This window comes from Centrocercus urophasianus, unplaced genomic scaffold (assembly GCF_019232065.1).
Source record: "Centrocercus urophasianus isolate 14NV4802_14NV808 unplaced genomic scaffold, USGS_Curo_1.0 seq_19, whole genome shotgun sequence".
NCBI classification, from domain to species: Eukaryota; Metazoa; Chordata; class Aves; order Galliformes; family Phasianidae; genus Centrocercus; species Centrocercus urophasianus.
The window spans coordinates 14,246,754-14,358,014 of NW_024884744.1; the positions used below are offsets into that span (position 1 = coordinate 14,246,754).

Below are 111,261 nucleotides of genomic sequence, written 5' to 3' on the forward strand. Positions count from 1 at the left end.
GAAAGAGCACAAAGCCGGGCTGCGACGTAGTGCCCCGAGCAGGCTCCCTCTCTAAATTCTCGAGCGTCACATCTCAGACGCAGACGGGCAGCACCCGCCACGTGAATCACATGGGCACGGGGCCGGGGCAGCAGGACGCACGGCGGAGCGCAGGGAGCCAGCAGCTGGCGGCCGGTCCCGGCTGCGCGGCACCAGCGGAGCGCGGAACCGCGAGCCCCGCACGACACGGGACAGAGCCAGCAGGACCGGCCGCCCGCAGCCCCGGCCATGTTCCACCCCGCCGCCCGCCGCCACCCGGCGCTTCGCAGGTGGGGAAAGCCCCGGCGATGGCGCTCGACTCCCGAGGCGCCGCCCGGGGGACCGCAGCCACCGCGCCCCGAGGGAGGTGTGAGGGCGGGAGGGGAGCGGCGGGGCGGGCAGGGGAGGAGTGAGGCGGAGGGCCGTGCTGCCGGGCGCCGCAGAGCGCCGGGGCCGCGCTCCCGCCGCCCCGACTCCGCCGGAGCCGAGGGTCCCGCCGCCGCCGAGGTCTCGCTATGGCTGGCCGCCCACCGCCCAGGTAGGGCCCCGCTCTCCGCCCCTCCCCGAGCACCGCCGCCGCCTGAGGGGAGTAACGGCCCCGCGCGCGCCGCGCCCCGCTGCGTAACGGCTGCGGGCGGCGCGGCGAGGAGCGGAGCTGTGCGCCCGCCGATCCCCGTCGCCTGCCCGGTGAGTAACGGCCGCGGGTGCCGCCCGCTGAGGCGTTCCCGGAGTCCCTTACCCCGCACGGGAGGTGGCGAAGGAGCGGCAGCGCTGTTCCACCGCCGTACCGGGCGGGGGGGGGGGGGGGGGCGGAAGAGACGCTCGGTTCCGAGCCGGGCGGCGCCTCTCCCGCGGGCGCGGGCGGCACTGGGCTGCGAGGGGCCGTGGCCGCACCGGGACCTGCCCGGAGGCGCGCAGCCGCCCTGCCTCCCTGCCGCGCGGATAGCAGAAATTAAAGTGAAAAAACGAGGATTTGGTCCTTTCTTTTCCTATAACAGCCGATTTTCCTGCTCTAGCGGTGAGTTGATCCATGCTTAATAAAATACTTTCGGGTTATTGTGCTGCTATGTGCGTACGTCCCCTACTAAATCTGATGCTCTCGGTGATAGCGGACCCTGCTGCCGCTGTGCTGCCGCTACCCGAGATCCACCGAACCGCGTTTATAGCACTTACGCAAAACCCATCCGCGGAAAACTTCCTGCAAGAAAGAAACCGGTGCTCAAAGAGGAGCAGCTTGCTGGAGATACGCGGTGCAGTTAGGCATTATCTTCGACATTCACGGCTACATTGTGTTGTGATGATAGCTGGCAGGTAAAAGTAGCATAGAAATCGTATCATCTTATACTTTTATCTCCTGCACAGCCTGTAGTATATGCTGCAAGTGACTTGGGTTTGTTTGGGTTGTGTGGTGCCCGAAGAGAGAGAGCAAACAATATTAGGAAAAAGTTTGGAGAAGACACCATCTTAAAGAGGAAGGTGCTGAAACAATACAGAGCAGCCTGAATATTCAGCAGGGATTGGTTGCACGCATTTATATGAGTGATAATTGCTTGTATGAGAAATTGCTTTTGCAAGAAGAATAAAAACCTTTAAAGCAACATCTGGAGGAGAGCTAACTTAATTGGTTTTCAAATCAATAGTTATTTACAGACCAAAGCTTAATAATGCTGTTATACATGAGTCTGAATTGCCTGGCCTAGGAATAGCCCTCACCCTGAACGTTTCAGGATGAAGTTAAGAGAACATAAATATTTTTAACTCATGGCTAATAGTTCTTCTGTGCAACTTCCATACACTGAATACCATGATGATTTTACAAACAAAAGATATTGAGTCAGATAGCATGCTGCTTTCTATGCTTGTGGTCTTGCTTTCATTGTTCAACACTCATCTCCTCAGAGCAATACAACCATCTATCTTCTGACCCCATACAACTGTTGCTAAGCTTTTTACCACTGTACAGAGCACCTGGAGAAACCAGACCTACTCTAGATCTCTGCCATCAGCTCTTCACCTTTGCTAGGCCTTTTACCTGGAAAACACTGTATTTCTGTAGCAAGTCCTAGAGTTAGCTTGCATACCTCTTCCTTACCGAGCCATAATTTTTCCTCCTGCTTCTTAAGTCTGCCTTCTTTACAACTGCAGGCCTCTTCTTCATCCCTTTTATCTCCTGCAGCTGGCATGTTGACAGCTGCTTGTTATTTGTTAATCAAGGTGAACCTCTATTTGCTGAAGTATGTAAGCTTTATACTTTCTGTCTATGAAAGTTGATGATTGGAGCAGTGATCATTCAGTCTAGGAAGACTTTGGTGGGAAAAAAAAGCTTGCTGGGAAGCTTTAGGACAGATAATTTCTCTTCATACACCTTTAGCTCATCATATTCCACCTACCTCTTCTGAAATGTTTCAGTTACTTTAATGGAAATCTATAGCAGCTGTCAAGAAGCACAAACAGCAAATGTTGGTGTTTGGGAAGTAGCTGTATAGACCTTACCAAAGGAAAAAAGTCTTCACTACCAAACTGTTATGGAATAAGTATTTTTTCACTTCTTCCCTGCAGAATCCCTTTGGACATTGGTTTGTTTCTGTGACTACTCTGCTTCTGATCTTAATCATGTACATTCAGCTTCCTAATGAAGGGCCTAAGCTCTGCCTTTCTTGCTGAATCACACACTGTGTTCAGTCCTTGAGTCCCGTATGAAGTTGGAGTGTGTATTAATTCCTGCTCTATACCTTCTCTTGCTTTGGCATTCATAGCTGAAGGCAAAAACATACAACTGTATCTGGATGCCTGCAGCTGCTGTGGAGCACAGCAGAGCAAGGTGGATGCCTTTGGGCATTCACAGCTAAATTACTTTCCAGCAGTAGCTCTTGGGGTGAATGCTTACCCTGGGGATCAGATGAACGGCTGCATGGGACTGCACAGAACTGGTAGCTGTCAGTTTTCCTTCAAGCAGCTCAAAGACATTTTTGACATCGCAGTTAAGCACCTGGAACCACAGATTATAATGATTTTTGTTGTTGTTGTTGTGATGAAGCAACAAAACTGCATTAAGCCCTGCTTAAAAAACTGCATTAAATCTTCCAGCTTGTGCTTTGCTTCTTCAGAACAGCAGGAATTAAAATACTTGGATTATTTACATATAAGCCAGGAACTACTCTGCTTCCGTGCCCTGTATAAACCACTGACTATCTGGAATGCTGTTGCACAGTGGCCTAAGAAAGTGCTATCACTCCAGTTTGGTAAAACTGCAGTTCCTCTGCTCAAGCTTCTGAAACTAATCCTACAGACATACACAATTTTTGGGCAAGCCTGTATATCTGAAAACCGTATTAGCTGACAAAGAAATATGAGTCTTCAGGCACTTGTCTTTTGGACTGGCACAGACCTCCAACTCATTTATTTTTTTTTTTTTTGTGAAAACTGGAAAGAAAAGGAAGAATAGGAAGTATTCTTCATGTGAGAATCAGAAACAACAATGCAGCTTAGGAGCAATACTGGACTGAGCAGTAATTCAAAAGATTTAAAATGAATTCCCACACACCACAGATGAGAAATAGCAGATTTTATACTTTAAACGGTGAAAAGACAAGTCAAAGTATGGCTGCTATTTCTTATACACTCTCCATGTAGTACAGAAAGTTTTGTGTCACCAACATAGAACGAAGTATCTTTGGTACTTTGTAGTAATGTCTGGTGTTGCAGACTGAAGCACATAGAGCGCTGAGAATGGCTAAGAAAAGCCTTTCTGATTTTATTGGTCTCTGTTGGAAGCCAAGCACTTTTCACATTTGATCAGTATGCTAGACCTGATCGCAGGTGCAAAGAGAGAAGTTAAAATATTCAAAGCTAAGATAAGATCCAAGAGCTGCTGTTGTATCAGAGGTTTCTTACAGTCAGTAGGCGTGTGGCCCTCACTCATTTGCTTGGCAAGTTGCGCAGTAGCACTGATGTCCCAGACTTCAGCTGACATCTGTTCCTGTAGTTCAGCAAAGCAGCCCAGGTTTTGTATAGGAGAGAGAACAGATTTGTCGGCTTTGTACTAAAAGAGGAAAGGATGCATTTAGGAATAACTGTTAAAAAAAAAACTTCGATCTTAAAAGGAGACAAAATTGCAGGCAAAATTATGAAGTTCATCAGCAAAGGAATTAAGCTAGATCTAACAGTTTCTTTGAAAGAATCATTAAGGAGTTTAAAAACAAATAAACAGCAACAAAACCGGAACAGGATATAAACCAACAGGGATCAGTACTGGGAATTAATTTTGAACCACTGTCAGTGATGAGTGAAAAGAAGTAAGGAAGGACCACGGCACTTGGGGTGATGGGTGGTGGTTGCTGAGACTGCATAGCTTGGGGAGCCATTCTCCACGTTTCCACCTCTGTGAATAGTGGAAGAAGAAATATATTAAAAATCTTTAAATAAAAGAGGGCAAAGGTAAAAATCCTCTAAACAAGAGTGTAATGACAGAAGTGTTGTTATTATCACAGTAACTGTATGCATTAGAGTGGTAGTTAGTGTCACAAGTTTAATATTTGCTTTTATATTTATTTTATATTTATTTTATATATGCTTAATATTTGCTTTTCATTTGCAACTTAACATACGAATTTTCCATATGTTTTGACTTGAGTGGCCAGAAGATGTATCTAATGTGCTCATTTGGGAGATTTGCCACCTTCCTACAGCGTCACCTTGTATTCGCAGTTTCCGATCAGTGGTGCAATTTTTGAAGTGACCTGCTGCATTCTGTTTTCATGTTTTCAAGACTTTAATCAGTTCATTAAGGTGGCTAACCTACACTGTCAGAGAGACAGCAATTCTCAGAGAGACATTTTCTTCAGTGAGACCAAAAAGTTTGGGTAAAAGCAGAAGGAGCTGGAAGTGCCCACATTTTTAAGTCTGTGCATGAGAAATCTGATCTCTTGAGGTGTGGGGCTGTGAGGGAAAGGAGGAAAAAAACGTGCAGAACATTTATTAGTGTCAGTTTTATAGCTGTCTGTATTTTGTTCTTGTGCTGTTCATTTTGTGTGTGTTTAGGTTGTGAGTCTTTCCTGTAATGATGATGGCTTACCAGGTTAGCAAGCTTTTGACATCTTTTTCCTCAGCCCCAGGTTAATTACTTTATTCTTTCTGATTAAATGTCATTTATTAAGCTAAGCCCATAGTAGGAGTGAGTCAGAATTAGGCCAGTGGGAACCTTTATCTGCACTGTGGATAATAAACCCCAGCACTAAAACCCACTTCAAATCACTACCTGATGCAGCTGTCATTCCTCATCTACTTGAGCATATGAACATCAGAAATTAGAGCACTCACTAAAGAGCTGTATTTTAAACCATTAATGGCACCTAAGTAGGGAGAAGTGAGGACAGTAAGTCACATATTGAGAGAACAGAGTGCCTTGGGAGCCAGAGGTGCTGCAGAGCCAGAGCAGGCTGAGAGGAGAGGCTGAGAGCTCAGTCAGGTGAGGGTAGTGGTCTGAGATCACAAGGGTGCTGGCAACAGTCCCTCCAGTTAACAGTATTCTGTGTTAAACATTTATCGAAGCTCGTTCTGGAGTGCTGCAACTGTCTCTCAGAGCCAGTATCTGATAGTGGGGATACAGCTTCAGAATGAAGGATCTGGAACACAAGCAATAAATTTGAACTGAGTGTTCAAACCGCATGTTCTGAACACACACCCAGAGGTGGCAAAGTAGTTTTAGCTTTCGCACAGAAGGGAATTGAGTTAAAATGTTTTATACAGCAGAATAATAGCATTAGTTACCAGCTTACTGAAGTGGCAGCTCCCTTTCTTTCCATGATCAGGACTGGGGCTGCACTCCCCAGGAGCTGGTCCATTCCCCTACCTATGTGCCTGCCCAACGCCTGCAGGAGCAATGGCATCAAAACTCCCCACACGTATGGGGACCTGAGTATCAGGAACTTAGGGGTGGAATTTTTTAACCTCCTCTTTATCAGTGCATTAAGTAATCCTTCAAATTACATATACAGTACGCCTGCCCTTCTCCCAGCTTCAGACAGGAAAAATGCAGAGTGGATGTTGTTTTTCTCTTTACAAATAGTGCAAATCTTTGTGCAAAAAAAGTACACACAGATTAATATTATGATTGCTGGTATTTCTTTGGTGCCGTGTATAAATTTTAAACCATCTTTTTTAGGATTTTGCATAGTCCTGTCAACCTTGGAATATTTTCATTAATCTCTTTAGTTTCCCTCATTAATTTCTTCACTTCAAGACTTGACTGATTATTAATATCTGGCTGCTGCCAATGCTGACACGTAATGAATAGTCAGCACTTTTTATCAAAGCTATGTTTTCTCTTGCTTTTGGCATTGAAATTTATTGTATTCCTAATAAATTCTGATTGACTTCTACCAAAGAAAAATGCCTTTCTAGATCTCAATTAAATTTAATCTATTGCTAACAGAAAATATTTTAAAAAATTGAACACAGAATCTGATGCTGCAGTGAGTATTTCCCAGTTAGTGAAACTCAGAACTGGTCATCAAGTCCTGTATAACTCTAACCATTTCATCTTAAAGCAGGGTTCTGCGCTCTGTGCTCTGTCTCTGAGCTGTCTGCTTGCACCAGCAATTACCACCTTGCAAGTATTACAGGGGTCGTTCATTACTGCGAGAGGTTCTGGTTTAGTATGTGAATTGCTGACAAACTGGAATTCACTAAAAAAAGCATCTCTGTGTTACACTTAAAACCTCTTAAAAATAAAGCTGCACAGAATTTAGGATTCCTAGAATTGGAAAACTGTTTACTGCTTTCCCAAAAACTCCTTAGCCAACCATATGGTGGATATTGTATAGAATTTGTTGCTTTATAACAGCTGAGTAGCCAGTTAAATTTTTAGGTTTTTGTTTTTTCTTCTTTTTTCAGTGAGGTTAATTTTGTTAATGAAGTAGCAGTGCAGTATATATGGCTTATCCAGAAAGCTTGAGCGTAGCAATTCAGCCAAATGACAGAACAGCTGTAGAAGGAAATGCATTCAGCAGCCCAAGGAGGTTGCTCAATATTGCTTTGAGCAGTAATCCTAAGTCACTTGCTCTCATACACAGTTTGCTCCAAAAGCAATGCCTCCTATTTATTTCCATGGAAACTACAACAGATACGAGGAGCACAATTGCACTATTTGATAGAGCAAATTCTCAGCTACAAAACACTATTTTTGAACATAGTCACCATCATTAACTAAGCATTTTCACCAGCAATGAATGTGAGCCTGCATACTGCACTCATAAAAATCTGCACCAATGGAGGTTACCCACTGCTGCTGCTGTAACCACTGATGAAATGTACCACCTGCCGCCTCGCTGTGCGCACATCCACTGTTTGGTCTCCAAAAATATTCAGCAGAATGTCAGTGGGTGAAACTTTTTCTGCATAGAGGAATTCAGTTCTACACCTTTGCTTCATACTCACTTCCGTGTCAGACGCCATTCTGTCAGGCTGCCCCCCTGCTGCCATCTGTTACACAGCAACAAAATACAACAATAATGGCAGGAAGGTTCAACCTCTGCTGCCATCATGGGCCAACATAATAAAACAGTAGGAATTACTTTCGGAGCAGCCCTTGCAGTTTTTCTACAGTGAGCATACAGGACTTGCACTTGCTTTCAGCGAGGAAAAACTTAAGGGGGCCTCATGTAATCTCTGTGAGATTGCATACTTACAAATGTGCCTCAGCAGCGGAGCTGTGACTTCCCACAGTTTCAAAGGAAAAAATAAATAAGTGCTGTCTTAGTTTATGGAACTGTGTTTAAATGAGATCCGTATCCTGTTTCCCTAGATTCATTTAAAGTTATCTATGCAATTTCAGTTTGTAAAGGGAAGATATCAAAACAGCAGCATAACAGTTGGACAAAACACTGATTGTTATTCTATAATGCAGAGCAATTTCTTCTCTCTCAGAGAAGGACATGTGTTATCACTGCAGACATCCAGTAAAAATGGACAGCTCATTTATTTATAAAAGGAAAATACTTGCATGCTGTGATGTTGAAATGAAAAACCCATTGTCCTCACATTAATTCTGGAATGAGACCCTCCCCTCAATTAGAGGGGAACAAAATAGAAGTAATAGCATGGCTATTGAGTGGTTTAGTTAAATGCTCACATGATCTTGGCTGCACATTGTACCTGCCAATAAATTTAATCCTGTGTCTAATGTATGCCATACAGTCAGTGAAATCCAATGGCCACATCATCTGAACTGTCTCAGTGATTTTCAGGATATAATTTAAAAGTTGGTGTAGTTACCAAGTGCAAAGTCTTGATGCTTTTTAAAGTGCAGCCATATTTCTAAGATGGTGGAAATCAATACTTTATGTTACAGAACAGACATCTGAGTATTACAGAGATACGTCTTCGGGGACTGCAATCAGTAGCAGATTTTTATTTCATACAAGTAAAATTAATTCATAAGCAAACGTGTGTTCGCTGAGTGCAACAGATGATTTTCTTAGTCAGAAAGCATGTCTTTGAGCATGTCATATGTAGAAAAATAACTGAATAACTACTGAAAGAAAAAAAAAAACAGAGGCAGAGCATAAGCCAATAATACATTTAGCAATCCAAGTCCAATTTACAGGAAAAAAAAAGAAAAGACCAGGTTTATTTTGGATACCTGGCCTGTATATTATACTATATCCTTTTCCAGCTGAACTGATTACGGTGACACCCCCCCACACACAAATGAAACAGTAGTTATTTTTAAAAGCTGGATTTATTTGCATACCTCCTTGTTTGTTCCTTTTAATAAAAGGAAAAAGGGTGCGGTGGTGAAAGCAGTTAAATCTAAACCCACCCAAAGACATCTGTCAAGAGTCCTCATCTGCTCTTAGTGAAGCTCATAGGAAGAGCATGGCTGGTGCTGGGCTCTGCTGAAGTAGCAGCGCACTTCTGCCCAGAAACACCTTCAGTTTAATTTGTATTGTGAGTTGCAATCATCCAGCACTTTAGAGTAATACATAATGCAAGAATTTTCCCATTATCATATATATATATATATATTTTTTTTTTTTTTTTTTTTTAAGAAGCCTGGACGAAATAACAATCGTGATGCAGACACACTCATCATGTGTGACTCAACTATTTGGTCAGCTTCACTAAAGATCATTCCTTAGACTGTGGTGCAAGTGAACTTGTTGGTATCTAAATTACCATCACTGTGATAGGACAGAAACTGCTCTCCTATCTTCAAGTACTACACATAAAAAAGAGCAAGTAGTATCAAAGAGAAATGTCTTCTCTCAAATTCTCTGCAACCAAATCTCTTGATTTCTTAGCAGATAACTGAAAACTCTTGCCTACCCATAATCTGGTCTATATTCATGCCTTACGTGTAAATACAAGAATACTCACTTAGCAGATTCTCACTTAATGACACTGCAGGTAATGATAAGTTTGTCTGAGAGCCCATCCTGATCTCAGTCAGCAGGGTAGATAGCCCTGCCGAGCCCTGGGCATCCCAAGAACAAGCCAAAAGTTTCAGGCCCAGTTATCACAACAATTTCATAGTTATTCTGAAATTCATTGTAAAGTAATGACTAAAGAAGCTTTGAATTTTATACACATTGTACCACAGTGAAAAAGAAATAGATAAATTAAAATTCATATCTCAGTGATCTGATTCATTGTTAGACTCTCAGAGATAATGTCCTGTGTTCCCTGTATAGTTAGAAAGACATAGGGCATAGAAAGAAGGAGGATTTATCTGGTAAGAAAACCCCACAACACTAAACAATCATGGTTTCTTGGACAAAGATGTTACACTTTCTTTATGCTAGTGTAAGCTACAAAAAAATCGAGAACGCTGCCTTTATGTCTGCCATTCAATCCCACTAAACACAGTATTGTCCATGGGAAAAAAAACAAAGCAAAGGCAATGTTTGTAAGATCTTGATAGAGTTATATAAAAGCATGTTTTGTATTATTAGAAGCCAAGATCATTAGGATGGCAGCTCCATTTTATTTAATACACTGATAATGTTAGTGTGTTTAAAAAAGAATCACACCTTTCAAGCATTTATTTTGAGACCTCATTTTCTGTAATTTTTCAGAAATTGCTGTTGGTTGACATATTAACCTGGCATCAAAATTGAGAAGATTTGTGTTCCGTTGGATAATGGTAGGAATTGTTCAGGAATGTTTCAGACATGTAAATTATGTAAAAATATGTTGTTTTGAATAAGCAATAACGGAATGTATTCTTCTGTGTTAAAATAACTTCAGAATGTACCCTGACGTTTTAAGTAGGTAGCTTATGAATACAGCTGCAGGTGGTCATAGAAACAATACCAGATTGAAGAGAATAAGAATTTTCTGAGACCACTGGAGATGAAGGCACTTATTTTTAGACAGCTGTTTTACTGCTTGGGAGCCATTAGTTAAAGTAAAAACATACTGCTTTCATGAACACCATTATAGCCTTAGACAATGTTTTGAAAGATTTAGCTGAAATCAAGCTGCCTTTTTCTGTTGTTTCTGCAATAGCTGTATCTGGATATATTGGGTTGAGTCTTTATGTTTCTGAAATCATCTTCTTGATCAGCACTGCCCACTTCAGTTAGGTGCATACAAACAAAACAGGTTGAAGCATCTTTCCTTTAATGAGATTTCTTATCTCTCCTGCAGTCAAACTCTCAGCTGTGCCTCAGTTTCCCACCTAATGGCACTCCAGTGCTGGGTATGGTCTCCTCGATTCTAGGTTAGAAAAGCAGTCGCTGGTGATATTTCAGCCTTTGTGAATTTAAGGATTTGCTCCCTAATCTTCCCTGTTTCAGACAGTCTTTTTCCTCATCAGATCTTGTCTAATTGTTGATCTCTTCTAAAAGTCCTCCAAATTAGGAACTCTCCAAAAAAGATGGCTACCAAAACTGCATCCTACGTGTCATTCTAAGTGTTTTTCTTCATTTAACTCATGCACTCTCACAGGAAGAGATCTCACTGTTCCTCTTGTACTTTTTATGAAGCTTCTTCTAACCAAGAGCCAAGCCTGTCTTTTCTAGAAAGTTACCCTAGCAAGTAGTCATTCTTCTACAAGCATAACAGAGGTCTACCAGGAATTGCCTTTTTTTTTTTTTTCCCCTACAGTCAGGTAAGGAAGAAAGGCAGGATGCTTACCAGCTCTCTGTGAAGTTCCTATGGATTGGCTCTCTGTCAGAAAACTACTGAAAGAGTAGCAAGACTATCACAAAAATTAAAAATAAAAAAGCACTTACCTGCCAGTCAGCTCCTGATTGTCAGCTCTTTAATCTGCACCTTGCTTGAACTTTAGTGTGATGAAGAATGTAAAGTAGTGGATAAAATGTTGCTATTTTTCCTTAAATAATTCAATCAGTAAATAAAGAAAGGGAAGAATATTTCTCACTAAATTGTGCAGCTTTTTCACATTTATTTTTCCATAAAACATTTGTAATATTTTTAAAACATGTTTTATAAGAAGTCCAGGCATTGCTAATGCTTACAGAGGCTCCGAGATTTGTTTGTTTTTTTATTATTATTTGGAACAGAAAAAAAGGGCAATCAGGGCTGTGTAAACATGGAAGATAAAGACTTTTTTGTTGTGTGGTGTACAGTAACACGGGCAGTTTTTTCTCTGTACTTTTCATTAACACATAGCAAAAGACCTGCATTTTTTTTTTTTCAGTGATAAAAATGCACTGATAAAAATGGAATGCAAATCAAGAGTACCCAATGGACATGACCAAATGAGCAATCTGAATATAAAGACTCAATGTTCTACTCTTTTTTTAGTGCACCAGTTTTACTAGCAACCTGGTTGCATATCGGACACTCATGTCTGATACTGAAGTGTCACTTTTTTAAGCTCCCAGTGGAGTCAGTAGCAGCCAGTGGAGAACAAAAGAAGTCTATGAATGCATTGCAAGATCAGGCCCTGGTATTGCCAGTGATTATATTCTGCACATGGGTTCCAAATCCATAAAAAAAATCAGAAAGACATTTGTTTGAGGTATTTATAGAGCATCTGTTTGACTAACCATCTGTGCTCTGATTGAAGTATACACATGGTCCAGACTGAATCAAAACCAATTCTGTGGATTAAAATAGTAACTTTGACAGTGCTACATCTAAAGACTTTACTGCTAGTGACTCTTGACCTATTTACATGTAAAGGTAATTTTTAAAACTGTAAAATCTGGAAGGTAGCATAAGGAAGAGCGTGACTAGTGTGCCTACTTCAAAAGGCTTTGGGCTTTGAAGTGAAGAGATACTGCTTGAATGCTGCAAGCCTTTCCAAAAAGCTGTTTGCTTAGGGCCTGGATTAAGCTAGCTGCCTCCCTGTTTTTTAGTTGCTTTTGGGTGTCTTTGTGAATGCAAAATCAAGAATATGCTGAAGAATTTAGCCCAGCTCTCGCTTGTATCATAGTTTATTGAATTTGCTCCTTAGAAATAATTATTGAGCAGCAGAGTTTTTTTAAGCAGGTTATGCTTGTTCAAGATAGTACAAAATTGAAGTTTCTGATATTATTTCACAAGATTATTTTTCTTCAGTGATAACCTGGGGAATTCTTTAATTTACCTTTTCTTTGTGGTGTAGCACCATCTGCCACATCTGCAGAAAAGGTAATTATTTTTAGAAGCATCTGTGGGGTTTTTTTTTATTAAGTATTGAGTCATTGAGGTCAGTATTCTTGAATTATTCAATGTAGGAAAATAGAAGCATTTGTTTTGCATTTTGGTCAATAACAAAGGATGATTTTTTATTACTGTTGGTGCCATAAATCTCATAGCAATTTGCTGCGGGCTTCCGATTTCCAAGAAATTTGCTTGCATCCTTAGTGAGAGCATTTAGCTTTGTGGGAAAAAGAATCAATCACAATTCTGATATCGATAAAACAGCGTCTGGTGGCAAATAAGGGACTCTGGAAACTCTTCTGTTAATGGGAATATTATACTGAAAATTGCATACTTCTCAACACTGAGCCATTGGTCCAGGTTCCCAGTTTCAGATTGGAAATTGTAAATTAGGATCTCTGCCACCAAAGGAGAAATCATTCTCTCACAGGATACAGAACATTTTAGTAGATATTACAGGTTGCACCCTCTACTAAACACTGTACTGACTGAAGTCCTTTTGACAGATTCCTTATTAAGTCTGTGGCCTTCCACAATAGCTCTACATCTGATGAGGACATCCAAGTCAGATGAGCATTCTCCGTCAAGTCTAGCAGAGGTGAGAATTCACACCTGAAGCCTTCAATAGCTTGCTTTATCTTGTAGTGGAAAGGTGCTTACCTATGCCAGATGCCTTGGAAGACTTGTGCTTCCGAACTCCTGGTGTGCTGAAGTAATGAGTATAGTGTGTGAATGCAGAGTTATCGTTTGATGATGATCTGACAACATCTCTGCAGCAGTTTTGTTCAGCTTTCTGCTGTTGAGAAACTAATGAGAGCAGGCAACTTCTCAAAGAGAGAATAGTTTTCCTCTGGGGAGCTGATGAAAATTGGGTTTATTGTACTTTACTACAGACTGGGTGGTCTGAAGAGAATCTGTTAAGAATTAAATCACGTGCATATTGAAAACTAAAGCTTAGAAAGGAGCCTATTGGATAAGAAAAAGAAACTTTGATCAAATTGATTGACTGTTGAAATAATTAAAAAAGAGATGTTGAAAAGCCAAACCTGAGTTCTGTGTTGAATGAAAGACCCATGACTCAATCCAGTATGCTGGAATTGCTTGGGTTATGCAAGATGTAAGTGTATGACACAGGATGGCCAAACTGAAGGAACTCAGCTATATGCTCTTGTACATCAATTAGTTTGTACTGCTGCATATTTCCTTCGCACGATACCTAGAAGGTGTTCATTTAACTTTCAACAGAGGCCGATGAGTGTGTGTAGTCTAAGACTACTCCCAAATATAACTCGTAACTTCGCATTTCTCTGTTAAAATTATTTCAGTCTGTGAACCCTGACTGTGTGAACAGCTTTGCAAACAGAGCCCGGAATTCACAGCACCAGCACAACCTTAGATTTGAACTGCAGTGCAGCACAAGAGTAAAGATTTATCTCTGCAGTTACAGCGCAGGAAAGTTGAACCTTTAGACAAAAAAAAAAAGCAGCTATGGAAGTGCTACAGTTACTCCTGACTGTGATGTCCCTTGTCCTGGGATACAGAGTTGCTGGTTCTATCTGCTCACTGATCAGTCGGTTGGGCATGAAATATATTTCCGAGGACTGGGATAGCTGACGAGAATTTGGGTTTACCAGATTTCAGTAATTTCAAAGGCTGTCACTCTTTCCTGTCAGATCTTAATTTTGAGATGAAGCCTCATCTAGAACAGGTAATGGCATTCTACATTTATTTTACTCATCACATACCTTTGATAAACATTGTCATATTTGCAAATGAAAAGTGGTGTTTTGGATAGGACACAGATTTTAAGATGTTAGAGATATGCTTGCTTTCCACATGATTGGGAAGCCTGCTTTACTGCTGTATGGAAGATGTAATGCATTAGAGCATGATCCGGAGACAGCACAATTTGTCAGTACTCCAGAACATGACTCCTTAACTATTTTCCAGCTGTGCTTTAATGCACTATTCTATCTGTACTATTTAATTGAGGTCCAAAAGGGCTCTCAGTTAGTGGCTACACTGCCATTTTTTTTGCTTTTAGACTCAGTGACACTTTTGGCACTGTGAGTTCAGATACCTGTACACAGCATGATAGAAAGCCAGCACTCATTGTCAGCATGCCAAGTCCCTGCAGGGCAAAGTAGTAGCAGAACCACTCAGTCTTTCTCTCATTGAAGAGCATGAGAAAACAATGAGCCTTGTTCTCCAACCTGCAGGTCAGACTTGATTTGTAATTTACTATTAGATTGCATGGGGGATGCATCTTATAAAAAGAGGCAGTGACAGCTTCTGCTGGGAGTACTGGGCAGAGTACAAAGACTGCAGCTATTCTGACTGCGGAGTTGTGAAGGAGGGTACTTCACGTATGCAGTATTTGACCCTTGAATATCAAGTTCTTAGTTTTGATTAAGATATAAAACCATAATGACTTTGTATGTTTAATGTCCCTCATTCTTCTAATGGAGGCTTATGAAATGCTAGTTTGGTTTTTCACATGCTAGATAAATTATCTACATAGTCTGAGCAATGGAGAAATATCCTGTAAACAGCCAGGACTCCCACTTCTAGATGTTAGGACACTGGTGTCTCAGAGTGTGTTATGGGATAATGCACTTTTCAAATAAAGTCAGTTAACATTCTGATCTCATTTATACACGTGTATTCCATCCTCCCATGCAATTCATGAATCTTCCTATTAGCAATTTGTAAGTACTAATTTGTGTATTTTTCATTCACAGTCCTAATTCCAGAACACTTTTTATTTTTGCTTGTCAATGTTTGTAATAACCTGGAATAACTATGGAATAGCACTTCATATATTGCCCATATATATATATATATATTCCCTTGTTGACAAGGGAAATTACTTAGGGAGTACGAAGATCCATATCTGGTCCTATGTTTGTGAATCTTTGAGAGAAAGGTAGCCTTGTTGATGTTTGCCTGTGGACTTGGGTAAAAAGCTGCATGTAGCCTCCTAACTCACGGCCTTAAGCTTCAGCAAAGATGACTTAGGAAAATTTGTTTTAGATTTTATTTGAGCAAACTAGATAATTGCACATGGTCTGTTATCCTGTCAGTACTGATGAGAGATTATTAGGTAAGCCTTGATAACCTGGTTGCCTGTTAGGGTCTGTCTGCAAGTGTTCTGTATCCTCTCATAGATAGTCAGAAGTAAATTGAAAGCACTCTAGAGGCTCAGTTTGGAAAGCAGAACTTGATGTTGTTGAATACCCTTTTCCTAGTAAATTTTGGGAGGAAGAGACTTTCAGCACTGTGAGATCTTTAATGGCTATCATGTTACGTCTGGAGAGAGAAATTCTACTGAGGTTGTGGCAATTCCGTTATTGTATAGAGGGAGATCTTGCACGATTGGCCAGATCTATTCCAAAAGTAAAGTGTGAGGGGTGGTACCAGTTGTGAATGCAAATAATTTGGCTGCGAGAGCTTATTGTTATGGTTGTGTCTATCACATCAAGACAATCCCAAGGTAAACAGGGGTGTGCTGTGTACGGCTGACTCACAAAACAGACTATATGCATGACTTACCTTTGCTCTGTACCTACCATATAGCAAACGATTCACCCTGGATTGCATAATTCAACCACTTTTATTGTGTTTTCTTACATATTAATCCCTACCCGTTACTTCTTCGATCCAGGCAGGTAAAACTGAGGATAAACTGCAGCCAATGCTTCTTTTTATGATGTCTACCAAGCTGAATGAATGTAGCCAGTGTTCTATATGCTCTTTCAAGCTGCTTGTGTATGAAAATAAGTTAGTGCCATGTTTCACAGTACCATTCAAGACAGACAAATGTAATTAAAGGCAGCTATGTGTCGTCCTCTAGTGTTCAAAAGGCATTCATCATATTCATATAATGTACTTCTAAAAGGAAAAATTAAGGTCATAAATGGAATTTTAATGTCACTAATGAGGCTATAGAAAACTTCTTGTAAACTAGTTACTTCTCTTTAATTAATTGTATTTTTTGTATAATTTGAGTTATATATGTAACTGAGTCACTGAAAAGATTTTTGGAGGTTTCTTTTGTATGTTTTTTGTTCTTCAGCAACTTTGAATCTCCACTGATGCAAGAAGTCCCAGAGCACCAAGGCAACAGCACAGATAGTTCAGGAAGCAGTTTGGGAAGCACTGTCACAGCATGTAAAAAGGTAACTTCCAAGTTTATTTTATTTTCAAAAGCATATATATCCTGGGTTACAGCTTTGCTTTCTAGCATTTACTTTTATTGAGGAACACAACATTTAACTGATGCCTAAAGAGGAAGAGGATTGATACAGAAAAATGAATTCTGGACGCTGTAATGGTATATTGCAGTTTTGTGTGCATGGTCTATACTTGTCTGGCTACAAAATATATGTGTGTGGGAGGTACATTTCCCTTAAGTATTTCTCATTTTTCTCGTTTTCTGGCAAAGTATAAAAATCATAAAGAGCACAAATAAATTCAGGACTGCTCTGTGATAGCTTGCAAGTTTCAGGGACCCAGCCTGAGGGTCCAGAGCTTAGCTTCCCTGAGGTCAGTGTGATACAGGGTCCTTCACGTAATAGAGCTTTTCTGCCTTCCCTAATATCTTAGTAGAGGATTTCAGCAACCAAGGAAGTAGTACAGATTTGACTGCTGCTGCTTTTATTGCCTCAAAATGGTTTTATATGAGTTATTTGCTTTAGAGCATGGGGGAGGAAAGGAAGCAGTGCCTGTATGTATTTAGGATTAGTCAGGTATGACTGACAGTAGTTTATTAACGTAGGTAGTACAACTGACAGTACACGAGGGAAGTCTCTGGATGCCTTCATCCACTCTCAGGGTCAGATTGTGGCAGAGCAGTCCAAGGGAAGGCCATTCCCTAATTGCAGAGAACAGGCCACCTTTCATCTCTCAGTTAGCAGTAACCATCTGAGCTCGACTATTTCCCATAGGCATTATTCTAGAGCTGGTAAGAAAGCATCTGTTTACCTCAAAATATTATAAAACTTCTCAGTTCATTTAGTTTTCCCATCATTCTATTTTTTTTCTTCCTTCACTACTAACTGTAATGCTTTTGTGTTTTTTGTTTTCCAAAATAAATAGATAAACATGATGAAGATAAAGATTTATTTTCCTTATCCTTTCCTTTCCTTCTGAAAACCACACTGTGACTCTGGGGGTTGAGTGTTGGCTGTCTACTGAAGTTTCAATAAATGTAAAATCATTGAAATAAAAAAACCGCAATAGACTAATTTGTATGCTGGAATTGTGCATCTCTTACTCATGCCAGCAAGGCAAAAGACAAAACAGTAGTACTTTATTTGTTCAAAGAGTTTGCTTATTTTCAAAAAAATATATGATTTTTTAAAAATGCTGCTGACTGTAATTGGAATCTGTAGAAATGGGCGTAAAATTCATAATGTTGCTGAACATCCTTCATTTCTTCAATCTGAGTTGGCTATTTTATGTAAGAGTGAAGGACAGTGGCACAGCACTAAAAAGTGTCACCACTGTGTTTATGAATGTTCCCAGCATGGTCACCTTCAGAAGCATCGCTTCTACAGACCTACCTTTATCTTTTGATTTAGAGCCCTACATTTGAACTTTTCACTGCAATACGAGTCCATTTTATGATGTTAGACACACTAGAAGAAGTGATTCACCTCTGCCAGCCCTTCTGGCAAACAGCAGGGTAGTTTGGGCTTCTTTGCAGCTTTGTCACAGTTTGTGTTGCTGTTCTTTTTGTGTGTGCGTGTGTGTGAGAGAGAGAGGAAAAGGATGCAAAATAATTGAAGTAAGCCATTATCTTTTCTTTTATCCTACATTAGTTACAGTAGTTTTTGAAGTCAGTTATGTAATTGGTGTTGGAGTGAAACTGTGAGTTCCTGCTGCAAGGGAACAGTTTAAATGGTTCACTTGCAGGTTTGAGTATTTTCACTTGGTATGAATGAGAATAGCTTCTGTCAGGAACCATATGAGATGTGGTCTTTCACCACAAAGACCAATCTGAACAAATGCAGAAGATGTGCCTTGTGATAGTTCATCTTATTCTGTATGTCCCACTTCCATATCTTTTTTGATGAGTAGCAATTAACCAAAGCAATTAAGATGATCAGCCATGAAGACGCAGATGTTTCATTTGTAGAGCAGAGCCTATTTAATGTTATCACAGTTAGAGATATTTAGTGTATTTTAATGTCTTATGATCTAAATTAGGGAGCAGGAAGCTGTTACGCTAAACTTGTATCCAGTATTTTCCTCTGGGAAAGAGTGACTTTTCTAATCTACACACTGCTAGAGGCTGATTTTAGTTCATTGATTCACAACACAGTGAGTAATGCTGACGGCTTAGTCTCTAGATGAGAGTGGAGAACTTTTTTTTAGAACCATGAATTACTGCTGATTCCACATTTCGTGCATGATGCAAATTCATCCTGAATTATTTTCTGAGTACAGTGATCCTGCTCTGAACCAGACATACAGCAGCGTAGTGCGTGCAGCTGTTAAGCGTAAGTGTGGTCAGTGAATAAAGTTCTGCTTTCACTTGTACCACTGGAAATCAGAAGCAACCTCACTGAATTCAGCAAATCCCATGTACGCCAGTTTGAATTAGCCTGGAACTTGTCTCAGCGAGGTGACAGTGAAGAAAACTGCAAGATGCGAGGAGAAAATTTTCTTCAGTGATGCTGTTTGTATTAGAAGTGCAGGCTGTATAAAAGAAAGATGGTGAACGATCACTGGAGTAGTACAAGTTCAGGTTTCTTATCTTTGTTACAGAGCTGCTCTGTAGTTTGAAAAGGATCTAGTTGCCAAAATGGCCATCAGAAAGTATGGGAACAGTTATATCTCTGAGGGATAACTGCTCACACTGAATTTCATTAGTTACCCAATAGATTAGGCGAGCTCGCTCAAGCTTATACACAGTTGACCATTGCACTCATACATTATTGTAGTATGAGGACTTCAGTGTATTTCTTTAAAGCGTGAATATTCATGCAAGTTTGAGCACATCTGCATACTCCCATTTTACATAAACACAGTTAATAAGTAGAATTATCATGCAGTAGTCAGATTTTAGAAATATTAAATTCATTTCGCCTATACTTGTTGGTCTTTGACCATGATAATATTGCTGTCTACTGCCAAAGAAGCATGCCCAGAAGTTCACAAGGATTCAGTTTATGGACTTACTGCATTACAGGAATGCATAAACTTACAGTGATCTGCATTGTGGAATGGCCCAAATTATCCTTCCTCAATAGAAATGTTAGTGGGAAAGTTCTGAGAAATAACATATCTGTAATGATCGTAATGCAGAAACTTGTATTTCATAAGATAGAGCTTAAACTCATCCAAAATCTCATCTCAGCACTGCTTAGTCAAATGTCACCTTCTGTCCTCAGAACACCATTCAGATATGTGTAAAATCAGAGCAAGAAGTCCCCATGCATATGCTTCTGCATGCCTCCCTTTCTCACAGTGCTGTCTTTTCTGAGAAACTTCCAGAGGCATTCCAGATGACTTTGGGCCTACTCGTATTTGTTAGATTGCTGACCTCCTCCACATCCTGTTGCATGGTCTGGAGTTCATCCTGTTTTGCTTTTCTCACCTATCCTTCAAATTCTAATTGCTGAAAATGGTCTTTTCAGACCTCCAGTAGTGAAAATGCCATTGTGGCCTTCTTCACATTTCTGACTGCATTTTCAAGTCTGTGTACAGCACTGCTTGTGCACACATGAAAGCAGAATATAGGCTAGGGAGAACACCGTTCTGCTAATGCTGCTCATCTCTTCAAGGTTACTAAAAATCATATAATGCCATAGCTTCCATGTAATAACCTCTACCCTTGCCTTAAAGTGTATTATGAAAAATTGCATGCAAAAATTAAATGCATTGAAAAGCCTTGAAATTAATAAATAACCCTGCAGTGACCCTCAAGTTTGATAGCAGTGACCTGACCTGAAACATTTGTTCCTGAGAGTTATTGCTTCTGATAGTGCATTACCAGTATTTGCCTCCTGAATGGAAGATAGATGTGCCAATGGTGATTTAACATCCACGGGAAGAAAAGCAGGTGAAATTTGGAATGCCCATCTCATTTCATGAATTAATCACCTACAGTATGCATCTGCTATAATCTAGCAGTTCTGAAGAGAAATACTGGTTGAGCACATCAAGTACTTTGAGAAAAAGGAGTAGCAAGTTTTTTGGAAGCTTGTTTCTGTGTGATAATTTCTGCCTATTCCAATTTCTCAGAAACTGTTTGAGATTTGGGAAAGAAAGATCAGAAGCTGTTAAGACTAAAGACAAATTCACTAAGATTTTTTAAGGAAATAAGACAAAATTTGTTACTGAGAAAGCTATTTCAGGTAAAGAGGACTATTTCCTATGTACTCAAATCATGTCTAAGAGGATATTCGAACTTCAGTCCTTGAGCTTGAGAAGATCTACAATCAGATGAAATCTGAGATCAGATATATATGTGTATGTAGGTATATGTATATGATGGAATTCTTTTTCTTCATAAGATTTCTGAAGATGACACTTTTTGGAAAAAATACTTGATGCAATATTTTACCAACCAGTTTGTAATGTTTCAGTAGCGTTTCTTTATTAAAAAAAAAAAGTTTGCAGTTTATAAAGCTAGAAGGAAATTGTTTCTCTGCTATAGGATATATGCTGTTTTTCCCATCTAGACTCAGAATTAGTTATGGTGGCATGAATCTATTCATACTAAGATAGTATGCTATAAAATGTATTGAGTTCAGAGTCACTGAACTATTAAACAAGATCAGCCAGCAGTCCCCAGGAAGAAACTGGTGTAGATGGGAAGCAGTCACAAGTCTTTCTCAGAACGAAGTCTGTGGACACTGTAGTTTTTCCATATTTTGTCAACCCTAAATTTGTTTTCAGAAGAAATCCTATAGCAGGGCTAGATTTTGCATCCTACCCTTTTGCAAAAAAAAAAACAAAAAATAACCATAAAGGTGCAAAATCTTTGTAGAGGGCACTGAAGGAAGGTGCTGAAGCAAGGCCAGGTGTATGGGCTCCAGTGTTCCTTGTCATCCATCCCACAGGGAGTGCAGTATTAACTATATGACTTTCTGACAAGAAGTTAAAAATTAGAGTGGGTGTTGGTCTCTGTGTGGTAATAAGCTTACTTCTGGATTGCTCCTGAGTATTAGAAAATTGTATTAGCTGGTCAGATCAGCTTTCCACACTCATTCATCTTCCCTGAGAAATGAAGAGGCCTGACAAGTTCTTCTCACTTCATAAGGAATTGATCTAGGCTTAGAAAGTAAGTGTTCCTGAAGTAGGACAGAAATGTCAATGCAAATTATGCAGTAAGATAGTGAAAAATACTGTGAATAGATTTTTTTTTCCAGGTAGGACAACAAAGGTATATTTTGAAATATTATTAAAGTCTAAACACTATAGTACAGCCTTTTTCCACAGTTGCCAGAAGTACAAAGAAAAGATACATCCATTTCACAGACATGCTTCTTAACATTTTTGCCAGGTATTACAAGCCATATAAATTGTTCTATGAGTATCGTTGCTGTTGCTGCTATTATTTCCTGATAATAAGAATTTCAAAATAATACGAGTTCCTCTTTTTCATGGAAGAATTGTGAAGGATGAAAAAAAACATACCAAATAGTCAGCCTGTGGATTAATTTATCCAGACAGACCCATTCTCCTTTGCTTCAGAATGTCCCATTACTTGAAATATATGCCTAAACTGAATTTAGAGAAGAGATGCATCAGCTGGGCTGATAGGCTTTTTGTACAGTCAGAAAGCACAGCCCCTCCAGGAGGTCAGCATACATTTCTGTTGGCTAAGAAGATTTCTCAAGTTGTCTGTGTGAATAACTCCCCTTCCCACGCTTCACCATCCTCAACTATTTGTCCTTTGTACTCTATTAAACAAAATCGAATGCATGGAAAGAAACAGCTTTTCAGTTTTAACACAGTCTTGTCAGCCTAGAAATTCAACCCCTAGACCATCTGTGCCTCTCAGTCCCACTTTCATCCCTGATGGAAATTAGGATAAACTGGTCTAGCCTTCACTCTCTCCAAGAAAGGGCAAACAGGAACAAGTGATTCTCAGTGTTGTCATCGGTCTCTTTTGCTTGTCATGGATCTTTCTATAGTGACTCTATAAATGTAATAAAGTACAAGCCTGACTGTTTAATGATATGTCTCTTTGGTCCCAACAAATTGTACAGTCAGACTCTGGCTGTGTTGTTGCTGCACAGTTCCTGGATAGTCTGGGCACAACCAGCCCCGATCCATGAGTCACTTCCAGACTTACTGGTATTTCAAAGAAATCTGATGCCGTGCTCAAAATGACAGTCCTTTCTGAGCACAACTTTCTGCAGATATATTTCAGTAACATTGGAGGTCTGTTTATTAATGAGGCAATTTGACCCACCTGAAAACTGTGCATAGTTAATACAGGGGCAGTAAGGAATTTACTTTCATCTGAATTACCAGCCTTGCAAAACTGACTTAGCCTCTTTATAATCTGCAGATATCTAGTCTAACTTTATTTTTCTTCAAGCAAAGCTTGTGGCATGTGCTGTAAGGCTAAGTCAATACAGAGAGACTGAGCTCTCTCTATGAAAAAGCCTTGATCTAAGCATACTGACCTAGCTCAGTATTCTTCACAGAAAGTTTCAAGTGCTTTAGCTTCTCATAGAGCAGAAAAATATTAAGAAGAAAGAGATGGTAACCTAGGCAGTCTCAGAAATGAGGCTGCTAGCAGAATGAATTGTACAGATCTATTTTAGACAAATAGACACAGTAAATCATAAAGGCTGCAAGTTTGTATACCATAACATAGATAAATGATCAGTTTTCCCAAAGTCTATCATAGAACAAAACTCCTAGCACTATTTTCCAATAACAGTGTTTTATTTGTTGGGGTTATCTAAGACACCTCCTTCAAGGACTTTTAGTTCTTAGAGAAAACTGTCCAATACTTTAGGGGATATATGTCACTCGAATCTCAGGTACATTAACTGTGTAAGTCTAAAGGGAATGGGAATCCCAAGTCTTGCCTCCCAAAAGTATGTTTAGGCAAGATTTTTGTTGAGAGCCAACAACAGAGTTCAGGCACGGTAGGACTGAGTAAATTTTAAATTATTTTAACAATTTTTAACTATTTTAACAGATCCTCTGCAGTAATAGCCTGCTAGAATCAACAGACTACTGGCTACAGAATCAGAGGACACCATGCCAAATTGGCTTTCTGGAAGACAAGTCAGAAAGCAACTGTGCCTCAGTAAGTACACAGTGTAATCTCCTGTGGAGAAATGTCCATTGAGAGCTCTTTGAGCAGGCTGTGGGGGCGTCTAGCGTACGTGTTGAAAGAAGTCAGGGACAAACCGACTCCAAAATTACGTCAATGCATTGATAGTTTCTGTGATTTCCAGATTTCTGCTAAAAGCAAATATCCAAAGCAAAAAATGCATACAGATTTCTATGCAGAATACTTTAATAAAGATTGCTTCAGAGGTTTCCCCATATTTTCATTATGCATTGTGGTCAGCAACTAAATACAGAGAAAAATAAGCTAAAGAGTAAATCATTGCAGACTGTAACTTGTTAATGGAAAGGTTGGGAAGAACAGATGCTTAAAAGGCTGCTGAGTGTTCTTGAAGACATAGAGATACAATTAAGGAGAAAAGTCTTTCCATATTAGATGAGGAGAAGCTGCTAAAGGACTCAAATAATTTGCATTTGAAATGAAATTTAAATCTCCATGTATTGTGGTTTATAATGCAATTAAATTAAGAACAGCTTTTGGTTAAGCTTGTATTTGGAAGAATAAGAGTTGCATTTCTTTACACAAGATCTTTATGAAGATGAATGACATTACACTGCTGTGACTTTGTGTTTTATTCAAGAAAGGACTCAGGAGAGCAGAACGTTACCAGAAAGAATTACTTAGAACATGTGTTTTTAGAGATTTCAGGAATAGTATTGAAGGTGAGAGGGCTAAATGTCATGCTGTTCATTTTGGGAACTATGAGCTCCCAAAAGGTACAGGGATCAAAACGTACAACTTAAGTAGTGTGTGATGGTAAGCAGCCACGTAACATACAAGGTGAGAAACTGAGCAGATTCCTGTGTCTCTGCTTTGGATGATGATGGGTGAAACAAGGAGGAAGATATTTGTCTTAGTTTCAGCAGAGGTGGAATTGTTTTCTTCAGAGTGTCTGATGTGATGTTACGTTTTGGTTTTAGGAGAAAAATGAAGTTGATACCACACCAGTGTTAATAGTTGCCTGCTAAGCCAACGCCATTTGTAGTGAAGGGCCCAAGGAGATGGAAAGGAATGCAATTAGGACAGCTGACTTAAGCTGGCCAAAGTGATATTCCATACTGTATGACATCAAGTGGAAGGAGTTTTGAAGGAGATGAGAGTTCATCTCTCACTCTCTTCAGGTGCTCAGGGAGCTAGCTGGGCATTGGTCAGGGGATGGTGAGCAACTACTTGTGCATCATTTGTTGCAAATGTTTATATACACATATAAAGCCATAACTATTTTTATTTTCCTTTTCTCTATCTCAGTAAATAGTTTTATCTCAACCCATAAGTTCTATTTTGCTTTTTTTTTATTCTCTCCCTCGCTACACTGGGAAGGAGTGGAGTGATCTAACACCGGTGTGGTGCTGAGCCACCCATTGGGTTAAAACACTACAATATTAATGAGCAATGTTTAGTGGTACTGATTTCCAAAACTCCCAGAAACAAAGTGCAGTTTTCTGTTCTTCTGCATGTAATCTCCCAAAGAGAGATGTCACAATATTAGGAAGTATACAACATGGTTCAGTCACAGCTGGAAAGCTATGATTTGAGCAGTACCCTGAATATATTCATGACCAGAACAAGATAATCAGGCAGGTAATCAGGATTGCTTTTAATGCAAAAGGAATTTACCACAGTTGCTTGGTCTTACTATTCTGTATTTCATTCTGACAGACCCTTTTCTTATTTGAGAGGATATGCTTTGAGACAAGATCTGCCATGTTACCTTCTTCTATTGCCTGCTCACCCCTTGTATAGTGTACTCAGAAAACAGCCAGATTTCCCTGTGCAGCTTTGTGAACACAGTGGCTCTACATGCACACACACAGTGTTCTGTAATTTTCAGAGCGAGATTTTAGTACCTAGTTCATTCTGTAATTATTGCTAATATTACTACAGTAGAAAAAAAGATTGTGCTGAAATAGAGATTGTGCTGAACTATATGACTTTTGTATTCACAAGGCAGAAGTGGAATTTACAATTTTAAAATAAAACTGAAACATCATGCATAGAGAGCATTCATTTGGAAGCTAAGTAGTTAAATGTGATTTTGGAGCATCCCTGTTCACACCAAAAGAGGTGTTACTGTTAAATAGTTACTCTAAGTGTTATGAGCAGAACTGAAGTTTTGTTCATATTCCTGTTTAATTTAAGTGGCAATAAGGGCAGAATTTTAATTTAAGTCCTAAAATGTTACACACCTAATGCAGTACAATAGGAAACTTTCACATATATCATCAAACTTAATATGTAGACTGGAGCATAAGCACACTGTTTTTGTTTTTCTCCAGAATTGCTCTTTCCATCTCAGGTATGCCAGTGGTGTAGTTGGGTGGGACAGTGCTCGAGCAAACTAGGGAGCAGGGGACACTTAACCACTGCGTGAGGATTAAGCATTAGTTCAGCATTCTGAAGTTAAGCATTACTTCAGAAAGCATTTCATTCTAAGTCCTTTCCTGTATCTGTTATTAAATGAGTGGAGACTGCAGGAACAAAGAAGGACATGAACATGGAGCAGTTTCCCTAGTTTCTCCGATAGCCAGCAAACCAGATTGCCATTAACAGAAAATACATTCTTCTCTTTCGTGGAGATTTTATAAATTGCCATTGCCAGCAGTGCCAGAGATGTTTTAAAGTTGCCATTAATTTTGCACAATGAAAAAAGAAATCTACTACATCACTTTTCTTAAAGATAACTAGTAATACATTTAGCTATAATGTTCACCTTTCCTTTGGAAGAGTTTATGTGTAGTTACGTCTAATCTCACTATAACTACAAATGCAACAGGACTATATGAACGTTGATTTCATAAATGTTGTGTTCATCGTCTCCTATTACAGATTAGCACATTGAGTACAAGTAAAAACAGACTCGTGCCTGTCTTACACATGCTCACCAATTGTACTAATGTTGATTCATTAAAACATTAAACACTTAACTCAGCTATAACAGACTGCTTTTCCATAGAGAGATTTTTAAAGAAGGATGGGCATTTGAGTACATGTAATAGTCCATTAAGTTCCAAGCTATATATTATGATATGAAGATAATAAATTGTGTGAGAGGAAAAGTATTTCATATTTGTTGGACATCTTTTTCCTGGGCTCTGAAAATAGAAAAGTATATGTGGTTCATTTTTTCATTACATCAAACTCTGGTAGTTTGTCATACTAGAAGAAATACTATTGCGTCCATATTTAATCCAGTGGTTGTGGATGTCTGCAAAGATGAACAATAGAAGTCATAGGAAGAAATAACAACTAAATGTGATGTCTGTTCTCTATCTTTATGCCAGCTCTGTGGTATGTTACCTATTAAAAGTGTTATGTGTATTTTGAGTATGACATGAACAGAGTTTGAAAGACTATCTTGCCCTAATTTTCTTTTTCTACTTTCAGTAGATGTGCAGGAACAAACTTTTGTCCAAATGTGTATTTGTGTTTACACTTAGGAAATCGAATGAGGTGCACTGGAATTTAGTGCAAGTGGACAGGGCTAATTGTGTTAGTCATTAGGACTTTGTAGGAAGAACTCTCACAGAGGCTAATCAGGAAGGGTCAGCTGAAAGAGGGATCTGTGAGCTTGAAATGGAGGCCTGGTGAGAGAGAATGAAGGTGAATGCTAGATTGTAGTGCGATGTTCTGATAGAAGGTCATAACAGATTATTTTAAATGTCCTGGAGTTGAAGTGTGCTCTCCTCCATACTTCAAGTGATCCTATTAGATTTTGCTATGCTGCCTACTTGAAAAGTTTAGACTCCTTTGAAGAATTTCTACACTGGTGCTATGAGGGTATGTAGTAGAACATGAGTAATTAGCAAACATTGAATTAAATTATGATTAACAATGATACTGCTTTGCAACAATTTACTGCTGCAAATTAAGTACATAGTTTTGCACTATTTTCATAATCAGATAAGTTTTCAATGTAGTTTAATTACGTAAGTCTTGTTGCATTTGCTTAAACTGAGAACTTAGTCAAAATCTGTCAAATAGAATAAAGCTCATGGATTTATAAGACACAGTCAGTCATTCATAAGCTGACAAATGTGATTAAAATATTTGCAATCAGACTTTTTTGTTATCTCACAGAGAGACCCTATCAAATAAACTTTCATGCCTTTGCCCATTCCTTTGTTCCAAACTATCCTTCTCACTGGACCTATATGAAATATTCTCTGTTTTGGACCTGCTGGTAAGTAAACCTTATATAAAAAGAAAAACCTGATAGGTAGTTTGTCCCTAATTTCCTTCCACTGAGCTAAAATATGGATTTACCAATACTCAAAGTGTTTGGTTGGTTTAGGCTAGTTCATGTTAGCAAACTGAAATTTCTCCTTAGATGATTTATTGTTTCATCTTCCAGCATCATAGAATCACTGAGGTTGGAAAAGGCCTCCAAGATCATCTAGTCCAACCATCCACTTACCACCAGTATTTCCCCACTAAACATTTCCTGAACACCTCCTTGGACAGTCCATCATAGCACCTAACCTCTTCATGAGAAGAAATTTTTCCTAATATCCAATATCAGACGCTACTGAAGCACAAAGTCTTAGTATTGCTCACAGAAAATTCATTTATCATTCTTCTTCAGAGATTTTAAGCTTTGTCATTTCTCTTTTTAATGCCTTTGCAGTAAGTAGGCCTTTCTGCTCCCTGGCAACCTACAAGAAACTACACTTGAGAACTGCTGCTCCAAGAAAATACAGCAACTTTTCCTTTTACACACAGTCCTACTCTGTTGCACTAGATGTTCACACCAGAATATTCCATTCAAGTATGTATATAACGTATATACATACACACAGAGAGTTGTATATTGGTTAGATCCACCCCAAGGTAGCATCAGGAACACATGGCCAGACTAGCAGGAGAGCAGAGGACAACCAAATGAATTTAGGTCAAATTCAGTGCTGCCAAAAGACACTCTTATTTAGTTATTGGGTCTTCTGCCACATGCACTGGTTCTACAAGCCATCTCACAATTGCTGGTGGTAGACAAGAGAGAGGAGGATGACGTGAGCAGGAAAGCAGTGATGGTGGGGACAATAATAGGCAACTGATGCTGCCTAGAAAAACCTTAATCCATCAGTAGGTGGAGGAAGAACTGCAGCACGGAGTTGTTAGCTGGTTAGTTGAGTACGGGAGAACACACTTGGTCTAGAAGACAGGCACTAGCATCTCAAGGAAAGGAAGCAATGACTATTTTAGTCAAGAGTGGCAAGACTGTTGCCTTGGTGAGAAAGGAAGCAGACTGTTAAGAAAATAAAGATGCAGTGTAATTATGGATCATATTTTCTGTGATCTCTCTGTTTAATGAGATAATGAAGCATGTCACCTTAAAAGCTGGATTTGCAGAACTGACTGCTCACCTTGATACTGCATAGCTTGGCCATCCTAAGCAGATGCTTAGCATCGTCAATTTTACAGCAGCTCACTATCAAGCTTTTAAACAGATTCAGAGGGAGGTTAAAGTTGTCATTATACACTAATTTGAGCTGGCTAAATCAAGGGTTTTATGGTCTCACCTCTTTTCCCAACCCCTTCATCTTTTTTACTGCCTTCACATTTGTGTAAATATGCAGCAAGTCAAGCGATACAGAAAAGGAATTGCAAAATTAAGAAATTAGATTTTCTAGCCAGTTCTTCCTTGAATCATCTCACTGTGTTGTCAGGCAAATGCCAGTACTCACTGAAGTGATAGAACAAAAACATCCAGGAAACAGCTCTTATAAATGAATCCGGACTAAATGGTAGCTTATGCAGAACAGGAAAATCCTTGGCAAGGTGTACTTGAAAAAAAAAGAGTGCATTTTTCAGTGATTAGTATTTTCTATCCTTTTATTTCACACAAGTCTTTTTGAAGATTTGACATTACGCATCTTCAAAAGTTTAGGTAGAAATATATCTATTTGTATTTTACATCTACTTTTTTGATACTGGAATAACATCAAGGTAACTTCTTTGCAAGAATGCTGTTACTAGGCCAGAGCGTGAAAATCTGCGCGCTTGCGGCACAGATCTCTTTTAGTCATGGCCTCTATCTCCAGATACTTTCCAAAGTTTCCAGAGGAGAGTTAAATGCCTTACTGAAGGATGGCGATCTAGGCTTACAGGTGATCTATGCTTTCAGAGGAAAGACCGTCTCTTCCCATGTTTGGTATTCATCAGCAAGCCAAGTATGGAAATGCATTTTTGAAACCCAAAGGAGACTTTTTGTTTGTTTTAAATCAAAACCATATGTATGCTTTCAGGCATAATGCAGGAAAATCTTTGAATATGATTTTGTGAATACTGACCACACATAGTTGAAAACATTTTTGTTTTTAATCTTGTTTGAATGAAAATGAGCATTTCCTACTAAAATTAGCAAAGACCTACTTCTCTACATAGACAAATCTACATACCAAGATGCTTACTTTCACTTGCATATACACCCTCAGCAATTTGTCTTATGGACAGGGAATTACAACAGCATTTATTATACCTTTCACTTGTTAGTTACTCAACTGTCTTCTGTAACAACATTGTCTCTTTCGGAAATCAAAATCCAGCCATTGCGTTTCAGATCTAAGCTATAATTACTAGAGATATTTTTAGTTTTAAGTTTCATTTTCCTATTCAGCCTGACAATACCTTAATTATATCCTGACAAGGAATAGGAATCAACAGCTGCAGGCTAAATTGTTTTGTTGAGTCTTGGCCCTTTCTTAGACACACGTGGGTGTTCATGCCTCTGTGGTAAGGACTAGCGCCTTCCAGAGAGCCCCTTTCTAACTCACAGAGAAACAAGAACGCCTCTTTTCAATTATTCTCCACCTTATGGAACCCTGGCAGGCAGAGTGACCTCTCCGTGGAAGGGGTCAGTTGTATGCTCTGCAAAATATGTTTCTCCTTTTGGTCTTATGCCTATTAGTCTTAGAAGTACTTATCTTTACATATGAGCTAATATTCAGGCAGAAATGAAATATGCCTGTAGAGAGTTGCACTTCCACATTTTCAACATCACATATACACATTTCTATGGAAGCTTTTGGTTTCTGTATAAGAATTTGAATGGGGGAATATTCACAATAGCCTTTCTTCTCTTTTCTCTGTAGCTTTAGACTTTGGTGCTCCTTTATCACATTCCTGAATCTCCCGTCCTCTCTCCTGTCCCTCTGCGACACTCTCATACAGCAGTAAATAAATACCTATCAGTATTTAAGAGAATCAGATACTTAGCCTCACTCTGAGATGCTTACCCTAACTCTGACAAAGCTATAAGTGGGGTTGCCAAATACTGGAAGAATCATATGCAGTATTGCTGCTGTATCCCCTTCAGCATCTCATACTATCATTTCATCACTGCCTCCATGATCCGATTTCTCAAGAGCTAGGATTGTTGTGCTGCCTTCAGAGTGAACATCTATTACTGCTTGCTGCTGTTGTAAACATAGGCTCCCTGTAACATGAACTGCAGCGTGAGGCATATAGAAATTGTTAAACGTTGAGCATACAGAGCACAAGAGAAAGCAGATGGGGCATGAGGCATAAATATTTACTGGCATATTTTCTTTAAGTCATAAGTGACAATTAATTACATCCAACCCAAAGGAATAAGTCTTAATGGGAAGAAAATATTCACAGCTGGTTTTGAAGCAATAGATTATGATGAGATGATTCCAGATGATTCATTGCTGGAGTCCAGCCACTAAAATAGAGATAGTCTCTAAAATACCAAGACCCATAAGTCTACAGAGTCATTCAAGATATGCACTTTCTGAAGAGTAACTGGGACTAAGTTTAATGTATATCTCTTGCTGAGAATGCTTGAGAGGTTATAAAACATCTTTCTGACAGCATACAGTGCTTATCTTAAAGAACTGTGGCTGGGCTGGGGAAACACAAGCAGGTCACATTAGAACCTAATTTGAATGAAATTTGAAACTTGAGTGACTCACCAAGAGCAGTATAGTCTGGGAATGCTTTTGGAAATAATCCATTAGGGTTTGCAGGAGGAGCAGTTGGAAATCCCAGCTGCACATTATATAGCAATTGTGCAGTTTATGGGACAAACTTTAACATAAGCAAGCCTCCTGAACCATATGCAAAAGATAGTGTAGCATGTGGGGGATTAAAGCAAAGCAAACAGAGATGTGCTCGGGCACTTTAATTTGCAGTGCTTGTTCACAATAACTTTTCCTTCTCTTACAGCAAAGGCAGAGGAAGATTTTTAAAAGGCTTCCTTTTTTTTTTTTTTTGTTTTGTTTTGTTTTGTTTTACATTGTTGCCATGTTCCCAAATCCTTCTGCTACTTTCTCCCAGCCCCTTTGAACTGTGCTAGGCACAATGCATGGTTAGCTCCATTTAACTGCTACTGAACTGCTTAAGCCTTTCGAGTCAGCACAGCCTTATTTACAAGAAGGCAAGTTTGCTCTGCACATGCAGCCCGTTTCAGGTGTGGGTGGTCTGTCCATTAAACTCCACAGAAGTGCCTCTGGAGAGATGCCATCACTAGGGATGCTTGAAGGTGTTTAATTTTCCAAAGGAGAAATGAATGTTTACAAGTATGCTGCCTCTCTCTTGTAGGGAGGTGCAAGAGCACGGCACAAAGCTGAGATAGGCACAGGATGAAAGAGTCCCACGAGCTCTCATTTCAGCTTCACTAACACAATGTGTCCTCAACAAAAGTACTTAAGCTACATCCTGCATCTGTGTGAGAGCTACACAACCTCTAAGAGAAGGGCAAAATAAACTAAATGGTTAACACTATTTGACAGTAAAACCTGTAGAGTTCTATCTATTGTCTATTTAGATGCTTGGATTCTCGAATATGAAGAGAGCAATACGATTTTTTTGGCCATCTGAGTGAAAATACAAAAGAAGAAGGGGGAAGATAAATAGACTTTTTCCACTTACATCTAGAGTGGAAAATAGTCATCTTCTATTTATCCAAAGGACTGTACAGTAAAAGAAACTGCTGGGCAAACAAACTACAAGCAGGGAGTGCCACGGTCCTGTTTTGCTGAGAATGGACTGTTTGCTGGTTTGCAGTAGTCTGGTCTCGCTTTAGTGAGATCAGGAAGGCACCACTGTATAAAATGGGGCATCCCTATCACAGAGACTTTTGTGTTATTTAGTTTACAGTGCAGAAAGTGTGCACAAGCTTCTTTGTACTCTGGAGTTACCACCTCTGTATCTGTATGTCCTTATGCCAGCATCTGCATTGCACGTCTAGTACTTCCAAACAGATATTTTTTAATTCCTACATTTTATAGCTGGTTCCTCTGACAGAATCATTTTGGCAAGCGTGGAAATTATCATTAGACAAGCATTACATCCAAATACTAATGGATAATTAGCTCTGTCTTCTACAGAATGCTTTTTTTTTTTTTTTTCCTGAATTGCTATCAGGCTATTCCAAACATCTCCTATAAGACACTGATCTAAAAATCCTCTTTAACTATTTAACGGACTGAATTATACTGCATACAAAGAAGAGCTACATTCTTTATACCATTCCTAATCTTGTATTAATCAAACAAAATGTTGAGCATACTAGTTATAACTGTTAGCACCTCTAAAAAGAAATAATAAAAGCCAGTGGCAATATTTAGTGAGAGAGGAGGAAAAAAAAGAAATGAAAGGAAAAGTAAATTGAAATAATTGAAATGAAAAACAACAACTGGTGATTTTTTGTTTCCTTATTTCTTACAAAATACATCAGAGCTCTACAAAAATGAGATGCCAATCTTTACAACACATCATTTTTCAGGTGGCATTTATCTCTGTGCTCAGGAAAGGAAAACACTTGGAAATTATCTACTTGCTTTCTTCCATCCCGTAACAACCAATTCAGTAGCAAGGTAGGAAATAAAACCGAGCCTGCTTTCCAGAGCCACTCAGAGGTGGGTCAAAAGGAGGCTAGATAACAGTGACGACAAAAAAAAGAAATTTTAAAGTGGAGGAATGCTACAGAATATTAGCTGACACTCAGCAAATTTCAGTTGGCAGTTGTGATCAGTTGGAATCTCTCCCAGAAATTACAGGACAGTAACTTTTCCTTTATGTGCTTTATAATGTAGGAGTCACAAATCCTACTGTTCTGCTTGAAGAGGTTTGAAAGGAGCACAAGATAGAAGCTACAGGAGGATCAAACATTAGGCAGTATGAAATTGCATGCACAAGAAAGCTACACACCCTCTTACTTAAAAGAATTCTCATTTCCTTCTCACTAGGATGTGTGTGACTGCACAGTTACATCTTTAAACAGCTGAGAAATTTGTGAGCAAGCCTGGGTGAGTGCAGAGCCCATCTGCCCTCAGACAGCTATCCTGAATGCCTCCTTGCTGCTCAGTTGGTTGCTGGCTGCAGAAGAAAAGCTCCTTTAAAGTACCTAAAATGAGCAGTTTATAACACAGATAAACACACATACCCAATGACAGAGTGAGAACACAAGGAACATACTAGGGTTGGAGTTTCTTCTATCTTCATGCCTCTTTTTCTATCAGTCCCCAGCTCAGCATCCCTAAGCTTAACTTCTGCTGGAAAAAACACCTAAATTACACATAGGTGCTTTGCCATGTGTTTTATTCTTTGAAATTCAGGAGCTTATATATACAAAATACACGTGCCCTGTGAAACAAGTGATCCACTGCAGCTGTTCACACACTGTCCATTTTATCATCACGTTATTAGTGCAGGACTTTTTTTTTTCCCCTAGCATAATAAAGAAAAGCTCACCACCATCTGCGAGAAGCAGGGACAGGGGCTTCTGCGTTGCTGTGAGATTTACTTTCTCAAAGCATCAGCATAAGTCGGAGAATAATCAGGAACTACATGACATAGTATTTCTAAAATTACGTTAAGTGTTGCAGGAAACTGGCTCATGCTGAGGTTTCTAGCTCCTTTTTCAGAAAGATCCAGTCAAATCCTCAAGTAAATGCCAAGGTTTCTCATCTCTTTGTTCCTTTATAAATAACTGGGAGCTACAAAAGCCATGACTTCAGTCATCACTGTAGGATCTTCTGAACTTCCTTCTGTCACACAGTAATAAGAGCCCAAATTAGGGGATGATCCTTTTAGCCACAGGGAGCACAGCAGGGAGCCTCACATCCTGTTCATAGAGTTATTCTGTAACTGCAGGCTTAAGAAACCCTTAAGGAGGGCAGATATCTTCCAAATAGAGGCTTGTCTAGGACTAGAAGACAGGTTAGACCAGAAGCATTTTCAGCTTTGTCATTTCTGACATGATAAATTTGAAGCTAGGAAATTCTTGGTTTGTTTTAGAACAAACTCCTTAGACAAACAAAGGGTATTTTTTTCTCCAGCCACACATACAAGTTGCATTTATATAGCTATGCAGAAAAAACTCAGAGCCTAGAATATAGATAATGATAAAGCTGAGGATCCAAATGACTCATGGGCAGAAAGATCTTTATTTCTGTCTGCTACTGTTTAACTAAGCAGAACAGCAATTCTGCAGATGTATGGACTGGACTGTAAGCTTGTGCAGGTGGGTGAGTGCAGAAGTACAGATACTTTGCCTGATGTGCGTGGACTGGGGATGGTATTGACAGTTCGGGTGCTATGGTCTTCTCCTCCAGATACCAACAGAAGATGTTTAACTGAGACCTTTCATGTTCTCTTCAACTGATGCTGTGCAAATGTGGGTAATCTAATTTTCTAAGACTTTAGGAAGAATCAGTGTCAAATTTGGCAAAATGACATTTCCCACTTAAAATCAAGTAAAGTAGTAAAGCGTAAAGTATGTGCATTAGACAGTTTAGAAGATTTCCTGTCCTGTTTACTGAACAGTGTATCTGGGGAAGATAAATCCTAAATGGTTCTTTTTTTTTTTTTTTTTTTTCTTCATTTTAACTCCCCTAAAAGTTGTTTAAAGGATCTCTGTGAGAAAAGACAGTTTATCTTTGCTAGTTCATATTGGATTATGGAAGTCAATCAGACTTCAACTAGGGCAAAAGATACACGTAATTAGGCAAAACATGGTCTCAAAGTAGAGGAAATGTGTGCATAAAGATAGCTTGACAAAGTAGTTAATTTTGTTTAATTTATTATTATTATTTTTTTAAATAAAGAGAATACCCAGTATTACAGCCACAGTAAAGAAACGTAATCGCAGTTTCTGCTTGCCTGTTTACCAACAGTAATAATTTCAGGCATAAATGAGAGCAGTGAAAGAGTAAATTCCAAGTTGAGGGAGGAGCAAATAAAGGAGAAAGGGAAAGAAGGAAATTTCAAAGTTCAGTCAAGCCTTTCTTTCTAATCATGCATTGGCATTTTAGGTTTTGAGAGCATGTATTTAAGATGTCAAATCAACTGACTTGATGAATCTTTTTAATGTGAGTGAACAACATATTCTCTGAGAATGGTAGGCATGGTGATTCATGATTTCATTTTCAAAGAAATTTGAGGGATCTGAGATGGTGGTATCTTAGACATTTATTTTATGGATGCTTACACAAAATAATCCTCTAAAAATAGTCAGAGAGCAAGAGAGGGCATCACCAAAGTAAACCCTTACTTATGCAAAAGCAGACAGAACTGCTGGCCCACTCCTCTCAGGAACATATTTGGCAACACAACCTCCTCTGATGGCTCTAATAGGTTTAAATAGAGACAGAAGAATCCAGTGTCTCCATGCAGCCTTCTCAGCCTTCCACGGCAAGACTCCATCAGCAGAAAATAAGCATTGGGCTTCAGCTTTTCACAAGCTGAGTGCCGAGCCTTGATGGTATGTGGGATGCAGGTGAGAAGATGATAGAAGGATGAAGGGTAGGCTGCCTTGATCAGGAGACAGACTGTGTGACCACCAGTGCTGAGAGGGAAAAAGAGGAACTATTGCTTCTACCCCACCAGCATTCCTGCTACTCCCGTGCAGCACACAGAGTAGTATCTGATGCACTCGACACGCCACGCAAAGCTACCATTCTGCATGCTAGAGATTAGACTGTAATTTCCAATCATAGCACAGCTTGCAAGGAAACACAGACAGCGTGAGCCCATTTGATAATTTCTGGATGGCATCTAATTTTATAATAGTTCAGGTGTCCAAAGATAAAAGTACCTACATGTCTCATGAATATAGGTGGTACTGGGAGACTGTAAGTGCACTGTATAGATGTGATTTCAAACTCGCCTGCACAACAGAAACAAGACATGGCCACAGCTACACCAACATTCTACTGAAGGAAAAACATCCATCAGAGCCTCTCAAGATGCTAAAAAACTAAATTTGAAATATTAGCACAAGTAAGCAGGCTTTTTTACTTTTTTAAATCCCAGTGCTCACGTAGCCAATCAGAAATTCAGCTGTTTACGCACCACTTCATAAACACAAGAATGCATAATGCTTCTTGTTTTAGTCATCTTGTTGCTTCAGAACTCTACCTATTTATAACCTGTGTAACAGCTGGGGCCGAGCTGTCCTGGAATTCATAAAAGTGTGTCTGAGCAGACAGATGCTATGCAAGTCGCCTTCAGCAGAAACAGAGGTCAGTCCTTACAGATTTAGTTTGACATGACTGAAGATGTTGGCAAACCATGTGTTATCTTGATTATAGAACTTCAGACAGAAATTAAGAAAACAGATTCATGAACCACAATGGGAACAAAGCCTGCAGCAAAAGATTGAGCGAGGGAAGCTGGAGAATTGTCCCTTGGTTTGAAACACGTTTGCTGATTCTGGACTAATTTTTGGCAACTGAAGTTTCAGTGATTTCTATGAAATCCTTTCTCTAGAAGCATCTAAAATTCGGAAGTGCTCTTCTATGAAGATTTATTTTTGGCTTCCTAGAGCAGCCCTGTAACTGGCTGATTGTTCTGGTCTGTACTGAGATTTCAGTAAGAAGTGCTAGCCTGCCTGGCTGAGCAGGAGGTCAAAGGAAGCAGTCGAAGAAGGAGCAGGACTGGCTTCTGTGCCACCCACAAACTGGTCTCACATCCATGCTTATTACTTTGCTCAGGAACAAATCCTCATGGAAAATAATATCCCCTGCAATAGTCTGATTGAACCATAATTTTTCCATGCCAACATCTTAATGCACAGGAAATTGAAAAAGACAAAGTTAATTTAAATATAACTAAATTATTGCATCAATTATGGCTTATTGTTTTAGATTTATCACTACTTTATTCAGACTGGCCTTAAAATGAGATTTCTCAGCTTTGTTAGCTGCCACATTCATATTATCTAGTCCTCTGAGATTATGCTTGACATTTAAATGGGAAGAGAAGCAAAGGCAGTAAGCAAGCATAAGGCCTAGCAAGAACTTAAATTAAGAGGAATAATGTTCACATGAGTCTTTATGGGAATGTACAGAACACAAGCAGGCTCTTTTCAAGAAAGATCTACCAAGCCTAAATATTTTAAAAAAAAATTTCCTAGGATCCCCAAAATTACGAAAAGATTTAATTAATCATTATTGAAAGGGTAACCTCATAACCCTTTAGAACACTTATTAAGAAATCATCTTTTCTTTTTCGTATTTTCTTTGACTTCCTAAAAAAAAAAAAATTAATCATAGTTGAAACTCCATAGAAATTACAGGATTCAAGAAGTGTCATTTTTAAGGAACAGTCAGCTTAATACTTAAGGGGCCCATACAGCAAGCTGCAGAACAAAGCGCTCCAAGTGCTTTCATTTAGCTTTACATTGGAATAATTCATTCAAGCAAAAATGAACGCAAGGAGGCCTTGCAGATCAGCGCTTTGATAAGAATCAAAACAAATGATCTTCAAAGAAAACCTGAAAATTGATGTCTGCATTGCTAGAATTGCTAGCAAAAGGCTTTTTGTTGTTGTTTTTGCCGTTGTAATAATTGTAAAAAAAAAAAAAAAAAAGTAAATGTCAGTGGTCATTTTCAAAGAGGAAAAAATTACTGAAAATTTCTTGTCAAAATACATTGCCACTCCTCTGTTTCCTGTGAGTTACAGTTTGCTTCAACTCAGATAGAAGAAGTAAAGCAATACTTTTATCTTGAGCTTTTGTCGACTTCAGCTCCAAAGGGAGCCCAGTGTGCAGCTGTACTTCCTACAGAACAGATACTTTCCATTCCAGTGAGCAATGACTTGGATGAAGTGTATTTGGTTGCTGTGCTGTGTGGAAATTATGGGGATTTAAACTATCTTTCTAAAGTCAGGAGACTAACCTAGCTCTAATAAATATTCAGAGCAACTGTATTGCTTTTTTTGTTTCTTTGTGGGGGGTTTTTGTTTGATTTTTTTTTCACTTTTACATAGATGGAATTAAGATGAGAAGAGCTAGCATTCCAAAACTGCCCTCACATCACAGTTATTGCTAAGAGCAGAAATGGGATCAGAAACTCCATTAAATTCTTAAAAAAAAAAACTGTCAAAGCAGTCATAGTTACTATAAAATTTCACAACCCTCCGCACAAACTGTACCCTGCCATTTGTACTCCAAAAAAAGTGATGAAGTGCTCAGTAAGATACTAGCATATCAGAAACAATAAACATCTTGAGAACAGAGGTATGAGATAAAAGGTGGAAATACACTCCAAGCCTTTAATTTCTCCTTTTCTGGACAGGCCACTGTCTGTAATAGATGCTTACTTTTAAAGTGAATGAAATCACTACTGAGTGTCACCAGGGCATGCATAAGGTGCAGAGTGTAGCTCAGTTTGAATCTGCCTTCTGTGCTACAGAAATACAGTCACTGTTTCAGTTTTTTGCCCTTGAGGACTGCATTCTCATCAGTTCTCAGAATGAGTTTGTATACAAAACTGCTACCAGCCTTCGGCTCACATTGTTCAGCTTTCCTATGACACATTTGTGTCCCACACATCCTCAAGGCTTTGGCATTTAAACCATGTTTTTCCTCTGCACCCAGGGACTGCCTGCTCAGAATTTTTTCTTCTGTGGTCTCCCCTGAGGCTAATTATTTTTTTTCCCCCCATTTCTGTTAGTAGGAAACTAAACATGAGGTTTGTGGGCACATTACAGTGCAGTCTCAAAGTATTTCCTCTAACTCCTGCTGGGCTGTCTGAACTGGCACCCTGCCTATCCAACTAGGCTTTTACTATGAAAGAAGACAGGAGAGAGGACAAAGGAAGAAGAGCAGCACAAACCAGGGATGTAAAGCCCCGTCAGCTTAGTTTCTGAACAGTATTTACATGGTTATACCAAGCAGCACAGCACAGAGCATAGCAAGTTCTGCACAGTTCCCTGCAAAACCACATACATGCACAGAAGGCATGTGCATAAGCGTATGGCACCAAATCCAGGCTGCTTGTGACCCTGGGGCAGCTAGACCAGAGCTGCTGCTGACCAACTGTATGTACATGGCAGACATTGTTTGGGCCACCTGAATTTTCTCTTCACAACATTACACATTTTTGTACTTTGTGCAGTTGTACTCCACTGATTGAAAATTTCAAGGCAGGTTAGAAATTAAGAAATTGTGCTGAAGTGCCCTTTAAATTGCAAAGTCACCAGCTCAGATATTAGAAAACAGTAGATATGAAGTTCTCTGCCTTTGTAGTTGTGGGCCTTTTTGAAGTCTTCCTGCTCAATGATTCAGGTGTAGATCCTGTGCTGTGCAAAGGTGGGCATATAAGGAGATAGAAGTAAGGTTGCATAAAGCCATCTGTATACAGGCCTAATTTTCAAATCTCATTTCTTCAGTTTAAATTCATTTATTTTTAAAATAGATATTGACATTTTATTAAGATATACATACATGGATTTTATGAAAAGAAAAAACACCTCCTGCAGCACTTTAAGCAAGTGTTGCTCACATCCCTTTATGGTGAAGGACAGAGTACAAGACTGTGGCTCTGACTTCTGTGTACCAGTTAGGAACTTGGGACAGAACTTATCCCAGTGAGAGGAGCAAAATAGTGGGTTTTCAGTTCAACAAGAAGCTAGAAGAACTTCATAGGAGAAAAGGGACCATGTATTTCAAAGTTGCTTGTCTTCAAAAGCTGCCAGCAGCTTCTAGCCATTACAACACTGTGCCACCAGCTATTGCTGTTGTGGTAGGATAAGCTCCGAGTTAGTATTTCGGCATAGAGGTGGATTGAAGACGACTAGACTTTCATCTTAAAAACACTAGGTTAGTAATAACATTAAAACAAAAAGAAACTCTAGAGCTTGTTTAAATCTCACCTAAAGCTATAAAACATCTCACAGGAAAGAGTGTTTCCTTTACTACCAAGTGTTGAGATAGACAATCAAAGGAGGCACTAACGCTTCTTAAAACAAACAGCAAAAAGTAGTTCAGCAGTTTCCTAGCTAGTGAAAATAGCACAAAATTGAAATAGATATCACCCTAAGGTTTATAGTTAGAAAAAATAGTTTTAAAAAAGAATAGATACTGTTCTTAGTAAATTCTTCAGAGAGTTTCTTCATTAGAATTATTGAGATTTTTCATGTAGGAAATTAATAATAAAACAATAATGCCAACCCTGACAAATACTGCCTGAAACAAAGTAAATAAAAGCAAAATTGACTACGTGCTTCCATCCTTGTCTTCAAGCTCTTTGCATCAGTACTCAGAAACAACTTGAAATTACTCGACTCTTCCAGAGTGCGAGAACAGTGTTTCACTTCCAGCAATTCCTTGAGGCCACATGCCATCTGTCAATGAGTAAAATGCATTATATATTCTCTATATTGAATACTTAAGTACTTGTATATAAGTTATTTCTTACTATTCTTAATACTCTTAAAATGCAGACAGTGGGTGCTGAGGTTTCTGCATAGTTTCCACACTTACACAGGAGTAGATTTCAGCACCTGACATTGTTGGTCAGGAGAATTCACCCTTAAGAGTCACAGAAATCCTCACCCAAAATGGGAAAAAGGAGAAAAAGCCTTCCACATATCTAAGTTCAGTATGATCCTGGAAGAGAAGAGCTTCTTGAAAAGCAAGGCTCAGTATGTTGGTGTTGATAAGCTGCCCGGCCCTGACCTAGCTGGAATGCCTGGAGAGTTCCATGAGGGGAGTGCTGGGCTATCCACCCCCAGTCCATCTTATTTATGTACAAAAATCTGCAGAGCAAAAGGAATAATGTGATAGTCTATTAAATGGCTTACAGATAGCATGCCACTTTCAGTCAGTATTTGGGTGCAATAGGACAGCTTATCAAAAACAAAGTACTGCTCTCACGTGAGCAACTAGGATTTCCACCCTGAAAACATGACTGGACTGAAGGTATATTTATATATAACTATTAGGTAAGCAGAAAGTGGAGTAATTTTTCAAGCTAGTCTAATCTTCAAGCACTTCTAATAACTGATCAAGCATCTCCAAGAACAAATATCCTTACAGTGAATTTCCCAGACGGCAGCAGTGCTGCAGAACCTCCTAGGATGGAGCTGTACAGATAATATATGATGAAATTATCGTCTAGTCCCCACCCTCCCCCCCCACTTGCTCAAAGTGGGGCTACTCTCCAAATAAACAGTAAAAAAAAAAAACACACACACACAGAAAGTAAATCAGTCCTTCAGCCTTTCACTGGTGTGAAACTATTTCTGTGTAGAAATTGCCCACAATTAAACCTGTAAAATCCATACAACAGGAAAATGCTAAGAGATGACATTGACAAGACTGTGACAAATCAATGTCAACAGAATTTGACAAGTGTATTTAGAAACTGGATTCAGTACTGATGTGCATTACATCATCATTTCATTGGATTCTGAAAAATTAAAATGATGACACAAACAGAACATGACTGAGTAATGAATACTCCTGCACATATTGTTGTTTCTTCCTGAGGCATTAGTGAGTTACTTGCCATCCATACCACGTGAAACAGATTATTTTTGGCTGTGTGGAACAAACACATGTTTAGTGTAACAGTCTGCACCAGTGCTAGAAGTATTCGTGTATAACACAGGATTGTGTAAGGTGGCTACATAGCAAATGACGATGCTCAGCTTACAAGAGTCTTTGGCGAGGATGTACATTCACAACTGCTCCAACAGAGATTTTACACAAAGCCTTTGCACCTAATCCAGTGCAAAATTAGACCACTCTGGGCCTTTGAAGCAAAGCTCCAAAGCAAGAGCCTTGCCTTCAGCACAGCTGTGAGTGTTCTGGAGGTCTAGAAACCAGACATTCACCTCCCAGTGCTCTCCCTCAGCTGCCAAACAAAGGGTGCCCTGAGCACAAGCCCTGCCATGCACCTGCAGTCATACAACCACATATCACTGGAGCTTTTGTGTGTACCAAAGCAGGTGTGCACCACCTGCATGCAAAATGACCGCGTGCAAAATCCCAGTGGAAAGAGAATTTTTTTCTGTACAAGAAACTGTAGTATGTCCAGAGCATTATGCAACTACCACACTGTATTGCTAACGGGTTTTTTTAATACGCTCTGGTTTTGATATTTTTGTAACTATTTCTTAAAACTTAGCCAGCCATAAAACACAGACAAAAGTGGTACATCATGACTGCTGACAATGTCAGACACATAAATACATTTTCTCTAAATTGAAGAGGTGTTGAAAAAATATGTTTTTGCGTTCACATGAAGATGCATTAAGTCATTAAACCATTCTGAAGGGCAGAAAGCTTGCTTTCTGAGTTTTGGGTTCTTTTGGTTCACAAGAGGAGGTCTGGCTGGATCTTTCCATCTGCTGTGCTAGCTGTTAGTGCAGATGGTCATAATCTGTACATATGGTGTGTGCATATATAAACCGAAATCAGCGTTGTCTCGGGTTATAAGCAGGCACACAGAATGAGCTCGGATGCCTGACACAAGAATATTGGTAAAGGATATAATTCAGAGCATTTTACTTTTCTAGGGGAATTTCACATGGAGCTCGGGAAATAAATATTTGCTGGAGGGTGGGGGAGAGGAAACAAACTCTCAGCTCAGAAAACACAAAACCTGGATCACAAATTTGTTTGGAATCAGGTTTTGGCTTTAGCTCAGCCCTGAATCTGTGCCAGATTTTGGTTTAAACTGAAACAACCCTAAAATTTCCCAAACTCCTGATGAGTAGCTACAACACCCAGAAGCAATACAGTTATCCTGACTTTGAAGTTCATGCTTTTAACTCAGAAAGAAAGCTGGAGGAGAGGATTCTATTTCTGAAAGAGAAAATGGCTTTCTAGTCACGTAAAGAAAAAAAAAAAAAACACTTCAGAAGTGACCTTCAGATCTGAAGTTGCTATTTAAGCCAATCTTTCTACCATTAAATGGTTGTTGAAACTGATGGTGATTTGAGAAGGAATGTAGTTAAAAACTGTACATTCCAATGAATCATGGGTAAATCTAACAGATAGGAAGCTGTTCTGCCACCTATTGTAGTACCTGGTTAGCAGCACTGAAAACTACTCATGAAGCATGGTTAAAGGAAAAAAAAAAAAAAAAGAGCTTCCATAAAGCCCCACACTTCTCCCTTATTTGAGGAAAACTATAGGAGACATTCACAACTTACACGTATACCAGTGTTTGCACTTATTAAACATTTAGCAGCACATCGCTGAAAAAAATTCACAGGAAAAGACATGAAGAATTCATCTGATATGACCGAATACATTTTTAACATTTCCTTTATCTCTGTGTAGCTTCTGTAATGCAGCTTATTGGAAATATTTGCCCATTCATCAGAAAAGCTAACTGTCGGAACAGAAAATCATGGCTCTTCCTTCTAACTTTTTTCTTTCTTAGTGTCTGCTCTGCTATTCTCCTTGCTAGACTCTCTTCTGCTATGAAAAAGTCTCACATACTCAGCTGCTAGAGTAGAAAAGAAATGTGTATTGACTTTGAAAGGATTACTGCCATTCTTGCATGACTAAGCTTCTACTTTTCTTATTACAGGTTTGTTTTGTGAATTTAGATGCAAACAGAGATGATTGCAGTAGTGAACAAGTGAAACAGGTAACAGTTAAGGTTCTAATAGCATGTACAGTGGGTATATGTACGCCAGGACTTTTCAAAACAAGCCCAGAGCAAAGTTCTATGGGCAAATCAAATCCAAACTTTAACTTTTACAGAAAGCAATGTATCAAGAATCTTGTATCGTTTTAACACCTACCTTATTCCCATTCTAGAAACAGCTACTATATTATCACAGCCTATGAATTGACAGCATTTATCCTTTCAGTGGACTTCTTGCTCAGCTTCAGTTTTGTCAGAGAAACGAATAAGGATGTATCATACATCCAGTTATTTAATTTTATACAATACTAAGTCAAAATCATTTCTGAAGTCAATCCTTGCTACTGCCAAAATTCTGACACTTCAATCAACTGACCTATTTCACTCAAACTGCAGGTGGTTTGAAGGAAGGACTAGATAAAACAAAACAAAGTGTGTTTGACCTGTTTAACTGAAAGTTTGGAGGGATAGAAAAAGGAATTACACAGGGTGCTCTAAAAGTAGTGCCTCCTATCTATTTTCTTGGAAACTACAGCAGATGCAAAGGGCAACATAACACTGTTTGATAGAACAAATACTCAGCTACAGAACACTGTTTTTCAGCAGTCATTGCCATTAGCTATGCATTTTTGCCAGCGATGAACAAGAGCCTATATGCTGCACTCAGAAATCTGCACCATTTACAGTGACCATTTCACAGCCGCTATAATGGTATCATTACTAGGAAAATGTTGTCCACACAATCCGTCTTTGTGCAAGCCAGAAGGCACCATAAATAGTGGATGTGGTATCAGCCAAGAGTGGCAGCATTCTTCATGACCTTAAATTGGAACGGGGCCTGGCATTATCACGATGCAAGAGAGATTTTCTTCTTCTCTAGCCTGATACCAGAAGTTTGAGCCTTCAGCTTTATCAGCATCAAGGTTCCAGGAAATCAAGAAGGATCACCCCTTTCCTACACAGAAAGACAGTGCACTTCACTTTACCTGCTGAGGGCTGCATCTTGAATTTTTTCTTCGATGGAGAATTCATGTGTCACCATTTTACAGACTGCCACTTTGATTCCAGATCATAATCGTGACACTGCATCCCATCACTGGTAACGATGCAATCCAGGAAACCGTCATCTTCAGCCTTGTATTGGTTCAGTAGGTGCTGGCAAACTTACATAGTGTTCTTTCTGTTCCTGTGTGAGCACCTGTGGGACACACGTGGTGCAAACTTCATGATATTTCAAGTGTTTCCACCACCATTTCCAATGTAGATATTCAGCTCTACGCACAGCTTCCGGGCTGCAATCCACCAATTCACAAGGATGAAGTGATGGAGATGGTCTTCATTTTGTGGTGCAACAGCTGTACATGACCATCCAGACTATGCCTTGTCTTTTTTGTTGCTCTCACCACTGCTGAAAAGTACCACCCACCCCTCTCCATAAATGCCTGGCAAGTGTAAATGAATGTCAGTGAGTGCCATTTTTTCTGCATGAAGGAATTCAGTAACACATCTTTGCTTCGTAGGCACTTCTATGTCAGACATCATTTTGTTTGACTGCCCCACTGCTGCCATCTGTCACACCGCAACAAGATGTAACAGAATACTGGCAGGACATTCAACCTCTACTGCCATACCACCAACATCTGCCTCTAAGATTGTAGGCCAACATAATAAAAGAGGAGGCATTACTTTCAGAGCAGCCCTTGTATATAATTATTATGATATATAAACATAATATATGCATAAGGAAAAAAGTTTAGTTAATTTACAGGTCCTAAGATGAAACACATCATGATACACTACTTAAATGCATGTACTTATTAAAAAAAGAAGTCCTGAAATCAGAGGAGTCATATTTTAAATAATCAGTTTTGAACTTCAACCTCCTTTATCAGTTCATTTTATCATTCTGGCTTGGTGCCTGAAATCAGCTAGCTTATAGCAGCAGTCTGTGGTAAGTGACCATAGGGTGGGTTTCCTGACTGTCCAGGGAGACCCTCAATAAAGTATTCAGGTTCATCTGTGGAACCACTTTAGAATGTAGAAGGACAACCAACACAGGGACCTAGCTACATCCTGCAAGTCATAAATTAGCAGGAACTGTTTTTCTATACTATTTTCTACATCCTGAGTCTCTGTGAATTCAGATGTCAAAATAAATACAGCTTCTTGCAGCAGGAAGATTTTTCTGTTGCATCAGTGAGTAACTGCAGAACAGACAGAGGTTTAATTTTACTGAATCTACAGGAATAACTGCTTTTTAATGAGCAATGCTTTCACTGCAACTTAAAGTGTTTGAGGAACAAAAGCTATAGGAAATGAGAACTAAGAAAACATCAAAACATCTCATACTCAATCTTAAAAGCTAGATAACCATGTAAAGGCAAGTTAAGCTAGCTGTATGCAGCTACTCTTTCTTTTTTTCTTCTCATAACCAAAATGCAAGGTGCTGAAGTAAAAGATATTCAGAAGTGTGATGATTTAATACCTAAAAAAAATCTGATAAAAACGCAGAAATTTAGGCAGAAGCCAGATACGTAAAAAATGTATGTCATAACTGAAAGGTTATAATTTAAAAAAATAAGAAAAGATGAAAACTTTTCTGTGCTATAGTGGAAAGTCAAACTGAATTGAAACACTGAATTTAGTTATGATAAATATGAATATTTTGCCTCATCTGAAGATCAGTGTACTTAGTGAATTGCTCCCCAAAGTTGAATTAGAATTGCTAAGCCAGGAATTCATATCCGGTTTAATTCACTCTGAGGAAAAATAATAGTACTGCAAGTTAATCATTTTGAAGACGAAAATGAAGAAATCAGGTATCACTGAATTGCACAGTAACTAAAGCGTGGGACTGGATACCTGGGGACTGTGTTCCCTTAATGGCTTCGCCATTTAATAAGTTGTGTTCATGTAAAAAAAGGGGTAATGTAAATGTAAATCATGTAAAATCAAGGGTTATCCTTGATTTATTGTTTATAAAGCACACTGAGATCCATGGCCAAAAAGACCTGCTTTAAAAATACTTGCAGTTATTATCCTCCTGAGCTGGGCTCTGTACGCTAACGAACACAGATCTCCCAGCATGGCAGTGGGAACTTCTAGCAGAATGGAGGTGCAGATCTCCTGTGTTACAAAGCATCACTGATGTTATCATTACTGCCATCTTTGGCCATAGCAAATAAATAACAGGACAGAAAGTGATGGCATTATTTTAAATGAAAGGTCGTGCCCTCTGAAGCAGCAAAGTGCACAGTCCATCTATATTTTCAATGCTTTTGTTACTCCACATTTAGTATTGCTCTAGTTTGATTAGCTATTTTCAACTAAAATTTCCCTCTGGTTTCTTGCTTTTATGCCTGGAGGAAAATAAAGCTTTACTCTATTCTCCTTACCACAGTTACTGTCAAAACTGGAAAAGATTCAGTAACAGATACACTGTTCTCAGTCTCTCGAGAACTTTCTAGCAACACAAGGCAAAGCGTTTAGATGTGCAAAGACAATCAAGCTGTTCAATACATGACAGCATTAAGAAATGGCAGATTGTGCCACTGGAATGTTGGGCAGAATTTATGCTAACCCAGTGGTCATGGCCTGATGGCTGAAAAGAAGGAACGAGCATTTTAACACTACCAGTTCTACTTATGATGAACTCAAAGTAGCAAGTTGAAGCTTTTTGAAGGAATGCTGAAGTGCTATTTCATTTCTATATTTGTAGATATAATTATGCAACTCAGACTTCATTACCTGAGAGCAAAATTTCTTTTCATTCTACAGAAATTGATCAGCATCTCTCCAAACCTCCCTAAACTCATCAGTTCTATGAATGTACAACCACCAAAGGAAAACGAAATAGTCCTGCTGAGCGGATTAACATCAGGAAATCTTCAGGCTGATTATGAAGTTTCCCAGGTAGGAACCAAATCATCCTTTAGTAGAATATCACAGCTGTGAAGGAAGGAATTTGGAAACTGGAAAAAAAAAAAGAGAGTCCTTTCTGAGTGGACTGTATAGACGTTTAAAAACTGAGTGGGAGCTGGCAAACAAAAAAATAGATGTGACTACAAGAAATAAAGCATCTAAAGGGAGAGGACAAAGATGAGAGATCCCTCTAGATCCTGTGGATGTCTGGTTTGCAGCTGATAATGCTACAAGACATTAACAGCTGATAGGGAAAGGAGAAAGATGCAATACTGTTTCCGTACACAGAGCTGCATCAGGGCACAGCTCCTACAGCCTCCTGTTCAAGTGAAGTCGTGCTGCCTCCTGCTTTTTTGCCCAATCCATCTTGTCCCACACAGCCAAATCAAAAAAGAGCTCACAGTAGGACTTGAAGATCCTGGAGACTTCCCTAAGCCTCACTGTTACAGTGGAAAATATCAAGACACATTAACTATACCAGAGCTCATTTAGCTTCTGTCAATGTAAAAAATAATAATAATAAATGCATTAATTAAAACTTAACATTTAAAGGAGCTGAAAGAAAAGTTCTCATTCTAGCTCTTGCTATTGCCAGTGAAATTCTCCATATCTGAAATTGCAGGCCAGAAATTCCTCCTACAGGCACCATGAAGAAATGATAACATTTCTTTAAAAGCATTTCAACACACGATTTCCAGAGGCTTAACTCATTATAAGTCTTCCACTCTTTTCCATTTTTAACACCCTTTTTTTTTTTTTTTTAAATGTTCATGCCTACATGAAAAAGAATGAACAGTTCTTTGATAGTTTAGGTTGGGTTCTGATTTCATTAGTCTAAGTATGAATTGGGAAGAATTTCATTAGAATTGTAGAGATGTCCTGCAGTACAAAATTGTCTCAGCAAACTTCAAAGCAGTATGTAAACGCAGTTTTGTCTGCAGAAAAAAAAAAAAAGAAAAACAAAATTTAAGACTAACCTAAATTTGTTTTTGTTTTTTAAATGAGTAGAGGTTTTGTATTGAGGTGGGGTGAGATTTACTGGCTAGACAAGCAAATGCTGTGTTGATCCTCAGCTCTCCAGAGAATTTCATTTGTAAAGAGAGCTGCATCATTTTCATGGGGTTTCTTGAGTTAAGGCATGAAATTACAACCTGCAAAAAATTGGTTTTGCTTGACAGTGCATCCCACAGCACAAACATAGTGTCATGCAAAGAAATTAACAACTTAGTTTTGTGGTCATATAAACATCCAGCACTTCTGATATCCATAAAACAAGGATAACAAATTATTTTCCCTCAATTTCTTTTCCCACCTTCCTCCTTAATTGTACACCTTCACTGACAAAGATTTTTTTATGTATAGGTTCAACACGGTGCTTTCAATTGGAGGTTATACTGGTCTGAAGTAATAGGGCTTGGGGCAAATAAAGAACAAGAGGGAGAGGAAAATAAATTGCTATTTTTAAATAGTTCCTAAGGATACCTGAAGGCGACCTGCTCCTTATCTCACCAGCCAGTATGAACAAGGCTGCCTTGAGAACAAGCAAAGCAGCAGAAATTATCCTGAAAAGCAATTCATGTCCACAAACAATTCCCTCCAGAGAGAGGTAATAGTAGGTGGTGTGAGGGCTGTAGTAATGGTGTGTCCGGTAGCCAACTCCAACATAGCTAAAAGCAAGACTGTCATTAAATTAAGAGGCTGATTGAGAAAAAAAACTTGGTGATTTCAACAAAATAAGGGCACTCCTGTGATACAGCTGGGTTCTGTACTAAAATGCTTGTGTAACAGAAGTTGCCAATCCAAATGGTCTTATTTTGGCATATATGTAACTGCACACTGTGTTAGAATCTAAATGACAAATTGTATTGCATCTTTGCAACAGAACATTCCTGAGATTTTTCTAGAGGAAAGCATAAAGTAAGTTCTATTTTTTAATTAAATAACTCTTTGAGATTCTTTTCCCCTCTAGTGTCCTTGGCAAGCAGATGTCTGCCTGGTTCAGTGTGCAAGGGGAGACAGGAAGAACAGTGCAAGCTGCATCATCTTCGAAATAAACAAGTTTCTGATTGGGCTTGAGCTTGTTCAGGAGAGACAGCTGCAGATAGAAGCTCATGTCTCAAAGCCTGAGGACGACACAAACTGCTCAGTGTCCTCAATAGAAGAAGATTTCCTCACAGCATCTGAGCATCTCGAGGAGGAAAACGAGGCTGATGAATATAAAACTGGTAAAAGCAATGAGGCTGAGTGTAATTCTGCTATTGTTCATTGGCAGAACAGCCATGGCAATTGTTGCAGAAATTGCACTTCATGTTAATTTATGCTTGTATTTATATGTAATTTAGAAAAAGGATAGCCATTCATACTTTTAAATTGCAGTTCAGACAGAAGGATAATTGTTTGTATAGCAATTTTACAGAGCAGTAATGTATTAGTTACACAGCTATTTTTGTTTTAAAGATACAGGGTGCTCTGCAAAGACTAACATCTTACTTTTCTTTCAGCAGCCCATGAAAAAGTAAGTGTTTCAGAAGCATCTTCTGATGTCAGAAAAAATAAAGGAAAAGGATTTGAAAGTCTTCACTACAGAAAAGCCAGGTTGCCATTAATTCTTGAAGGGAATTGCATTAATGAAGATAATACAGCTAGTAAAGTCCCTGAAGCTGTGCATACTGTGGCAGAAGATGGCATCTCACAACCTGAAGATAAGCCAGAGCAGGACATCCTGTGTCAAAAGGAATTAGTGGGAAGAGCTACATCATCTCTCAGTACCGAGGATTCCTGCTCAGTGAGTGTATTAGATGCATCTTTAACCAAAATGGCTAAAGAAGAGCTGGGGCCTCTTTATGACACTACAGCAAAACCCAACAGTAAGGCAGAGGTAGAGGATTGTGCAGGTGTTAGGAAAAGCGACCCTCCCCTGCAAAACAAGCAAGCAGCTACAGGTCAGTATGCTACAAATTTAGCAGAATCTGTTCTGCAAGATGCATTCATTAGACTATCACAGTCTCAACCCACTTTCAGTGAGGAGGCTGCAGTCAGCATCTCCGTAGGAAGTTCCTGCAAGTCAAAAGATGCGTCTACTTCTCGATCATGGAATGAACTTCCAAAGATTGTCATAGTGCAGAGTCCAGACAGCAGTGAGAATGTGCCAGAGTGGCCAGGGTCTGCCTTCCCAAACCTGTGCCACTGGACTGAAACAGAAAGCTCTGAAGTTTCAGATTACTTTGAAGAAGACCATTCAAACAGACACAGCCAGAGTGCACTGGAGATGGCTCTGGCTTGTGCAGCAACTGTCATTGGAACCATTTCAAGTCCCCAAGCAGCAGAAAAATTCAGAAGGGATCAAGAAGCTGCAGACTCTAAAAGCGAAACAGGTGATAATGAAGATCTACACACAGATTCTTCACAGCTACTTGAAGACTGTACTAGCACAGAATATTCATTTCCATCTGCACTGTGTGGCATGACTCAAGTAGCGAGTGCTGTAGCAGTCTGTGGTCTGGGAGAAACAAAGGAAAAGAAGTACCCTGCAACTTCGAGTGGGCTGCTGTCTGCAGCTCAGACTTCTGCAGCCATTACTCTTCATTGTAGCATAGCTGTAGGAAGCAGCATGGAAAAGCTGAATGATAGCATTGCAGAGGCCCTTCTCAAAGAGGCATCAATAATTTTGACAAAACCCAATACATACAAAAATGTAGGGCATTTTATGGAATCCATAAATGGAAGAATTATTGAAACAGCAGCAAGGCCACGGATTCCACACTCCGATGAAGTAATCAGAGATGAACTGGCACAAAATTTATCCAATATTATTCTACGACATTCTATTGAAGAGGTCAGAAAGAAAAGAGAGCTACAGTCCTGTTCAGAAAGCAGCTCAAGTACACAAGACATTTTTATGGAGACTGCCAACGAGTTGCTTTTTAACGTGATATATTTCACTTGCAAGAAGATAAACGACATAAGACAAGTTGAAGAGTGTTCTCCTCTCTTTTCTGAAGGCCTGAAAGGCAAGAAGGTAACCAGAGTAGAAGAATGGCCAACACAGGCAACTGCATGTGAAACATCACACAGACCCCTTGATCATTCTGCTATTAAGCCATTTGGTACATCCTACAATGCTAGCAAAGACACTGAAAACAGTATCAACATGAAGAAAATTAGCATGAGAGATGCAAATAGCAATGAAAGTGCCACCCTGAATTCAGAGCTAACAAGTAAAGCTATTGGGCATAATGCACTTGTTGCAAAAACATCTCCCAAGAAAAGATACCTGAAAAGAACCACACGAGACTGTTACAAGTCCCCAAATCAGGGTAACATTCAGAAGAAGAGAGACTACAGATCATTTTCAAACAGAGAAAGTACCTTTGCAAACAATGAATGCAGGCATGGTGTTCAGGAGCAACTGTCTTCCAGTGTCGCCGTGAATGCAGAAAACCAGGCCAAACATAAGTGTGATGCTGTGCTAAGTGATGAAGTCCAAGTTAGCTTGTCTTTGTTAGGAAACCATGTCTTACTTCCTTCTCAACCTGCACTACAAGTGAAAAATTCAAGAGACAAATACTGTATAACAGATTTTGCAGAAGAATTGGCAGAAACAGTAGTCTCTATGGCAACAGAAATAGCTGCCATTTGTCTTGAAAATTCAAATGGAAAGCAGCCCTGGTTCTGTGCATGGAAGAGAGGCAATGAATATCTGGTGACCCAGAGTATATCATGCAGAACTATGAAAAGGAAAAAGGAAACCCATGCTAATGGCTCAGTTGTTCGGAAGCATAGGGCACCTCGACTTAGTGAGATCAAAAGAAAGACAGATGAGCATCCCGAGCTGAAGGAAAGGTTGATGAATCGAGTAGTAGATGAATCTATAAACCTGGAGGACACACCAGATTCTGTCAATATCTTTGCAAATGAAGTGGCTGCAAAGATCATGAACCTCACTGAACTCTCTGTGGTTGACAGCATCTGGCAAGGTCCAAACCATCCCAGGAACAGGCTGCACTGTGAAAGATGGAGCCGAGCCAAGGCGTCAAGCTGTGAGAGCATACCAGAGGAGGATACGGATTCCAAAGCCTCTGTCAATACTCTAGGCCTAATGAATGCCTTTGGTCAGCCTGTGAGCCAGACAAGTTCCGTCTCAAAGCAATCTAGTTGCGAAAGCATTACAGATGAGTTTTCAAGATTTATGGTGAACCAAATGGAAAACGAAGGAAGAGGCTTTGATTTATTACTAGATTATTATGCAGGAAAAAATGCAAACAACATCTTGACTTCTGCTTTGCAACAGGTTGCTAAGAAAAACGGTCATCTTAACGTACGACCAAGTTGCCCATCTAAGCAGTCCAGCACAGAAAGCATAACAGAAGAGTTTTACAGGTACATGCTGAAAGAAATAGAAAAGGAAAATAAAGATAATGCATCTTCCCCTCGGAATTCAAAGGACTGGTGTGGCAGTTTGCTACCACCCTCCCTGCGATCACCTTTTTGCTTTAGACAGTCCTCAGTGCCTGATGGCAGATCGTCAGGTTCTAGACTGACAGTTAACATCCCAGTCAAAGCAAATTCATTAGATGGATTTGCCCAGCATCACCAGGATTCCTTAAGTGTACAGCCAGTCAGTACAGTGGCTTCTTCAGGTCTTTGCAAGTCTGACTCATGCCTGTACCAAAGATGCAAGACTGACCAGATAACAGATATGTTGATTCATGAGACGTGGGCAAGCTCTATTGAATCTCTAATGCGCAAAAACAAAATCATAACAGATGAGGCAGAGGTTGCAGAGGCAGATCATTTTCACAGCGATTCCCCACCACATGTGCAACAGTATGCGAACAGACTGGCTGCAAATATTGTTGAAAGTGGTAAAAATTTAATTGTTGTCCAGCAGGATGCCTTTGATTCTGCAAGCCAAGAACACATGCTGGAAAGCAAACATCCCCAGAGTGCAACTCGGATTCAAGTAGAACCCAAAAGGGATCAAATAAATTTGGATGAACAGAAGGAGCACGTGAAGAACCCTGAATGCCTCCCTGCAGGTCAGCACAGGGAAGTGCCTTTAATTCAAATAGAAACTGATCAACGAGATGAGTCAGATAAAGACTCTGAGTCCTTAACTCTACATGAACTTTCTGAAAGGGAGCATCAAGGCAAGGAAAAGCCTCCAGAAGCTTATACTGGGAAGCACATGGTTTCCAGTACCCTACTGAATAGGTAGGTGACCAAACAACAAATCAGCACGTTGCTTTGGTGTTTAATTTCCCAGTGAAAATTAGTTTGGTGATGGCAGAAAGTAAGGGAAAAATCACCGTGGAAGAAATAACCAGAGTAGAATATCTCTACATATCCTCAAATTACATAAAAGCACCAAGTGTCACATCAGTACTAATTTGTGTAGCGAACATATGCTGAATATAACTGTGTTAAGGCTCTGAGGTTCAAAACTAATACTGTATTAATGAGCAAGTTTTCCCTAACAGATACCTAAGTCTTCCTTAAATCAAGACAGGACAGATTTAAAAAGTTGAACTTTCATTTAGCATTTGTTGATATCTCAATTTAAGAAAAAAGTTAAAAATTAGGGCAAACATGGAACAGAAGATAACTGAATAGGAGGTGAAGATCTCTACTGTGCTTATGTTACTGATGTTTTGTGTTCCTGGAAACACAACCAGACTTCAGAGAGCTTGAAGTTCAGCTTTGTGCTTGCAGTTTGGAAGAAAAATTAAAATTCTTTAACACAGGCAGAAAAAAAAAAAATAAAAATTAAAAGCACTCTTCAACTACCAGCCTTCAACTTCCTGGCCAGTATTCAAATAAAGGGTAAAATTTCATTTCAGGGAGTCCATACCATGGCCTACCACCCTCTTGTTACAGCTCTACTCCTGTTGAAGAATTTGCATCTTTGGTTAAGGCAGAGAGAGCACAGTGGAAATGCAGAAGATAGCTATGGATGTTGTGAGGTTAAGAACAAGACAGTCTCTCAAGACATTACCTATTTTTAACTGTACCTCTTAATCATATTTATTACTTAAACGGTAACTAAGCTGCCTATCACTTGGAGATTTTCAGCACCCCATTATCTCAGAGTGCTAGAAAGATGCTTGTGTTCAAAACCATTCTGACAAAACTCTACTTGAAGTGAGAAAGCACATACTTCTCTGTCTGTGGCAGCAATTAGGTGGATAATTACAACAGTCTAAATTCTTTCATACTGGCTCCCTCCCACTCACTTTCCTCTTCCTTCAAGTGTAACCTGCTTTTAAAATACATTTAGAAATCTGTCTATTTGAATCTGTTTGAAAATGGAGTTATTTCCTGCACAGTTTATGAGCCATTTACTAACATGCTCCTACAAGGTCGTTAGTCCCACAGAAATCTCACATGTGGGACCAAGCAGATCGAGTATTGTCTGCTTCCTGCCCTGTGTTAAATAGCCTCTAGGTAACACTGTCACCTTGCTGCTTGGCTGCTCGTGATGATGAGTTTTGTGTCCAAGAGATCAGGGATGACAGGTTAGGTTGTCCAAAAGATGATAACAACTTGATAGATCATAGACCCTCAGGCAGATGCACCCCCTTTCTCTCTATTCAGGAGGCTGCTTCTCTTTCATTAACACCCAGCATTAATGCAGCAACTTCTCAGTTGTCCCCACAGCAAGAGCACAGCAAAAGCACATATTGACAATGATCACATCTCACTATATTCTTAGTCAAGTTAATCACTTGCAATACAATGTTTGGGTTAATCTCTTCTTTTAACTGAAGTCAGGATGTTTGCTGACATCTACAGATAAAAGCCTAGAGAAATTGTCAGTTTAAGAGAGATACTCCAGAGCTACATAAAATTTTCTTTTAATTACAGAATTGCAAATGCAAACCCATAAATATAACAAAACTACAGTTTTGCTTTAGCTATTACTCTGGTGCAGCAGTGATTCATTATTTATATTCCAAGAGAAGAGATGCTTCTTTTAATTATTAAATATTTTTCTGCCTGCATAACAAAAGACACCTGGTAAATCTTCCAATATCCAGTTTGCCTCTGAAAAGTTACCTTAACTATATTTTTATATAGATATATAATTTTACATTTGTGTCATATAAATATGCACGTGTGTGACAAACACATCAAGCGTGTAGAATTAGAAGGCATTTTTCCTATGTTCTCCAAATTCAGTACTGGAAAATACTTTTCCACAGTGAAAATATTTTTCACTTTGTTTTACTTTTTAGCTTCCTATAAACAGTCTGAATGTTGTCTTTCCTGTATTGCTTTAAAACAGCTGACTTTGAAATGCGTTGAGTAAAAAAAAAAAAAAAAAAAATCTGCATGTTTCTGCTGTATTTAAATAAATCAAAATGCATTTCAAGCAATTCAGAAGAACATACACAGAATAGAAATGAGAGTCTTTTAGAAGGTAACATTATCAGTGAAGATGCTGCACAAAATATTCTTCATGTAAACTTGAGTGAGGGTTAAAACAAAGGTATCACAGTAGAATGATCCAATCAGAGATCCTGCAGAGCTCAGAAAAGATGAAGTTGGATCCATCTAGTTGCTATTTTAATTCTGAACTGGATAATATTTTTGTCTTCTATTATATTCCATACTTTTATGATTATAACAATTCTGAATTTCTTGTGCATATATAGCACATTTCTACTTTTGTCATACACCAGTTACTGGAGGATAAAGTCTGAACATACTATACAGAACTCAGTGCAGAACCTCAAGTGCTAATAACTAAAGCTGGCATTAGAAAAGCAGGCAAGGATACCACATTCCTGACTTTATCCTCAATTATACCTCCCCAGCTGAAAAATATTCATGAGTGTACATATAACTAATTTTAATTAGTGGTCCAATAGAAATAAAAGATCCCATTACACAAGCAAAAAACCTTGGCAACATATGCTGTCATTATGCTCTAGTGCTTAACCCCCATATTTCAAACACTGATTGGCTGAAGGACATTAAGATCTAAACTGTAAGCAGTTCTTTCTGTAAGATTAAACCTTTCCTATTCATATTGCAGTACAGGGCTTACTTAGTTTTGTGTTAGTTTATAGCACTTGTAGGAAGACCATTTTTAAAGAGCATTCCCAACCATGTGTTCAACTAGAGTTCATGTAAGAATTGTCTAGACAATTGAATTTGTCTAGCCTCTTGCATCTGCACAGTTTATGCACCTTGGTTAAACTGAATGAGGAGCATTACCTGAAGATTGGCAGTACCAGTTTTCCTGTATTACCATTATTCCTTGCCACCCTACCAGCAAAAGCACTCAGAGCAAACCAGATGCTGAAATCACAGGAGAGACAAAAGCAGCTGAAGAATTTCCAGTACACCTCAGCAGCAGTGAAGAAAGCACTGGCAGCTGGTCCCAGCTAGCCAATGATGAAGACAATCCTGACGACACAAGTAGCTACTTACAACTCAGCGAACGATCTCTGAGGTACGAATACTGTCTATTCTTAGTATGCATTATACTTCAATCAATCAAGCCTATGACTTGATTAGCATGTGTCAGGAATGAGGAGTAATAGCTCAAGATTTACTGAGAATACTATAAAGGAAGATCAGATGATGAAAAAAGCAGCCATATCCTGATTTTAAACCAAGTCTTTGTATCGGTAAGCAATTAGATTGAGTCAATGAAAGCACGTTCTTGCTAAACCCTGTGCAAGTGCCTCAGTCCTACAGTGAAGGGCCACCAAATAAACTAATTGTTGTGGCCTTTCCTTTGCTTTATTTGCTACTATTTCCACAATGCTTATCATGGCATCTGCTTAGCTGAGACTGCTGTTCCCAGCAAGTATCTGTGCAGTTAGGGAACAAGTAGCACCCTGATCTGCATAGACCAGCATGGGGAACAGCTTGAAAGAGAAGGGCTGAACTTGCCCTGAGTAGGCATGAATTCCAGTGCCCCTATTGCACTGTACTGTGTTCCTCCTTAAGTCAGGATGTGGTTAAAGATGTTACATGTACTCCAAGGACTAGATAAAGCGATGTTAGTTTGACTTCACAAACTTCCACAACTTCAAATTGAGCAAGGTCTTTTCTTCACACGATCTTAAATTACATTTTTAAATACTCTCAAGTAATTACATCTTTCCTGTGGATATTAAGGCAGAAAGAAGAGAAGAGAGTATGGTAATGAAGCAAGAAAAAGGAAGTCTGTTAGAAATCACTGTTGGCTAGCAGGAAAAATACTGAACAAAGCATGTCTGTCAGTATGAGTGAACATTTATCTCATTATTCTAGTATCAATCCTTTGACAATATCAGGTTATAGAGAGGTAATGCATTGTGCCTTTTACCTCATTGAAACAAAGTGTTACAACAAACCTGAACACGTGGCATTCTGATACTGACTCAAAAACCTGATAGAGAAAAGAACTGTCTGGTCAATCCCTCAGATGTAAGGAAAAACACTTAGTTTCTTTTCTAAAATAAATTAAGTGGCAAGGCTTACTTAACACACAGAACAAACTGGTTCTATTTGATAGCAAATTCACAACCTGTTTTTCAGACTACATATTATGACTACATAAACATTCACTGTCAAGTTTATAGCAATGTTATAAAGCAAACATACTGTTTTTCCCCCAGATACTCTCAGTTGTTTTACTTCAACTTTGTGAAGTAGTTAAAGAATGCTTCAAGGTAGTAATTGTCCCAGGTAGCACTGGCTTTAAAATTGAAAGTCTTTCAGAGTAGCCAGAACCCTAAGGGATTGTCACTGTACCTGTGGGTTCCATCAGATCCCGAATAGTATTTGGGATAGGATGTAATATACTGAAACAGATGCAGCACAGGATCACCCAACAGGTAAGTAGTATGATAAGCAACCTTGGCGTGTGCGCACACACACACGTGCCCTCCCATTCCTTGACATAACCCTCAATTTTCAGAGGTATCTGAATCTCTGAAGGTTTTTCCAGGACACCTCTGTACGTGGTAATCTTTCTTTTCATTTCAGTGGCACATGCAAACTGTTTTCCTGTTTGATTCCAAATGCTCATTGCATAAGCCATTCACAAGAAGATAGCCTACTATTATTTATTTTCAGTTCACAACATTACTTTGCTACATGATCTGCCTAGAGCTATTTTAATAAAACCTCATTACTTTAAACATATTAGCATGGTTCATTCTGAGAACCACTTGATGAGCACAGTTGTGTTTAGAACGTGGGACAGACTCCTCACCTTCTACAGAAAAATAATGCATGGAGATATGTTCAGTGAAGCTTGGCACTAATATTTAAACTTTTGCTTTGTCAGCAATGGCAACAGCAGTACAACTAGCAGTCTTGGCATTATGGACCTGGAAATTTATCAGGAAAACATGCCACCTTCTCCTATGATTAAGTAAGTAGTCACTGAAGTGAGATTTGATGTTTAGACTAATTTTAACTGCAAATCGTTTACACCATCTAAGATGTGCCAAGCCCTGCTTTGCACCTGCTGCTTAGCCTACCATTAGTTTCAGAAAGGTACACATGCAGGTGTCTGTGGAGTGTGACAGCATTAGGCAGTGAAAGATTACAGGAAAAGCCACCCAGGTGGACGGATCTCTCAAAAGAACACAAATCCATCAGCTGTTCTACCTAGAGGAGAACTTTCTATCTTCTGGGTATCTATTTTACATTGTGTGAACTTTCTTATCTGAGTAACTTAAAGTATTGTCAAAGCTTTAATAGAACAGCTATTAAGATCAAGTAAATAAGGATCAATTGAATTGAAAAAGAAAAGAAAGATACTCTTGGAAAAATGCTAGTATTATGTCTTCAGTGTTTTTCTGAGCATATTTCTACTGAGCACGCAATAAAATTGTCAAGAGATGTGCAAGTATCTGCCTAAAGAATCTAAGACCCTGGGAAAAGGTGTGACCAGCCAGCTGGTAAATGTCATGATGCAGACAGGGCACAGCCACTGTAGAAGCACGTGGACTGTACATCACACATTGAATACAGGAACTTTGACATCAGATCTTCACAGTTACCAGAATATCCTACAACAAGCTACCTTGCTTTTGAGAGGCTCTTTTCTGTAAGAAATCCGGGTGTTTGTATTTTCACTGCATGCATTCTCTCTGAGCTACCAATTAGGACTCTAACCATATCAAAACTTTCACATCTCAACATTAGGCAGAGGCACTTCCTATATGAATTCCTAATGTTGACCCAATTGGTCTCCTTTGTAAAGACTACAGGGATACATAACCGATTCCCCATTAGCTTGCAGTGGCTACTTTCAAGCATTAGCCAACAGGGTTGAGATCCTGGCAGAACAGATGTTGTGGAGAACAGCACCACCACTTGGAGCAATTTGTCCTCACCCAAATCAAAGTCATGGTACAGAACTCAAATGCTACTCAAATAGAAAGCTGAAAAAAAAATCTGATGGGAAAGATGCTGTTAGGCAGCTACAATTCTAAATCATGACAAAATATACATTGCATGCTGCCATTTTATTCTTTCACATCTGTAGTAACTTATATCTGATCTTGATCCTTTGAAGCCTTAGGGAAGATTGTGACAGCTTTGTGGAAGAGGGTGGTAAGTGTAGTGTCTCCCATGTGGGAGACAAAGCCTTACACTGGTGTTGTTCTTGGTTGAGGACAGGATGGGATAGTCCAGAAATGCGTAAGCTATCCCTCCAGAAGCAAGGGAACAACTACCACAATTATAGCTTCAAACCTGAACTTACAGGTTCCTACTAGATGTGTACGAGCATGGGCATTATATTCAGAAATGAAAACTGAAGCAGTGAAAGCATACCTGAATTTTGTTTCCTATAGTTTAACAAGAACAGTGGAACATGAGCAGCAATAGTCTTTTGAGTTTTTTTTTGCAACATGAAACAGAATTTGATTATCCAAACAGATAATATATTTTAAAAGAGCAGTAGCTGAAGTCATCAGTAGTTTGTGTTTAACTTTGAAAAACGCAACTAGAAAGCAAGACTTTTTTGAGTTTCACCCAAGGAGTATAGCACTGAAAAATGCAGACATGGCAAATTCAGTATTTTCCCACAGCTTATTAGAAAGGTTATGAGACCTGCTGTGTCTTACCATGATGTCATCTTCAAATAACATCAAAGGAAATACACAGACTCTGATAAAACACAGTACATATTGCAACCAGTATAAGTATTTCACCACATTACAGGAAAAGCACTGCAAGTTCCTTGTTTTTTCTTGACTTACAAATTAAACTACTGTAACATTAGGCATTTTATCACATAATACACATCATCCTGCATAACTTTTTTCTTGCAGTTTTCTAGGTCTTACACTGGGGGAGAACTTTAACCATTGTGAAGGAATGTTATAGAATGTTCCTAACTATCACTAACAAGCCCTGTTGTTTTTTGTTCCTAAGTGACTTAGCAGAAGAAAAGGTTTTCCTTAAAGAACAGACAGATAATACAGAGGGTAAGTTGAACCATTTCAATTACAACATACAATTTGAAGTTAAAAAAAAAAAAAAAAAAAAAAAAAATTGCATAATAACTGTTGAGATTGTTTTTCCAGAAAGTACTTCTGGGCTCTCAGTGGGAACAGCCAATTATCAGAAAGAACTCCTGGTGATTAATTTTGACCTGGAACCAGAATGCCCCAACGCAGAGCTGCGAGCCACCCTACAGTGGATAGCTGCTTCTGAACTTGGAATCCCAACCATCTATTTTAAAAAATCTCAGGAAAACAGAATTGAAAAGGTAGTTTTTACAGAATTGGACATATTGCTATTTCATTTTGGTCACAGTAGCAACACTCTGCTCACAAAGAACAAAATTGCCCCTAACAGGTTCTTGGTGATAGCAAATAAAGTATTCATGAGTAGGCCAACAGTCATATACAGAAGGAAAAGTCAAACTCACCCAACAGGCAAAGGGATCTGTGACACTACTCCTCAGGAAGCAGCATAGGTCCAAGGGATGCTTTTCCCTCAGTGGCTGACCCTTACATGATCCCAAGCTGACTCCACCCTGGCTCTACCCCTGCTGATGTGTAGGGAACACAGGTGCAAACGACTTGCTTGTGCTCCCTGCGCCAGCCACACCCCTTCACCAGGTGCTCAATCAGCAGTTCGAGCCATGATCCAACAGTTCCCCTGCCAGCAATTGACTTAGTGAAGTTGCTGAGCTTAGAAGCAGATGTGAAGTCTTCCTCACAGCAAGATGGGAATACTACTGCTTGCTATAGAAAGAGAGGATTAAATACATCGAGATATAAGGTTCATAGAATTGTAGAATCATAGAATGGCTTGAGTTGGAAGGGACCTTAGAGCACATACAGTTTCAACTCCCCCCTCTTGTGTGCTGGCTGCCCCCCAGCAGCTCAGGCTGCCCAGGGGCCCATCCAGTGTGGCCTTGAGAACCACCAGGGATGGGGCACCCACAGCTCTCTGGGCAGCAGTGCGAGGGCTCACCACACTCTCAGGAAGAGATTTCTTTCTAATGTCTAATCAGTAGCTGCCTTCTTTTAATTTAAAACCATCCTTGTCCTACACTCCCTGATAGACTCCCTTCCCATCTCTCATTCCTCTCCATCTTTCCATGGTTGCATCTGAAGGATTCCAGACAGTTTATACGGAGTTTAAACACATATCTGCAACAAAACAAAACAGAACAAAAAAAACAACCCACAACCATTTGATTGCAGACATCATATACACAAAGTTCTGCAATTCAGAGCCTACTAGCAACAAGAAACAATTATGACTTAATACATGAGTTGTACTTAAGATTTAAAGCTTTGAAATTCCCCAGTCCTTCTACAGGCTCTGCCTCACCTACTGTTCTGATCATGGCAACCTCAGGCAATTAGGAACTTGTTTCTGGCTATCTGACAGGTTTACATTTGAGGTACAGCAGGGCCTGACACTTCGATTTGCAATTAGGTGAGAACTGCTGTGGCCAAATGCACTGCCTTTACCATTGCTTTGTGCTGGTAGAAAGCAATTGCAGTTCAGTGAGAAAAGTGTATTGCTCAAACGTTCAGAAGAGACTAAATGCAAGATAAAGATAATCTGTGCTAGATTGGGCTCAGTATCTCACATAACGAGATCTCATGGCATCTGCATCAGAGTTAGTTGAAGAGAACAGGAAGGATGGACCATCTGTATAGGTATATTGTTACATTATTCCCAGCCAGAGAGAGAGTTTAGCAAGGGTGGTGACCAACTAGCATTTTTGGCAGACGAATATTTGTGATCATACATCTCTTTCTTGGAAAATCAGACTGTTTCGGATCATTGTATAAAAATTGTGAAGCATCTTCCCTGTCTCAGCTACAACAAAAGAAAAAAGTTATGTGTATCAGTACACTTTAGCTCCTATACAGATGTAGCTTAGTCTCCACTAATCTTCATTCTGAATGCAAAAGTTTGTTTTCAGGCAGAGACAGACCAGAACTGAGAAACACCGAGTTATTAGTCCAAGGTAGGACACACAGAGATAAAAACCAAAATGGCCACAAGAAATGAAGACTGTTTCTGAATAATTAATGCTCACTGGAGACACCATGAAACACCACCTTCAGCATTTCAGGAATGACAAAAATTGCCTCCTTTCCAAGTTCAGCAAGATAGCTCAATCCATAAGGCTTACAAAAAGTGTCACAGTATACAAAACAATTAATGAAAAGAGTATTATAAATCAGTATTTTCATCTTTTAAAATAATGTCTATGAGAAGATCATTTCGAGTAGCAGAGATATTGTTTGATTTTCTTGAGTACTTGCATTTGGCTATCATAAACATAATTTAAAATGCATTCAGCAGCCACCATCCAAATTGCATCTAATTAAAGAAACAGCTGTCAGCTTTACCCATGTGCTTTGGCAAACAGTTAATTCAATTGCAGGAATACACTAGAGAATAATGAAGCACATTCTGCCTACAACAGCGCTCTTGGAAATAACTGTGCCTATTAAATATTGTTGAAATACATATTAAAAGTTTAGGTTTCGGTATGTAAATAGCAAACAGCTACACTAACTGGAGACACCATATTTTCTTGGGTTGTTTAAATGTAAAAGTTGTGAGCCAATTAGATATTGATTGTGAAATTCAAGGAAATGAAAAGCTTTGATTTTCATTTATATGCTAGAGGAAAAATCAGACCAGATGTATGACACTGTAAAGAACAAAGTGGACAAAATTCAGAATTCCTTACAGCTGCTTAAGAATATATATTTAACTTGGTTTAGAGGCAAAGAAAAAAAAAAATGCAAATGCATATCCTTATGGTGATTCAGCCACAATTGTAACAAAAGATTTAATGTGACAGAAGCTTACCCAGAAATCCTTCTAACCGGTAATATGTGAATATTAAGATGTGGGATGGATATGTGAAAATGCAGAAACTTAAATATAACTCAAAATATAACCAGTGTAATGAAGGATTCTTTTTCTTTATAAAATGGATAGCCACAGTTTCATTTTGACTGTGAGATGTTGATAACAAGGAAACTTGTGATTCTTTAGCAAGCTTACTTTCACAGTTCTCCATCTAATTGCAAAAAAATAGGAAATAATTGATGAGAAGAACTGATTGAGAAAACGTCATGAAATCTGATCAGTCTCTGAGGAACAGTGGAATTTCAGAAATGAAGTTCTCAGTGTGCTATAAGTAGAAAGAGCCCTAATGTTACCCTTTTGTTACCGTGCATCCACTCTGTGATACAGCAGCGCACTTACAAAGCATTGCTTCACAGCAGTTTGTATGTGTTTGTTTAACACCTCAACAAAATGTTAGCCAAATGCTAAGTGGTGGTGTTACTTTTTTTTGTTTGGTTTCTCCTTCAATTTAGTTTTTAGATGTTGTGCAGCTAGTTCAACGGAAGTCCTGGAAAGTGGGAGACATCTTTCATGCTGTGGTGCAGTACTGCAAGCTCAGTGAGGAGAGCAAAGAGAAGACACCAAGCCTGTTCGATTGGCTCCTTGAACTGGGTTAGGAACAATTGCCTGTTCCACTTCTTCGTTTTAATCCAGCTTAAGTAAGCAGTGGTTTGTGTAACACTGATTTCCAAACATCACCAAATAAAATGAGCAAAGATATACAAACTACAGAAACAGCACCTGTCTGTTCCACAACTGCACTGAGCAGAGTTGAAACCAAGGTGTATTTTATCCTTCTGTATCCTGAGGGATGCTTGACATATTGTGCTGTAGGATGTACTGTGCTAGAAAAAGATGGATTTATTAGCTTTCTGAATTAATGGACTTAATTTACTTAACGAATTAAGTAAAACTTAATTGAATTTCTAATACATTCCATTTTCATCAATTTGATTAAATCAATCAGCTGAAACAGGATGGTATACTAACATTCATTTTTAAAACAATACTAATGTAATACAGTTTTAACTTTTAGAACCTGAGTGTGTTCCAGGATGCACAGAGAAAACCATGCCCTTCAATAAATAAAACAAACATTTTAAAAGAAGTCTCCACAGTCCTCTGAGAGGTAAAAACTTGTGAACTCATCAGATCTTTGAAGTCAAAAAACAGAACAAGAAGCTGCTGAAAACACATTTCACTTTCTTTCCATGTGATCATTTCAGCCCTATAGCTGGTTCCCATTCCTGTCTTTTCCTCAAGAGAGTACAAATCTCAATTAGTACCCTTAAAAAGCCTCCTTTCTTTACACTCGCAGGCAGTGCAGTTCAGTACAGCTATGCTTGGTATGTCCCCAAGTACAGCTCTGCGAGTCAGGGTAGTGGGTTCCTAAAGCCCTGTCCCCACCAGGTGACCTCGGGCGAGTCACATCACCTCTGTGCCTCAGTGTCCCTGTCCAGTAAGAGGGAGCGATGATACGGAATGTGTTATGTGAAGCGTTTCTGTTTAAAGCACTCAGTAACGTGCTGTGTGTCGGTTAGAATACTGAAAAGAAATACTAAGTTTAATCAAGTAAATTGTTAATAAGGTGAAGAAAGACATATCTAAAAAGAGTGCTGTCTTGAAATAAAAATCTTCATTTTTGTAATTTTCAAAAATTCAAAACAATTGCTACAATTTCAGCACATGCCTGTTCATTTTGGATATGTGTTGGACTATGTATGATAGTCCACATTACGATGACATTTATATAACTGTTTGATAAGATATCCTATGATATCTTCTCACTGAGATGATGTTAGGTATCGCACTCAGTGATACTCTCTTCACTCTGCCAAAGAGATTGGCTTTGAATTTAAAGGTAAACATAACTTATCGCATCAAAGCTCTTCTGTGATTTGTTTCTTTGAAAATCTTTATATTTTGCTTCTCCCTTCTTAAATAGCATAATAGAAAGCCTGCCTGCCTTTCCAAATCAAATATTTAAGAGATATTTTATTTTCCATATAATAGTATATGCTTCTATAATATTTTTGGGAGGTGGGGTGAAAAGAAGAAAACTATCCTTTTGCACTAAATATTTTTGAAGATTTTGAAGTAGTTTTAAGTAATTTATGAAAAAAGAGCCATATTATTCTCAATTTTATCTTTAAAACCATTGCTAAATTTGCATGATTTCATCACTCATTTGTTAAGAAATACAGACTGTCGGTGAAACCTATTACAGAACATTAAATAACATCTACATCTCTGCAATATATGAAGTCAGTGGAGGTCTCTTTGCTGTCAAGATAAAGGTCAGTTTGTTGCATCTACTCAACCTAACTGCACTACTGGGGCCCATTCCTAGAAACTGCTGAGCATCTGCAGCTCATGCTAACACGAGTGGTAACAGTGAATGCTCAGCATTTCCAAGGCTGAAAGTTAGTAAAAAGCACTGGGCATTGTAAAGTGCTTTGATAGAGCCAATAAATGGGAAAGTGTATTTATTTTTAAGCAGATACAGTTAGTTGTCAGTATATAAGTTTTTGCTGTGGTAGAATAAATGTTTACTTATCCTACAAAGCACAAATATCATGACTGAGTTGTGTGATGCAGTTTTCTCTGTACAGTAGTTCTCAATGTTGCAATTTGTTCGGAAATAAATTTATGTTCTGACATGTGCTGTCTTTACCTTTCTAAAAATATTTGACCAATTATTGTCACATCATCCCCGTAGCTTGTCACAGCAATGCTTCTGAATGAAAAATCTGATCCCTGGCCATAACTGAGCAAGTCAGAGCTCTGGCTTTCCCCACATTCCACTATTCAGGTGGTACAACATTTATTACTATCACTATTACACATTCAGTGCAGAGAATTAACTCCAGAGTAAGTGATATTCTCAATCCTTATTATTGCTTATCTGGCCTGCTTTCAATAACTGCTAAAGTAGGCAGGGAAATGGGGGAAGCAGACATTAAGGACTTTCTTCTGTTTATTGGTTTGCACAAATATTTACACTCCTGATGTCTATTGAGAAGGTATTCCTGATGGTAAACAGAAAAGGAAACCAACAGCTGACTTAGCAGAGTAAATCAGAACCCGAGTTGTTCATGATTAAAAAATGCTGAAACCCTATTATGCTTAGGAGATACCTGGCCTCCCACCTCGCAGGGAGCAGAATCTGGCCTGTAAATACATGAATTCAAACACAGGATATAAATGTGATAAAAATTGTCACCTGTTAACATCTGTCCTATTAAATTCAGCAGACCACTATTCTGGAGAGGCTGAATTAACTGCTTTTCTAGTCCAGTTTCACAAAGAGCTGCATAACGTGAGAATAAGAATTTCACCATAAATCCTACACTCTGACTTTTCAAATGTCATTATAAAACAACAACAGAACCCCACTCCATTGAAGTCAAGAGCCCACATAAGTTACTTAATAAGTTTGGGGAGAATCCAACTGAGAAGGAAAGCACACAGACAGTGGCCAAATAAATAACTCAAGCCAGTGTTGTTCCTAAGCCTTCAGTTCGTGTAAAGAAACTTTAGTTTTTCAAACCCGCTCTGAAGGCACTGCCATCACTAGGAAAGTAGCTTGCAGCCATCAAGCATTTAGCAGGACAGACAATTATATTAGACAGGTGGACTGTCAAACTAATTATATAGCATTTGTGATGAAGGCAAGTCTGACAAGTCTGGCTGAGGGGTACTGTGCCCTCCTCCCCTTCCTCCCAGCTTCAGCTGAAAATCAGACAGAACGGTGCAGCAAACTGGAAAAACATAACCAGGCAGGATACATTTCATACCCTTTCACTAACCACCCAGGAAATGCAAGTAATCCTACAGGAAGAGCTGAAAAGGAAGTTCTCACAAATTACCACTTCCAAAGCCTGAGTGGGTATGACTGCAATTATTGTCATTTATTCAGTAAAGGCTTTGAATCCCAAGAGATAAAAAAGCATACACCAAGAGCCACTACACCTCATATGCTTACATTGAAAATCCTTGTCCTAGTCTTGCAAGATATATGTTCTGCCCTGGAAAACTATCTGATAAAATAAATTTATATTTCCACAACAGTAACTGCTGGAATGATTCAGAGATTGAAAGGACAGAAATAATAAAGCAAATCTGATTTCTACTGTGACAGCACACCTTGCGAGCTTCCTGCAGTAATGCTGTTCAGTAACATTGCAGGGGGTGAAATTGCTGCGTTACAGGAAGATACAGAAAATCTCACTCTGCTCCAGCAGCCCTGTGATTACAGCGGTGCCTTGGAAAGCACAACGTATGCAGAAGCAAAATGTTGTGATAAGATTAAAAAGGCATAAAGATAATAAAGGTATGAAGATAATAGTAAAGTAAAGGTATAAAGATAATAAAGTTAGAGCACACACATGAAATTTTGGTTGTGGAAATGGAAGTAAAATCAGGGGAGCAGATCAACCTGATTTCACTGGCAAAGAATGGTTTCAGGATGATGAATCTATAGAATGCACTGCTAATGTTCATAATGTATTAAATCTACCTTAAGGTGCAGAAACCATTCATATGATGGTGTACTGGAAAGTACTGTTTAAGGTTTTATGAGTCAGCACACTTTTCAGCTGTGCTGTGAATCATACGAGATGTTAAAGCATTTCACATTTGAGCAAGAAGCCCAGATAACTTAGACTGAAAAGCACTCCTATTCACTCAGCAAGTCTAGAGAGAAACAGAAATAAAGACCAGGGAGCATCCCAGTCCAGTGCTCAGTTTGTAGAACCACAAACCAGTCACAATTTTGTGGTAAAAAAATATGGCAAGACCTGGAAGTCAAACACTACCACAGATGTTTGATTCATTGAGAATCTAGCATAGCATAAGAGAAAAATTAGAATAGAAAGCAGAAAAGAACACAACCTAAAAGATTAAGCAAAAATGTACTTCCAAAGAAAGTTTATGCTCAGAATCCACTTCACAGCTCATGTCGTGATCCTTAGCTCCAAATCTTTGATGCGCAGTTTTTCTTTACACTGGCTGTATTCAGAGTCACCACTTAAACTATCTTTTGTTTTACTGCACAGAAGAATGGAAGAATGGAGGATGAGCAAAGACAAATGAAAAGACGTGGGCAAGCGGTGTAAATAGCAGGCAAGCAGTAGTTTAATAGTAATGCAGCTCACAAATGGTAGCTAATGTTTGCTCCTGGAAATATCAAGCAGGACATTATATTACAAGTAAAAAAACCCAAAAAACAAAAAACAAAAAACAAAACCTAGCATTTTAACTCAATATTTTCATAAAAATTTTTTTTAAAAGTCCTCAAAACGGGTATCTAACAACACATCTTTCACTCTTGAGAGTACAGTAGTGCTGTTTAATTTTATGTTTATTTAAAAGGTTACAAGGAAACAATGACACAGGAGAAACAAAGAAACAGGAGCATCCTACTGGATTCATTGATACACAGCTTCTCTCAGATAACTGACAATGGAGCCAGTGGCATTGTGTGAAAAGGCAACAGGCAGGAAACAGGAACAAAGAAAGCATTCCATTTAAAGAGGAATGAAAAAAAGATCTTTTTTTTTTTTTTACTGTGAGGTTGATAAACAGTAGAGCACGTTGCCCAGAGAAATTGTTGAATCTCCATTCTTGGAGATATCCAAAAGTCACTGTTGTGTTCCTGGGCAGCATGCTGAGCTCACACTGCTTTGAGCAGGATTACTGGACTAGCCAATCTCTAGAGGGCTCTTTGAAATTTAACTGTTCTGTGAATCTTTAGCTACCAGGAATCAGCAATTCAAACCTACAAAAACTGAAGTAACTTGGCTACTTGAGCAGAGCAGAAACACAACAAATGACTAAAAGTAAAGCATATCTGAAACTGAGTTTATTGACTACGGAACTCAGGATGTAGGCACATACCACACTGGATCTTTCCTTGTCTTCAGTCAGTGCCATACTCTACAGGTGTTATCCTTGCTCCCTAGTAATAAACACATTTTGAGGGAATTATTTAGCTGTATTGCAGAACACACTCAACTTTGTTAACAACTCAGTTGACCAGCTACCTGGAAAACAGAGAAACCAGAAGGACAATATTTTTCTGTCCATGACTAGCAAAAGACAGCAGGCCCTGCAGCAGTATTTTTCACTGAGATCATCTTGCACGTGGATATTTAGGGGGTTCAGTGCAAAGGTCCAAGTGGTCACAAAACCTGCTCACATTTTCCCACACAGGGAATTTTTGTCTGAAGTAACTGAAACCTGAACAGGCTGCGTTGTTCTGTAACCAGAAGGTGTGCTCTCATTAGAAAAAGCATTGCATCTTCCTCATCCAGAACTCCCTCACAGTAGCTCAGTACAAGAGCATGACTTAGACACTGCTCTGTGGCTACTACTTGCCAACAGGTGCTTTGGTACAATTTTTTTCACAGCCATATTCATTTAAGCTTCAGTTCCAAAGTAAGTTATAGCTTTTCTTGACTGTATCTAAGCAATTGTTGGCAACTTACATTTGGGAGTGGCCCCACAACACTTTGCAGACTCTATTTTTTTCAGCACAATAAAATTGAAAACGTGTTTCAAAACAAAGGAAAGAAAAAAGATAATTTGGGATACATTAGTTACCTGTAATGATTGTATTGCCTTTGTAATTGAAAGCACAGGAGAATATTTCGTCAGTGTGGCCCTCTAATATCTGAAGGCAGTGTCCAGTAGCAGCATCCCAGAGTCGAGCTGTCTTATCACAGCTGGCTGTTAGAATACGATTGCCCTTAGGGTTGAAACATATCTTTAAAAAATACAGAAAATAATTATATTACTTACCATGTTAACATGCCTGGAAAAGGAAGCGTATCTAGAGATTAGAAAATGAAAGCAGAAGACAGTAAATAATGCAGTCAGTTTTTCTGCTAAAATTAGCATCGCCACTGGCAGAATTATGTGGCTGGAAATTTTGTACAAAGGTCCATATATAATGACCACACAAAAGGATCAAGATTTCAGATCATTATCCCCCAAGATCAGAATTGCTGTTGTTGTAACAACTTCATTTAAACATTATCACTATTTCAATGTAAAATATATGCATATTTTGTGAACATCTTTTTTAAACAATATATGTATCTGTAATATCCAAACTCCCACTGAAGGCAACTTATTCTTCAGTATGTCTTCATATTTTGTTAAAGGTTCACTCCCTAAATTGCATGCATTTCCTGATAATCAGATTTATACATATTTTTTAAGAACTAACCAGACAATATCAGGTTTATTATATAATGCATTATTGCTTAATTATTAAGGGCAAAATGCCTGTTTCCCTGAATAACCATCCCAAGTGATCACAGCTACACAGAACATCTGCACAAACAGATTACCTTTTCAGCATGCTCCCAGATAAGTGGATTCTCACTCGCAGCAAAGAAATCATACCAGCCCTGAGGATCCTGATGGATACACTCCCTAGCACTCACACTCTCACAGTACATACACTGCATATTTACATGAAAGCTATTCATTTGAAAGAATAAGGAAAACTCACAAGCATTAAATAACATTTTTAAAAATAATATTCAAACTTCTGGAAGCAGCTAAATTCATTTGGAGCTGAACTTCAGCATCTACAGCTGAGCTCTACAAGTCTTTCAGTGAAGTTCATGAGTGAACTCAAGACCAAGTGGATCTTGAAATGGGCTCTGAACTTCCAAGTGTCTTAGGCACCATGTATTTTCCCACAGAAATATGCTCTTTTGTTTCCATTCCATAAATCAGGTGTGCAGAGAAACAAAAGCAGTAAAGAGCAGGAGGTCTGGTGGAAGTGAGCGATAAGGGTGATGCTAAAAATCTCAGAAGGCAGTAGCCTTCTTCACCAAGATACTCAAATGCTTGTGCTCGTTCTTTAACAGTATTTCTGTTAAAAATACTGTTTAGTATTTTTACTAATTAGCGTTGGCTTGGATGTTACACATAATTAAATTAGAAAAGGTAAGATCACATACAACTTACCTTTGAAATCTCACCTCCATGCCCTTCTAGTTTTGCAATGCACTTTTTTGTTTCTGCATTGTAGACTCTTCCTGATCCTGTTGTAGTAGATTAGGAGCTATTTGTTGTTGTTAAGTATGCATTTAAATAAGAACACAGTAGTAAGACCAGAAGGACTATATCCTCAGGTTTGATTTCAAAGGAAATACATGACAATCTTAACACGCTTTCTTTCAAACATTATTTCAGATATACATTCCATTTAGTAAGCTATTAATTATATTTAATAAGCTACTGATTGCATTTCAGAAAACTTTTTATATTGTCTTAAGCATTAATTTTGTAACTACAGCAGATGAGATCCTAATAGTGCTCCCCATCATCTGGTAACCTGTTCCTGAAAGTGCAAAACCAAAATAATGTGGGAAGAGAACATGGTATTATCATTATGTGCAGATGAATACAGAAAATCATTTATTGTGATTCCTAAAAAAAAAAAAAAAAAAAAAAAAAAAGTAGGCATGATAAACAGTGAAAATTTTCATTGGGGAGAAATTCCAAAGTTTAAGCAAAACTTTCCATAATGCAACAAACAGAATCTGACCTATAGTTCCAACTCATAATACTCTGCTTTGATCAAGCAAACAAAGGAAAGGACAAAGATATTTTCATAGTAGTTCCAGTCACTTCACTTACCATCAGCAGAGGCGGTTGCAATACGCTGGCCAGCATAATCAAAGCAGACATCCATTATTTCATCACTGTGACCTGTTAAAGTTGCTATATGTGCACCAGTCATAGCGTTCCACAGCTGCATAGGCAAATAAAGGCTATTTTTTTTTTTGCTTATTTTGACTAATGTACTTAATAGATAGCTAGTTGATCAATTAAGTGACATGTATAAGTACTTTCTGAGGCCTGAATGAATGTATTAACATGAAACCTGGATATAAATCAATAAAGAGTCATGGTTTTATCAGCTTAATGAAGCACTGCATATTTTGTATTTCAGTGTATTGATTTCAATGAACCTTAAAAATACATAATTATTCAATCAGACTTCACTGAAATGAAAAACTCATGAAGGAACTCAAAGGTTTTGCATTCAGTTACAAATTCTTTAAGGAATCGTATGTATTAGTTTAAAATAATGTTCTTCCATTTAGAAAATACAGAGTTTTATGTATCAATAAGACAATGAGAAAGCTTCCATAAAAAACTGAACAGAAAAGAATTCAAAAGATACAGCAAAGAGATACAAGAGCCCAAATTGAGGAAAAGAATAATTGTCTGTCTAAAGCGCTACAATATGCTTGTGCTACCTAAAGAAAGTGAAGAGCAGGTGGCTTTTTTTTTTTCCTTTTTTTATTTTCCAAAATATGAGCATTTTGAATACTTGTGGTTGGGAAGGTGACTGCACCACACTTAAAAACATCTCTCTGTATGATACTCCAATAATTTATCCTGAGGAATGTCTTTCACAGTGTCCAGCTATTACACATGGTATAGTGGGCTCAGAAGAAAATCAGACATTTGATTCCTACATACTCTGAATCTCTTCTGATTCTGAAGAGCTAGATTTTGGAAAAGTTACAGCTTTGTCTGTTTTACAGCAAGTAAAACAAAGATGCCATAGATTTGGGTGCTCGTTTTTAAATGTTGGCACAGTACATTTGTCAAACTGCTGAGCACCTCCTTGTCAATATTATTTCAATTGTATTCAGATGAGAAATGGACAATCTCTCACCACTGAAACATAATCCTTCTGCAGTTTAACACTAACAATCACAGGCATTCATTAGAAACAATCCAAATGAAGAACTAGCTCCTAGTGACCTGCAAAAAGTCACATGTGATGTTTGTGACAGAAGTATCATGGGAAAAAAAATAAAAAGAGTAAGACTCAAGGACATGAACTGCAAAGTAGTCCTTTTTTGCACTGAAAATATAAATAAGTTGTAATGGCCAACGCTCACCCTTTAGTTTAGCTTCACTGGGTGAAATTATTAACTTCACTGTCATTAACTTACATTAAAGTGTTTTAAATAGTCGAACGTGCTTTTCTGAACAAAAACAGGGACTCACCAACTTCTATACAAAAACAGACAAATTATTCAATGCATTATAATGCATAATAAAAAAGCTTATGTACTTGGGTGTTCAGTGCATCCTCAACTTTCTTACCATGCATGTTTTGTCCATTGATCCAGTGACAATAAGAGAACAGTCCCAGTTGAATTGTGCACTGCTAATTTCTCCTCGATGGCCTATTAAAATATGCAACATCCTGCAAAAAAGAGAATTCATATATTTTGTGTATATTTTGATATATCAATATAAGTTATAACCAAGCTTACAAAATGTCATAGGTAAGGTGTCAAATCTTCCCTATGGTAGCCATTAAAGCAATCAAATGGAGTGGTGCAGCTCATTTAGCACCCCAGTACTGCATTAGTTCCATTTTTACTCCTTGAGTAAATAATCAAATGAAAGAGTCCTCCCTTTCTTCTGTTCCAAAACTGCTTTTAAGACTGTATTGACAGTGAAATGACTTTTCAGTGCCAGAGATGGATTTATTCTGTTCATCTAGATACAAAGCACGTATACCAAGTTTTTTCACATTACTCTCCCAATATTCTGCTTGAATTAACTATAAACAGTGTCTTTTCAAAACTCCATATCACTAACTACTCAATCTAAATCTTTTATAAAATCCAATGAAGGTCCAATGGAACTTAATCAGGTACTTAACATGAGCTTGTACCCAAGTAACAGGCAAATGACAGCCAAACTGAAATATGATGTCTAATCTTCATTAATCCTAAACTGTTTGCTGCTCAAGGACTGACAATACTAGTTCCATGAAATTGTTCAAACAGCTTCAGCTGAATAGAGTGGTACAATTAGCCACTATTGCTTACTACGAATTAATGAACCCTATAAAGCATTGAATGGTGAAAATGATTAATTGGTGTGTATATTAAAGGATTAGATTCTATCATTATGTTAATAATATTGTACCGTTAATAGAAAATAGCTTCAACTAAAGGATAAACTAATGACTAGAAAAACAACCAAATGAGTTTAAGTATCTGAAATCTTCACATGCGATGTGTAAGGGTAACTAAATTAATATAAATGCTAAATGAACAGTTCATAAAGCAAATCTCTAGAGCAACTGAATCCTCTACTTGTTTGACAACAAAAGCTCAATTATATTCATGTTGTTTTGTAGACTCTTCTCTTTTTAACAATGTGAAGCTTGTATTCTACAGATCTTTCTACAGTAATACCAAATAAACAAACAGAGAGCAGCGAAATTCAGAATTTTGTGAACATATTATTTGGCCAGCAGGATTGCTGTTACTGTAATAGCTAATACCCAAAATATTTAATCTTGAAAAGGTTTGAAAAACTTTGATTTCCAAATCTTGAAAAGACAATCCATGGCCTAAGTGTAAATCTCCACTGAATAAGCAGAATAAATAGCACAGAACCATTATCTATCGGATTTAGAATTAGGAAGAACCCAGAAAACATACTGGTGAAATGCCATGTAAAACGTTCCATTTAAATGGGAACACATTGGGTTTTTCTCCAAGACATCACTATACACACACTTTTATTTACTAATTTCAGAGATATTTCGCTTGTTTTCACAAAGAAAAGAAAAAAACAAAGCAGTTATACCTCTAAAAAAATAATAGAATATTTATCTTCATAAATTACCTTGTCAATAATCAGAACAATTATTTTGTTATTCTGCTTACAATGAGTTTCCAGTTGAAAAAAACACGAGGATTTATCAGGGTAATACAACAAGCTCATATTTAGTTATTTAATTATTATTTGTTGGCATTATAATCTAGACATTTTGTTCTCTACAGTGAGTGGGATCAAATTTTCTCCTCTTCATAAATATATACTGACATACAGGAGTGTGAGGAGAAAAGTGGACCATCTGTTACTTAAAGTCAATGTGACTACACAAATTTTCCATGAAATATGATAGTTTTTTAAAAATTATTATTATTTTAACTTAAATAGTCGGTTCCATCTAGAAATTCTAGACACCGACAAAACCACAAGTTTCCATGCTGATGAAATATTTTCCTGTTTGGAGCGTCCACTATGGTCTGCCCATTGTGTCTGCCTCCTCAGTGCTCACACATCTAAACCTGTTGCATACAAAAGCAGTTGGTGAGAGCACTTCTTTCTAGAAGAACAAAGGGAACTGAATAAAAAAATGAAAAGATGAAGTAATACATACTCTAAAAAAGGCAAAAATACACCGTCTGTAATTTGTTTCATTTGTTCAACATTTTCTCTCTCATTTTTCATTAAATATGCAGTGTAAAATGATATTTATTAGTACTTTAGTACCTGCCAGTGACAACATCCCACACTCCTACTGTGCAGTCAAAGGAGCCGGTGATAATCCTGTCTCCAGCGGTGTTAAAAGACAATGCAACAATTTCTGCTGAGTGACCCTAAGAGAATTTTAAAAAAGGAGTTTGGGAATGCAAATACCACTTTTCTATTAACTTCTTAACTTTTCAGCAGCACAGTTCTTCACCACTTCAGAATATTATTTACTGTCTTGCCCAGTATATCACAATTTTAACAGAAAGCTCTATTGGACAGTGAGTCAATATCCCAACACCTGAAAAAATCAGGCACACTGCTTAAGCAGTGAGCAATTGCTGGTGATAGGTGAATAACCAGAGAAGTGACTGATATTTTCCATATTTCATTTGAGGAGAATCACGTTTGTTCACCAATGCATACTGAAATCAGATGATTCATTTACAGTAAATTACGGTATGGCCTGTCTCTGGTCTCAGTGGAGAGGCTTGGAAAAATGAGCATAAGCATATTTTTGCATTCATGTAAAATGTGTACATACTTGTACATTCACACATTCCACTGCTCTTTTCTCTCCTAAGGGCTCTGAGAGAAAGCCAAAGGGAAGAAAATGCCTCCCCCGCTCTATAGGCCACCTACACAAAGGAAGAAGCTGGTACTCTATGTACTACCTAGGATTTAATCAAGAAAAATTGGAAACAATGCCAGCCAATCATAACAAGTAAAATCCTAGCAAATCATGTAGAGCAAAAAGAAATCGTAATCTACTGGTAACTGAATAGTATTCTTCTGCTTGTAGAGCAAAGATAAATCACAACCTACGGGTAATTGGATGGCTTTCTCATGCTGATGTTTACAGGAAGATAATCTGCAGATGCAACCTCTGACACTGATTTTTCTTAGAGTTATTTTATGTTACTTCAGAGGAGGTGATAAATTGTTGTATAGCAACATTTTAGTTAGCAGTGGAAGGCATTCCATCCTATAAAAGTAATGTCACTGAAATGAGAAGACCTGTCTTTTGATAAATAGGACTCCTTAAAAAACACCATGTTCTTATCATTCTCTTCAAGTTTTCCTGATGTTTTCTAACTGTGGTCACTATGGGACTACCTGGTAACAGAAATTCTCAGAACGTTTTGAAACTGTAACAATATTTTGTGAGACAGAAAATTTTCTTAAAAGCAAGAACAACTTTAAAAACATAAAGAATGAAAACATACTCTTAAAGTAAATACTACTTCTCCTTTCTCTATATCCCATAATTTGGCAGTGGTATCCATGCTTCCAGTTGCCACCAACGTGCTTTGAAGATTAAACGATAAACATACCTATAGCAAGAAACATTGAAGAGAAAAAAGTGGGAAAAGGGAAAGCAGATAATTTCTATACATTTTCTCAAAAGAAAGTCAAAATATTTCTAAACAAGAGAACAGTCTGAACTAATTTAATAGTTCATGACTTACAGAAATACTACAAGGCTCTTCTGACTGTTCATTTGGAATGCAAAAAACCCTTACTCCAAAGCTCCTGCTTAAATCCACTGGACTCAGAGACATGGAACCCAAAGACATGCATGGTGTCATAAAGGAATAAGAAATATCCTTTCACACTCACTATTTCTGCAGTATGTCCTCTGAAAGTATGATAACATTTTCCTGTTTCAGTACTCCACAATTTGCAGGTTTTATCAAAAGATCCAGTGGCAATCTTGTCACTAAATGGAAAAGCACTGTTTTTATTTAGAAGAAAAAAATCTAACTTCAAAGACTCACAGTAGAACTCAGAGCAACAATATCTAGTCTTCAAAGCATGAAAGTATATTTCTTCAAACTCTTGCTTTTAGTTTAGCAATAGTTTATGTTCATTAAATAGCAACGGTTCCTGTGTAGATTTGCAAAGCAGAGAATGGCAGCTGGGACCTTCTCTGCCTCTGCTTGTGTGAACATAATGAAGGGCAACTGCCACCACTTCAGCCAGCAGCCATTCCCTTTGTGCAGCTCAACGTGAGACAGAGGTGAATGAATCTGGAGTTCCTTGCAGAAAATTGCATGAAAGGCTTTATGCTCTCACATGCATTCTGCTGTACTACAAGATCCCAGAGCAGGATTTCACAAACAGAAGTTGCATTAAGGAGAAAAAATAACAGATAAACTATGAGTAACATTAGTCATGAAGTTTTCTGCTGTACCTCCAGAAGTATTTAAAAGCTGCCTTATTTCAACTAGTAGGGTTGGTTTGTTTGTACACTGTTAGAATCTGCTTTTTATAAGTAGAAGAGAGGGTGAGCTCTGCTCCCACTTAAGAGCGCAAGAGTTGTGAGTAGTTGCAGCTAAAATAGAATTGAAGTGAGGTGCCAAAAAAATGTAGCAAAAGAGATGGTATTGGAGCCTAAAGATTAGTAGCAAAAAGTTGTTTTTTAATTTAAATTTTAATTTAAACGTAGCTCAAGGATCCCCCTCAGGATGCATCATTTCTACATTTCTATGTTATAGTCTAGCCACTGATCTTTGCACAGATTTTTGTCATACATCAGTTCCTGTGAACTATATAAAACAAACAGGAAATAATTTCTATCTCATTTTGAAAAGAGGCAAAATGATTTACTTATACAAAAGCTCCCTAATGCAGAAAATTACAAGAAAACTTCAGTATGCAAAGAAATTCCCTTCATCTAACAGGTGACAATTTTGACCTAAGGCAAACAGTAACTGCATAAAACAGAAGATGCACGTATGCATATTTGATATCCATACAGTGGCACCCTGTGGATTCTATAGAAACTACTCATCTCTGACACATTTGTATTATGTCTTAAATCACAGTGAATGCTTAATATGCATGCAATACAAAAAATGGAAAATCCACTTTTGTTATGATTTTATTTTTCCTTAACTGAAGTAACAAAAGCTTTGAATTTCTAAATATACTTTAAGCAGAAAATGTTCCTAAATGTATAAATGTATATACAAATAACATACATCCTACGGTGATCAGCTGCAGTTGAACTTTTCCAACTTAGAATCTGAACTGAGACAGTCCATCTTATTTTAAATTATCAATTATGATTTATCTTAGAGAAAATGTATTTACCCATAGGGATTATTAAAAGCTATTGCATAAACAACGTTTTTGTGTCCCTCTAGTGTATGCAACTCTTCTCCTGACGCAGTATCCCATACTTTGCAGGTTCTGTCATAGCTTCCTGTGATAAAGCTAAAACAAAGAGAAATTTATTTACTGTGAATACCATACTGTTCCTGTACTTACTCAAATAAGTGACTTCCACAGACTTCAGTTATCTTTATCTCAGACTCCAAATCTTTTCATTATTTCTAAAGTACTGACTAATGACCACAGAGGTGGTTCTTCCTTCTTCTTTGTAATATTAGCGATAAAAAAACCCTTGTTTCAAATCTTTAGTATATTTAATTAAAACACAAGCTGCTGTTTTCAGATTTTCAAGACACAAATCAAAAAACAATTAGGCAGAGGCTCTTAGTGAAATCAGTCACGACAGAATTCCACAACAGTGAAAGCCCCAAAGAGTTTATGCCAATGACTTTCTGAGCTTTTAGTGATACTTGCTCTGTTGCCACCAAGGTCCTTTTTTATGAAATATGGTAATCATCGATAACTGTCATCTTGGAAGAAGAAAAAGACATCAGCTGAATCTCACCCACTATATTTTGGCATCTCCCATTGGTTCTTCTATAGAAGATGAAAATCTAATCCCCAATCACACCTGAAGTTGTTCATAAACAGCAAAAAGATGCAAGCACTGAATTTCACTTACAATTTAATTCACTTACAATTTAATTTACAAGTACAAGACTTGAATTAGGTATTACATATTTAAAATCTTAAAAGAACTTACCGGGAACCAGATTTGTTGAATGCTACATTTGTCAGTGGCAATATATGTGCCCTTAGTACCTGAAATAGAAGGGGAAGGGCACAAGAGAGGAAAATATTTATATATATAAGAAAGTATATTTTAAAAACAAGTAAAAAATCAAATTCCTCAAAATATTCAATAGGCCAGTATTTTCTCCTCCTCCTTTCAGATTAGCAGTTATGTCTGTAATGTATCAACCCCTCATTGAAACAAAGGCAAAACAAAAACCACCCATGCCTCAGCAGATTATTGCTGCAGATATTACATGGTATTGATTTCAGATTCTTATTTCACCTGAATGAAGTGCCTTTTCCCAATGTTTACTTCTCCTCTGCTCTCTCTGAGACCAGTGAAACAGCCCTAGGCCATGTCTGAAAGGCCAAAAACAAGTGCCTGGTGACATCATTGATGAAAAAATATGACAATTAAGCCTTAGATAGTAAAACAACAAATCTGACTGAACTGAGTATTTTGAAATATGTACGTCATACTTAGGATGCTTTTGGCTATTATATGATTTTGTTTCCAAAAACAGAAAGAACAAAAACAGATTGCAGCTCTATCTTATGAGATCATGACAGAAAAGCATAGAGAACCATAACAAAGTTACTTATCCAAACAAAATTCAAAGAAGGGACTTAAAATGGATTTCTGCCTTTTTTGTTTAGGTTACAGAGTCTACTGTTTTTCTAACATTGTTTCAAAGACCCTTTAATCAGACAACTATATGTGCTTCAAATACATTACCCTGTACCTACAGTAGCAGACTGAAGTCTACAAGCATATATAAAAATAGTTTCAGCTAAAAGTCAGTGTGTCACAATACTTTGAAAATGACAACGAAGGAATGTTTGACTGACTAACATGTAGCATTTGTTTAGATTTGAACAACTTAAGCCTACTACAAGCTTAAGTCTGAAGAGTAATATTATAATAACATGGGAAATCACAGCATCTGCTAACAGGGAAGGAGTGTTAAAAGTACAGCAGTGGTCCACTAGGTCTTCTCTGCAACACCATGAATGAAGAAGACATTTATGAGCAATGCTATTTAATCACTGACACATTACCACAATCTCTAGCTTTCTTAGCTGCCTGTCTCAGAGAGGAAAACAAAGGAAGGTCAGAGATGTTCAAGTCAGAAAAGTAGAAACTGATGGAAGGGAAATGACAATGATCAGGCAAAGGAGAGAGAGAGATACAGAAAAGGTAGGCTAACGTTAAATTTCAGATCACAGAATTAACACTATTCTTTCAGCTTCCAGTGCTGTAGTAGCTTCAGTCACCGAACTCCAAGCCTGCAAGAACAGCTTGTGCAAATGATGTAATAATCAAATCCTAGGTTGATATTAAAAACATACCTCAGTTCTGCAAGTTACAGCAGTCCCTAATGTATGCCAATCAGTATGGCATGCCATTGCTACCCAGCAGTTTCAAATCTGGGAGCTTGTTACCATGGCTTGCTTCTCTGTGGGGTGCCCAACAAAACACTATTGCCACAATTACTGGAAATAACAAAAGGATGGGTTTACATCAGTGCCTATCTGCCCTCTTAAGATTATGCTCTTGTGCAACGGGAAAAAATATTTATTTCCAAACAATGCAAACACTGAACATCGTTTTGGGAAAGAAAAAAAAAAATCTTGCTCATACTGATCTCCTGTATTAGTATTTTGGAGAAGTCTGAAACTTGTGTTTCATTTACATGCACAGAAAAGTATGTACTTCTAGCTACTTGAGAGAAAGAATTAAGCCACAACTGATTGGATTTCCCTGCTTGGAGTATTTCCAAATTAATCAAACATAGTTCTACACACAACAAACAAGAAGTACATTATTTATTCTGAAATTTGGATGTGCAATTGAGTATTTGTCAGTCTCTGTGATGAGCCAAAAAAAATGTAAAATGTTGTGAAAATAAAGTCATTAGCACAGCTGAGGGCATACCTTAAGCACAAGAAAGGCTTAAAATTTAAGAAGCCTTATTATACACACAATGCTCTGTTTTCAAGGTTGAATGTACAGATCTTTTGTATTATTTACTCAGAAGTGCAATTCTGGTCAGAAGAATCGAAATTATAATACGTTGTATGTATATGGCAACATTTCAAGTTCTCCCTTCTCCCTCTTATGTTTAGGGTAACAAGCAGTACTGACCAGCAATTTTTAACAGCTAGACATTGCCATCTGCTGACACAATAAAGGCAGAACATCTAATTATTTCTGATTGCAACATGCAATCTCTAGAAGTAATTTTATTTTATTTTGCACAGTTAAATACAGTTAAGTTTACTGTCTTCTGACAGACTAAATCCTGGATTTGGAGACCCAAAAGGTCGCTCTAGTCATTGCTCTTAAAAAGCTTCCCTATTTATAAAATAAACTTACAAACGGCAATTTGTAAGCTGAGATCAAACCATCAGTATTCAAACATTAACAGCTTAAAAGGAAATCAGTTTAGCACAAAACAGCATGAACACAGTGACTATGATTCCCTTACTCAAAGAAAAGAAACGTGAATGAAGAGTAATGTAGAAGACAAAAATTCCTTAAGCAGTGTTATTATGGGCCTTAGGCCCAACGCTGAGATGATGTTTGGAAGGCTTGGCATATAATTCCCTTAAAATTATCTCCTAGTCTGGTCTGCTGAATAAATTATTATTTTTAAGATCAACAATATTGAGTACATGACTAACATCACCTTTTTCATCAGCTTTCCAAGTACAAAAGATCAAATAACTCTTATTATTTCATGTATTATTCCAGTCCTATGGACAGGATTCACTAAACAAGGCTTTTATGAACCCTAACCTTCTAATCTGCTATTTTAGCCAGTTTGTTGGCTCATCTGTTGGCTGGCAGAAAGTAATGACAACTGGTATGACTGTATGGATCTGAATACCTAAAACAAATACAGGTTCCACAGAATGAAGAACAAGAACACAATTCTATTAAAAATATTCAGGGCCTTTCCCAGCAGCTAATTATTTGGATTCTACTTGCATTCTTTAAACACAACTATGGGTGTTGCTTGTTCACAGGGTCACTTGTAAAGGAAGGTAATTATTTGTCTCACACCCTCATACATAAGCCTGTGTAAATAGTGAGTTGGAACAATTATACCTCTGGCCTTCTGGGGAAATTCCTGACAGGCACAACCAGGCCAGGTTCAGTCTCTCTAAACAGTAGAGAGATGATCAAAAACACCCAAGAAATTAGTCATAAAATCCAAATTTTTGCTGTCAGGTACAACGCACAGCTGTAAAAACATAATCACAACATTTCAAATGAAACCCTCAAAATCTCCAATGTCATTTTAAAGATGTTTCTGACCTTAAAAAGATAGAATTTGTGGTCCTCTTGTTCCCCTAGTTTCTCTTGCAATCTTTGTACTAAACATATAACATGTTCCTTGCAAGAAGCTGTGATTAGAGGTTCTTCTTTTTGAATTTCTTCTACTAAGGCGATGACATCTGTGCTAGTTAAGAAGAAAAAGAAAAGCCTATTTCATCCTCTGGTAATTACAAATACAAGCATAGTATTTCTTGCAGAGAAACTAAAGCAAGGAATTAAACAATATGCATGTATCTCATGGTGTAATGGCTTACAGAAATATGAATAAATCTTTCCTGGTTTCTTTACCTCTGTCCATCTTTAGTAAAGCATTCCACTAAGATTTAACTTTTAAAAATTTTAGCTTGGTAAGAACTTTACTTTCTTGAAGGGTTTCCACAGAGGGTCAGACATGGGATCTGTGCATCCAGAACTGACAGTTTGGGAATGCATATTTAAAGTAAAGTGGAGCTTCATAAATTCCTAGTGAATTACCCATGAAGTAGCAACAACATAAATAAGATGTGGAGAGTGTTAAAATGATCTCTCTTTGTGGCTTCACAAGTGTATGTCTGTTCCTGTAACTTTTATTTATTATAACAACTTCCAAATCATGGTCCACAGTTCACTAGTGCTCACGGAGCACCCAAGAAGTAGTTCATCTTCTCACATCATCAAACTGCTGACTCCTGGCCATCCATGATTAAACAGAGGATTGACAATACCCAGCTGTCAAAACACAAACACACACTTACAACTACTGAGGAAGCCCAGACTTTCAGCCAGCACATAAGTAGAAAATTGACTCCAGACTTCAATGATTTAAGGCCTCTGAACAGGAGACACTAACATCCCCACTAGTCAGTATCTTATTAGTGTTTATACTCTTGCTAATACAAGACAATTTGTCTTTCACAATATGACTCATTTTATCCAGAGTACTGTGCTGAACAGTAGACAAAAGACAAAGTAGACACGCAAAAATACATAATTTTTAAACGTGGATATGTTAGCTTGCATATGGAGGCTACATTGACTACTAATTTTGCCCTCTTGCAAGAACTCTTTCCTATGAGTGTTTGTACTAAGAAAGACAACCATATAACATCATGCCTTTCTGCCTAACAAACTCAATGGATTTTGCCACCGTTAAATAGAGTTGCCATTTTTTTGTTGTTGTTGTTTTGAAATTCTTCCTATGAGAGCTTGCTGAGTAGAGCATAGGTAGACTGTTATGATCAAAACTGTGACTAAGGCTCTTAGCTTTTTTTCTTCTTCATTCTGGTTTCCTAGAGGAAGGACTCACGTGGAAAAAAAACCAGAAGAAACAGTTTGAAATCTGCATAAAACCTGATAAACTTTCCATGGTGTTGGAAGCCAGCAAAAGAGTTCTATGAAAAACTCCACTAGATATGACATGGAAGTTCATGAGTTGTCCCATAACTTTTAGGCGTACAAATATTTGATGTGAGTGAATGGAAGAGCCAGACTTCTTGTAGTGGTGTCAACTGAGAGGACAATGGTCATAAACAAAACAACAAAGCAGGAAATACAGTGTCCATTCAACTCCCTCTCCCCCAGAGACAAAGAAAAGACAAAAACTATTTTGGACACGATGGTGGTCAAACAACAGGACAAGTTTCCCAGAGAAATTGAGGAGTCTCCACCTATCGGGATGTTCAAAATCGAACTACAGAGTCGTGTTCAACCTGCCCTAGTTGCCTGTACTTTTTATGTTCTCAGGAGGTCCTGATCAACCTAAACAATCCTCTGATCCTGTGACATACTACATTCTGTAACTGACTGCACAGCATTGTCAGTAATGCTGGTGCATGAGTTAGATATAGCTGTATTAAAGCAATGTCAGCACAGTAACTTCTTAAGTCGATATTATCAGTGCAACAAACATCTTATTCTTCACAGGGAAGACAGAAGAGCTTCCAGTTGGTGCCTTCCAACTGCCCACAAGCCAGAGCTAGAGGTTTTTGAAGACTGCTCCCTGAACAGTAAACCTCATTTCCTTCCTCATGAAGCTATCTCTGTCTTTTATGTTACTTATGGATATCCTGTTAAACTTCAATCTATACTTTAACACACTCTGCATTTTTAATTCTTCAGTGTGGCCTATCCTTCACTTTTACATACATCACGATCCTGAAACTTCTTTCAATACCTGCAGATGATTAGATCACTGGATTATGTTCTCTTGTTCTTTCAAAGAACCCAACAGCAATTAGGCTCCTAACAAAAGTAAATTGTCTGTTTCATTTCCACACACGATTCTTACTTTCTCCACACAAACACAAGAGAGGAAATTATCTGTCTTATACTACCTTGCTTGTGGTTGTTATGAGGATTAACGAATCAAGAGGAGAGCTGTGAACTGACATCCAGTTAGTTCCAGTGATTTCAGCAGAGGTCATGTAAAGCAGTGTATGGGGATCTGAGTCAGACCAACTTTTTGAAAACACTCTGCAGTAGCATTACAAGACCTAACTGTTGCTCACTGCAGCGTTACAAAGTGAGACACAGAAAAATCACTGTCTCTGATGGCTTGGTATAGGCATCTTGGTAACTAGCATTCTGTGAGAAATACAAGAGGCTCTAACTTTGAACAGCAGCACAAAGCAGGATGGAATACAAAATTTTCTATTTCAAGTGCTAGGAGAATGATTTAACTGTGCATTTTCTTATCTGTGTGTGTGTTTTAGTGAAAAAAGGCATCACTGACATCAATTATGTCTAAAACTGTCAAATACAGTTGTATGTGAATGCTATAAAACAGCAAACAGCTCTGCTTTCTGAAATAAATACTTACTCAGGACTAAGATCAAGTAGATCTATAGATCTGGTCTTCAGCTCACCACCTTCTACATATTCCAGAATAATTCCTTATTGAAAAAAATTAAATAAAAAAGTTATAAACATGTCTTAATTAGATGGTGTGGATTCCATAACGCACACAGTTCCCGTGGCTAGCAGGAGGCCGGGCGCTCATGCAGTGCTGAACAATCCTGAAGAGATAACGGATATTAAACATCCCTACTTAAAATATTTACTCTCCGTTTTCAATTCTAGAAATTAAGGAGGCTTATGAGTTTGGTTGGGTATTTTTTGCGTTATTTCACCAGCGCTCTTTTCAAGCAAGCCGTACTGAAGGCACTCGCTGCAGTTCACTCTCCCCGCGCTGTGGGAAAGCAGCTCGCGCTGCCGGCTGCCCGCAGAGCACCGCGGGCGCCCCGAGCTCCAGCGGGAGGCACAACGCGCCACTTTCCGCTGTGAAACAGCCGCTCTCAGAACTCTGCCGCCCCTCCGCTTCCCGTAGAAAGGATTAACTTGGAAGAACTTTTGCACCGTTCTGCGTGCGGCCAAGGCTGCGAGGCGCCGGGGCAGCCGCAGCACCCACCCCGCGGTGTCACCGCCGCACGTGCACGACCCGCTCCGGCCCGGCGTTCACAGAACACCCGGCGGGAAACCGCTGCTCCCCGCGCGCACACACCCGCTCCGCGCTCACAGGACCAACCCCCGCCCCCCGGCAGCGCCCCGCGAGCCCCAGCCCCGCACCCGGCGGGAAGTAGCGCAGCAGCAGCCGCTTCAGCCCCATCTCCTCCGCCTGGGGCTCGTTACCACGGCAACGGCTAAACAGAGCCTGCGCGCATGCGCCGCCGGCTGCCGTCACCTGGTCGGTGCCGGTATTACCGCTGTGTCCTGGCCGGGCACCTCAGTGTCGGTACTGCAGCGTTTTCTGCCGTCTCCACGCTCAGCTAGTCCTGATCGCCTTGAACACCCCAACAGAAAGCCTTCGCATGTCCTGGCAGGTTAACTGCAGCAAGTTTAACAGCAAACAAGTTTTCATTTCGTGGGTCTCACAGCACACAGCAACGATGGGGCCACCTGGAGGGGGTTCGGATCAGTGTTCAAGCATACGTGACTTCTGCAAAGCAGCTGTGGGGCTCCCTGCAGGTTGACTTTGAAGGCAGCCCTTTGGTCTTGGGAAGCCAGGAAGTTAAACACAATGGCAGTTCCAGGTTTACCGTGTGACACGACTGGAGTTTTGGTTTGATCTTTTGTCTTATTTGTACGTGGAAGGTCAGTTATCTCAAGTCAGATGGGAAATATTTTTATTGAAAGCAATTAATCTAAACAACCTTCCAACAGAACTGACTTAGAACAGTCCTGTTCAAAAATGACTTGGTGGACTCACAGCCTTTTGAATTTGTGTACCACGATACTTATCTGTCCTGATTAAAATTTCTGAATATAAATATTTTTCTTCTAACATAAGTGATGCTAACAATGAACCTGGACATGCTTCCTACATTAACTCCTTCCTCTCCATTCTTTGTAAACACAGTCATGCAGCCTATTTGGTACCTTCAGTATTAGTTAACACCAACTAGAATTTAAAATCATAGACTATCACAAGTTACAAGAAACCTGTAATGATCATTGAGTCCAACTCCCGGCTCCACCGGGACTACCCAAAGGACTACCCAAAAAATCAGAGCCATAGGTCTGGGAGCACTGTCCAGAAGCTTCTCGAACTCTGCAGACTGTGCCCACTTCCCTGGGTGTTCCAGTGCCTGACCACCCTCTCGGTAAAGAACCTTTTCCTGGTATTCAACCTGATCCTCTCCTGTTGCAGCCCCACGCAATTCCTTCAAGTTCTATTGCTGATCACTAGACAGAGACCAGAGCCCACCCCTCTGCTTCCCCTCGACTAGAAGCATTACATTTACATTTTTAGTCTAATTTGAAGTACTAATTGTACTATCATACAGCAAAAATGAGGAGTACTTGCTATTTTAATTTAATACTATTATATGCATCTTTTCAGTTCTGCACTTCAGAGTGATATTTGCATCAATTACTATGACATTCTCCAGAAATATTTTTTTCAAGATTTTGTTTATCATTTACCATAAGGTTTTCTTTCTTTTTTTTTTTTTTTTCTTTTTCCATTTTTCATAAGACTCAGGAAGGACGAATACAGCCCAGTCTGCACAGGGGCGAGGAAAGTGGAACGACCGCAGAGCCCCATGACGTCAGCACCTGGTGGCTCAGCACGTTCTCACTTTGCCTTCTTCCTGTGAATCTCCATCCAAGCAATGCCTCATGGCTTGTCTTCACCCTGGAGTGACAAGCAGTCACGACGCAATCATGAGCAGTTATCATCAGGCAAATCAGGCCTTGACACTCATCCCCCTTCCCTGGTGACATAAAGGCACCGACATGATGGCACTATACTCTGCTCCAGTAGAATAACTAGAGAATATTGCTGTCCTCCTGAGCACTGAATAGCTATTCTATGCCGAGATGAGGTTTTTCCCAGAGTGCCCTAGGACAGACCTGTGTGCAAAACAGTTGGTAACTAACAGTAAGTTTTTCTGACAAAACGGAACTACGGCTGAGCAGAGGTAGGATTACCCACGGAGACCAGGCAGCATAGATTACAGCTATAGTGAGTGGAAGCACTTCAACACAATTAATTGCCTGAGGGCAGAGCAAGCAAGAACTCTGATGATGCACCCAGGTAGGCAACCTGATCTGAGTCCAAGTTCTTAGACTACTAAAGTAAAATTATTGCCTGAGATTTTGTAGCATCCAAAAGGTGCACACGGCCACTAAATCAGGAAAGGTCATCTTCAAAGACCATACACACGCCATTAAGAATTCAAAAATATCTACACTGGGAAAAGGGGGGAAAAAAAAAAAAAAAAAAAAAAAAAAAGGGAGACATTATTCCAGGATCTCCAAGATCCTGCACTGATGTTGGAAAGAGCATACATCAGTTGCTCCCTATGCATTTTTGCTTTTGTAAGCAGTTTGCAGGAATGGCAGAAAGCAGCTATGTACTGTAGACCTCACTGAATATCAGACAATATTCAAATGCCTTTGAAAGGCTGCAAAATACACTGATCTGGAGTGCTGCAGGGAGCTGGATAGCATGATACGAAGTTAATACAATTACAAAGAGTTTCCTGTTGAGAAATCTGGGTTCTTTCTGCCAACACAGATTGGCAGAAACAGATCTCTATTTTCCTGAGCCAAAGTACCATCCTAAGAAGAATAATATGAAGAAAGTGTTTTTTGACTCAAACACACTCTTCGCTTGCAGAGAAGAGTGGGTTTTAGGCTTCCTGATTTAAACTTGCATCGTGACCCACTTGTTCTGAAGTAGGTCAGTCTGCGGTATGCTGAACTAAATCAGAAAGGCCAGCACAAGAGTAGTCTGAGTTAAGGGAAAAATGTAGAAAGCCACTTCCTATTTTTGTTATGTCAGTAATAGGCGCAGTGAATTTTTACTAAGGGGAGTTTTGCTTGCTGTCCTTTCTCATAATTGCAAGGTCTGTCAGATGCAGTAAGTCTGTGCTCTGATATTTCCTTGTTTCTGCTTGGTGAATTATATGGGTTTAGGTAGTTTTTTTCAAGGTTGTTCTATTCTAGAACGGGGTTCCTGCTTCCTGCTACTCAAACACATATCCCTTTGTGCTTCCCTCTGCATCATTAGTACACCTTCTCACTTCTGCTCTGTTATTTCCAATACCAATTATGGTACTAGAGCCATGAAAATGTCAAAACTCTACGTAGCGTGGAGATGATTTTCTAGTTTTCTGTTTGTGAGTTAAGAGCTACTCTGGGAGAAAGAGCTGGCAGCAAGTTCCATGTGTGTAAACAAAATGCACTCTTTCCTGAAGTTTCTGTTTCTCATCATTGCATCAATTTAAAGTTATACCAAATGAATACACATGGAGAGAAAGAGTTGCTATTCACCTAAGAAGTACATCACAGGTTTCTATTCACAGATACACATGTTGTTCATCTATGGTGAGGTAGTACAGGAAAAGAACAGTTGATCTGTTTGTTGCTCTTTACATCCATCAGTTCTTACAGTTTCCCTCAGTTGAACTAATTTTATATATTCTTACTTCTTTTTCGTCTAATTTTCACTAAATTTCACTAGCTAAAAAGAAGATTTCCTTTCCACTTTTTAAGAGTGAGCTTTCTTTCTTATCTTCATCTAACCACACTAATGGGTAGACTTGGCACCAGAAAAACTCAAATTAAAAAAAAAAAAAAACGAATTATTTCCCCACCCCACCCCCGAAATATATATATATATTCATCTTACCCTCTCTGAGAAGAATTCAGAAATGCCTTTCTTCTTTCTTTCTATGATCCAGACTGTGTGGGGGACCCTTCAGTTGAGGATAGTTCTTTATCAGCTCGTCAAGATGGCAAAGCTGATGGCATCAGGTAATTATGCAACTATTCTGAGGTCAGACTGAAAACCAGTGAGTTATCCGGATGCACCTAGAGAGGAAAATGGAGGAACACTTCTCTTGAAGTTACCTAACACACAGTTGAATCAAACCAGTTTGAGTAAGGATGGAAGCAAGAACTCCAGATAAATAACAGTATTTCTACTAAGTCCATGATAAAATTGATGAAGATAAGTAAGAAAAGACCCGTTATGTTAGAATACAGTTTCATAAATGTCAAATGTGTTTCTTTCACCACTACACTTGTAATTAAAAAAAAAAAGTCAATATCTCATTTGGTCTTTTATATCTCATTTTTATAATGCCAAAATGAATTAAGAATTTCATAAACACCATAATGTTTTCCACATTTTTGTATACGTTTCATTAAGTATGAGAGTCCTATTATGTTGTCTCTGTGTATCTTGTATTCTAATTTTTCTAACCATCATTTTTATGTAATTCATATAGTATCATATATGTATATCATACGTATATCATTCAATCAATGTAATTAGCATTAGTACAGCACCACTACCCACTTTAAAATTAACACAGGATTTTTGCCTGCTCTTGTAGTAATTTGTAGCAATCTTATAGATTGAGCATCTCTGAGATTTGCATGATCTGAAACAGCTTATATATATATATACATATAAGTTGTTAATATATATATATTAATACATATATATATTTCCCTCTGAAAGACGTTTTGACCATTTATTCCTAGTCAAAACAATCTCAAGTTTTCAAGTGCCCACTGGAACACATAATCATATTTTTCAGCCAGTTTTAGTAAACGTAATTTTATTTTTCCAGGTCTGCATGGCATTTTACATTCAGGTTATTTGTATTCCTTACATACAGCTCTGTAACAGAGTCACATTTGAGTGAATAATTGAAGTCACCATACTGACCACTCCACAGCTTTGATTTTATCTGTCACAAAAAATTTATCATTCTCAAATTCCCATTTCCCGACTTTGTAAGTTTATATTGATCTCACTAGCTTTGCACCTGACCAATGATGCTGCAAGGATATTAAACACCTAGTTTAATCTTGACACTGTAATTGACAATTTCAGTGTGAATTGGGCCACTTCCTTGAACCCACCTCTACTGACACAAGTCTAATTAGACTAACAGTTTAATTCATGGCACCTTCATATTTCTCTGAGGTGTGAATCCAGAGCATTTTACAGATTTGTGTTGTTCCTCTGTCCTTGACTCTTAATGATGATTTCCACTGTCATTTCAACATTTGTTATGTGAGTTCTTAGTATATAGTTTATTTCCTTGCAAGCCACGTTCCTTCAATAACCATCTGTGTTTTGATTTTTATCTTTCAGGAAATACCAGAAGATATAAAATTCAAAATTAAATTGTACTAGACTGTCCTACACATAAAATAATTTCACCTTGGCTCATGGCCACACAGTCACAGGAGACAGTCTGCATCACAAACGTACCTAAAGGTTGAATCTGAAATGAGAAATACTGTGTGTTCTGATTCATGCATTTTGGTACACACCTTCACTAAAGGTACAACCCCCCCTACTCTCTGTCTAAATGAATCTTTTTTCCTAAGTTACTTTATGTCATAACCATGTTTTAACCAGGTCTTATCATTCAGGCTTTCTCACCAGGGAAGTCCTAGCGTCACGCTCTTCCCATTGCCATGAACTGATTTGTCTGCTTCCCCTCCTTTCTTTCCACAAGCGTGTCTGACCAAGGTTAGGTCTTCTTCACAACCTTCAAACTGCCAACTAAATAAAAGCGTATGTGATATCTTATTATAACCGTGGGTATCTTCTCATTCACCATGGCACAAGAAACAGTTCGTGTTAGCACCTGAACAAGGAAAATCTCTGGAGTTTATGGGCCATTATATCCATCACAGGCAGTAAAGATGTAAAGGAGAAAACAAACAGACAAGTGAACATAAATGAGACAGTAAGAATGTACACATCTTCAACTTGAATTAGGACTGCAATTTTTTGGCTGAGAAAGTGGCTCAAGATCATAATTTCTGGTAACTGAAAGCAGTACTCATTGCAAGAAATATGGCAATAACACTGCGCCTCTAAATTTCAGCAACCACAGCTACTATTCAAAAAGCATGTGTAGGATATCGAGTTGAGTTGTTTATCTTTTGTTTTCCAAGGCTTTCTCTGTAATTCTGAGTGCTAAGAAAAAATATCGCTTTTCAGAAAGGTGAAGCCTGAGAATTTCAAGTAAATCAAGATACTTCAGGAGATGAGCTAATATGAAAACCCAGTACACTGGAACAGTCTGTGTCAGGAATATGGAAATGTAAATATGGATACTTAAAAATGAAATTGTTACTTTATTTTGGAAGTATAAACTGAATTAATGTAAAGAAAACTAGAGAAATGGTGCTGTAAGTTTGTTGATGCCATTTAATATTAGTATTTAACACTGCTTTTCCTGCCATATATTTGCTTTTTGATAATCGTGTTCTACATTCTGATTCCATTACATTAATTATGTATTTAAGACTGCACAATCTTTGAATAAAGCTGTGAAAATAAACTATTTTGACAGAAGACTCTTAAGAGCTTTATTTTATTTTATGGTAGCTACATGAGAAATGCACCATGACAACTCTTAGGAAGTTATCTGCACTCCTTGCACAACGTACAAGGAACAAATTCATCAATTTTAAAACCTTAGAGAGGATTGTCACACTGGACAGCAAAAGCTGACATCTCCCAGAACCACAAAAATCATAAAGATGTAGAACACACTTTTGCATGTGTGTAAATGTATATGACTACATTTGATTAGTAAACTTGCCATAGGTAGTGACTGCTTTTGATCTGAGAACTGCTTTTATGATTCATATTTTGATAAGGGATGTCGCTTGTTGCTTGGTATTTGAGATAAGTCTTCCAGGGCGTTACACAGCTGAGATCAGCACACGGAACACTTTTTACAATTAATCACCTGTACTGTTTTGGTGTTTATCCAGCTGGGAGTATGCCACTACAATCAAGTGGCAGTTTCATAAGCCTAAAGCCTTTCTAGGTTCATATGTTCCCTAATCCACTTCTCAATAAAATTACAGCTGAAGAACGCATTCCTGTTCAGAAGTTCAATTACATGAGGGCATGTTGGCGCTGGTAATTGAAAATAACTGACCAATTGTCAAAACACCCCTGCAAAAGAGCTAGAAGTGTATTTGTCACTAAGCACACCTAATAATGATTAATTTTCAGTGAGATAATGTACCTGAAATCATGCTAACCTCAGGCTAAGAAAAACATATTTACTATATAATTTGAACTCACACATGCGTTATGACCCGCACTTTGTGTAGACAGCAGGAAAAAAAGTAAGAAACAACAAGAACTTAATCATTAGGAGCCACAATCAACTGAACAATAGTTGAACAAACAACTTGTTAGTACTTGCCCAACACATGAAGTGCAACAGGATTTATATTTAAACAGCAAAATGAAATCAGAATGATTGATACTCCTTCAGAAAAGAATCACTGTCCACACAACGCTAAGCTATTGTTGTCATCAGCATATCTGCTGCCTCTCATTAACATATACTGTTTTTTTCAGCATCTGTAAACACATAATATGCAGTGGCAGATAAGGATGCATACTAAGATTCGTACTAATCCTTACTGGATACATTTTTCTACATGCATTTTTTCCCTGAGATAATTTCAAAGGACTATAACAGATATGACAGTATAATATTTAAACAGTTTTTCCCATTAACTACAAAAAGATCCGTATCCAGAACTGGAACAGATTCAGATGCAGTCATTCATGCATTAGGCAATACTAATCAATGTTGGTCATACTGCTTTCTTCGAATTAGAAACTTAGTAGCAATATCATCTCGGTTCGGCTGACAGCTGCTCTATGTAACTGACGAGAACCAGAGGAGGCATTTTGCTGTGTGCAGAACAGGTAGCGAACACAGTTGCTTTGCACTGGAGTGGAAGACAAACCTATTCCCAAGATAGTCTTTGAAAAACCTCAAATTCTGACACTTCAACATGAGCCCATTTATTGTGCCTACACCATTTCCCAGTCTGTAATTCAGCTCATGAGCATTTTGAGCCTGAATGAGAGCCCACCCCAGAGCTTGCAGGAGTGGGGCAGAGCTCCGTGGTTTGCCTCAGCCCTATCAACAAGTCCTGGGAATTCCCAGGCAACATGCTGGATAATTGCTTATCTGGGAGAGTGATAGGTTCTTACCTGATATTCTTAATGTAAGGAATATGGAATCCACCTGCTGGAGAATAAAGCAAATTAATCACAGAGCTTTACCCACAGAGAATCGCTAGTTTCCAGATTTGCAGGTCCAGAAGCAGATTGCGTAAGCCCTGTCAGATTTTAAAAGCAAAATCAACAGCCTTACATTCATAAACGCCATACAAACCACCTCTGGTGTCCTTGAAAGAGAAGCTGAAAAATAATTTTAAACTTAAAATTTAAATTAAATGTAAATTAACGTTTCCATCTCTATGACTAAAAGGTATCAAAGGCCAAGGCATAGATTTATCTGCAAAAAAAAATTTGGTATTGAGATTGAGTACAGTTGCACAGCCTACCTGGTCATGGAATCATAGAATCATTTGAGTTGGAAAGGAACCTTAAAGGGCATCTAGTCTAACTCCCCTTCAATGAACAGGGACACCTAACAGCTAGATCAGGTTGCTCAGAGCCTTTAGATATTGAAAGATCACGTACCTGAAGTCTGTGTGAGCCACGTAATAGCAGCAACAGAGCTGAGTAGTCTCCCCCATTTACCTGGCCCCACATCCTACCAACTCCTTGAAGATCCTTTACTTTTGTCATGCATCATTTATAATGTGTTAGTGGCTGCAGACACCAAGAATATTGCATTATGCTAACATGAGGAAACACAAAGGGGAAGAAAGCACTGCAAATTTCTCCTCTAGAGATGACTAAGTTGAGAGGAGACTCTTACTGTAATCACAAGCCTTGCCAGTGAATTAGGTAGAAGCTTACTGATGTAAGGTTTCTCCTGAACAAATCAGTAAAAGAAATTCCCTCAAGTCTCAGTAATGTGAGATTGAACTAAAAATGGGTCTTTGTGTTAATCTTCATATACAACCACTCCCCAGAGAAGCGGAAGGAGTTGTGTACTATGGATTTCATAGCTACCCACATTGCAAACAGAGCAAGGTGAGCAGAGGCTTTAACAGATGTGAATACACTTGAAATAAACTCCTTTGCTCTTGAGCACCTGTTAAAATAGTTACTCAAGGTGAACTCATCACCTCTTCTAATGACAAAAAACAAAAAACAAAAAAAAAAACAAAAAAAACACCTTACCACACAGTGCAGTTTTTAACATTTATTTTTAAATCCAGTTTCCATTTTTTTCCCCCCCACAAGCACTTTTTAAAACAATAGCCTAAAAAGTATTATCATGCTAACTCCAGTTAAAAGGAAAATTCTGGCACAAGATAGTGCCAAGAAGTAAAAAAATAAACAGAATAAATAACCTTTACAAAGATTTACAAATGCCGAGCAACATAACAGTACTATGCAATAAGCCTAATACAATTCATGCTCTGTACAATAGCTTAATGAAGTCTTTACTAAATAGCACTCGTGTCGTATTAGTAAACCCAGAAACTTCAACAGAATGCTTAATTCAAGCAAAACAGCGATGCAATATGAATCAACACCAGAAGTTCAACGGTTCCAAAGAAGCCAGAGATAGTGGTGAGTAAGCACACAACAGTGTACAACAGGACAACATCAACCAAAAGGTTGAACCCAGTGGTTCTTCAGCCACGTCTGCGTTTAGTTCCCTGCTGGAAACTGTATCACATTGACATCCTCTTGAGCTTCTGGCTGTGGAAAGTAACAAGAAATTACACTCAAATTATCACCTCAGCCACAGATCAATTACAGGTTTCTCTCTACAAGCTATAGCACCTACTGAGAGAATAGCTCATATAGAAGAAGAGACACATGGTATGACCATCTCTGTGAGAACTCTAAATAGGAACAACCACGTATGACAGGAGGTGGAAAGGCTGAGTTCATAACTGCCATCAGAAGCAGCCTTCAGGAAATGTGGAGATGCAAGAGAAAGACTTCTGTATGTGCTCTGTTTTCAGCCTAGTACTATTTAGATATTTAGATTCATACCTCAGGAAAAGAAGATGCTTCTTCACCCAGTCTTCCTTAGGATTTACACAGGCTTTCAGTCCCTTGTTGGTGTGAAAACTGGGAAAAAAATGATGATAAGGAGATTGGTAAATACACAGTAGAAATCATTGATAAAAAATACTCTGAAGCTGCATTTAATCAAAAACATGTATCATAGTTACTCTATGTAATGAACAATAGCACCTGCTTTAGAAAACATTGGTTTGATAAGGGATTCTCCACAATGCCTTCAATACTACATGAACAATGTAGTATTGTTCCAATTAAGCTTACATATAAAAGCTTCATCTGTTTCTTGTAACATAAAATTGTGATCAATTTGTTGTAATTATTGAGACCAAGAACTTTGCTACATACAAGAAATATCCTGTGAGACTGAAAAGAATATTTCCTGTCATGCTAAGATGTCAGATAAACATTTAGGAGGGCTAAAACATCAAGGAAAAAATTCTGATCTCTGTGAATTGAGATGTCTCACTTGAGTTTGTTACGTGATTTATGCAGGATTCTGTCAAGGAAACATTCTGTGTTGGCAAGGTACCTCTCAGGTAGAGGGTCAAGGACATCCTTGCCTGCACAGTGATTCTTCAACAGACTAATTATGTAGAATGATTTTATGGCTATCCCATGAGTTACTGGTTCCTGTCTATTGAGAAATCACATTTCTGCAATTCAGATCATTGTTCCTACCCCAGCAGACTTCCTAAGGTTAATATATGACTGCCAGAAAAAAACCAAAACAACAAAACAGGATCTTCTGAAAAGCAACTTACATGATGGCATCAATATCGCAGACTTCACCAGAGAGCTGTTCAGTAAAGCCCTTAATGACCTTCCGAGGCAGACGGGCTTTGGTGTAAGACAGACAGCAATCTTGGTTGCTTTGTGCTGGAACAGAAAAACAGTCACGTCAATAAGACCCACTTGGACCATGTTGCCATGCTGCCTAGGTTATTTGTTTTTCAGTTTCCTAACTATCTAGCTCCCCTTTGACAGAAAAGTTGGATTAGGCTGTATGCTTTGCTGAATTAATCCCCCTCTCCCTCATACTGCTGCTAACATGCACACCCTAGCACAGCTGGCATGGTGCAAAGTAGCACAAGAACCGCATCCTGAGACAGAGTGCCCAAGCTCACTCACCCTGGGAGGTACTGCACAGCAGCAGCAACAGCAGCCCCAGCAGAGAAACCAAAATCAAACTCTTGGTGTGGAAGATAGGCATTTTCACTCCAAGCAGCAGCTGTGCTCCAATGAGTACTCGTTCGCCACCTGCCTGTGCTGCCAGCCTCAACACTTCTCCACCTGCTTATAAAGCAGCTGCCAGAGCCATGGGAATTCATATGCGGGCGGGTTCCGCTATCATCACTGGGTTTCCCCACGGCAAATTCCATCATGCCCAATACAACCTGAGTGCTTCTTCCTGGTGCTATAACCAGAGATAGCAGCATGCTGGGGACTTTTTTTTTTTTTTTTTTTTTTTTTTTTTTAAGTAGGTTATAAGATTCAACCCAGAAGAGGAGGAAATAAAAGGTTGTGAGGTAATGGTTCTGTGGGTGAAACATATATTTTTAGGGGTAGGAGTGTGGGTTGTGAAATGAAGAAAGTAAAATGTAGGTAACCAAATATTATTTAGAGAAGCTGTGTCTTTTCTGTGCCCTAGTTTGATAAACCCAACCTGGGCGCAGAAGGAGGTGGGCCTAGTCCAAAAGGGCTCATCTCGGTATTGTATACTCTTAGAAACTGAGTGACTATCCTTACAGATGCCAAAGGACTAAATTAGTATTTACTGGATGGCCAACACAGTAACATCAGATCTTCCAGATGACTGCTTTTTGAGCTCTAGATTGCAAAACTTCTTGGGCTTCATTGAGGATGCTTGGAAATGAGTTTGTTTAGAGTTTCTTCTACCATATACTCACTGTCATCGCTTTCTGCCCATTTGTTACATATCTGAGCTATCCCACTGGAAATAGTCCGTACTGTTCCAAATGCATCAACACTATTTCAAAAGTCACAGTTGTATCTTCTTGCCTCCCCAGGCCAAACTGCACTCAAGTATTGATTACTCCTGAACATTCGGCCAAAACACACAAACATTAAAGCGCCTCATGTGGATCGGGAAAAACCCATGTAGCACACTCTGAGCTGGAACTGAAGATTGTGCTATTCCCAGTGCCATTTAGTGACCCATGTGAAAGGAATGTGATGACTGCAGGCCACATCCTGTGGAATACACAGAAGCTGCTACCAGCTCCAGGTAGTTATGGGCTAAGCTGAGCTTCAAGTGGCTTCTCTTAAGTGAGAGCTCAAGGATGCAGTCATAGTTCATTCAGAATTATATACCTTCTCTTCTTCATAGACTGTCAGTACCTCTCACAAAGTGTGCATTCATGTTATTCCTAAAAATGTAAAATTTTAGAGATAAATAAAATTCAAATTTAGAACAGATTTATATTCAGATAAATCCATTTCTCCATACAATGGCCAGAACTCAGGGAAGCTATGGCACGTGCCTTGCTGCACACGTCTCACATAAGTTAGAAATGCTCATGCTCAATGCCACTGCCATTGGTCAAGGGACAGGAAAAAAGGCAATAAATATCCCATACTGCTCTATAAAATTGCTTTATGTATCATGGTAGAATGCCATGTAAACACATAACTGCTGAAATCACCATGCTCTCAGTATGCCTCTTGATCTGTTCTATGCACTAGCTGTCAGCACTAGACAATGCAACAAAATGCCTAACCAGAATGATAAAACTGAAATGACAGGACTCCAGGTTGACAGCTTTTTATTTTCCTTAAATATAATAGTTAAACATGAATAACTTATTTCAAAACTAACAGATACTAAGAAGTGTCAAGTTGGCAATGAAGAATTCTCTATCATCCCCACTTTTTTTTTCCAAATGGTTGTCCAGTGAAAGCCTGTAATTTTTTTAATTTTTTTTTTTTTTTTTTAAAGCAGGAAGTCATACCATCTGTCAATAAGATATGAAAATTAGGCATTGGGTTATCAAGCCTCATTCCTCTGTTTCCACACTCCTGTTTCACTCTAGCATCGAAACTAGGAAACACTCCACCTGCCTCGGAAAGAGAATTTTCTAAGATTGCTGAAACATTTTCTCATCTGTAGATTTGCACTAAGCAAGCAGTAAGCTAAAAAAAAATTATTTGTAAAACTTTTCTGAAAAGGAAGATCCATTTGTCAGAGTTCTCTCACCACAGCTTTGACCCCCCTACCTACTCTGAATTAAGTACAAGCAGTTTGGATACTGGAGCAGTGATGTAACACAGCTAATGCTCAGCTCGTACTCCTGCCCTTGGGCAGTTTCCATCCCGCCTCCGGTTGCTATCAGAGCCCTTTGCTGGTGCTGTGCCTAGTGTCACAGATGGCTGCTGTGCCATGGGTGTACTCCTTTTACCTCAGAGTTCATTTGATTTAAGAAATTGGATCGAGGTTAAAACAAAAGTCAGCGTAAGGGCCTCAGACTCAGGTCCTTTTAATACTTAGTTTGTACTCGATTTATTTGCACAGTGTAGTTAAAAATCAACAAAAGTTGCAACGCAAATGGCTGAAGAAAGCTGCCTGGCAAGTCCTGACTTACCTAGCTCATAACCATATCTTATCTGTCTTCACATTTACAACAGAATCATAGGGAAAAAAAAACAAAAAGAAAAGAAAGAAAAAAAAGGAGAGACAAAGGAAAAATAAACTGGTAAGTTTTACATCTTCAAAGAAAATGGAAACATGAGTAGCAAGCTCCAATGCAGACACTAAAGGTCTGCTAGACATCTAGCTGTGGGTGGCCAGCACAGGCCCCAAACCAATGCATTTAACGTCCCAACACTGATGTAGTTTGGGGGCTGCACAGGCAGCCCGACGGTAAAGGGCCACGTGAGGAATGCAGGCCAGCAGCACTCCCTGCACCCATCCCACACCTTGCTGCCTCAGAGAGGTGCGCCATCTTGGGGGAGGCCGCAGCTGCGTGGGCAGGGCTGTGCCCAGAAGTGTCTTTGGCAAAGCACAAGAGGCAACAGCCACAGGCTGGGAGAAGGGAAATTTGTATCCCACAGTGGAAAAAGCATCTTCACAGCGATGGTGATAAGGCACTGGGACAGGCTGTTCAGGAGGGGATGTGAAAGCTCAGTCTAAATACCTTAAAACTTAACTGGCCACAACCCTGTCCTAAGCACGATCTTTTGTTTGAGTTCCTCCCCAAACTGTAGTCAAGCCCACCTTATTATTATTTTTTTACCTCCTGACATTTCTGCTAGGACTGTCCTTTTCTTCTTTCAGTTTCCTAGCTTGTTTCTTTCTGACATTTCTTAAAAGTTTCTTGGCTTTCTCCCCTACTATTTTCCCTCTTTAGATCCTTTCACAAACCCTCCTCTCTCCATGCTGATAAGCTTGCAGTAGAACCAAATGCCAAAGCATAGATCCACAAAGTTTTCAACCTGTCTTAAAATTCCTCTGCTTTTGTTCCAGGGGCCAGAAAGAAAGCTAGGGAAGCACACCACGTTCCTACTGTATGCCTTTTAAAAGATGATGTGAAGGCAGACTAGATGCTGAAGCTGCAAAGCAGTTCAGTTAGAGCTCTAAAAAGAGCAGAAACAACAGGGAAAATAGCAACTTTTCCAAGGTAATACTGGGAAAACAGCAGTTCTGAGCAGTTTGAGGACAGTAAAATACAAGATCTGGGAAGACAGCTCTCAGGCTCTGGCTGCAAAGCCACTGCCTTCATGTCCCCTCTTTCCTGCATCATGAGACTGTTGTGTCCACATCACATGCTGCCTATTTTATGCCAAAGGGCTTTTACCCACAACGCCATGCTCTGAAATTCTGAAGTGACTTGAGAATTGAACTTTGATAAACATTCCTGTACCAGTGGAAAAAGGTAAATTATTTCTAGAGGACAAGCGTGCCCCATCACTCTCCCCATCACAGCGCAGTGGAACTGAACATCACAGAAGCAGATCTAATTTCCCCAAGTACATATGAATTCTGTAAATGAGACTATGTGTGTTTTCATGTAAAGTCGTGCACATGTGTAGCTGCATACACATGGGGAATTTAGAACTGCTCATGATTTGGAAAACAGCTTGAAATGTTTTGAAAATACGGGCCCACAATTGTAACCTGTTTGACTAAGTGGTTCTGCTATGAGATTCCAGAAGTCAGACAAATGCAAGGCCTAAAGCACACCGTTAACTACCATTAATATTAACACAGAAGAGGGATTTTATAAATCACTGGTTAGTATGCTACAGCTTACAGTCATTGTTATATGGGCTTAGGTCTAATAGCAAATAGAATTGAAAAAAACACCTTTTACCTACAGTAATGTTAGATCCTGCCTATATCTTCACCTGTTGTCTAAAATTAGAATTATATTGATAATTTTTAATTGACTGGCAATTTACTAAAACTTCCATTTTTAGCTGTCTACACAAAGAGGGATTTTAATATGTACTACTGTCCTTGGATAGACTGCTGAAAATGAATAATTATAGCAACACGGTTGATGAACCAGGAAAAGGAGAACTAAACAGGAAACTCCCTTCTGTAATTTCCAATTGCTTAAAACACAGCAAAGGGCAGGAGAAGGCACTAGTTCAAAGGAACATATGAGCAGAGCCAGAACAGGCGATTTAGACATTGCATAATTTCAGTGATGAAATATACAATAAATCCCAAGCACAAAAGTTCCACACATAACTTGTTCAGTCTCTCTAATGTTACTGTGATGCAACAGTGATTTCATTATGTTTAGCAATTGCATGACTGTATGACAGAAATCCTTGTATGAAGGAAGAAACCAGCTTTCACTAAATATATGTTACTCCTTGTTAGGAACAGTTTACAAATAATACTGAGTGAAAATGGTTTGATGCACTCACAGGCAAATCATATGCCTGTTGGAAGAAATGAACCTCTGATCTTATGAGAGTGTAAGCTATGAAGAGAATGGTATGATTTGATTTATCAAGGTGCTGTTTGCCTGCTGCTTCTTACTACAGGACCAAAAGCTGAATATCTGGTATTCTATAGGAAGATCTCTCTAGTTCAAAACAATGTTATTCTGTCCTATAGTCCCTTTTGGTATTCAATCACCTTTTCACAGATGTAGACCTCTGAAAGTTGAAGGCAAAAAAGAAAATTGGAATGATGGATGAAAACAAGCCAGCCTCCACCCCACCCCAACCCTCCACCCTCCCTCCCCCCCTAAAAAAAAAGCTTCCTACCAATCTGAGCTGTTGGTTACATTAAATTTGCTGCAGTACAACTCCATCTTCCTTCTAATTTACGAAGGAAGAAAGGAATCTAAAAAATTCAGGTACAATCAAAGAAAACATTACAACTAATGTTTCTGAACACTAAAGAAGACAAGAACTGCTTTTTTTCTGCCTAACTTCTACAAATGTAAGGAAGAAAGAAAGAAATCACTTAAGAGGACACAGAATATATCACCCAAAATGGTTTGGGAAAGCTGTGTCATTTGCAAACAAAAAGGAAATAGCTCACAAAAAGTGAGTGCAATTTACTATCTTATAACATCCTGGAAAACACACACAGCAATCTTTTTGTACAGGAGTCATCTTACTTCAACTCTGCATGTTTGTCAGTGCTTTTCCAGTAATGTTGCATGGTTGAGAATATTCCAGAAATGTACAGAACGCAATGATCTGGATAAGGAGAGAGTAGTTGGAGCCAAAATCCACAGCCTGAATATCAAGTTGCTTTCCAGTATTAACAAATGTGAGTTTGCACTTAAAAATATTTTGAAGTATTTAATGCATTCAAAAATATTCAATTCATAAAGATAGAAAAAAGCGTCATTACCCTTGGTGATGATGAAGGAGAGAGGTGTGACATTTTCCAGATTTGTAGAGAAGAATAGAGACAGGCAAAAAAAAAAAAAAAAGAAGAAGAAAAAGAAAGAAAAAAGATAATTAATTTTATTAGAAACACAACTCCAGGTAAGATGAATCTGCTCATGAATCAGGTGAAACCAATACAGGTTTGTCTAAAAATTAGAAGAGAATATTTTATAAAATCTGAAGGAACTTTTCTCTAGCAGTCTGTGGTTCTTTTCTTGAACTGACATAATAAAAGGAGAGAAGGAAGAACCAAATAATGTGAAGTGGTAAAGTTTTGGGCTGACCTTAAACTCCCTGACTGAAGATTTTACCAGACTTGACATTTAGAGCATTCCATCTCTCCAGGCTGCTTAGTATCTGTTTGACACAATCAGGATTTTCTTACGTATAACATGAAGGCAAGCATAAAACTTTCCAGTAACACCTGTTTGCTTTGGATTGCCAAACTAGGGGGAAAAAAGCACAAATAAATTATATGTATGTTAGTTACTATCATTTAATGGCTCTGTCAAGGGTGTTAGCAGAGTGGCCATGGACACAGGGCTTCTCAAGTGTTGAAATCAGTATAGCTTTTCAGCACTAAGCAGGTACATTATGGGGACTTTCCTAAGGGGAGATTTAAACCATGGTTGCCTAAAACAGCTAGCTCGGGCTTCCCTGTCCTACACTTTTCCCAAGGAAGCCACAGCTCTAGATCCTTCCACTGTGACTTCTCCAGATTCTTTTGTATAACACAATCACCTAGCTTATCTGCCCTATGCCTTTTAAACACCTTCTGGACCTTAGCTCTTCAACTCTTGATTTCTGTGAGAGGTGTTTTAGGGCCCTGGCAAGAACAGTGTTGCTTTAAGTCCCTTTAATAAACATTTGCCAAGGTCTTTTTCCTCTCCTATGAGGTCCCCCCTTGTCTCTTCAAGCATAACTTACTTGTTACTTCCAAAATCTGGTCTGGATGACCCTAGCCAATCCACTGGACTGCTCCTGTTACCTGCCACAGGGCTTTTTTGCTGAGGCCCATGGCTGGCATTATAAGGAACGTGCTGTTCCTAGCCACACAGGATTGCTGACAAGTTTCAGGGTCTCCTGGAAACAACAAGAGATCATTCTGCAAGAACTAGAGCCAGAAATTCTGCCCAAACACAGGACATTTTAAACCAAGCACTCTGGACTTGACAGAAATCTGCTAATCCAAATGAAATGTGCTTAACAAGAACATTTTTGCCTAGACTTTTTAAATCTATATTCCGCAGATCAGAGAATGATCCTTTTTATGCTTCATGTTTGCACTGAGGGTCCTGCAAATGGTAGCCATACTGCCAGCCTAAAGCGTAAACTAGAACTGCTGCATCTGACACAACAATGTTTACACTCTCACCTGGGACAAAAATGCCTACCTAATATTTGTCCAACTACAAGTGTTTGGTTACTGCTATCCAAACCCTTCTGAGATGGCAAGGAATCAAAGTGTTAAAAGAATCTATTAGAAGAATCTACTACTCTAGAATCTAAAATGATGCATATGTAATTTCTCAAATGTCATTAGAGGTTTAACATTAAATGAAACATCCAGCTAGCTATGTGCACTTGTCTAGACACAACACGTGTTTTTCCAGTAGGACTTGGGCAGTCACAATGATTCAAACTCTTCCACAGTGCCTATAGCATGAGATGCACTTTGAGGGGAAAAAAAAAAAGTAGAGCAGAGGTGCTGAGACTTCCTATGGGAGTTGAGTAAATGTAAATTTTTACTCTGAAACGAGATATCCTTCCATGACAATAGGACAGAGGAAAACTGCCACAAGTGGGAGGCTTGTAGGATAAACAGGTCAAGCCTACAAAGGAACACGCCTCAGAAAGTGATCTTTCAACATGGGAAGTTGCTAATAAATTCTCTCAGGTTTTTCCTCCCATCTCTGTGGCAATCCACAGCAAGTCTCCATTAGTCACTAAAAGTATTAACCAACTCAGATGAGATTTGCTTGACCTAAAATATCATTTCCTTTGTGCTACTTAACCAAAGATGAAGAAATGCAATGAATGTCTAAAACACCACTTAAACTGTTCACTGAATTAAACTGTATATCATTACAAAGCAAACAAACAAAAAAGGAAAACAAAAACAAACAAAAACACAAATAGGATGGCAAAGTTCTCAGTTCCAGCCATCAAATAGAGATAATTCCAGGAGACTTATTTTCATACAGAACACATCCATGAATGACCAAAATGCCCTCTAAATTCTCAAGGTGAAGATGAATAGATGATTTTGTTCTTTCCTGATCTACTAAAAGCATGACTTTTTAAAAAATTAGTATTATTATTATTTTCTTTTCCTCTTTAGTTGCAGACTCAAACAATTACTACACTGAAATGGAAAGAGGAGGTTTTACTTTCTGTCAGAGATCAGTGAGAGTTGGCACAAGCTCTATCTCCAGAGACTAATGAACATTTCTTCAGACCCAAGCCAACCCATGGACCTTGGCTGGCTCACTAGTCGGTCATGTGGAGCTCACAGCTTTTACAGGAGTAAATTGGTGTTGACCCTGTTGAGAAAATAGGCCGTAATTTTTACTGCATTTGGTACTTCATGAAAGTGATCTTTCACTCATATGAATAACATGTGGTTCATATCAAGAGAGAATTAAACGAAATTTTCATATTAGCCACAGAGAAATATGTGTTTCAATCTTATTTTCTTTCAGAACTGAAGAGCTCAAAGCCAACTCGTGAACCACACCAACAATCAAAGTGATGGTGAAAGATAGCTTGGCAGTTGAAACAGAAATTTGACCACATGTCTGACTGGGATCATTTATCCAGAAATACCATCAAACTGCTGTTCTTCCTAGAAACACTGATGGTTTCCATGACAGTGAAAGAGCTGAAGGATGTACTGTCTCTGGGGCAGAGGAAAAATAGACCCCATACAAAATCAAAAGGGGAAGATGCCTTAGAGTTCACATAGAACTTCTAAATGATTCATTTTGCAGAGAACAGTACCAGCGGACACCTTCACAAGCTAGAAGATGTTTGCTTTCCTTTTCTGCCCTCTGGCTCCTTTGGACTATATCACTTTTCATGCCTCAGCTAAGTGCTGCAATGGACCAAATTTCCTTTGTGCCAGAGAAACAAGTTTCTAACACCCCACTATTTCTAAGCTTCCCAGAGTCTGATAGTTTTCTTAACAGACAGGAAGCAATCCGGAGAGCTGCAGTGCCAATCACTGCAATGCAAACAAGCATGCCATACTCCCTATAAGGACTTGGCAGGACTCCCAAGGGGACATCTGTTGTAATTCAGGTGGTACTTTCCCAGCCTTTCACGAACAGAAAGGTTTTGACTTGTTACATTTAATTCACCAAAGAAAATGTAACAAAAGAAAATCCAGTGGTGACTTATATTCCACAAAGATGAAGACAATAAAGTTATTTTTCCTCTAGCTAATAAGAGAAAACTAAGGAGGATAAAGCACTCCTGGCACAGCACAGTATACAAAAGAGGAGCTAAAGCAATGCTCCACAAGCAGCTTACGTTTACCTTGTCATCACAAAAACTCATCACAAAACTTTTACATACTCCGGGCTACTTTGCTAGCATGTTCTAACAAGAGCTCCAGGCCTTCCTTATGCAAACACATCAGTATGCCACCACTGAAGTGTTGCCAATGAGAAGAATGAAACTCCCAGTGACACAGAACAATGATGAATGACAAAGCTCTCAGTTCCATCCCGCACTGCTACCAGCAGCCACTACCCTGTGTGGTGCAGATGGGAATGTGCACTTTAGCAACATGTGAGTAAGAGCAACTGCTCTGGTGCTTTGTTAAACATTTGGAACAGATAAAGAGGAAAATCTTTGGGAAGAGGATTGGTGCTATTTGCTTTTCATTCAGTCAACCATCAAACCACATTTTCAGTCTCAATTTTCTGCTGCCTTTGGGCAAGAAAAGGCCAGGATTATCTGCTCTGTTCCTTTAAGGATGTTGAAAGTGAGCCAGTGGGAAGTGTTCTCAGAGGTGGTGTCCTCAGAACAAGTTGAACTACAAGAACAGGACAAGCAAGGAAGCCAAATAGAATCCAGAAGCTGCAATTCACAGAGGACAGCTGAAGACTAGATCCCAAAAAGGGACCTTTCGTGTGGAAACAAGAAAGGAGGGGCTCAAGCACACAAGGTATGATTATATATGAGCTTTGAAATCAGAAATCCAACAGTGATGAAAGAAAGATGGAGGGGAGGAGAGCACTTTGGTGGGGAACTGAAGGGCCAGGCCAGGCCACATAGGAGAAGGGCTGGTGGCCCTGGTACCAAGTAAGAAATGATGGAGTGTACTGGGAAAACAAGAAACGTGTTTTTTTCTGTGGCTGCACACCAAAGATTTTCATCAACTCTCCAAAACTCAAAAAAACCAAGAGTTATAAAAGATAAATTGATCATCAGGTGTGAATAAAAGAGAGCAAGTCTGTTCTCTCTGTCTTAAGCATGAACACACAGATTTTGATCTCAGAGGTTTGTGATTATGAGTGCAGAAAGGAGCAACGGTATCAGTGGCTGGCAAAGCCAAGCTGGGACAGCAGCAGAGCTCTTTGTGATTCTGGGGTGCAAGGTGAGTGTGCATACTGCTGCAAAGAGAGAGGTACTCACCTCCTGCTCCCCACAGACAGAGCAGGCTGTCCCCACAAGCTCCTAGCACTTCCTGGCTCTGCACATCTGTTAAATCGAGGGGGAAATTTCTCATCTGAAGTATCTGCTAGTCATGCAAAGGTTCCTCGAATAGTAAGCCTGCTGTGCTGGGGAAGGAAGGATGCTCATACCAGGGTGCTCAAACCTGAAGATTTCTTTGTACACAGCTCAAAACAGAGATTGCTGCACGAGATGCTACAACCTTACCACAAATGGCCAGTGTCAGAAGGCAGGTCACAGCATTGAGTCCCAGGAAATGCAGCAGTCTCTGGACTCCCCAGGAGTCTGCCCATGTCCCACTCACATCTGAAGACGTGGGATGTTTAGAAGGGTCTGCCACACTTAGAAGAAATGGGATGTTTAGAAGAAATCTGCCACACTTTCACTCCATATGGCCTACTGGGTATAGAACAAACCCAGCAGGACCTAAAAGAGACAGGCATATTTAACCTGAGGATCTAGTTTGAAAAAGATACAAACTGGGTAAGTCACAGAACTAACCTCTGTTGATGCTCTGCATTGAAGTGCAAGAAATGCTTTTCAGCCCCTCTTTCTGATGCCTGTCTCAGAGTCTTTGTGTGCCACATGAAGCATGCATGTGGTGTCAGAGTGCTGTAAGGCATTAAAGGTTATTCAAGAAAAGAAGAGTAGGAGGATGTTTTGGTGACCAGTTTAGGCAGAGCCCAAAGTCATCCTTGCCAAATCCACGTTCACAGCACAAGCAACTCCAACAACAGGGAATGAAGAAGGGGCAGAAATGCCTTTCCTTTAATTCTATGGATGTATCGCGAATTTTTCTTGAGACATTATCTCTTTGCTGGGGTCATCTTGCCCTCTAGTGGTTCACACTACAGAGCTGACATACAGCTGTAATTTCCGCTGTAAATCCTGCAACATTTATGCAGAAGTTTCGCATAATATGAAATAATTCCAATTCTGCTTGATTTGCACTGTTTCTATGCTCATCATTAGGAAAATCTGAAGTCATGATATGAAGTTATACAAGATGTAAAATGCTTGCTACCTCATTCTTTACATTTCATACACCAGGTAACTTTTGTACCCTATGAGAGGATCCTCCACCCAGCCAGCCTGGAGTGACACTGTCGACACATGCACAGACATTTTCATTTGATTTGGAAGAAGCCTTCCTCATTTTTATTTTTTTTTAATCTTAATTTCTGAGGAAAATGGTGCCCACAAAATACTTCTATTTTAAGACGAAGGCAATATTTTGCCTGAAAAAAGTTGTTAGGAAGAAAAATAGAGATGACATCGAAAACAGAGCAACAGAAATAAAATCTAGAAACGGGAAACCTACAGAGGGCTCCAAAAGATAGACTGCATAAGTTTAGATTCCTGATATTATCTAGATCAACATGAATATGGAATGTAACTTACACTGTACCCATTTCCTCTGCATGCTCCCACATCATACCCATTCTCATTTCTCTGGCTCTGTCCAGCAAAGTTGCAACAAGGTTTAATTTATTCCTTAAGTCTCAGCTAGAGAAAAGAGCTGAAATATCTGCTTCATTTCACTTTAACTGCTATATTTGTTAGTGACTGACCTTCTGGGCTCCAGTTCTCCATAACAGGAAAG

General features: G+C 38.8%; 3 protein-coding genes across 3 annotated transcripts; 1 reads left to right on the forward strand and 2 right to left on the reverse strand.

The window, feature by feature from the left end:
- Positions 1-13,142: 13,142 nt before the first annotated feature.
- On the forward strand, positions 13,143-66,768 carry LOC122161617 (SPHK1 interactor, AKAP domain containing). Its single transcript, XM_042821182.1, has 12 exons — positions 13,143-13,231; positions 16,709-16,811; positions 23,804-23,914; positions 44,749-44,808; positions 48,586-48,720; positions 50,699-50,954; positions 51,231-54,942; positions 58,007-58,186; positions 60,017-60,103; positions 62,119-62,171; positions 62,271-62,455; positions 65,553-66,768. The coding sequence occupies exons 2-12, from the start codon at positions 16,728-16,730 to the stop codon at positions 65,694-65,696; spliced, it is 5,007 nt and encodes a 1,668-aa protein (XP_042677116.1). The 5' UTR covers positions 13,143-13,231; positions 16,709-16,727; the 3' UTR covers positions 65,697-66,768.
- Positions 66,769-70,562: 3,794 nt separating this feature from the next.
- DAW1 (dynein assembly factor with WD repeats 1) lies at positions 70,563-88,241 on the reverse strand. The gene is made up of 14 exons (XM_042820890.1): positions 88,065-88,241; positions 87,766-87,952; positions 87,456-87,528; positions 84,638-84,782; positions 81,284-81,342; positions 80,500-80,622; positions 79,024-79,123; positions 78,630-78,737; positions 77,425-77,531; positions 75,226-75,328; positions 73,738-73,852; positions 73,063-73,139; positions 71,683-71,845; positions 70,563-71,038 (listed from the first exon to the last, which is right to left on the reverse strand). Exons 1-14 carry the CDS (start codon positions 88,239-88,241, stop codon positions 71,004-71,006), a joined length of 1,572 nt encoding a protein of 523 aa, XP_042676824.1. The 3' UTR covers positions 70,563-71,003.
- A 9,042-nt stretch (positions 88,242-97,283) lies between these two features.
- On the reverse strand, positions 97,284-99,466 carry CCL20 (C-C motif chemokine ligand 20). Its single transcript, XM_042820950.1, has 4 exons — positions 99,234-99,466; positions 98,867-98,981; positions 98,073-98,150; positions 97,284-97,772 (listed from the first exon to the last, which is right to left on the reverse strand). Exons 1-4 carry the CDS (start codon positions 99,313-99,315, stop codon positions 97,745-97,747), a joined length of 303 nt encoding a protein of 100 aa, XP_042676884.1. The 5' UTR covers positions 99,316-99,466; the 3' UTR covers positions 97,284-97,744.
- Positions 99,467-111,261: the final 11,795 nt, after the last annotated feature.

Bases quoted from the DNA above. Each gene is read 5' to 3' on its own strand.
- LOC122161617 (XM_042821182.1), top strand. From the start codon at position 16,728: ATGCAAGAAGTCCCAGAGCACCAAGGCAACAGCACAGATAGTTCAGGA. The intron at 50,955-51,230 runs GTAAAAGCAATG...CTTTTCTTTCAG, and splicing joins GGCTGATGAATATAAAACTG to CAGCCCATGAAAAAGTAAGT. The intron at 62,456-65,552 runs GTAGTTTTTACA...CCTTCAATTTAG, and splicing joins AGGAAAACAGAATTGAAAAG to TTTTTAGATGTTGTGCAGCT.
- DAW1 (XM_042820890.1), bottom strand. From the start codon at position 88,241: ATGGGGCTGAAGCGGCTGCTGCTGCGCTACTTCCCGCCGGGTGCGGGG. The intron at 87,529-87,765 runs GTGAAATAACGC...TTTTTCAATAAG, and splicing joins CTTGCTTGAAAAGAGCGCTG to GAATTATTCTGGAATATGTA. The intron at 80,623-81,283 runs GTAAGTTCTTTT...TCTTTGTTTTAG, and splicing joins TTCAACAAATCTGGTTCCCG to CTTTATCACAGGAAGCTATG.
- CCL20 (XM_042820950.1), bottom strand. From the start codon at position 99,315: ATGCCTATCTTCCACACCAAGAGTTTGATTTTGGTTTCTCTGCTGGGG. The intron at 98,982-99,233 runs GTGAGTGAGCTT...TTTCTGTTCCAG, and splicing joins GCTGTGCAGTACCTCCCAGG to CACAAAGCAACCAAGATTGC. The intron at 97,773-98,072 runs GTATGAATCTAA...TACTTTCCACAG, and splicing joins AAGCATCTTCTTTTCCTGAG to CCAGAAGCTCAAGAGGATGT.